This window comes from Carcharhinus amblyrhynchos, chromosome 24 (assembly GCF_965287045.1).
Source record: "Carcharhinus amblyrhynchos chromosome 24, sCarAmb.v2.hapA, whole genome shotgun sequence".
NCBI classification, from domain to species: Eukaryota; Metazoa; Chordata; class Chondrichthyes; order Carcharhiniformes; family Carcharhinidae; genus Carcharhinus; species Carcharhinus amblyrhynchos.
The window spans coordinates 24,868,150-25,012,328 of NC_137347.1; the positions used below are offsets into that span (position 1 = coordinate 24,868,150).

Here is a 144,179-nt window from a genome sequence, read left to right on the forward strand (position 1 = left end):
CTTAAGCTGGTCCCTATTGCCCGCATTTGGCCCATATCCCTCTAAACCCATCTTAACCATGTAACTGTCTAAATGCTTTTAAAAGACAAAATTGTACCTGCCTTTACTACACCCTCTGACAGCTTGTTCCAGACACTAATCACCCTCTGTGTGAAAAAATTGTCCCTCTGGACCCTTTTGTATCTCTCCCCTCTCATCTGAAATCTATGCCCTCTAGTTTTAGATTCCCCTACTTTTGAAAAAAGATATTGACTATCTATTTGATCTATGCCCCTCATTATTTTATAGGTCTCTATAAGATCAACCCTCAACTTCCTACGCTCCAAAGAAAAAAGTCCCAGTGTATCCAGCCTCTCCTTATAACTCAAACCATCAAGTCCTGGTAGCATCCTAGTAAATCTTTTCTGAACTTTTTCTAGTTTAATACTAGCCTTACTAAAATAGGGTGACCAGAACTGTACACAGTATTCCATCTGTGGCCTTGCCAATGTCTTGTATAACTTCAACAAGACGTCCCAACTTCTGTATTCACTATTCTGACCACTGAAACCAAGCATGCAGAATGCCTTCTTCACCACTCTGTCCATGTGTGACTCCACTTTCAAGGATCCATGAACCTATACCCCTAGATCTCTTTGTTCTGTAACTCCCCAATGCCCTACCATTAACTGAGTAAGTCCTACCCTGGTTCAATCTACCAAATTGCATCACCTCGATTAAACTCCATCTGCCATTCGTCAGCCCACTGGTCCAACTGATCAAGATTCTGATGCAATCCAAGATAACCTTCTTCACTGTCCACAATGTCACCAATCTTGGTGTCATCTGTAAACTTACTAAACATGCCTCCTATTTTCTCATCCAAATCACTCATATAAATGACAAATAACAGTGGACTCAGCACCGATCCTGAGGCACACCACTGATCACAGGCCTCCAGTTTGAAAAACAACCCTCTACAACCACCCACTAGCTTCTATCATTAAGCCAATTTTGTATCCATTTAGCTACCTCACCTTCGATCCCGTGAGGTTTAATCTTATGCAACAACCTACCATGCGGCACCTTATCAAAGGCCTTGCTAAAGTCCATATAGACAACATCAATTTCACTGCCCTCATCTACCTTCTTGGTTACCCCTTCAAAAAACTCAATCAAATTTGTGAGACATGACTTTCCACTCACAAAGCCATGCTGACTGTCCCTAAATAGTTCTTGCATCTCTAAATGTCTGTAGATCCTGTCTCTCAAAATACCTTCCAACAACTTACCCACCACAGATGTGAGGCTCACTGGCCTGTAGTTCCCAGGCTTTTCCCTGCAGCCTTTTTTAAACAGAGGCACAACATTTGCCACCCTCCAATCTTCAGGCACCTCACCTGTGACCATCGATAAGATAAATATCCCTGCTAGCAGACCCACAATTTGCTCCCTGGATGTAGTACAATGGGTTAATAGCTATTATGCTAATAGCCAGTATACATCATCAATTATGTCAGATCACATGTCTGTAGAACTCGGAAGGAGGGCCCCTGAAAGGGAGCCTATCTATTCCTGAAAATAGTTGTATATAGTTAACAAACATTTAAAAGTTCCTGGATGTCTTTTTTTTGTTGTCTCTGTTAAGCATTCCATGAGCCTATTTTTGATATTTGTTCACTAACTAGATGGTACCTTGCACCAATCAGATAATTTGTAGGGATGTGGGGTAGGGCCTGGATGGGATAATGTTGGTGCAGACTTGATGACCCAAATGGCCTCTTTCTACATTGTAGGGTTTCTATGATTTGAAAATAAATGTTGTTTTCTTTTAGCCAGTATAACATTTTCTTAACCAGTATATTCCATGGTTAATAAATACAAAATTCTGTCATTAACTCTTTCCAATTTCCTCATTAATTCCCCTTATACTTTTCCAATTAAATTTTTGATCCCCACAGTTTTCCACACCTCTGTAATCAAAGCCAGGCCAACATTCATCCCAGCATTTTTCAGGCCCGAAGTGAAGACTTTGCAATGAATGTGAAAAACATTTGCAAACACAGTAGACCAAATGTATATTCATACTGATGATTCCACTACTCCGTATCACCTGGTGCTCACTCTGGCTGCTCTGTATTCACTTCCTCAGCTACTTGATTCCAGAAAGACAGTGAGAGAGGATAACAGATTAGGGCAGAAAATACATAGAACGGTATTAAACAAATTACAGCTGATGCAGTGAAAAAAGAGAAACAGACACACATTGCATGCATAACAGTCAGATTGACTTAATGGAGAGAAAAGCAATTAAAATATACTCATGGGAAACCATATAATGGCTCCTTAGGGAATCCCAAACTTCCTGGCATAGATATGCATATTAAATACAGCCAAAATGATCACATGGTGCCACAGTGACAAAGCTATGTCCTCTGTTTTTTTCAATAATCATAATTCAAATACACAAAACAATCCTGAAGCTGCACATACACAAATCAAGTCTAAATACAGTTTTGGTGGTCTGTCCATCCCCAGGAAAGTCAGCAACACCTGCTACACAACAAAAAAAACATGGCATAAGCTCAAGTAGCAGGTGCAGAAGACTGCAGTCCACACCTGAAACTACCCATTAAAAAGTATAGGCAATGGTATAGAAATGTGGGTGTCAAATGCCAAATAAGGGTTAGTTGGAAGACAGCTAGTCTTCCAAATTAAAGGATAGTTTTATTTTAACAGTGGTGACATCTGACACAAGCTGTCACCACCCTAGTGGACTATGGGAGGAAACTGGAGCACCATGAGGAAACCCACGCAGACACAGAGAGAATGTGCAGACTCTGCAAAAACAGTGACCCAAGAATCGGACCTGGGTTCCTGGTGCTGCGAGGCAACAGTGCTAACCACTGTGCCACCATGCCACCCATAATAATCAAGTAGTTGGTGCAGAAAAATAGTTTGCCAATCTGTTTTGACAAAAGATTCTAGCAACCCATGCCACTTCCTAGATCAGATTCTGGTGTGATATAGTCGAGCATAATGAAATTATTTATAAATTAAATGTAATAAGTTATTGCATGGATATTCATTCCTATTCAGGGAACTAATTTAATTTGCTGTTGCTGCATACACTGAATTTTTAGCCCCCCGGCCTGTAACTTGAGGCACAACCTGCATACGTGGAACCCTGTGCACACTCCCCAGGCAATGCGCCTCCCAGCGACACCGCAACCTAACCAGCCTGCCGCTGGGGGCGTGTGCCCGCCCCCTGAGTCACCGCCCATTGGTTGGGCGCCGGTGATGGACAGCGTCGATCACTGGGCGCCCGCGCCAACCAAGCTTGTGTGTGAGAGAGAGGCTGGGCGCACATGCGTGAGGTCTCTGCGTGTGCGTGCGCCCTCAACAACTGAGCGCATGCGTACTGTCCCCTTCTGTGAGTGTTGTATGCGCCTGACAACTTGGCGCATGCGTAATGTCTCCTATGCTGTGCGCCCAAGAACCTGGCGCATGCGTATTGTCTTCCTATGAGGCCAAGAATTTGGCGCATGCGTAATGTCCCCCGTGCGTGTGCGCCCAAGAACCTGGCGCATGCGTAGTGTCTCCCTCTCGCCCTCTGTTTCTCCCCGACAAGCTGACGTCTCCAAGTGTCTCCTCCCCTTTACCTCCCGTCTATTGGGTTATCCCTGATGATTGACAGGGGCCAGGTCGTGGTATCGGTTGGCGGACCGGCCTGTCAATCAACTTTGGCAGTCTCCGATTGGCCAAGCGCCCATGTTAATCACAGTGAGCAAGGCAGACAGGATCCGCCCCCCGCGGCTCCCCCTCCCCCCTCCTCCCTCTCCGCCAGCCCAGAGCCCAGAGAAAAAAAATATTGGCTTGGACCGAAAGGGGTTGGTTTCATTTGATTTAATTCTTTGTTTGAAAGGGAGAAGAAAACGGATGGCGAGCGAGAGGAGGGGGGGCCGGGGAGGTGGGAAATATTCTCTTCAGGATCTGAAAAACGTTCCAAATTAATTATTTTTTTTCCTCCTTCCCCCCCCACCCCCCCAATTTTTATGTGAAAATTTTATTTTTTTTGTTTAAAAAAATAAAGAGGAAAGTGTATTTGAAGGAGGGAAAGGCAGCGAAGGACAATGAAGAGGCGCAATGCTGATTGCAGCAAGATCAGGAGGCCGTTAAAACGGAACAGGATCACCGAGGGGATATACGGCAGGTAAGGGAGAGAGAGAGAAAAATATAAACACCCCACCAAGTGCAAACCCTCCACCGACGATTGTTATTTCGGGAGGAGCCACTACTCTGCTCCTGTACCTTTTGAGGAGCGGGCAGGGGGTGGGGGGGCTTGGGAGAAGCGTTTGGCGGCTCTGTCTCTGGGTGTGTTTCCTCTGGACTAGGCCGCACAGATGCCTGGGACTCGCGTAATAAAGAGGGGGGGACGAGTGGGGAGGGTGAGGGACATGTGGGGAAGCAGCATTATGTTCTTGTGTGGGCTTGGGGGAGCAGCGTTATGTTCTTATACCTTCCCCGAGGTATTCTGGAAACATCTCTTTTTTTATTTCTGTGGTTTCTTTTTCTGGAAACATCCCTTTTTATTTATTTTGTGAAATATACACAATAAAGCGTGTGTGTGTGTGAACTGAGGACTTAACAGCCGTGTGTGTCTCTGCCTCTTGTGCTTGTTCTTCTTGCCAGTGACATTGTGATCAAGAGCAGAGTGAGGTTACTGCTGCTCTCCCTCTCTTTCTGAGACTTCACTCAGAGCTGTCATAACATGGTCCCTGGCTTGACCTGCCAGCTGAAATTTTGATGCACCCCCTCAACTGAATTGTGGATTTTTTTCTCTTTTTTTATAAGTTTATATGCTGAATAATTTTTGGAGTTGGAATTTACTGTGCTCAATTTTGGACAATTATATGCACTATTTCAGTTTTTTTTAAAGAAAGTACTTCACCTTGGCACTTATTCTTATGGAATGTTCACAACTGTGATTTTTTTTTCCTTTGTTAGTTATTCCAGTAGATAAGTCCCAGAATCCTCCAACTTTTATTGATGCTGTCTGTTTCTACCGTAGATAATATTTAATACCATTTTGTACATATATCTTTGTTTTGTAGAGGGCAGGCCTATGTTATTTGGTATAGTTATCAGTGTTGAACACCGTAACTTTCTAGAATTTTATTCTTTTGTCAGTGTAAAATGTGTTGTTTTAATGTCTTCATTTTCCTTTTGGAATGTAAATTGTACCATGAAATCAATTTATTCTTTCTCCCATTCTCACATTATACTTTGTTCAAAAATTGTAAAATTGGGATTACCTAGCAATGCTGGGAATTAGAAATCCTGATTCTCCTTTATTATGAAAATGATTATTTACAGCCAAACATTTATATGTGACACAACTACAGTGATGCAAGTCTATTACTGAACTTAACTTTTTTTGAGTTACTATTAGGTGGAGGGACACGTTGCAGCTGATTTGTACACAACAGACTATCACAAGCAGTAGTCAAGTGAATGACTTTTTTTGGGGGCTGGGGGGACACTGGTTGAGGGAGAAATGTTGGCCTGAACACCTGAAGAATTCTCCTGTTCATATAGTACCATAGGCTTTTTTATGCACACATGATGATGTCTGGTTGGAAACATGGCACTTCTGGTAGTGTAGCACTCCCACAGTATTGCATTCGAGTCTCATTTTGGATTAAATACTCAAACCTCTGGAGTGTGGCATGAACCCATAGCCTTCTTGACTCTAAGATTTGTATTACTGACAAAGGTGACACTTAGTGTCCTTGAAACTCTGACCTGCACTTTTAAGGTAAGAGTTGAGAGAGGCTGTTGTCAACATATGAGATCTTTCAACTGATATCTTAATTGTATTTTTGCAGTTCTTAAATATTGATATTACATATGTGGATGTTAATAGTTAAGCCTTTAAAATCTAAGTGGGTTCTTTGAACAGCTGATTGGCAATAGTGTAAAGTTATTGTAATTTATGGTTAATGGTGCTGATGATTTGATATCATCTAAGAGATTGGGTTCCCGTTGGAAGCAATGTTACAAGTCACGTTCTGTGAACAAGAAACAAGTTTTATTCGGGCGAAATTAGAAACTTCAGCAATGTATTGAAGTGGAAAGGATAAACTAAAGTTCATACTGCCTTTAGTGTCCCAGCTGTAATGTGGCGACTGCAGCAGGCGACGGTGTAGAGGGACCTCGGGGTCCTTGTGCACGAGTCGCAAAAACCCAGCCTGCAGGTGCAGCAGGTGGTCAGGAAGGCGAATGGGATGCTGGCCTTCATAGCGAGGGGGATTGAATATAAAAGTAGGGAGGTCTTGCTGCAGCTGTATAGGGCATTGGTGAGGCCGCAGCTGGAGTACTGTGTGCAGTTTTTGTCGCCGCACTTACGCCAGGATATTTTGGCCTTGGAGGGAGTGCAGAGGAGGTTTACTAGGCTGATACCGGAGTTGAGGGGGTTGAGCTATGAGGAGAGGCTGAATAAACTGGGCTTGTACTCGTTAGAGTTTAGAAGAACGAGGGGAGATCTCATTGAGACGTATAAGATGATGAATGGGATGGATAGGATAGAGGTGGAGAGACTCTTCCGGCTCAAAAAAGACACTAGGACTAGGGGGCACAGCCTCAAAATAAAGGGGGGGCGGTTTAGAATGGAGTTGAGGAGGAACTTCTTCACTCAAAGGGTGGTGAATCTCTGGAATTCTCTGCCCGTTGAAGTGGTGGAGGCTACCTCGCTAAATATTTTTAAGACGTGGGTTGATGGGTTTTTGATAAGAGGGGGGATTAAGGGTTATGGGGAGAGGGTGGGAATGTGGAACTGAGCCACGACAGATCAGCCATGATCTTATTGAATGGCGGGGCAGGCTCGAAGGGCTAGATGGCCTACTCCTGCTCCTATTTCTTATGTTCTTATGACTAGGGAATTTTCACAGTAACTTCATTGCAGTGTAAGCCTAGTTGTGACTAATAAATAAACTTTTTGATGCTTGAACATATCAGTGCAGATTTAGGACAGAAGAGACTGAAGTTTGATGACTTGCAATTCAGTTAGTTCCAATGTAGTTAAAGCTAGAAGTGACAGTTTGCATATCTTTTCCATGTAATTAATTGGTAGCCTAGTCCATTATATAGCAAACATATTGCAAACTGGGACAGAAATGTTATGTCAGGCTAGTGTAAAAATAAATTGAATCAGCTTTATAGTAGCCCTTCTCTTCCTCGCTCTGAATTTTAGAAGACAATTTTTTTTTAACTGCATTCTAGTGCTTGGATGTGAAGCCACTAGGTGCTGGAAGTCCTGAACTTGCTGACACCTAACAATAGCATCACAGCAGAACATTAAATTGGTGTGTGAAAGCACCTTTGAATTCATCAGCAGTAGAATTGTGGAAGCTTGACTATTTATTTCATTGATAGCAAGTGCATGTAGAAGGTTTGACCAAAAAAACTTCACAATGGTAGTGATGAATAATACTGAGATTCTTGTGATTGTAGTGAATAATATTCACGTAAGATTAATTTATGGGTTGCCTGAGAAAGTTGCAATGAAACAAATACAAAGTTGGTGTTGACTTAAAGGAAGCTTGAATCTAGTTTTCTTACTGGCAGTATGGTGGCACAAGGGTTGCTAGTGTTGCCTCAGTGCCAGGAGCCTGGGTTCAACCAGGTTCAATTCTAGCTTTGGGCGACTGTGGAGTTTACACACTCTGCCCATGTCTGTGTGCTCCGGTTTTCTCCCACAGTCGAATAAGATGTGCAGTTAGGTGAATTGGCCATCATCAAAGTGCAGTGTTGCAGGATTATGGGTTAAGGCAGTGGATTGGAACCTAGATAGGGTGCTCCTCCAGAGAGTTGGTGCAGACTCAATGGGCTGAATAGCTGCTTCTGCACTGAAGGGATTCTAAAGCATGCAGATACAGAAGGCTTTTTGGTACTGCACTAACGTTGAAGTGATTAACTGTTTAAAATCTACACTGCTGTGATTACACCATGATGTTATTGTCCATAGTAATGCAATGTAAATTGGTTTTAAGTCTTTAAAATTCAAACTCTGTGGCATGCTTTGAATTGCAAATTCACCTGCTAACAGTATCCATGTGGTGGCAAATACAAAGATGCTAGCTTGTCAGTTCTCATTGTAAAATTCTTGGTTAAGATATTTAAAGGTTGTAACCTATCATTGGCATGCCATGATTTTGAGAGCCATACCTGGGATCCCCACATAGGGAGACACACCAGGTTATTTTAGTTCTTTGTTTTTGCTTATTCGTGTGCATGGAGAAAAGAAAATTGTTCATTCCATCCAATTTACAGCGTCATTCAACACTGTTGCAGGTCATTCATTTTCCTCCAGGAATGGCACAGAGTTCATATCACTATGCTGTATTGAATCTTGGTTGATAGTTAGCCTTTTCAACTTCAGTGTAAACATATGTTGAAACCTTTAACTTGTTAAGCTCAGGCTGGGATGAATTTAAATCATTTAAGCTGTAATTTTGTGCATGTTATTAAACTATAAATTTTATTAAAAAATGCATGAAAAAAATCTGGTCTACAGGTTTTTATGGTTTATTTGACATGTAGAATAGAATAGAATAGTTAGTGCTTGTTCATTTGGTCCAGTTAGACATGTTCAGACAGATAGTGAGATGCCTTTTTTTGCATGTAATGCAAACCGTCGGAAAAAATATGGATGGTGCTGGACCTTGCTGGAAAAAGCCATATTAACTATGCATGCTGTTATTAATAAGCAAATAGATCAACAAGTTTGGGAATTAAGAGGTAAATCATGAAATGTACCTTTGCACAAACAGCGTCTTGCCATTGACTTCCATTACTTTGTAGCACTTGCTGGATTTGCACATTCATTTTCCTTTTAAACTTGTTGTTGAAAGTTGGAGAAGGAGTATAAGTATCTTTTAACAATTGATAATTGTCAATAGAATGCCAGTCTACCTCACTGGAGAAGAGAAGGAAAAATCTGAACTGCTCCTCCATGTAGTTAATTGTTAGAGATGTGAAAGTAATTTTTATATCTATTTCCCTTTCAAACTTTTTGTTCTCTTTGTCAATCCACCTCTTTCCCTCTTTCATTACCTGATTTCATTATCTAATTCGCTCTCCTCTCATCCTATTTCTTTCACGTCCTTAAATATCCTTGGTAATGAAAGATACTGATGGACCTGCCTTTCACGATGATCCAGTTTGTTTCATTGCCCTTGCCTGCTGCTGTAAGGAAGTTACAGTGCAAAATGTTACTGTGTTGTAAAGTGCAAGAGGCAGTTTACTAGGATACACAATGAGATGCCCTCATCCAGCAAGACTGGGCCCATAGATATATGTTGGAAGTTTACCATCCTGCCCACTGCAGAATTGGAGGGGGCGAGGGATAAGAACATAAGAACATAAGAAATAGGAGCAGAAGTAGGCCATCTAGCCTTTCGAGCCTGCCCCGCCATTCAATAAGATCATGGCTGATCTGTCGCTGCTCAGTTCCACTTTCCCGCTTTCTCCCCATAACCCTTAATCCCCTCTCTTATCAAAAACCCATCAACCCGCGTCTTAAAAATATTTAGCGAGGCAGCCTCCACCACTTCAACGGGCAGAGAATTCCAGAGATTCACCACCCTTTGAGTGAAGAAGTTCCTCCTCAACTCCGTTCTAAACCGCCCCCCTTTTATCTTGAGGCTGTGCCCCCTAGTCCTACTGTCCTTTCTGAGTGGGAAGAGTCTCTCCACCTCTATCCTATCCATCCCATTCATCATCTTATACGTCTCAATGAGATCCCCCCTCATTCTTCTAAACTCTAACGAGTACAAGCCCAGTTTATTCAGCCTCTCCTCATAGCTCAACCCCCTCAACTCCGGTATCAGCCTAGTAAACCTCCTCTGCACTCCCTCCAAGGCCAAAATATCTTTGCGCAGGTACGGCGCCCAAAACTGCACACAGTACTCCAGCTGCGGCCTCACCAATGCCCTATACAGCTGCAGCAAGACCTCCCTACTTTTATATTCAATCCCCCTCGCTATGAAGGCCAGCATCCCATTCGCCTTCCTGACCACCTGCTGCACCTGCAAGCTGGGTTTTTGCGACTCATGCACAAGGATCCCGAGGTCCCTCTGCACTGTCGCCTGCTGCAGTTTTTCGCCCCGTAAGTAAAAGTCCTTCCTACCATAGTGGACCACCTCACACTTGCCAACATTAAATTCCATTTGCCATTTCCTGGCCCATTCGCCCAGCCTATCTAGATCCTTCTGCAGACTCTCCACACCTTCCGCACAATTTGCCGTTCCCCCAATCAGCAAATTTCGACACCCTACACTCGGTTCCCTCCTCCAGATCATCTATATAAATGGTAAAAAGCTGAGGCCCCAGCACCGACCCCTGGGGCACTCCACTAGTCACCATCCGCCAATCCGAATAGCACCTGTTGACCCCCACTCTCTGCCTCCTATTTGACAACCAATCCTCTATCCACGCTAACACCCTACCCCCAACTCCATGTCCCTCGATCTTCTGCAATAACCTCTTGTGAGGTACTTTGTCAAACGCCTTCTGAAAATCTAGAAGGACCACATATTGATGGATATTGATGGATATTGGAAATCTCCATTGACCTCGGGCAGGATCTTAATGGTTTTGGAGTGAGCAAAGCTGTAAAATCCACCCATAGTTTCTCCATAGTAGAATGGTTCCAAGATATTAGGCCTTGCATTAGAGTGTATTGCAAGGTTTTTTTAAGAAAAAGCTTTATAATCTTCCGTCAATGTTTTTTCTTTCACTTTTACCTGTTACAAATCTATTTTTTTTCAAATCCAGCATGTCCTCATGCAGGTTTCAATAAAATCTGGATTTTTAAAAATTCTTATTTACTTACATGCAAGCAACTAGTCAGTGATTATTGATCCCATTATTAAATCTGTTGAACTTCTTGCAGTGGCAGCTGGTACAAAGATATCAATTGTAGTTTATTGGTTAAAGAACCAGAGGGAAGATGAGGAAGAATTCTTTTACACAATGATTTGTTATGGCTTGGAATGTAGTGACCGAATGGTTAACCTGCCAACTTTTTTCCCTTTTATGGGGCAAGAACCAGCAGTGGAATAGTTTTTCAGGGACATAATGGGCTGAAAAGCTTCCTGTGAGATAGCATGTTAATGTTATAATTGTGTTTTGTGTTTTTCAAAATGTTTTTATTGAATATTTTCATTTTACCAAATAATGCAACAAACCTGAAATCCAGGACAGCAGAGAATAATCACCATTCCACACATATTTGCAGAAAAGACTGGCAAATATCATAACAATAGGTTTGGATTATCAATTACAATTCATTTTGGTTGATGCCTCCATTCACACGTGTAATGCAAGGATATTATAAAGAGTGGGGGATAAAAGGATAAAGCATGAGCACCTAGCACAATGGTGCACTCCCAAGTCCACAGGATTATAAGGATGAAGCTACGTATCATAAGGGAGGCCCTGTGAGCTCAAATACAACAATTGAAGGCTAAAACAGAACCCCAAAACCTTCAAACAATGAAAGGATACCCTAAAGAGGGGAACATCAGGATACGGCCCCAAACTTGATTTTGTGTGACGTTGTACACGCTGCCCACTGCCCAAAATTTGGGGTGGCGTGGTGGCACAGTGGTTAGCATTGCTGCCTCACAGTTTCAGGGAACTGGGTTCAATCTGGTTTCAGATCGCTGTCTGTGTGGAGTTTGCACATTTTCCCAGTGTCTGTGTGTGTTTCCTCCGGGTGCAGCAGTTTTCCCCCCTCAGTCCAAAGATGTGTGGGTTAGGTGGCTTGGCCATGATAAATTGACCCTAGTGTTAGGGGAATTAGCATTGTAAATATGTGGGGGTATGGGAATAGGGCCTGAGTGGGATTGTGGTCAGTGCAGCCTCGATGGACTGAATGACCTCCTGCACTGTAGGGATTCTATTCTCAGCTAATACAGGATAATGGGAACAGAGTGATACGGCCTTGCTGGAAGAATGCAGATGAAAGAAAGTCCAGGTATCTAAACTCAGCTTCAGGCCCCACAGATAATAGGATACCTTCCATTAGGAGTGTAGTCTCCACACCATCCAAATATGAATTTTTAAAAAAGCTGACATCCTCAAGCCAAGAACTCTTGCACTATGCTTGGGCTTACAACAAAACAATTGTCAAGACATCCACAAATGGGAAGATACAATCCTCCTCCCCAACGAGATGGCAAAATCTCTGTAGGACTAAATATAATCAGTCTGGGGCCCATATCATTTACCCAGATAATGAAAGGAAATCTTGGATAAAGAGGAACATTGGGCTAAAACTGTAGATGAAAGACATGACTTGACAGCGTATGTTCTTGCATGAGCTACATAACCTCATAAGAGAAATACAGGAAACCAACCCAAGAGAGGCTAGACAACCAAGGATTCCCCAAATGCACTTGGGCCATGTGCCAGTAAATATGTTCCTTAACTCCAGGTATGCCAGAGGTGCCAACGACAATATAACTATCTTTTCCAGGATACATGATCTATCTGTACCTTCACAGGAGACCAACAAGAATTCTTTAACTCCAGAATACCAAGAAGAAAAGAAAAGCTTGACACCGGTAGCTCTAAAGGGGGTTTTCCTCACTACTGAGGGCTTATAATGCCATACCCACCACCTCTATACCAAACCACTAGCCCACTACCCAGCTGTGGTGCTATTCATTATCCATCATCAAAGGATACACTATAATGTAACTTCATTATAAATGCCAGGATTAAAATATAAAAAGTGGATAAATTACATATCGCACAACTGTAATGCCATACGACCATCCCAACGTGCTTCCCAATAGAGTGATGGTGATCCCTTATCAACCCACAAGCAAAGGAATATCACCACATTACAAACACAGGGCCCTAAGATTTGAATTTGACACAGGGCTAGAAACAGGATTAGCAAGGAGGCAATGGCATAGTGGTGTGGTTGCTGGGCTAGTAATCCAGAGACCATGGGTAATGCTACGGAGACCTGAGATCGAATCCCACCAAGGCAGATAGTGAAATATGAATTCAATAAAAGTCTGAAATTTAAAATTGTTGTAAAAACCCATTTGGTTCAACAAATGTTCTTTAGGGAAGGAAATCTGCCATCCTTATCTAGTCAGATCTACATGTCACTCCAGGTCTACAGTAATGTAACTCTTAACTGTCCTCAGGGCTCGGTAATAAATGCTGGCCCAGCCAACAGCACCCACATCCCATGAGAAAATAAATAAAAAGAAAGACCCTCTTAGCCACCCAGCTCTCCCGATACCACATGGAAAGACCAAGATTGAATGTAAACAGTTGCACGTTTTAAACTAAGGTCTCCCTTATTCTGCCTGCCATCAGAGCTTACCAGTCAGTGGGTGAAGTCCATTATAAATAAATGGATATGCATGGCTTTCAAAAGATAACGGGCGACAAGTGCCTCAGTGCTCATATATCAAACATCTTTGTCAGGATGAAAGACAGCATCACAAATTCAGGATTATAATCATAAGGGGTGTCATTCAGGAGTAATGATGAACTGCAGGATAGTATAGCCATCCACAGATGTTAAAGGCAAAGCCTTAATTATTGAGCAGTATTCAGGATTCATACATAGTTTGACCAAGGTGTGTATACCTCTTTTGTGTTGTCACTCAGAAGCCCCAGCAGAGACACCTAGGCCTTCTGGAACGTGGCACGGTCTCATTGCATCCGGCCACCTCCGGCTCTACTCAGTGAACACAGAGGTCAAGACAACGCAAGACTAAAGTCCATAATCAACCCCAGATGTCAAAGGCGTGATAGAGTATGCCTTTTTGAACTTGAAATATCCAGCCTTCAAATAGAGATTGAAAGCATGGCAGCCACTTCTCAAATTCAGCTGGGAATTTGTTCTCCGCTCCCCTCAGGAGATTGGGTGCAGTAATGCCTCTTCTCCCTGAATTAAACAGGATCTTTGATGTACCATATAGCAGCATTTCCAAGGACTGATGGTGTGCCTCCACCAAGGAAACTGTTCTCTCAGCTGAAAGGATTTTTTCTTCTGCTTCATCCATTTTTTTTGGATATCTTGCAGCTCATCTACGCGAATACCAATGATTTGTGCCGAAGACCAAGACTGTTGTCCACAACTTTACTCAATGACAGTCATCATCCCGATGTCTACAACTTAGTGTGAGCCCGCTCACCAGCTAAACTGCCACTGAACAAGACCCAATCCCGGCAGTCTCCCATTGCCTTGACCAAATGAGAATATTCTCGACTTGGCTCCCTGTCACCATAACTTCCAGGAACATAACAGAGTACACACTCCAGGATTGGATAATTATGGGTTGTGTAGTGTCAGAGCTTGTGAAAAAGCAGCCATTTCCACCCTTGCATCATATTTTCCCTCCTTTTCTTTGTATTTTTGTAAGGAGATATGATGAGCTTGTTCTACCACAGTTTTTATTGTTTCTTATCTCCATTTTCAGTATGACCTGGAGTCCTAATTTAGTTCTCTTACAATTTGATCACTAATGCTGAGTCCACACATTAACTCCAACTGTTGTCTTGTCATGTTACAGTTGTTGCTGCAGTCTGTATACTGTGTCATATAGAATTAATATTTTGCTTCCTGTCCTACTTGAAATGCAATTTTGTTTTCTGGGCATCTATATTTTATGTTTTGTGCATGGAGTTATGTCTTGAAACTAAATTTATTTTAATTTATTTGGTGGAATAGAATGATATGGTAAAACCAAAGCAAAACACTGCGGATGCTGGAAATCTGAAATAAAAACAAAATGTTGGAATTATTCAGCAGATCAGGCAGCATCTGTAGAGAGAGAAACAGACCTAACGTTTCAGGTTGGTGAGCCTTCGTGAGAACTGAGCTGTCAGATCTGACTTTGCCCAGCATTTTTGTTCAAATTTCTGGTATCTACAATACTTTGCTGTTTAATTATGTAGCGACCCTGATTACCAGTGACAGAAATGTCCTTTTAGTATTTGTGTGAATATTCCCTTTATAGGGTATAGTTATTTTGTTTACTATTCACTATTGTCACTTGGGGTGTGTACAATATTTCCAATGTTAATATCACACTTCAGATTAATATCTTTTTAATGTTTTGTAAAATGCTCTTCTGTAGTCCCTGTCCGTATTTCTATTGTGTTTTCTAGAAATAATACATTGTTTCTACAGCAATATGTTTTGAGATATTTTGTGAATTGTGTTGTGGATGGATGTTAATTATTAACATCGCACTGTGATGTAAGGCACTTAAATTAATTTATAGAAACTGTTTGGTAGGAATCTTATGACAAACAAAACAGTTCAGTTTATTCATTTACTCTTTTATAAAAGACTATTTTATCTTGCTCGTTATTATAAACCAAAAAGCAGTAGCTAAAGAGTAGATTTAACATTTTCAAAAGATAAAGCAAAGGAAAAGGTTGTCCCAGCACTTCCTGTGACCATTTTGATACTGCAGGTGCATCAAAAAGATTTGCTGATTTGTAAATACGCTGAAATGGCCACCCTTGCAAACAAAATACAATATTTATGGCATTTTTAAACAGTTTCCACATCTGCAAAGTTTCATCAAACATATTATCATCCTTTATCTAGTGGAATGAATAGTTGAACTGCTAGGGAGGCTTCTGTTGTGGCTAAACTCTAAACTTTGGGCAGAAAATATAAAGCTATAGGGATAAGGGACATAAGCCCAGCCAGTTCAGCTGAACTGAGACCCAATATCCTGCTTTACAAATGCAATCCAGAATCTGATGTACAGTTTATTCTCTGAATACCAATATTTTTCTCAGAGGCCTACAGTTTAAAAAGTATTGTTTTGATTTGAGAACAACACTTCCAGCTTTTGAAATTTCAGTGCCCACTGTTCCTTACTGTTTTCTGGCTTTTCTCTTCTGACCCTATCTCTTAAGATGAAGTTCTCTCGTACCTCATGGAGTAGTTTTTCATTTATAAGCCTAGTGAGTGCAAGTAGATATTTCAACTATGGAGAAGCATTACAGCTGATCCAATCCTCTCTCCATCATTAGATTCAACTATCCCATTACCTTAGCTGCCAATCTTTATCCAATTTCATTCACTTTGTGATTTTTCAGCAGCTAAGTGAACTATATGCAATGACTGCATTGGCCCCAACAACAACATTGCTGTAAATGTGTATATCTGTGAACAAGATAAAGCTAACTCCTAGTCATGACAACTGATACTGTTCCATCCACAAAAAGCAAAGCAAGTCAAAATGGGAGGAGACTGGTCAATTACTCCCTTATCAGAGTTATGGCAGGAGCTGTCAAGGATATCTACCTCACCAGAAATTTGGACAGAAATGCTCAGTTCTGCCTCCGAATTTTGACATGGCTTTGCTTGAAGAATAGAAATCAGCTGAAGGTTGGAGAGGAGGGTTGAGGGGCATTTGATTGTGGCATGAAGGAGCTGTAGCAAAACTAATATAAAGTAGGGGGATCCTACCTGGGTGCATGCTGTGTTTGGTGGTCAATCCAGATGACCATTGCTAGACTTCTTTAGTTTCCTGACATCAACTGTTTTTAACTCCTTCCTTAATGACTTCCCTGTTAGAAGGTCAGATGGGTATTGTTTGGTTACAGTTTGAGTTTGGCCCTATAATGAAATAATCCATTCCAATACACATTAGAATCTTGTCAAAATCAAAGAAAAGTTGAAAATTTATGATTATAGAAAAAGATGATTTGACCACTCTTGCCTGTGCTGGCTGAGCAAGAGCTACCTAACCCATTTTCTGGCTCTCAAGGACAGCAGTGTGACAAGTTATTTTTGGGCCATGTAGTACCTGGCAATTGCTTTCCTTGTATAAAAACATCCAATTAACCCCCCAACCTTGAACACGCCTTCATTGTTAAGATCCTCACTGGCAAAGTCTTAAAGGGTTTGGGGGAGCAATATTGATGTGGTACATCATTGCCCAGGAGCTAGGCTGAACCAGCCATGTCAACATTGTCACTACAACAGCATGGAGAATGAGTACTATGAGTGTCTCAGTGTCTGTCAAATGAGAAGTGTTAGAGAATTGTGAGAGAATACTGAACATGTAAAAGTATTTAATTAACTTGACCCTATCCAGGACAGTGCAGTCTGCTTGACCGTTGTCTTGGTCCTGAACTCTGATCATCCGCTCTACCACTGTTGTATAGTGGCAACTGAACTAATTATCAACAGGGGTCATTTAAACAGCATATCCCCTACCGCAACCTCCATTACCAAGGAAGACAACAGCAACAAAATCCTGAATACCATCCCAAATTGGATGTAAATCATTCCCTCGTTGTTGGATCACAGTCCTACTAACGCCAACAATGCAAAAACTATATTGGTTCCAGGTTTGAAGAGGCTTGGTAGGCTAGGGCATGAGTTCAAATCCCACCACAACTATAGAGGAATTTAAAATGGATTAATTAGTAAAGATATGGTGAACTGGAGTGAAGGACACAATCGGATCAACCATAATCATATTACACAGTGGAGCAGGCTTCAGGGCGGCATAGTGGTTAGTGATGCTGCCTCACAGCGCCAGAGAGTTGGGTTCGATTCCAGCCTTGGGTGATTGTGTAAACTCCACACAGACATTCTCCCTATGTCTGCGTGGTCTTCTACCAGGTACTTTGGTTGCCTCCCATAGTTCCAATATGTGTAAGTTAGGGGGATTAGTGGGATAAAATGTGTTGGGTTACAGGGAAGTGGGCCTAGATGCTCTGTCCTCGAGTAGAAGCAGATTCAATGGGCAGAATGGCTTCCTTCTGCACTGAAGATCGTGTGTAAAGCTTGCTATCATCAAGAAGGATAGGCAATTTGACAGAGTCAGAATAGAGATTGCTGCAATGTTTCCTTTACAAATACAAAGTGTGTGAACCTTCAAAGATCAGAAAATGATTTATGATCCCCTGCCACCAAATCTGCTGTCACTAGCAGCCAAATAAGCTGTCTTCTCTCAAAAGTTTATTTAAAGTGTATAAAGAGGAAAAAAACTTGCTTAAGAGGGAATAGCAATGTTCTTAAAAAATGCTACCTGTTTATATTATTAAATGTTATTTTACTGATCCAAATTATTTTGCCTCTGGCACCTTTCTTTAATCTCCCTTTGCCATTGACATTCATAAGTTAACTGTTCTGTAATCCTTTGGCTACGAAAATGACAAGTTAAGTTATTCACTCGTTAATGACTCACTCAAGGCTGTGCTGTCACATCCATGAAACATATGGTTGTCCTCAGTATATGCATACAAGAACTTCATTTTGAGCATTTGATTCTGTTGCTCCAAATATTATTGCAGCAACTTCTTTGATCATATTGTTGACTATGCCAACCGTCGCTCTGCTCTGAGTCATTTGTGGGTTCATGTCTCAGTCCAGTGTTTAAGTACAAAAATCAAGACAGTCACAGCAGTGTAGCACTTGTCACTGATGTGATCTTTTGGACAAGATGTAAAACCGAGGACTTGTTTGCCCACTTGGATGGATGTAAAATATCCCATGGCACTACTTTGAAGAAGAACAAGGAAGTTATCCGTGGTGTCCTGACCAATATTGTTCAAGCAACGTCACAAACAGATTATCAGATAATGACAACAGTCATTATCCCATGCTGTTTGGAGGATCCTTCCATGTGCAAAATGGCTGCCACATTCAGAAGTAGTTCCTTGACTATAAAGTGCTCTTGAACATTGAGATCATGAAAAGCGCTATATAAACACACATCTGTTTTTTAAAAAAGTTCAATTGTGAGTACTAAATATCAGTTTAGTCTATTGCAAACATATTCAAGTTCTTTGTGTCATTGCCACATGCATCAGATTGCATTTCAATGCATTCTCTGAGCAAGATTCATCCGGTGCACAAAAAATTGCCTCGTATTAGCTGTCTGTACAGAATTTGATTGGAGGTGTTATCATCTATCCAGTCATGTCCTATCCATAAGCTGAGTCGTGCTTCTATTAGTATTTTCTGTTGTTGTCCACATTTTAACACATGGCAATTGAAAAAGTTGTCCTGTCATTTGATGTGCACAAGGTGGTGCAACTGAAAATTGTCAAGCACTTTGTCATGATAGTAGTTGTAGGACCAGCTTTAAACCATAAGAAGTTGAGACTATAAATGCTGTCATGCCTGTTATCAGCATGAAGATATTATAAGTCTTTAAAACTATGTTTTAAAAGCTACATTTTAAATTGGCGGTTTCCAAACTCCGATCCAGATGCAGCCTGCTGCAGGTCATAGTTTGGAGACCCCTGTTTTAAATGATTAAAAATCAAAATTCCTTTCGAGGGCCACCGGACGTCTTTTGTAGATTAAGAAAATATCTTGTCCCCCAGAAAGAACAAAGAGGATACTGATATTGAATCTATTTGTCAAGCCAAAAGGTAAACAAACCTCATCAACACATTCATTGTTAATGCTGATGTATTTCAAATACAAAGGCCTTTGGCTGACAGAAACCACAGGTGTGAGAACCACTATACCTTATTTGGAAAATGACTCTGCACTTCTTGTGAGGTTAAAGCAGCCATTTATCCTCTCTGCTAAAAAAAATCGCAGAATTCGAGTTGCATGGAAAGCAAGAATTCCATTAGAGTCCGTGGAACAACTGCTTCAGTCAACTAAGTAGCCAAGGTACCGAACAGAAATACCTTGAAAGATTCATCTGTTTCAATTCAAGTTTCTTGGAGAAATCAACCTCCAGACAGAGCAACTACTGGAACCCTGAGAACCTTGCTTTTTTTCAAGACCATCATTCCAGCCAAAGCATCAACTCGACTGTGTTCTCAGCCCCCTACTATATTCCTCATACATCTATGACTGTGTGGCCAAATTCCCCTTCAATTCAATTTTCGAGTTTGCTGATGACACCATCGTAGTGGGTCGGATCTCAAAATGATGAGACACAATACAGGAAGAAAGAATCTGGTGAACTGATGCGGCAACAATAGCCTCTCCCTCAATGTCAACAAAACGAAGGAGATTGTCATTGACTTCAGAAAGCGTAAAGGAGAGCATGCCCCTGTTCAACAGGGACGAAATAGAAAGGATCGCGTGTTTCAAGTTTTTAGATCCAGATCACAAAACACCTGTCCTGGTCCCCCCCATGCTGACGCTATAGTTAAGAAAGCCCACCATGCCTCTACTTTCTCAGAAAACTAAGGAAATTAGGCATGTAATCTACAACACTCAACAACTTTTACAGATACAACCAGAAAGAATGCTTTCTCTGATGTATCACAACTCGATATTGTTCCTGATCTGCCCAGGACTGCAAGAAACTACAAGAAGTCATGAATGTAGCTGAATCCATCACACGAATCAGCCCCCCATCCGTTGACTCTGTCTACACTTCCCGCTGCCTGGGCAAAGCAGCCAGCATAATTAAGGTCCCCATGCACCCCTGACATTCTCCCAACTCCTTCCGTCGGGAAAAATATACAAAAGTCTGAGGTCACGTACCAACCGACTTAAGAATAGCTTCTTCCCTGTGCTGTCAAACTTCTGAATGGACTTACCTCGCATTAAGTTGATCTTTCTCTCTCTATACCCTAGTTATGACTGTAATGCTACATTCTGCACTCTGTCATTTCCTTCTCTATGAATGGCATACTTTGTATAGTGCGCAAGAAACAATACTTTTTACTGTTAATACATGTGACAATAAAATCAGCTAACAACCATCAGGCCTTAGCAAAATAAAGACTGAATTAAATTTTATTTTTGATTGTTGCCTTCCTTGTCTAATTTACATGGGTGCTAGTGTCATTGATTTGCAAGTTTTTCATTAACCTTCGGGACAAGTGTGTGAGAATTCTTTTTTGAAATCCTTCATTTTCAAATATATATATAAACTTGCAGCTGGTTAATTAAAATTTAATCACTCACGCAGTTTAAGAAAATATATACATCCATGCACAAATATAGATCATAGACACAGCAAAAGAAAACCCCTGATCTCCAGTTTTACTGTTCGCCAGGAGTTAACTGTCTAAAGCTGTAATTCTTCAACCAGTGCAACAATTTGTTTCCCATTCAGATGCAGATTTGCTGCACAGCTTCAAATATTCTTTCCTCCCTCTGCAGTCACTTGGCTCTTATCTGTGGATACTTCGTAAACGGAAATTGAAACTGTGCTTTTGACATTATTCAAAACCACGTCGTAATCATATAGGCTAACTGGCCCCGAGCTTCAAGTATATATTCTTCAATAACCAGAAGTTTGTGAATGACCTTACTAATCTTGTCTTGGTTCCTTTAGAACTGTATTCCGAACTTTTGTAATACTGTCTATGTTCCATCGGTTAAATATCCTGAGCAAGTTCTGTGATGTAATTTCTTAATGATTTAACAGCTTTGTCAATTTTAATTTAGTTTAAGCATTTTAATGCTTATTCCTTGGCTTTTCATAGTGATATCTGGTTGTTTCTGTATGAGGTACTAGGATTGGTTTAATAAAACTGCAAGGTGGCACAGTGGTTAGGATTGCTGCTTCAGAGCTCCAGGGACTTGGGTTTGATTCCCTGCTTGGGTCACTGTGTGGACTTTGCACGTTCTCCCCTCGTATGTGTAGGTTTCCTCCGGGTGCTCTGATTTCCTTCCATAGTCCAAAGATGTGTGGGTTAGGTGGATTGGCCGTGCTAAATTGCTCATAATGTCTGGGGATGTGTAGGTTAGAAGGATTAGCAGGGTAAATGTGTGGGTTGTGGGGATAGGGCCTGGGGTGGGATTGTTAATGCAGACTCAGTCAACTGAATGGTCTCCTTCTGCGCTGTAGGTTTTTATGATTTCTGTGATAAAAGCTTCTTCATTTTGTTTCAATTTAAAGCTCATGATGATGTCTGCATCTTAATGAGTGTTAGATTAAATGATCTTGTCAGTCTCAACATCAGTTTTCTCCTATTCAGGTATCTTTTTGGTAGTTTTATGACTGATTTTTGTTGCTTAGCTTAATTTTGGACTTTGGGTCTTTTTGATCACAAACCATTCTGTTGGTTTAGGTTTTGCATTTTGTTGAAGAAATTAGGCTTAATTATGTGATGTTCAGGCTAATGTGGTCTGTCTATCTTGTTACTGAATTATGACCTAGTCAATAAGATGCTAGCGTTGAGGATATAAAGCATCTATCAGTAACAGATTTGTGAAAGATTGTTAAGAGAGATTTGTATTCTGCATAATTTTCTGAGTAATGAATGTTTATTATTTTTGTATCTTAAAATGTAATCAGTGGCTCCACACTAGGTGGTAATTGTTAACGTTAATGTTAATTTTGCTCCTTGATGTCACCCTTGACAAGTTCGTTTTCAGGAGTTTTTGCAACAGTGCTGTAATAGTCACCTGTAGAACTGACCCTTCATACCCTTTCTGATTGTGCATAATCTTTGATCTGGAGTTATTAATGTTTTATCTAACTACAATTTTGACTGACTTGTAAGCTGTGATATGCTAGCAGGACTAATATTTAGGGTAAATTTTCTCGCACCTGTGTAAAATGAGCACTATGATTCTGTGGTGGAGCTTCTCAACCATCTTAGGTGCTGTTTTATTTCAATGCCAGCTCCACGTTTCCAGCTATACACTTGACATGACTACATCTTGGACTTTGCCACTAGCTCATCAGCATGGGAATTTGTTTTCCTTAAATAGCCTGCCTATGAGTAGATTTAAATGGGAAAGATTCGTACTGGGTCATATCACAACAAATCAGCTGGTGAACATTAGGATGTTTTTTTTTCAGTCAATAGGTATTCAAGTGCTTGCCTTAAGATCATTTGAAATTACCAATTTTATTGGCCAAGAGCATATTTGCTGTCTCCAGTATTACCCTGCATTTACCCTGCACATTGTCATTGCCCTTTCAACTGTTGAACATAACTGATCTCTCATGGCAGTTATAATGCTACTGGAATTTCTCACTACCAGTTATGCTCCAAGATTATGTTTGGTTGTCTGAGCTGGTTGATTGCTAACAGATGGCAAAAAAACATTTTCCAATGTCTTGGGGTTGCAAGTGAACTCTGAATCTTCCAAGAACCAGAGCTAACAGTCATTCCTGATGTGCCTCCAGGAACCTGTACTCAAAACTAATTTTTTGTGTAATGTTATAAATAACTTTATCGAGCTTAGGGGAGGTTTTATGAAGTGCAATGACTATCATAATGTGGGACATGTCAACTTCTAATTTGCACAGACCTGGGACCCCCAAATGGCAGAGAGGAAAATTATTCAGTAACCATATTAATGTTGGTTGAAGGAACTTGAGAATTTACCCTTGAGTTTACATTGCATGAATTTCAGGTGTGCCTTTTACTCCAGGGATGAACTGTGTGTCCTGCGCTGTTCTGTGGCACATCCTGTCTGAGTGGAAAAAAAATCCCATGTTTGGCTCTTAAGAGGATAAAACCATTTTCTTCACTCCTGGGAAATGCTTCACCTCCAAGATCTTTTTAATTGTGCATTGAGTTGTGCTGATCAGATTTGAAATCTCAATGCTTGCATCATGCTTTTCCCCAATAGTTAAGCAAATGACATATCAAATTAGAGTGAAATGCTCCAGCATTTAAAATGACAAACTGAATTCTAAAGTGTTTTTAGGAGGTTTGTGTGTGCAATATTTTATTCTCTACAGCATTGCATTTAAAATGAACATGTAATACACCTTGCGCTCTATATGAATTGGGCAAAATATATAGTCGTTCAATTAGAGATTTTGTCTGTGCACTTTTCTCCTTGCTCTTTGGGATATCAAGGAGACCTGAGGGAGGAAGGAAGGGCAGTGAAACAGCAGAAAGAGTTAAAAAAATGCAGTTTGCTCTCACTGCTATTTAGCCTCTCAGCTCTTTCTTGCTACTCTCCCCCACTCTGTCTTTGCTGTTCCTAACCCCCACTTTCTATCTCTGTCTCTCTGTCTCTCTGTCTCTCTGTCTCTCTGTCTCTCTGTCTCTCTGTCTCTCTGTCTCTCTGTCTCTCTGTCTCTCTGTCTCTCTGTCTGTCTCTCTGTCTGTCTCTCTGTCTGTCTGTCTGTCTGTCTGTCTCTCTGTCTGTCTGTCTGTCTCTCTGTCTGTCTGTCTGTCTGTCTGTCTGTCTCTCTGTCTGTCTGTCTGTCTGTCTGTCTCTCTGTCTCTCTCTCTGTCTGTCTGTCTCTCTGTCTCTCTCTCTGTCTGTCTGTCTCTCTGTCTCTCTCTCTGTCTGTCTGTCTCTCTCTCTAGCTCCCCTGCTCCCCCCCCCCCCCTCCCTACCACACAACCGTCTGTGTTCAAATTAGACTATGAGTAATTACATTGGAAGCATAATTGATGTAGTGGAATGTTGTTTCCTGCTCTTTTGCCAGTTGTTGAGAAGGATTTCGAAAAGGGAACCACCCTTTGAACGACATCTCTAGTAAAAGTGAATTTTGCATGCCTCTGTTACAGCTGTCATTGCCATAAAATGGCAGCTACCATACTTGTGAATGCAGTATGTTTAGCAGAGATCTTGTTAAAAAAGTGCTACAATAAGAACATAAGAAATAAGAGCAGGAGTAGGCCATCTAGCCCTTCGAGCATGCTCTGCCATTCAGTAAGATCATGGCTGATCTGAAGTGGATCAGTTCCACTTTCCCGCTTTCTCCCTGTAACCCTTAATTCCTTTGTCTGTCAAAAACCTATCTACCCGTGACTTAAATATATTTAGCAAGGTAGCCTCCACCACTTCAACGGGCAGAGAATTCCAGAGATTCACCACCCTTTGAGTGAAGAAGTTCCTCCTCAACTCCGATCTAAACTGCCCTCCCTTATCTTGAGGCTGTGCCCTCTAGTCCTGCTATCCTTTCGAAGTGGGAAGAATCTCTCTACCTCTACCCTATCCATCCCTTTCATTATCTTAAACGTCTCTATAAGATCCCCCCTCATCTTTCTAAACTCCAACGAGTACAGACCCAGTCTATTTAGTGTCTCTTTATCGTCCAACCCCCTCATCTCTGGTATCAGCCTAGTGAACCTCCTCTGCCCTCCCTCCAAGGCCAAAATATCCTTGCGCGAGTGCGGCGACCAAAACTGCACACACTACTCCAGCTGCAGCCTCACCAGTACCCTGTACAGTTGCAGCAAGACCTCCCTGCTTTTATATTCTATCCCCCTCGCTATAAAGGTTAGCATTCCATTTGCCTTCTTGATCACCTGCAAGACTAGGTTTTTGTGACTCGTGCACAAGGACCCCCAGGATCCTCTGCACTGTAGCATGCTGCAGCTTTTCGCCCTTTAAGTAGTAATCCCTCCTACTATTATTTCTGCCAAAGTGGATAACCTCACACTTGCTAACATTATACCCCAGCTGCCAGGTCCTCGCCCACTCGCTCAGCCTATCCAGATCCCTCTGCAGACTTTCCACAACCTCCACGCAGTTTGCTTTACCACTCATCTTTGTGTCATTAGCAAATTCCGTCACCCTACACTCAGCCCCCTCCTCCAGATCATCTATATAAATGGTAAATAGCTGAGGCCCCAGCACCGATCCCTGCGGCACTCCACTAGTCACCAATCTTTTTTTCATAAGCCACAACTCTGCTTCAGATGTCAGTAATGCTACGTACTGCTTGTTGTAATATGCCTGTTTACATCTGGTCCTTAGCTGCAAAGATCTTGGGAAAGGGCACTGTCTGGATTAGCAGCTGTCTGAGACAAAATTTCCATTTGGTACACAAAACCTTGTCTTCGTGACTGGCTGGACAAACCTTATTGGAGCTGTGAGCTACAATTGTTTGCCAAATGTCTAAATATTTGACCTTTTTCAGATGGTTCAGGCTGTAGTCATGAAAATAAAATTTGCTGGAGACTAATTTGGATTTTGAAGTATTAAAAAGTTTGCCAATTTCTAATTTTACTTTGAGTTGACTGATATTTCCTGATGAAAAATTGCACTTTTTTAAGATCAAAGTTGTAACTGTCAATGGGAAAATTTAAAGATATTTCTCTTGAATATTTAGTATTTATTTTTTCTGTCACTTAAAATGACTTAGGTTAGTAGGTGCATCAGAATTAAGTAGAAATGTGGGACGGGCGTGGGGGAAGAAAGAAGTGTGAAAAACTAAACGTTACAATTACCAGTGGTATCTCAGCTGGATGAGCAAAAACTCAAAGTAATGAAATAGAAATGTAAAGGGTATCAGTTATGTGTGATTAAGGTGTGGATCAGAAGCCCTAACATATGTTACGAAGTCTAGCTAGACCCTAGTAATTTTTTCTATTTTGGTGTTAGTGTGAGGATAAGTTGTTTCATCCAAGGTGGGATTCTATTGACATTCTAGGAAGCTTTATCAAAACAAACTTTATTTAACAATAACAAATGAATTAGCTTAACTTTAGCAAATTGAATAAGACTTAAACATGACATGATACAGTTTTTAGCTGCTAATCTATCTCTGTTAGTTCTAATTCAAGCAGTACTTCTCTTATGAACTTAAACCCCTCTTCAAAATCAGTTAGCAGCACACAGGCTTATGTACTTGTACTTGGGCTGCTAGCCCTCAAGTTGCTAGAACACCTCTAGCGGGGTGGAGGGAGGGGGGAGTGATCTGTTCCTCCTAGCAGGTCCCAAGCAACAGCCTCCAGAGAGCGAGAGACATCTGTTGCATATTTCAGAACTCAGCAGTAACTGCCTGCTTTTCCCTGTAATCTTAACCCCTCCTCTTGAGAACATGATTCTGTCAATCAACTTAATTAAAACCATACACTGAAACCCCAGGGGAAAAAACCAAATTCTCAAAAATGCATTAAGCCAGATTAAAACAAACAGGTCCCTAACTAAAATCAATCATTAGCTTGTATTCTCAGCATGTGAGCTGCCTGTTTTTCAGACAAATTGGCACCATGTAAAACAGCTGAATTTTACACATTTCCATCACAAGTAACATGTGAATACATTTCTTAAAGGCACAGTATCATATTTGTTCAGACCTATATAGATTGAGTTTGTGCATGTTAAGTTACTGGCATAATTGCTATTAAAAATGAACCAAGGCACCACTTCTAAACTTAATGTGATTAGAAAAAAGTGTTTCATTGTATAATATTTTCTTTTAAGCTTTTTGGCATGAACATGGAACAATCCTGGGAATATCTTGGTATAGCATTCGTGTACATTACAGTTTATAACAAAGTCCCTTGTTTAACTGTTTATGTATGATCTGTTAAGCAAAGATATCCTGAGAATTCTATTGTTTATGAGTAGGGTAGGCAGATTTATGAAGAGCATTGTAAAGGGCTGTTAGAAATTTGCCTTGTTAGGGAAAGCCTTGAACTGCCTCGTTCATTGATTTGGAACTGCTCGCGTTGTTTGGTGCCATACTCAATGTTGTGCAAAGACTTATTAACACAACTTCAGGTTCCATTAGCCTAAAGACAGATCGCTTGAATGTCTTGTGGAAAAAAATTAAATATGCTTTCTGATTATATATCTGCTAAAATAATTAAGTATTTTTGGAGCCAATACATTTCCATGCACATTGAGGGATTTTCAAATGAGCGTTTTTATCAGTGTATGGAAAGAAAGACTTGCATTTGCACAGCACCTTTCATGACTACTTTACAGCCAATGAAGTGCTTTTGTAGCTGCTATTGTGCACATGGTGCTCTGGATAATTGGGGTGAGTGTCTGGACCACGCAGACAATTGTATGTTGTTGTAATTGTTTGTGGTTCTGGCCAATGTTATGGTAACTCTATACATTAACTGCCAAGCAAATTAATAGGCTGTTACAAGTTCCCTGTCTCCTATTCATGTGGTATTTTTGAAAGGATTAGAGTTTTTTTTTGGCACTGTGCAAAGTTATTTTTGTCCCTTTTTGAATTATTGCAGTTTTTTTTCTGTCTGTTTCTGCAATGTCCCATTTATTCTTTGACAGAACTTTTAACTTTTTCTGTAAATATTCCTTGATATATACCATGAAACTGTTGCTGGAACAAAAAAAGGATTCATTTTATTAGCCCAAATGACCCTGTAATTAGACCAGAAAAAAGAGAGAAAATTCATTGTTTGCTTTAATAAATATGATGGAGTACATCTGAAAAACAACTTGTGAAGTAATTGTGGTGAAGTTTAATATACGCGTGTAACTAGTTGGTTAAATTTTTCTTGTTCAATAGACTGCTGATAACCGTTTGTGTTATTTTCACCATGGGGTTTTGGCTATGTAGTTGGCCCATTCGTTGAAAACTCTGAACAAATTTAGTGCAGTGATCATATGCAACCTTCATGGAGCACAATGCCAATACAGTATTATCTTATTAATGAACAGGTCTCTCAATTGACATTTTGTTAAGATACCAATCAGAAACCTCAAGGTGTATTATGAAGTCAGACTAGACCCCAACAATTTTTCTATTTTGGTATTAATGTGAGGTCAAGATGTTTCACTCCCGGTGTGATTCTGCTGACAAACCAGGGAGCTTGTATCAAAATGATTTTTATTTAACAGCATAGTTTAACTATAACAAATGAATTGGTTTAATATTTAACAATTGAACAATGCTTAAAATGGCACAATATGTATTTCCCTTATAGACTTAAAACTCCAATTTATAATTAATTAGCAAAACACAGGCATTCTTGCTTGATTTAAGTTAACAGTCCTGGAGCTTTCACAGCATCTCTTGAGAGAATCAGCGAGACACCCCTTTCTTCCAGCAGATCCAGGCAGCAACTGCTTGTATTTTAAAATGAAACTGAAACCGGGCTTTTCTGCAAGTTTAGCTCTCCCTGTTCATCATGTGATTCTTTCCCTGCTAACCACCCTAATCACAACTCCCAGGACTCTGCATATCTATCTTAAAATCCCAGGAAAATCAAATTAAACCAAAGGTCCATTAGCTCGACATACAAACACATTCTGAGCTAAAATTGGTTATTAGCTTGCATTCTTAGCATCTGCTGCATGTTTACCAGATAAATCGACTCTTGTAACAAAGCAGTGCTTCTTAAAGCAACCCCACCTTAAACATAATACTGTGCTTTTTTTTTTACTGTATTTTATCACAACTTTAAGTCTATATGCTGAAGAACTATTATGTTGCAGGCCAAGCAATTTAGTTTAAGGTTTTGATGTTTGTATCTTATGATCAGCATTTCATTGGATTGGCTAATTTTCCAGTGAGAAGATGTACGCACATCACTGCCATATGTACTGAGAGATTGTCTCTCTGGGAATGAATGTTCTTAGTCTGCATTTTTGTAGCCCATGATGAGTGCTGGTCTGGTTCTGGGGGAATAAAATGAGACAAAAGTTGCATGATTCAGTGGGAAAACGTTTGGGGACCAGTGATCATTATATCATAAGTTTTAGAATACCCTTTTTTCATGGTCAGTGTACAATCAAATACAGATTTGGAGGTGGGCTTATTTCTTTTTAAAATGTATTTGCCCGTTGAGTTGGAATCAAAAACAGGTAGACAAAACAGTAATTGACTAATGGTAAGCCTTCAAAGAGGAGATGGATTGATTATCGATTTATTATGATGGAAAAGACAAGCCTTCTGGATGACTGAAGGCATAGATATTAAAATGAGACCTGAAATGGATGCTCATGATGATTGTAAGGTTGTATTACAGTAGAAAACCAAGCTGAATGTAGAAATTGCAGAGGATGCCTTTAAAAAAAGGAGTAAGATAAACTGAGAGATTGAGAATAGATTAGTGGTTAATGTGGCAGGGATCCCATAAGCCTTTTTCAAACACAAAGAATAAAAGAGTAGTAAAAGGAAGAGTGAAGTTGGTTGAGCATACTTAAGTGTTATGATCTGGTTAGGATCTGATAACACTGGGGGCATTGGTGTGGCTCTCCACTGGTTGCAGTCGTATCTAGCACAAAGGAAGATGGTTGTGGAGTACAATCATCTTCGTTCCAGGACATCATTACAGGAGATCCTGGGCTGAACCGTCTTTGCCTCCATCATTGATTTTTTTTTAGTCGCAAAGTCAGAACTGGGGATATTCGCTGATGATTGCACATAATGGTCAGCACCATTCACAACTCAGATACCGCAACAATCCATGCTCACGTGTAGCAAGGTTTGGACAAAATTCAGGCTTGGCTGATAGTGGCAAGTAATATTTGTACCAAAAGTGCCAGACAATGACCATGTTCAACAATAGAGAATCTAACCATGTCTCCATAGCGATCAATGTATTCTACTGCCTAGAAGGACAAACACAGCGGATTCATGGAAACACTGCTATCTGTAAGTTTCCCTCTAAGCCACACATCATCCCAACTTGGAACACTAGCCATGTCCCTTCACTGTCATTGGGTCAAAATCCTGAAACTTCCTCTCAAATGGAACTGTCAGTGTACCTACACCGCATAGATTGCAGCAGTTCAAGAAGGTGGCTCACCACCACACCCTCCATGCCAGTTGGGGATGTACAATAAAAATGGTCTAGTGGTACCCATATCCATGAAATAATTTTTTAAAAATGGGTAAACCTATCTTCAATAAGAGAATGTTGTCAATCTAGCAGTAAAAGAGACAATACTAATGATATTGGGTATGATTTTTTTAAAAAGAGGAGGCACTTAGAAAGTTAACTGTCCTCAAGTCACCCAATCTGGCTGGAATAATCCTAATTTCCTGAGGGAAGTAAGGGCTGAAAGTATGGAGGCTGTGCCCACAATCTCCTTACTTGGACACAGTAGTAGTGCCAGACATTTGGAGGATTGCTAATGTTATATTCCTGCTTTTAAAAAAATGTGACTAGTGTAAGTCCTGAAACCACAGTCCAGCCACATGGTGGTAGAGACAATAATACAAGTCAAAGTTAATTCGCATTTAGAAAAACATGAGCTGATAAATGAAGGCCTGTATGGATTTGTCAAAGTCAAATTTAGTTTATAACTAACACAATTCAGTTATTTGAAGGAGCAGCAGGGAGATGATTGGTGACGGTATGCAGTTGATGACGCACATGTGAACTGTTTGACTACGTACCAGAAAATAAACTTAGCTACAAAATTAAAGCCCATGGCATTGAAGGGACAATAGCACTGTAGATATAAAATTGACCACCAGACAAAAAAGATTAGTAATGAAGTTATTTTTCAGTCATTGCACTGGCAGTGCTACGCAAACAAATGAGACCATTATGGTCAGTTGAAGAGAATTGTTTCACATTTGCCAGTTGGTGATACTGGTCACTGAAGGCCTAATGTTAGGGACAGATTGGTTAACATGGAAAACGGTCACAATGATTTTGCAAAGATCAATAATTATGATAAACCATTATTTAGTGCATAACATGAATAGACACTCGTGCCAATCTGCTTTTTGATCTTATTTTCAACCATTCGGAATATGTGGAGAATTAATTACTGTCTTCACAAGCTGTCAAGTTAATCATAGCAATGTTATCATGAACACCTCCCCATGAATTCACTTCAAAATAAGACTCCTGAAAAGATCAAAACAATCTTGAGTCAAAGCAAAATTATTTAATCTTAGTTAAACTGAAAAATGAAATTTTTCAGTGTGAAAAGTCTGCAAACATACAATGCAATTGTGTTCACTTTATTCTTTTATCTGCAAAACCTTTACAGCAACAACACTTCAATGGTCGTTCTTGGAAGCTTAAGTGAGTAGTCAGTGAAGGCCATTAAAAGTGCTGAGCAAACCATCGTGATTAGAATCAAAATTGCTTTCATAGATATGGCTTCTGTAAATTAGATAAGTTGTCCAAATTGCTGATGAATGGCTTCCTACTGCATTATCCTACAGAAGGAACTGTGCAGTGTAGTTATCTGAGGAAACATATGAATGGTAACGGAAGCAAAGATTTAAGGAATGTGAGAATTGCACAGAGTTCCAAGTTTAGCCAAAGATGGTAAACTGTTGGGATGTGGCAATATATTGGAGTTCATCAGACTCCATTTTAGCAGAAGGAAAATGTTACAAAATTTCCAACCAGTGATAGTTAGGAAATTGATCAAGTTCCCCATTTTAAGCCCCAGTTTTTGGCTATGAAAAACGAAGAGTTAACTAACTTGTTAGTGTATTAACAATTAGGAAATGGAGTGTGAGGAAAAAATCCTAGCTATTCTGTGTAGTTGAGCATTTGCATGACATATCTGACCCTGTATAAGATAAATTCTAGTGATTCCCCTGACATGAGAAACAGCACTGTTCAAAGATCCTTTCTGCTTTGGGTAGCTTAACATTAGGATGTTGTCACTAAGGTTGTTTCTCAGATGTTGTGTCCATATTTAATATAACCAGGGAAACTGATAAGGTTATAAAGTACAAAACGAATAATTGGTATTCTTCTGGATGTAGAAGAGCAGTACTTTTCTATACACCTGGGGATGAGGTGGTGTTCCATAGCATGGGTTCATGTCTTCCTTTGCAAGTTGCAACACAGCAGAAAATTCTGTTACTGCATTCAGCATCTAAAGAGAAACTGGAAATGGAAGGCTCAGTTGGTTGGACTGAGTTTACACCTCCCAGAGCTAGAATCAGGACTGTTGATGGTAAGTCTTCCCTGGCCTTTGGCTGTCTGAGTCCCTTGTGCAAAACATGTTTGGGAAGGTATATCCAGTGCTTTGGCGCACTGGCTTGTGGTAATAGTTGGCACTGTTTGGGAGTTTCAATACTGGTGCAGTCAGGGAGGGCCCTTCTGAAGTTGAACTTGAAACTGATTGTGTATTTGGTTCTGCTACACCTACCTTGGGAATACTGGGTGCTGACACGGGATCTCTCAGCTTGGTAGCATAAAAGTGTAAAAATGTGAATGTTTTAAATGTATTGCAGACAATTCAATGAATTTGGAAAATAAAGCAGCAGGTTTACAGAAATAAGCAAACCCTTTTATGTGATTGGTTTGTTTATCATTCAACTTTATCATTCATTATCATAACTTACGAGACATGGAAATTTTGACTAAAATACAATAGAACATAGAACATTACAGCGCAGAACAGGCCCTTCGGCCCACGATGTTGCACCGACCAATTAAAAAGCAATGACCCTCTAACCTAAACCAATCCCTTTCCGTCCACAAACCTATCCATGGATCTCTTTAAACGCCCCCAAACTAGGCGCATATACAACTGCAGCAGGCAGGGCATTCCAATCCCTCACCACCCTCTGGGTAATATTCCTGTACTTCCACTTATCTTCACAAATGTGCACATTTTTAGAGCAGCATTGTTTAGAATATACTTTGTAACCTATGAAGTTCTCAGTAAATGTGCAGATCCTGTAATCCAACAGGCTAACTGTGGTCAGACAACACCCCTCCCTGAAACCAAGTGGTAGATGTCACCCAATCAAACTTTGTGGATTTCTTCTCAAATTCCCCCCAGATAATTGTCACACTTGTTTCCAAACTCCACTCTTGAAATTGTATGCATTACAAAGCATTGTTTGAAATAAGATTCTCCAAGCAAGATTTCCAACTGTCCTTAGCCTTTGTTTTGAATTGCCACTTGCAGCTTCCACGCAATTTTTCAGGTACTCAGAATACTATCGTTTTAGAGACTGGGAATCAGGGCACCAAATGTTACGATTGCTTCAGACATCTTTTTTCTAACCAGCCTCAAGCTCTGCTCTCTCAAATTGAAGATCCTGTTTTCCTTTTTACTCCAATCTTTACAGAAACCTCTATTTTCATTACCTTGTTTCTGGAATTAGTTGTTCTGTTTCTGTTTTTTTTTATATTCTGTTGAATATAAAAGTAGGGAGGTCTTGCTGCAGCTGTATAGGGCATTGGTGAGGCCGCAGCTGGAGTACTGTGTGCAGTTTTGGGCGCCGCACCTGCGCAAGGATATTTTGGCCCTGGAGGGAGTGCAGAGGAGGTTTACTAGGCTGATACCGGAGTTGAGGGGATTGAGCTATGAGGAGAGGCTGAATAAACTAGGCTTGTACTCGTTAGAGTTTAGAAGAATGAGGGGAGATCTCATTGAGACGTATAAGATGATGAATGGGATGGATAGGATAGAGGTGGAGAGACTCTTCCCGCTCAAAAAAGACAGTAGGACTAGGGGGCACAGCCTCAAGATAAAGGGGAGGCGGTTTAGAACGGAGTTGAGGAGGAACTTCTTCACTCAAAGGGTGGTGAATCTCTGGAATTCTCTGCCCGTTGAAGTGGTGGAGGCTGCCTCGCTAAATATTTTTAAAACGCGGGTTGATGGGTTTTTGATAAGAGAGGGGATTAAGGGTTATGGGGAGAGGGCGGGAAAGTGGAACTGAGCCACGACAGATCAGCCATGATCTTATTGAATGGCGGGGCAGGCTCGAAGGGCTAGATGGCCTACTCCTGCTCCTATTTCTTATGTTCTTATGTTCTTATGTTTCTAGCAGGGCTGTAAAGAGCTACTTTCTCTCTACTGCTAATCTCCAAATGCAGTAAAATCAGCTAAATTAAACTCCAAAAGCCTTCCTACCCTAAAGTTGTCCCTCGTTGCTAAGCAACAGCTCATTCTTTCTCCAAACTTGTGTTTACTTTTCATGTTGTAAACTCTAAGCACAATGCATAGTTTGAACTGAAGTCAAGGATCCCTATATGTATGAACACCTTTGTTTAACATGAATCTACTGAGAATTTTACCCTTATAAGAACACTGAACTCAAATTTATGCCTCCTCACCTCTGTTTCCTGACAGTGTAATGTATCAAACTTTTAAATTTGTTTGCTTCTCTTTTTGTTAAGGAATTTGAGGGGATAGGTGATGGGGATGCTAGAGTGCCCGGAGACACGAGAGACTATAACTTACCCCTCCAGTAATGAAGCAAGAACAGGTTGCAGCATGCTCGCATTTACAAGTTGCTTCTCCTGGGAGGATGAAAGGACTTGCACCAAGAGGCCTACAAAGGCTGTTTAAGTGCTAAATGAAAAAACAGCAACATTTGCAGTTTTTTCTGGAAGAAGCTTCTTGATTGTATGCCAGGCATTAATTTATCAGTATACCTAGTACAGCATTCTCTCAAGACACAAAGTTCATTGCATGGGGAAACTGCTGAGTTGCTTTGACTCAGAGATTTGAATGTTCAAGATTAATTGTGGTTTCTAACCAGACTACTCCGCTGCAAATTCTAGAAAAACTGCTTTACAAATATTCTGGAACTAGAAGGTTAAAATGCAAGTTTTCTACACCAAAGCAGTGTACAAATACATGGCAGCATATTATGCAACTGCAGTGGCAATGCAGATCTTGTCTGACATGTTCAATGCTTTTAAAGTTGGTTGCAACAGCAAGTACACTCTAAGCTAGATTGTGTGCCACTGATACGTAAATGCAGTTTAGAAAATGTTTAGTTTCTCCCAAAGTACATTTTTTTGCATGAATCTAGTATAAGGTAATTGCATTGTGCAGTGAAAGAGTCAGGGAATATCATTGTGATTCACTAATTTTTGGAAAGCTGATTTGGATGCCAAAATATTATAATTCTTAAAGGATGTTGTGTTCAGGGTTAAGGGAGATAATTTTAATACTTAAACCTATCTCCGAACCCAGATGTTAGGAAAAAAAAGTCATTTGGCTCAATTAAAGGCTGGCCATTTCAGGTGCAAATGATTTCCTCAATTTTTAGTAATCAAGTACATGTCTCCTACAGTTATTCTGTGTAATCCAATTCTTTATAGCAAGTGAAATTAAAACGGTGCCACAAGGGCAATGACTCCACTACAAGGGTGGTTTACTCTTGTAACTGAAATATATAGTAGGTAACTGTATGACCAAGTACTAAGTGGGCATGACAGCTATTGAGTTAGAAACTGAGTTCTATTTGTGAACTGTCTTTTGACACTCTTATCAAATGCTTTTATCTTTGCAGTGTTTAGTGTTATTGTGACTGCAACAAAATTTGCACCACATTCTCAAAAAGAAATTACCAATGCCCCAGCTGCTGATGAGATAAACAGTTAGTGTAAAATACATAGATCTATGCAAGTTTGGGGACAAGATGGAGGTCTTGGGATATTCTGGTTGTGGCCATGTTTCTTTGAAGTTTTTTTAAACTATTGCTACAGCTCTGACTTGAAAATGCAAAAAAAAAATGCAGTGCTCATAATAGCAAGCCATTTTTTTGGGGTCATAGGATAACCTCGTTGGTCAAGATGGAACAATTGGGACGTAGCCAGGAATACTGTCAATTTTGAGCTGAGTGTGCAATTTCCAGTGGTGGTACATTAGCCTCAGCATCAGGAGAGGAAGAAATTAGTTAATGTTTCTGCTCCTGGTTACTGTCCAATCAAAGAAACTCCATAAATGAATTTTGTTGGTAATTGGCTGCAAGTTAGTGTCTTTAAGTGGAATAATAAATCCTGTTATACATGTTTCAATAAAACTCACTGCTTAGAAATGGTGAGTTGGTGTTTATAAGTCTGTCTCGATAAAGTAGACGTGTGATAGCATTGAGTTGCAAAATTGAAATTAGATTTCATTTTGGCTGTTTCATAGATGAAAACTGCGTGATTATGTACTTCTAAACAGAAGTTAATTTGGCATTTATTCTGTTGATTTAATAAACTACAAACTAATTTTAGTTCTGACCACCAGAACTTAAGAAGTAGGAACAGGTGTAGGCTGTCCTGTCCTCAAGTCGACACCTCCATTTAGTAGAATCCTGGCTGATCTGACTTTGGTCTCGAGTTGAGTTCCTTGCATATTCCCCATAACGTTTGAACCCCCAATAGTTCAAGAACCTGTCCATCTTAGCTTTAATGTATTCAACGGCCAGCCACTCTTGCTGTCTGGATGGCGAATTATAATGATCCATATCCCTTGGAAAAGAAATTCCTTCTCATCTGTCTTAAATGGGCAATCCCTTTGAAACTATTACTCTGCAGTTCTGGATTCCCCAACAAGGGAAGCATCCTCCCATCCTGTACTCTTATCAAGCACCCTCAGAATTATATATGTTTAGATAAGATCTCCTCTCATTCTTATAAACTCCAATGAGTCCTGACTCAACCTTTTGTCCCAGGAATCAATCCAATGAATCTTCTTGAAATGTCACCAGTGCAAGCAAATTCCTCCATTAAATGGGACCAAAACCGTATGTAGTCATGTTGCTGTGGCCTCTACAGTTGCAACAAGATTTCCCTACTTTTATACACATCATCCCCTTGCAGTAAAAACCAAAATTTAATTTGCCTCCCTAACTACTTGATATGCCTGCATGCTAACCTTGTGTTTTCTTATTGAAGGCAGCCATTGTGCCTACAATATTCTGTAATCTCTCTTTGCTTTAATATTTTTCCTACCAAAATGGATCTCAGATTTATCCTGTTTCAAAATCCATCTGCCAAATTTCCACCCTCCCCCTTGATTTTTGAAGGCTGTCTTTATCAGAACTTGGTTTCCTCTGTATCATAGCAAATTTGACCACAAAGCAATTTCCCTTCATCCAAGCCATTAATATAGATTATAAATAGTTGAGTGCCTAGCCTTACTAAATATCTTTTAGAAATCCAGATACACTTCATTTACTTGTTCGCCTTTCTCCACCCTGCTCGCCATATCCTCAAAAATAGATTTTTCAAGGATAGTTTCCCTTTACTTAACTCTATTGTGATTTTCCAAGTGTTTAGCTACTAATTCCTAAATAATGAATTCCACCATTTTTCAAAGACGAATGTTAGGCTAATTGGCCTATGGTTTCCCTCCTTTTTATGTCTCCCTCCTTTTTGGATTAGACACATTTGTGCCAATATTGTGCCTTTTGGAAATGTATTCATGTCATGTGTTTTAAAACTGATTATGGTGCAGATTGTCTGCAGCTGGCAGCCCACATGCTGAGCCTGCAGAAGAGTAATTGTTTCTAATCATTGGAGTGTTTGTTTTAATCTGAGTTAACACAACTTTGTTATTTTTAAGATTGTCCTCTGGGGTTTCAGAGTAGGGTTTAATTAGGCATGGAGTGTATGTGCTAATAGTAGGAGCTAGGCTTTCAGAGGGAGACAAGCAGGTAGTTACTGTTTGAATTTGAAGCAGTAACTCTTTCTCTAGAAAATGAAGACTGGGACCAGCTAGAAAATAGGTAGCAGAACACCAGAGAGATGTGTGAAAAAAACCTTTCCTTGGAGATTGTTGTCTGAGAGTCAGAAAACAGATCTCTGTCACTCTCTCTGTCACTCTCTCTGTCACTCTCTCTGTCACTCTCTCTGTCACTCTCTCTGTCACTCTCTCTGTCACTCTCTCTGTCACTCTCTCTGTCACTCTCTCTGTCACTCTCTCTGTCACTCTCTCTGTCACTCTCTCTGTCACTCTCTCTGTCACTCTCTCTGTCACTCTCTCTGTCACTCTCTCTGTGTGTTAAAAGCCTAGAAGACTAACAACCCACAGACATCAAGTTTTTGTGAAGAAGACTAACAACCCATATAAGCCTGTGCGTTTTTGCTAACGGATTCTAAAGAGGAGTTTACAGCTATGAAGAATATTGCTTAAATTGGGACTAATAGAGGTAGCCAGCAGTTAATAATTATACCTTGTCATGTTTAAGTATTTCAGTTGGTAAAAGTTATGTCAATTATTTTGTTATGGTTAAACTGTATTGCTAAATAGTTTGTTTTGATAAAAGTTTCCTGGTGGATCAATAGAATCACACCTGGAGTGAAACGCCTTACGCTCACACTAATCCCAATATCAAAAGTGGTGGCATTTCGGCTAACTTCATAATATACCTGGAGTTTCTCATCTGGCATCTAACATATATTACATTTGCCGAAAGATCTGTAGACTTTGGGGAATTTTGCTAGTGCGCATATTGGATGTAATCTATCTCTGCAGTTGCTTCTTCACAAGATCCTAGGATGCAGGCTATTAGGCCCAGGAGAATTGACAGCCTTTAGTCCCAATTAATTTACCTAGTACTTTTTTCTCTGGCAATAAATGCTCCTCCATCTCCTTTGCCCTTCATTTTCTACTGTTATTGGAATGATCATGATGCGTTCTGCTATGGGGACAGCGATAAATCTCTTGTTAAATTCTCTGCCATTTCCTGTGTTTTCCATGTTAATTTCCTAGTCTCATCCTCTAAAAGACCAACTTTTCCTTTAATATGCAAGCTCCCACTGCTTTGCCAATTTACTTCAGTAATTTATTTTTACTCTTTTGTTAGTCACACTGTACTGTTTTTTAATGCTTTTGCGGTCTTCTGGTCTGCTACTAATCTTAAGTCTTTTTGTATTTCATTTCTTTCAAGTTTATATAATCTTTAACTCCTTTAGTTATCTGTGGATACTTCATCCTTCTTGTGGAGATTTACTTTTACAACAGAATGCATTTTCATTAATAGTAACAAAATATTTTTCCTAATTCCTGTTTTTAACTTTTAATTTTCCCAGCCTACTTTTGGTAGAATATTTTCTGCTTTGGGTCATGATGATCATGATTTATCTTGAACAATTACATGGTTAAGTAACTGGCAAAAATGCAGTGTTGAAGAATGTTGTTAATCTGTGGAGTATGTATGCAAAAGGACTGGTTTATTTCAGTTGTTTACTTTGCCACGTGTTTAGTAAAATAAAGCTCTCCTCATCATAGTTGCTTTATAGCTCTAATAGTCTGGTATTCCTATGCTATAGTATGTACTAGATTTGATGTGGTTTTCAATCTCCACCTGTTGACTTGGAAGGAATCTGCATTGATGTACGTAATTAGCCTTTAGCTGGGAATTGGCTGGAAGATGTATATAAGCCAGCTGAAACTTGCTTGGAAACATGCTGTTCATCTTGGCAGCTGCTGAACTCAGGGCAACTCCCAGTGGTTGATTATTTTAATGATAATATAAATTAGTTGGGCATTGATCTTAAAAAAGCAGTGATCGATCTAGCACTTTTTTAAAAAAAAAAAATCCTTCATGAGATTTAGACTCGCTGGCAAAGTTGACCAGCTCTAGTTTCCCTTGAGAAGATAATGATGAACCACCTTCTGGAAACACTTCTGTCCATCTGGTGCAGGTATACTTACACAGCTGTTAGGATGAGAGTTCCAGGATTTTAATCCAGTGGCAGTGAAGGAAAAGCAATATAGTTCCTAGTTAAGAAGATTTGTGGCTCGGAGGGAAATATGCACATGATAGTGTTCCCGTGCATCTGCTGCCCTTGACCTTCTAGATGGTAGAGATCCTGGTTTTAGAAGGTGCTGTTGCAGGAACGTTGGTGAGTTGCAGCAGTGCATCTTGTAGCTGATATGCGCTGCTGCCACTGTGGAGGAAGTGAATATTGAAGATAGTGGGTGGGATGCCATGCCAATCAAGCATGCTGCTTCAGCCTGGATGGCGTCAAGATTCTTGAGAATTGTTGGAGTTGCACTCCTTCAGACAAGTTGAGAGTATTCCTTCACCTTCTTGTTTTGTGCCTTTTATAGAGGTGGACAAGCTTTGGAGAGTTAGTGGGTGAGTTACATGTTGAAGAATTTTCAGCTTTTGATCTCTTGTACCCACAATATTTGTATAGCTGGTTCGGTTTCTGATCAGTGATATCCTCCAGTAGCTTGGTGGAGAGGGATTCAGCAATTGTAATGCCATTGAGTGTCGAGGGGAGATGGAATCAAACCATGTCACGGGAGGTTGTTATTCCCTTGCATCTGTGTGGTGTGAACATTATTTGTCACTTATCGTACAGGCCTAAATGTTATTCAGGCTTTGCTGCATCTGAACGTGATCTGCTGTAGTATCTTGGGACTTGGTGAATAGTATGAACATTTTGCAATCTTTAGCAAACATCCCCACTTCTGACTTTATGATGGGAAGGACATTGAAGCGGATAAAATGGGAGACTTTCAAAAGTGTGTTAACCAGGATTCGGGGTCAGCATATTCCTTTTTACAGTGAAGGGCAAGGCTGGTAGAGGAAGGGAACCATGGATGACTCGGGTTATTGAGGCCCTGTTGTTGAAGAAGAAGAAGACATATGACATGCATAGGCAGCTGGGATCAAGTGGATCCTTTGAAAAGTATAGAAGGTGTTGGAGTAGAGTTTAGAGAGAAATCAGGAGGGCAAAAAGTGGATACGAGATTGCCTTGGTAGATGAGGCAAAGGAGAATCCAAAGAGCTTCTACAAATACATAAGGGCAAAAGAGTAACTAGGGAGAAAATGAGGCCTCTTAAGGATCAACAAGGTCATCTATATGCAGATCCACAAGAGATGGGTGAGATTCTAAATGAATATTTCTCAACAGTATTTACTGTTGAGAAAGGCAGGTATGGTGGGAAACTTGAGTAGCGACATATTACAGAGGAGGTGGTGCTGGAAGTCTTAAAGTGGTGTCAAGGTTGATAAATCTGCTGCCCTTGACCTTCTAGATGGTAGAGGCTAGGTGACCTGATGGAAGTGTATCCCAGGACATTATGGGAGGCTACGAAAGAAATTGCGAGTCCCCCAGCAGAGATATTTGAATCATCGACAACCACAGGTTAGGTGTCTGAAGATTGGAGGGTGGCAAATGTTTTGCCTTTCTTTTAAGAAAGGTTGCAGAGAAGAGCCTGGGAAGTGCAGGCCAGTGAGCCTAACATCTGTAGTGGGTAAGTTGTTAGAAGGTATTCTGAGAGATAGGATCTGCAGGCATTTAGAGGGGCAAGGACTGATTAGGGACAGTCAGCATGGCTTTGAGTGCCAAATCATGTCTCAGGAATGTGATTTGAGCTTTTTTTTTGAAGGAGTAACCAAGGTGTGGTTCAGGGATTAGTGCTGGGTCCACTGTTATTTGTCATTAATATTAATGATTTGGATCAGAATTTAGACATGGTTAGTAAATTTGCAGATGACATCAAGAGTGGTGGAGGTTATCTATAGGATTACAATGGGATCTTGATCAATTGGCCAGTGGGCTGACGAATGGCAGATGGAGTTTAATTTGATAAATGTGAGGTGATACATTTTGGTAGATCAAACCAGGGCAGGACTTACTCAGTTAATGGTAGGGCATTGGGGAAAGCTACAGAACAGAAATCTGGGGTTCAGGTTCATAGCTCCTTGACAGTGGAATCACAGGTGGACAAGGTGGTGAAGAAAGCATTCAGCACGCTTGGTTTCATTGGTCGAAACATTGAATACAGGAATTGGGTCTTGTACAAATTCAACAAGACATTGGTAAAGCCATACTTCGAATATAGTGTACAATTCTGGTCACCCTATTATAGAAGGGATATTATTAAACTAGAAAGAGTGCAGAAAAGATTTACTAGGATGCTACCGGGACTTAATAGTTTGCGTTATAAGGAGAAGGTGGATTGACTGGGACTTCTTTCCCAGTGCGTAGGAGGCTTAGGGGTGGTCTTATAGAGGTCTATACAATAATAAGGGGCATAGAGCACAGATAAGGCAGATAGTCAACATCTTTTCCCAAAGGTAGAGGAGTTTAAAACTAGAGGCATAGGTTTAAGGTGAAAAGGGGGAGATACAAAAGGGTCCAGAGGGGAAATGTTTTCAGAGGACAGTGAGTGTTTGGAATGAGCTGCCAGAGTTGGTTGTAGAGAAGGGTGCAATTTTGTCTTTTAGAAAGCATTTAGACAGTTACATTGGTAAGATTGGTATAGAGGAATATGGGTCAAATGTGGGCAGTTGGGACTAGCTTAATGGTAAAAACTGGGCAGCATGGACAAATTGGGCTGAAGGGCCTGTTTCCATGCTGTAAACCTCTATGACTATGAAGAGAGCTGTGCCTAGAACATTACCCTGAGGAAGCCCTTCAACCTGAGACTGAGGTGATTGGCCTCCAGCAACCTCAACCATGTTCATTGTTCTAAGTGTTATTTTAACTAGTGGAGAGTTTTCCCACTGATTCTCATTGACTTCAATTTTGTCAAGCTGTATTGAGGTCAGAAACTGGCCCTGGCAAAACTCAAACTGAGCGTTATTGCTGTGCAAGTGCTGCATGATAAGACTATCGAAGATAGTCAGAGGTGGATGAGCGCTGATGGAGCCATACTTGGCTAAATTGAATTTGTCCTGCTTGTTTACAGGACATAGCTGGGCAATTTTCCACATGTTGGGCAGATGCCAATGCTGTAGCTGTACTGAAAAGGAGCAAAAGTCTTCGGTACTGCTACTGGAATGTTGCCAAGGCCCGTAACCTTTATAGTATGTTGTGCCTTAAGCTGTTTCTTGGTATCATATGGGATGAATCAAATTGGCTGGAGGCTGTGATGCTGAGGACCTCGGGAGGCAGCTGAGAATGATCTCCATTTGACTGAAAATGGCTGTAAAATGCTTTGGCCTTATCTTTTGATGTGTTGGGCTCCCTCATCAGTGAGGAAGAGGATATTTGTGGAGCTTACTCCACTGGTTAGATGTTTAATTGCCCATCCCCATTCATGTGGCAGGGCTGTGGTGCTTGATCTGAGCCATTGATTTTGGGATCACTTAGTTCTGTCTATTGCCATGCTGCTTCCATTATTTGGCATGTAAGTAGACATGTTTTGTGACTTCAGCAATTTGACTCTTCATTATTAGGTATGTCTGGCACACTTTCCTGCACTCTTCATTGAACCATTGTATGATGTATTCATTAATCCTGTTAACTATAAAATTTAAATCAATATTATTGAAGCTGTGATTCCAAAAGTAAGAACTTCTTCAGATCACTGAAACTTATTTTCCTGTTTAATTGTTACTTTGAGCATTGTAACTTAGTTTTCTGCCTGAAGAAATAATTTGCATTTAAATAGTTCCTGTCATAAGCACATGATATTGCAAACTTACAAACTGATGGACTACTTTTGAAATTCCATCTTTGCCATTATAATGCAGCAACTAGTTTGAGCATTGGATGATTGATGATTGGAGCTTTGGATTTTTTTCCCTCAAAAAATGAACAGGTTGTTCATATTGATGACTTTGAACTTTATCCAGCTGTGAAGTGATCTTTTGTGCAGTCAGCTGAATTGGAAATCTTACTTCTGTGTAAATCAAGCCAAAATAATGAGATTTAATTTTCCCATTAAATCTTTTTATGCCCTGGCAGTGAAGATGAACCTTTTTGTGCTCTGGCAGTAAAGATGAACAAATGCTGGTCAGATTTTCCAATGTTGTGTGCAGTATATATTTTGTCAGCTGTTATCCATTAATTACTCTCTGATGCTTGCGCTTTTGAATACATCTTATTGAAAGTAATCTATTAATCAAACAAGTTTACTGCATCAGTAAATTTGATAAAATTATCTAAATATATTTAAACTGGGTTTTATTAGCTAGCTATTTGATGCAGAGATGCAGTACTTGCAGTTTATTAGTCATAATAAACCCTAATATAAATGACCAGTTTAGTACCCTGAAAAATACTGCAGCAGTTCTAGTATTAAATAAGCCACTATCTTCTCTGAAGAGCATTTGAATGCAATTTACACAAGATTCAACTCTTGACTATTGTTATTTGTTGCTTGAACTTATTACGGGCAACAGCCTTGTCCCCCAAACACTATTGGACTGGAAAATGATTGCATTTACAAATTAGAGCTTTTAATTGCATTTCAATTGCACCAAATAATGCTAAATATATAAATAGCTTGCATTAACTTTTAGTTAGGATTCAATTTTTGTGGCCTCGAAGCCTGTAACATTGCCAACGTTTGAGTATTGGCTATAAACCACATCACAAAAATATAATTCTTATCATGATTTGCAAAATTAATCTAATGTTAATAAAAGTTTAAATTCCTGTAGCTACTGTACACATTAATCATGATGGATCAGTTGATGAGATGACATACTGGAGATGCATGTGGTGCATAATGTTACCATTGACCTGTTAGAGCACATAGCCTATGTCTACGCGCTCTATGTATTTCTGCATACATTTTACTCACATTCTTAAGAATATAATGTAAATTTTAAAACCGTTGAATTCAATGTCAAACAATGTACAAACTTCCTTAACTGATATTGATTTGAATTATAAAAAAGTTCTCTAATACAGTTTGTAAATAAGATTTATAAATTTGAAATTGAGTCAGTACCTCTAAGTTTAAATATTTGTTAATGTCACAAGTAGGCTTACATTAACACTGCAATGAAAATCTCCTAGTTGTCATACTCCGATGCCTGTTCAGGTACACAGAGGGAGATTTAGCATGGCCAGTGCACCCAACCAGCATGTCTTTCTGACTGTAGGAGGAAATCGGAGCAGCTGGAGGAAATGTGCAGACTCTGTGCAGTGACCCAAGTTAGGAATCAAACCTGGGTCCCTAGTATTTTGAGGCAGCAGTGCTAACCACGATGCCACCCATATTTAGTTGGTGGAATTTCTGTCCTTTTTACTTACAACTTACAATATGGTGTGCTAAGTCAATTTGGCTGATTAAATCTACTTTCTGGATGTAAGCAAAGAAAAATCCAGGATGTTGAACTAATGTGACTAATCTGTTAATTAATCCTATTCACCGCTAATATTTTGTTGATCCCAAGACTGGAACCACTATTTCGTTATATATAACAGGATCGTTCACGTGTTATTTTGCCAGATATACATCTCACTCTTCTTAAGAACAGTTGGTTAAAACAATTTTAACCTCTTTCTTAAACATCTTTTGTATATATTTGCTTATTTCTAAACATGGCTTTGGATTGTAGGAAGCTGTTCTGTACTCTTGTTGCAGGAAGATACAATCAGCAAAGTGGTTGCATCAGTGTATAAGTGTATCTTTGTGTTTTCGTTCAACAGTCTTATGGACTTGAGATCACAAGAGCTTGACTTCGAGAGAGACCGTTGCTGTAATTGTTTTACTTCAGCATTGTTTGCTAACATTTCATTTCCTTACTTAGCTAATGATCCTCATATATAGATGCACCGTAGAAACCATTATTTTCTGGCTGTATCATAGCTTGGTATGGCTCCTGCTGTGCCCAAGGCCACAAGAAACTTCAAAAGGTCATAAATGTAGCCCAATCCATCACGCAAACCAGCCTCCCATCCATTAACTGTCTATGTTATCTGCTGTCTCAGTAAAACAGCCAACTTAATTCAGAACTCCACACACTCCAGACATTCTCTCTTCCATCTTCTTCCATGTGGAAAAAGATTCAAAAGTCTGCGGTCCCATACCAAGAACAGCTTCTTCCCTGCTGCCATCAGACTTTGGACCTACCTTGCTCTAAGTTGATCATTCTCTACACCCTAACTGTGACTAACACTACATTCTGCACACTCTCATTTCCTTCTCTATAAACGGTATGCTCTGTGTAGTGTGCAAGAAAATACTTTTCAGTATATGCTAACACGTGACAATATTCAAATCAAATTTCAAGTTATTCCCATTGCCTCAGATAACTATGCATACTCATAGTGGAAATATTGCAGACATTGTGTTTGTATCGTAGTGACTTTGCCATTGGCTGTTTTACTTGTACGACTATGAGGACAAGTATATAAAATGACTGATGTTAGAGTACCAGAGTAGAAACCCCGAAGTATCCCATGAAGCCTGACTAACTGCAACAATTTTTCTTCTTTAGCATTAGTGTGAAGATAAGCTATTTCATTCCCAGGTGTGATTCTATTGACATACTAGGAAGCTTTTATCAAAACAAACTTTCTTCAGCAATACAGTTTATAATGAATGAATTAGCTTAACTTTGCCAAATTAAACAATACTTTAACACAATATAATTTTTAAATACTAACCTATCTTTATTAGTTCCAATTTAAGCAATATTCCTCTAACTGCTCTTCAAAAACCGTTCATGACACATAGGCTTCTTTGCTGGTATGCAAGCTTCTCGTCCTTGAATCTCTAGAGGGAGAAACCTATTTCTCTTATTCCCAAACAATAGCCTCCAAAGAGAGTTTTCAGGACCTGGCAGAAACTGTAAGCTTAGCTCTACCCATTAACACATGGCCATCTGTGTCAATCTAATCAAAACCCTAATCTGAAACCCCCAGGGGAAAAACCAAAATAAACAAAAATGCTTTTACTCAGATTAAAACAAACACCTCATTAGCTAAGATCAGTTATTAGTTTGCGTTCTCAGCATGTGAATTGTCCAGTGCAGACAAATCTGCATTGTGTAAAACAGCAGAATTTTAAATATATCTCTTAAACATGATATAAATACATTTCTTAAAGGCACAGTATCATCACGTGCATCCAGTATCCACCGAGTCAACTAATCCTGGTATGGATGGAATTGAAAAAAGATCTGCAATTTGTCAATCAAAAACAGTTCTACAAAACAAGGAATACTGCGCTGATGGAATAAGAGACAAACAAGCCTTTATCTCTAGCCTTTTCATATTGAATATAATCAAAATAAGGTGGTGTTACCCTTGTGCAAAATAAGAATGCTTGTGTTATTTTGTTGCCTCTTTGTTAAATTGATTTCCTGCTGTGATTTGCTATCTAGGTTGTTTGCATGAAATGGCTGCTCAAGAAAGTGTTAGAGTGTGTGGTGCCAGCTAAATGGTACCCACTGAGGAACCTGTACCTTTTTGAGAAAGCAAGAGGATGGGAGAAATTTAACAGAGGTTTAATTTGACAGTTGGGGAGGAATATTGGCATAAGCGGATATCCTATTTTCTTGTAAGCTTTCGAGCTTAGCTGACGTTCAAAAAGGTTACATGCTTGACAGGTTAACTGTTTGTCTCTTCAGATGCTGCCAAACCTGCTAAGTATTTTCAATTTTTTTTACTTATATTTCAGATTTCCAACACACAGTAGTTTGATTTTGTTGATTATATATTTTAAGTGAGTTCATGTTTAAAATTTTAATTGAAGCCTTAATCGTACCTGGTAGTTAGCTCAGTCTAGGCTTCAAGTGCACATTTCATTACATGTTGACAATTTAAAGATAAGTTTATTTTCTTGTGTTTTAGCTCAAAAAAATTGAAAGTGCCCCAAAGCATAAGAACATAATGGTCAGTGTGATTGTTCTTTTTAACAGAAAGGATCGAATACTTGGTTTTATGGCAAGAAGTGTAGAACTTCAGTTGAGATTTAATGATAAACATGTATTAGATGTTAATAAGACTGAAGTACCGTGGATACTGGAAACCTGAAATAAAAATAGAAAATGCTGGAAGTACTCAGCAAATTGGACAATATTTCTGGGCAGACAAGAAGAGTTAACATTTTAGGTGACCCTTTGTTAGAACTTAGTCTATTATTAACATAAAAACAGAAAGTGACCATGGTTGGAATGTTATGTAATTTTGTGTTCCACAGTTGTAAGGAATAGGTTGAGACAACAATTGTACAAATAGGTTGAATGAGTGTTGTTGAAAAGAGATGCAGTTGAAGCTTTTTATCTTGTGTTCATCAGGACAAATGCAGAAGTATCAAATTTCAAAGGGAGCAATTTATACTGTATGAAAAAAGGGTGCTGATTGACGAGCAGACCCTGGTGGAAATGTTTCTGTGCATTCCCTGGTACATTTTCAGTGGAAATTCCCTAACTGGTCAGCATCCATTTGCCAATTAGCACCCTTTTCTTATCCAGGATAACTTAATGATAGATTAATGTGTAGATCCACTAGGATGCTGTCTGGTATCTCGAATTGCAGGAAAAAAAAGATTCCTTTCATTGCAGACATTATGGGGTGATTTGATGGAAGTATTTAAAGTTACAAAGAGTTAGGACAAAATATGGTGAAATAGACTGTTTCCAGAGATTGTGTGGTCTGGAACAAAGTGATATTGATTATAAATTAAGTTTAATAATTTAGGATGAAGAGCTGAAGAAGCTTGGTTTTACACAGACCCTGCTCTACCAAAGCAAATGGACAGTGATGTGGACATTTTAAGAATAGGTTAGGTGGATTTAATTATTTCCATTTTGTGATTTCTATATTATTTTATACGGCTGTTTGATAAATGGCTAACTTTTAAAACACTATGCACTTGATGACAAAATTAAATATTTGAAAACTGTAGGTTCAATGTCTGAAGTAACTTTTTTTTCCAATTGCAGCACTTTCTTGTACCTTAAATTCCTTGTTGTGTGGGCACTGGTGTTGCTGGCAGATTTTGTCCTTGAATTCCGCTTTGAATACCTTTGGCCTTTCTGGCTCTTCATCAGGAGTGTTTATGATTCCTTCAGGTACCAGGGTCTGGTAAGTTAGTTAAAGACTTCTGTTTGTGAAATGTATCAGTTCTGTCTGTTGCGATATGTTTAATACACACCATTACCATAATTGTGAAAAATGATGTTTGATTTAGAAGTTCTCCTTTTGTTTTAAATAGCTGAAGTATTCTGGCCAGTTTTAGGATCACACTTTTGGGGCATTGATGGTTTTAAAGAATGTACAGAGGTGATCTACCACCATTACGTGGAGACTAGAGAAACTGGGGAGATTATAGAAACATAGAAAATAGTAGCAGAGTAGATTATTTGGCCCTATGAGCCTGCTCTGCCAGTCATTATTATCATGGCTGATCATCAAATTCAATCTCTGCTTCTCTTTTCTGTCTGTCGGACTCTCTTCTTATCCCCCCCCCCCCCCACCCCACAGCAAATGTCTCTTGATCCCTTTAGCCCCAAGAGTGAACTCTAATCCCTTCGTGAAATCACACAATGTTTTGGCCTCAATTATTTTCTGTCATGCTGAATTCCTTCACTCTGAGTGAAGAACTTTCTTCTTCAGTCCTAAAAGATTACTCTTTACCCTCAACCTATGTCCTCTAGTTCTGGACTCCCCCAACTTCAAGAACATTCTTTGTGAATCTAACCTGTCTAATCGTGTATTAGAATTTTATAAGTTTCTATGAGATCCTTTCTCTCTCTCCTAAACTCCAGTGAACATAGTCCTAAGCAATTTAGTTTCATCTCTATGAAGGTCCTGTCGTCCCAGCAATCAGCCTGCTAAACCTGTGCTGTGTTCCCTCTATATCAAGGACATCCTCAGATAACGACACTAAAACTGCACAGAACACTCCCAGGTGTTGCCTCTCCAATGTCCTATACAATTGCAGTTAAATACACCTATTCTTATAATCAAATCCTCTCGTTATGGAAGCCAACATACCATTTACCTTCTTTACTGCCTTCTGTCCCTGTGCGCTTACTTTCAGCGTATCCACCTCTGTCAATTTACACCCATTCAAATAATAATCTGCCTTCCTACTACTGCTACCAAAGTGGCTAACCTTAGGTTTATCCACATTATACTGCATCTGCCATGCATCTGCCATGCATATGCCCACTTACTGTCCAAATCACATTGAAGCATCTCTGCACCCTCCTGATAGCTCACCCTCCCATCCAGCTTAGTATCATCTGCAAATTTGGAGATGATACATTTAGTTCCATCTTCCAAATCATTAATATATAATGCGAACGGTTGAAGTCTTAGCACAGATCGCTGCAATGCCCCACTCATCATTGCCTTCCAATTGGAAAAAGCCCCACTTACACCAAGTGGAGATTTGATAGAGGTGTTCAAAATCTTGAAAGATTTTGGTAGAGTAAATCTGGAGTAATGGTTACCAGTAGCAGAAGAGTCAGTAACCAGATGATCCAAATTTCAGCCAATTGGGAAAAGAGCCAGAGGTGGGTGACACGAGGAAAGAAATATACACCATAGCGTGATCTGAATGCACTGTTTAAAAGATGGTTGAAAAAGATTCATTAGTACATTTTGAAAGGGAATTGGCTAAATACTTGAAAAAGAAGGATTTGCAAAGCTGAGATGAAAGAGCAGAGGAAGATGACATTATATGCATCTTAAAGAGGAAACATTGGTGTAATGCACCAAGAGCATTCCTCGTGTCATATTATTAAGTTGAAATACAAATGCATTTCTTCTTGAACAAAATGGAACAAGAATTCCTCGGATAAATAATAATCTTTTAAAATTCTTACTTGCCAGAATTCTTTGTAGCTTAATATTTTCATTTTTGGCTTTCATAATCCTATCTCAAGTAACCTTAAATACATGCACAACCAAAGAGGAATCACAATGTCCCCCACTGGCATGCTACATCTTACAGAAGGGGAGTTAGTTTAAACAGCACTAACTTCTCTCACCATTCTTCCATAAACAGAAAGGTGTTTTTGTTTGTTTCCATCTTTACAAGTGGTGGAGTATTTCCCAACCCCTCGGTTTTAGTGATCAAATTTTCTATTAATAATTCTATAACAAACGAGAGATTGGATGAGCTGAAAGGGTTGGTTTATTTGACAAGCTCAAAATGTGGGAGGAGGGTTGTCTTGTCGCCGCTACAGACAAGACAGTATAGAAAGGATAGAAAAACAAATTTACAACACAGATCACAGAAAATGAATATTGGCTCACGTGAATTCCAGACTACAGAATCAACATCCTATGAGATATTCCTTCGCAGAGGTCAGTGGACTGAAAATCAAGGCTGTATAATTCTCTTTTCCGTAAGACATAAAAGCAGAATTAGGCCACTCGGCCCATTGAGCCTGCTCTGCCATTAAATCATGGCTGATATTTTTCTTATCCCCACTCTCCTGCCTTTTTTTCCCCATAATCCCATATCCCCTTATTAATCAAGAACCCATCTATCTCTGTCTTAAAGACACTCAATGACCTGACCTCCACAGCCTTCTGTGGCAAAAAGTTCCACAGACTCACCACTCCCTGGCTGAAGGAATACCTCCTCACTCTGTTTTAAAGGATGGCCCCTTTAGTCTGAGGTTGTGCCCCCGGTTCTAGTTTTTTCTACTAAGGGGAAACACCCTTTTCACGTCCACTCTATCCAGGCCTTGCAGTTTCCTGTAAGTTTCAATAAGATCCCCCCCGCATCCTTCTAACCTCCAAGTGCAGACCCAGGGTCCTCAACCATTCCTCATACAGGTTCTTCATTCCAGGGGTCATCCTTGTGAGCCTCCTCTGGACCCTTTCCAAGGCCAGCACATCCTTCCTTAGATATGGGGCCCTGAACTGCTTGCGATACTCCAAATAAGGTGTGACCAGAGCTTTAGACGGCCTCCGAAGTACATCCGTGCTCTTGTATTCTAGTCCTGTCGCCATGAATGCTAACATTGCATTTGCCTTCCTCACTGCCAATTGAACCTGCACATTAACCTTAAGACAATTTTGAACAATGACTCCCAAGTCCCTTTGCTTTTCTAAGCATTTTCCCAATTAGAAAATAGTCTATACCTCCATTTCTCCTTCCAAAGTGCATAACCTCACGCTTTTCCACATTTGTGTTCCATCTGTCATTTCTTTGCCCACTCTCCTAGCCTGTCCAAGTCTTTCTGCAGCCCCCCCACTACTTCAGTACTACCTGTTCCTCTACATGTCTTTGTATCATCTGCAAACTTATCAACAGTGCCTTCAGTTTCTTCTTCCAAATCGTTACACAGTAAGGTAGGCATGCAGAAAGTCTTATAGGTGATGCTACAGAACTTCCAGCAGATGCAGGGTAGATGGGGCCAGGTGTCCAACAATCTGGGCCAGGGTTCCTTTTCTGAGAGGTTCCCAATTAAATAGTAAACAGCAGACTGAGTTTTGCGGTTCAGTAAGGCAATATTACTGCTTCCATAAATCAGCGACCCATGTGTCATGTGATTTTGATCTCTCTGCACTTTTTGAGAAATGTACCTCTTGCCTGTGTCCCAAGATTGTGAAGAATTGAAAATAAGATTGTGTGGTCCTCTGTCTACGCAGATGAACAGACTACCACCCCGGGTTATGAAATGCAAATTGCCTTTCTTTGCCTTCCTAATCACTTAGAATGTCTGCAGTGCACAAGGAGACTGTTCGGCCCACCGAGTCTGCACTGACGCTCCAGTGGAGCATCCCACCAGGCTTTGTCCTACTTACCCTGCTGAACCCCCTAATGTATACATCTGGGGACATTAAAGGGCAATTTTAGCATGACTGATCCACTTAACCTGCATAAACTGACACTGCATCTTGGTTTCCAGAACTAAGATCACCTCTGTCTGCGCTACCTGTTTTGATCAGGCCTCCATGTTTTTTGTAAGATTCTGGACCAATAATTTATTTAAAGTAGGCAAATTTTCAGCTTCAAGACATCTGTTAAGAGAATGAAGCCTCAATGAGGTTGAGGCAACTGAAAACAGATGAAACATTTGACGAATACAGGGAAAGTAGACAAGAGCTCAAACAGGGAGTTTGGAGGGCAGAAGCGTCATGGAATGTCCTTGGCAGGTAGGATTGAGAAGAATCGCAAGGCATTTTACACATATATTAGGAACAAGAGAGGAGCTAGAGAAAGAGTTGGTCCACTTCAGGGCAAAGAAGGAAAATTATGTGTAGAACCAAAGGAAGTGGGTGAGATCCTTAATGAGTACTTTGCATCACTATTCACAAAAGAGAGGGACATGTCAATTGATCGTGTTTCGGAGGAGTGTTTAAACCCTTTTAGAACAAGTCGTCATTACGAGGGAGGAAGTGTCAAGTGAATTGGAAAGCATTAAGGTAGACCAATCCCCAGGGCCAGACGGTATCTGTCCCAGATTACTGAAGGAGACGAGATGAAATTGCTGAGCCTCTAACAGAAATCTTTGTTTCTTTGTTGGCCGCTGGTGAGGTTTTGGATAGCCAATGTTGCCCTGTTGTTTAAGAAGGGTAGCAAGATAACCTGAGTAATTATAGGCCAATGAGCTTGACGTCAGTGATAGTGAAATTGTTGGAGAAGATTCTTAGGAATAGGATAGAACATACAAAAACTACAGCACAAACAGGCCCTTCAGCCCACAAGTTGCACCAATGATATCCATACCTACCAGGCTTACTTATAACCCTCAATTCTATTAAGTCCCACGTACTCATCCAGAAGTCTCTCGAAAGACCCTATCAAATTTGCATCCTCCACCACCGGCAACTGATTCCACTCACCCACCACCCTCTGAGTGAAAAACTTACCCCGATATCCCCTCTGTACCTACTCCCCAGCACCTTTAAACCTGTGTCCTCTTGTAGCAACCATTCCAGCCCTCGGAAAAAGCCTCTGCGAATCCACCCAATCTATACCTCTCAACATCTTATACACTTCTATCAGGACACCTCTCATCCTTCGTCTGTCTAAGGAGAAAAGACCAAGCTCCCTCAACCTATCCTCATAAGGCATGCCACCCAATCCAGGCAACGTCCTTGTAAATCTCCTCTGCACCCTTTCAGTAGCTTCTCGACATGTTTGAAACTGAATGCTCTTGTTAGTAACAGCATGATTTTGTACAAGGAGGTCATATCTCACTAATTTAATTGAGATTTTTGAGGAGGTGACGAAAATGATTGACGAGGGAAGGACTATGAATGTTGTCTATGTGGACTTGAGTAAAGCATTTGACAAAATCCTTCATGGCAGGCAAAAGATTAAATCTCATGGGATCAGAAGAGAACTAGCTAAATGGATTCAGAACTGGCTTGCCCATAGAAGACAGAGGGTGTTTTTCTGAATGGAGGTCTGTGACTAGTGGTGTTCCACAGGGATCAATGCTGGGACTGCTGCTGTTTGTAATATATAAATGACTTTGAAGAAAACGTAGCTGGGGTGGTTAGCAAGTTTGCAGATGATATTAAGGTTGGCGGTGTTGCAGATCGAGATGAAGATTGTCAGGAATACAGCAGGATATAGATAGACTGGAAAATTGAGCAGAGAAATGGCAGGTGCAATTTAATCTAGACATACGTGAGGTGATGCAGTTTGATGCATCCAATTCAGATGGGAGCAAAAAAACTTTGGCAGAACCATCAGGAGCATAGAGACACAGATCTGGGAGTACAGGTACATGTCCTTAAAAGTGGCAGCACAAGTGGAAAAGGTGGCGAAGAAAGCATATAGCATGCTTGCCTTCATCAGACTGAGCATCGAGTATAAAAGTTGGCAAATTATGTCACAGTTATATAAAATGTTGGTCAGGCCACATTTGGAGTACTGTGTCCAATTCTGGTCACCACGCTACCAGAAGGACGTGAAGATTTTGGAGAGAGTACAAAAAAGGTTTACCAGGATGTTGCCTGGTATGGATGGTATTAGCTATGAGGAGAGATTGAATGAATAAAGTGGGATTGTTCTCCCTGGAAAAAGAGGCGGAGCGGCTACCTGATAGAAGTTCATAAAATTTTATAAGGGGTACAGATAGGGTGAACAGTTGGAAGATTTTTCCCAGGGCAGCAGGGGGTGGGGGGGAAATCAGTGAAGATGTATGGGGGAATTTTTTTTACACACAGGGTGGTGGGGGTCTGGAATGCATTCCCAAGTAACATGGCTGAGGCAATTACGTTAGCCATGTTTAAAACTTATCTTGATAAACATAGGAACAGTTAGGAGTAGAGGAATGTAAGCAGTTGATCTAAATAAGTAAACCTGATCGCTACAGGCTTGGAGGGCCAAGGGGCCTGTTCCTATGCTGTACTGTTCTTTGTTCTCAAGATTCCATGGATTTTGAATAAATAAAAATAAATTTTCCTAAAGAAGGTTAGAAAGATAAAACAATTTACAACATCTGTCTTGTACTCTGATATTTCACGTATAAGGTACGTGTGAATTAACAGGCAAACAGTGGTCGAACGCTGCTCAATAAGTGACAGATGTGACCAAAACAAAATCAATGACAATCTCAGCAGCCCACTCAAACATCAGTAAAAAACTGTTGAGCCAGCCAATCTTGTGAAACTCTTGTCTCTCTCTCTCTCTTCCAAAAGCCACCTTCACAAGGTTGGCAAACCATAGCTGTTTTCCTGTTTGGAGCCTTTTTCTGCAGTCAGTTTTGTTTTAATTCAAGTGAGACCTGTTCCTGCCCCTGTCTGAGAAGCGTCTGGGCCTTCTCTAGCCCTAACTGAGCGCATGCTTTCAATGGCACTGCTCATACTCCCTCAACAGAAGCTCTTCCTAGTTCTACTTGTGTTGTTCATTTTTTATTATTATTATCCATTCATTCATGAGGCATGGGCATCACTGGCTGACTGTCATTTATTGCCCAAGCCTCATTATCTTAGTTCAGAGGGTAGTTGAGAGTCAGCCATACTGCTGTGATTCTGGAGTCTCTTGTAGGCCAGACCGGATAAGGACGGCAGATTTCCTTCCCTAAAGGACATTAGTAAACCAGATGGGTTTTTTCAACAATGATTTCATGGTTATCAGTAGATTCTTAATTCCAGACTGTTTTTTTTTACTGAATTCAAATTCCTCAATCTGCTGTGGTGAAATTCGAACCTGGGTTGAAGAAAACTAGCTTAGTTTCTGGATTAATTGTCTAGCAATAATACCACTAGGTCATCGCCTCCCCTTTTCACTGCATGTTCCTCTCCAGTCTAGGGTAGATGTCCTTAAACCTGGCACAGGGCAAACAACACAACCATCTAGGGTCTCTTTCTTTGGCTGTAGTGAACTGTCTATCCCCATGACTATGTTGTTCCCTACCACACCTACATTCCTAGTTATTCTTTTTAGTTGTATGGCCTCCTGCAACGAGGTGTCGTGGTGAGTTTACTCATCCACCTTGCAGCTCCCAATTTCAGCTATACAAGTTGTAAGAACCTCAAACTTGTTGCTATAAATGCAAAGGCTAGGCTGTTACGTTTCTATCTTCTCGATCCCCTTAACTGCCTCACTTGCAGTCATATCCTTCTGTCCCCTAAACTTGATGTGTGCAGAGTGATGAGGTTTGCTATAGCAAACCTGTCTGTCTATCATAACATTTGTGGGACTGACCACTGCAGTCATTTTGAAAGCAGGCTTTATTTTTACAGTATACCTTCCATCTATGATTTAACATTGCTATTGTGTTAAATGGGACAGATTAGGTAGTCCGTTAAGAGTTTTGTGGGCTATCAACAGCAGTATAATTATATGTCTCTGTTCTATAGTTCCCATCATTGTAGTTGTCAATACCCAGACAAATTAACCCATTTCACATGACATTTAAGAAGCGGCTGAGTGGATCTGCCGCAACACGTGTAATTAGCCGTTTGCTCAAGACCTGAGCATCAGAAATCGTCGTCCTAGTACTGGTAAAGTTGTTTCAGTGTAGATGCAAAACCTAACAATATTGAAAATTGCCTCTTCACATAAATAAAGACCAATTTGTCCAGCCACTCAAATGCGGATCTATTAGCCTCCTCTTAATCATTAGCAAAGAAAGTGAAGTCAAGTGACATTGTCTCAACAAATCTGCTCACCAGCACACAGTTATTGTTCTCCTGCACTTCACACAACCTTGATCTGGGCATATGCTTATGCTGAATGTCAGTCTTTGGTTGAGTCATGTAAGGATGATGATTTGACATAATATTTAATGTATCCTAACGGGCTTATTTTGCAGGTGGTAATAACCCATATTTGAATGCATTTCCCTTCAAATAATACATGCACTAGTATTTATTGCGATAAATTAAGGTACTGGTTCAGGCTGACCATATTTAATCCACTTAGCATTTGTAATTAGCATCTTCAGTTGAAAGAAACCAGTTGCGATTATTTAAAAAAACATTAATTGGCTTTTTTTCAATATATTTAATACCCTATTTACAATTTGAAAGAGAAATTGTACGAGCATTGTTCCTCATGTGAACTAACAACATTTATCCCAGTAGTTAATTTATTATTAGTTGTTTTAGTTCCAAATATACAAGTTGGAAACAGTGGGATTGCTCATATTTCATTGTCAAGTATAGAATATGCTTCAGGTGTTGCTTACAATGCCCCACATATATTGGCAAAATGCTATCTGTGTGGGTTGCTAGAAGTTCCAGTGGCAAGTTGGCAATGTTTACGTACGGATGCATACATTAAGCAATGTGGATAGCATTATTATTAAAGCAGGAAAGATAACTGCCTTTGACATCAAGGCAACATTCAATTGAGTAAAGCAATAAGGAGCACTAACAAAACTGTGGTCAATCCAGGTTATTGGAAATGTCTTCCATTTTCTGCAGTCATACTTGACCGACGGAGATGGTCAGAATCAAAAGCCTCAGAGTGCCAAACTTTATGCAGTATATATGCCCTTAGAATGCACTGAAACATTCACCAAACTTATGTTAGCAGTACCTCTGAGTTTTGTGAACCCTACCACCAAGGAGAATGAACAACAAAATCATGGGTATGTGACCACTTCCAAATTCTCTGCCAAGTCGCACATTATTCTACTTGGAAAATACGTTACTTGGCCCTTCTTTGTCAGTAGGTTAAAATCATAAAGTTCCCTACCAAAATGTTATTGTGGAGACAGCATCAGTACGGAACCTAAGGCATTTGAAGGAGATTGCCTGTCACCACTGAGTAGAAATGGATAAAAATGAGGCATTGCTCACATCTTGAACATTTTTTTAAAAAGTGGTTGATTTATAATAGCCAAAATAAAAACCAAATGCATAATGGAAATTACTAATCGTAACCCTAATTGTTAGAGGGCCTAAAATTTACTTCCCTTTCCTTTTTATTAATTGATTCAGAAACTGGACTGAAGGAGTGTGCTTTAATAAATGGCTGGTTCTAAAGCTCCTTGAATTTTTTTTTTGTTTGTAGTGAAAAATGTCCCTTGCCACAGACCTGTAGTTGTGATCACAGTATTTGTGCTAATATAACTCCATCTTTCCTCCTCGTTCCTCTTGGTCATTCACATGCAAGTAATTGCAGAATTTGAAACTAACTTTATTACTGTCCTGGACAAAATGAAGAAAATAGATTTTAGATTTTTAAATGTGGCTGAAATTAATGTGCCACATATCTTGTTCTGTGGAAAAGTATATTGAAATAATGCATTTAGTTGTAGAATTGGTGTTTAATTGGTACTGCAAAATCTGGTGTACAAATTGTATATTTTCATGTAAAAATACGGAGGATTGACTTGCATGAGGTCTGCGAGAAATCAGCCATTTGCTAACTGCACTGTATATTATTTCTAATCTTGCTGTCTATTGTAATCTTGCAAATAAAATATGCATGTAGACTTTCATGAACAAAACATTAAAATTGCTGTATGCAACAAAACTTTTGCAATGCCACAGTCAAAATGCTATTTCCCCTGGACGCATGACTGACCAGTTGCAAGTGATGGTGGTTAGCTGCGACAGGCTGGGGGCCTGTTTGAGAGTGCGCATATTCTATCATAGCATATTCCAACGAACTTACCTGAACCATGTCTATCAAAATAGTCATCGCACGTAACATCTTGGATGACATCCTAATGCTTATGATGTCAGTTGAGTCCTTTGCTGTCCTGAGGATTGCAAGGCTTTAATTCACCAGTCACCAAGCCAATCTTGAAAGAAATGTTAAGGATGCACTATTGGAAGGAACAATTTTCTTCTGCACTTTCCCCTGTTTGCTTGAGAGTTTCTCCTCCTATCCTTATCACAGGATGGGAAACAGGCCTGGACTGAGCTCTCTGTGGCCCAGTTTAAAAAAAAACAATCACTAGTTGATAGCTGTTCCCAAATAAAGTCAACTGCATTCCTTGTGAAGGCCCACTTAGTGATTGTGGATGGGAAAAAGCCACTGTGATTTGATACTGTGTATAATGTGCACTGTAACTGCTCAATCATTTAGGGCACAAAATGTGTAGTTCAGTAGTGGGGATGAGCAGAGGTGGGTGGGATTGTAGTATTATGGGCATTGTGATGTATGTATCAAATAGCTTGCATTCTGATAAGTTTCTGGTAATTTAAGAATTATACTTCTCCATGCAAAATATGAATCTGCATGAAAGTTCACCTGTCATGTCCTTGACATCTGTTTGACTCCATAGTTTACTTTTGTGCAGACCTCTTTGACTTATTTTACAATTGCTTGCTAATAGCAAGAGAAACCAGTGACATCAGTGAATTAATTTGTCTGTTTCAAGGATTTCTTGAAATTGCAGAGTCAGGTCTATGATAGCTATCAGCTTTTTGGAACTGACCTATTCTGAGTGTAGAGGTGGCTGTCAGCTGTGCTGGGAATCTCTTCTCCAGAATTAGCTGTACTGGAGTGATTCCAGGTACAGTACTGTTGTAAACAAAATTTGAGTGGCACTATAAGTTTTCTCCAAGACAGGTTTATGGACAAGTCAGTCTTCGACTTAATCAAATAATTGCTTGACTAGACGCTGTATCAAATCTTCTTTTAGTTTCACTACAAGAGTTGTCAGTTTTGGTCTTTGTGGCTGTTGCAAATGTTGGGAAACTCCTAGATTGCATGAAGCTTGTGGCTGCTTCACTTTTGTTCCTTGATCTCTGGGTCTGTTCCATCTCCCAATTTAGATTGTGCTTCTGGAGCTGGAACCCATGCTGCAGTGGGGTAAACACCTTCAATAGGGCAAACGTATTTTTTTTTTAGTAAGGCTACTCATCTGCTGTAAGGCTTTGGATGAATTTGTCTATCTCTTAAAGATAGTAATGCTGCTTACTTTCCCTCCCAACACACTCTTCCATAAACAGAATTAAAGCTTAACTTTAGAAGCCTTTTTTATTCTGAAACTAGTCAATGCAACTGTCTGCAAAAGGCACATTTCCTAACAATGGGTTCATGTGATCAAAAATATAAAAATGAAGCCGACAACCTTTTTTTGTCACAAATTAATGATGGCTTTGTCATGCTCACATGCTTATCATGTTACAGATTGAGGATGATTGTACACAGAGAAATCATTGTAAACCAAACCCTATCTATAGAGTTTCCATTGGAAAACCTGTTTACTGCTGCTAAGGTGTCTTTTGTTCGTTTTTGTATTCTGCCATCCTAGTGTTTTCAGATGTTTAATTTGAAAATGTCTAAGTTAAAGAACTTTATAAAGTCCAACATATTATACTGGGAACCAAAACAAATTGATTATTGCAAAGTTGTTTGGTTTAACATCAACTGAGCTCTCATTTCTTTCAAATCTACCTGTGCATTTCCTTTTTTCTCCTCCGACCTATCGCCAAGAAGTGCTGCTTTGTTTCTTTAAAGTTGTGAGATTCCCTGCGAGATTAGCTGAAAGCAGTAGTTTGTCTAGTGAAAGTGCTTTATGAAGGTTTTCTTGCCTTGTGTCTACAGAGCATGCCAGATTCCATGAAATGCTCTTTAGACACAGTTTTGCCGTGTTCCATAGAGAATTTGTTTTGGAAGTAATATAATTGTTGCAACTGTATTCAAATAGGAAAAGCGCAAGAGGGGAAATGAATACTACTCTCTTACACCTGCAGTACTGTATTTTGCAACTACCTCTTTACCACCCATCTCAGTAATGATCTCCTTAATGTGAAATCCTGCTTAACTATGTTTTTTGTCCCTAGGAAATTAGAATTGATCTTCAAGAAGCTCAACCATATTAGTTTGAACAGCTGTAAGGATTGAGCTTGTAATGCATTCCTTTGCTCTGTTTTTCTTGCAGGCTTTTTCAGTATTTTTTGTTTGTGTAGCATTCACGTCAGATATAATATGCCTACTCTTCATACCAGTGCAGTGGCTTTTCTTTGCTGCCAGTACATATGTATGGGTTCAGTACGTCTGGCACACAGGTATGTTCATTTTTTAAATTCAAATTGTGTCTTTTGTAGAAAAAAAAGGAATAAACATTAGAATTGTGAATCTTGTGAAGAAAGGCATGACTTGAATCATGATTGGGCAGTGTTTGAAAGTCAAACTTCTAGTTGGTCTCACTGCCAAATCTAGGCCATGTTGCTGCAACAGCATAGGAGGGAAGAAAGACATATTCTTTCCTAAAGCAAACTATCTCCATGCGATGCTTAAAATGTGTTATCTCAGTAATTAACTAGTGATGGACAGAATGATTTTTGTATATGACAGTTATCAAATAAGCATAGTGTCCTGTAAAATTGTACTGAATAAGTTTTGCTTTGCAACCTTATGCCTTTAACGACAGAGTAATAATGAATTAGCTTTTCTGTCCCTGTTTTTGGTTATGTTGTTTTTGTAGTACTGAATAAGCATACTAATGCTTTGTTTTTTGTTATTAAAGATGTGCTTAAAAGCCCAGATATTGCATGCAAATCAATATCATAGTGTGGTATTTCATGCAAAATGGGGTAAAACTAATGTGCCTTTGGTGCACTATTTCCGAGATCTGTCCTTGACCAAATTGTAATGAATTCTGCCTAGTTTTGAGATCTGTATATCAAGCATCCGACTAAGGAATAGCTTATTTACGATTTACTTTTGTGCAATGAGACATAGATAATTAATAACCTGGTAATAAAAGAGCCTTTGGAGAGGAGTGATTGTATGGTAATTTTATATTGGGTTTGAAACTAGGGTCTTAAATCTAAACAAATCGAATGATGTATATATGCGGGATGAGCTGGCTTAAATTGTTTAGAAAGTCATATCAAGGGATTTGATGGTGGACAGGCAGTGGCAAAGATCTAAGGAATTATTTCATAATTTCCAAGGATTATGCATTTACTCATGGACTAAATAGCATAATAGGAAAAGTGGTCTAACTATGGCTACTTGGGGAAGTTGAAGAGGGCATTAAATTAAAGGGAGAGTATTATAATATTGCCAATAAGATCAGTAAACCTGAGGATTGGGAGGGTTTTAAAATCTAGCAAAGGGTGACACAAACTAAAAGAAAATAGGGTGAGAATAAACAAGCTAGAGATGTAAAGCTTGTAAAAACCTATAGGTATATCAATAGGGAAGAGATTTGTGAGAATAAATGGGAGTTCTTTCACGACAGAGATTACAGAATTGTAATGGGAATGAGGAATGGTAGAAGTGCTAAATAAAAACTTTGTATTGCCTCTTTCATCAAAACAAAATGAGAGATTAGTGATATTAGCTTAATAAGAAAAATACTAGTGGAGAAATGAATGAGACTAAAAGCCAACAAACCCCCTGAACTCCAGCCAGCACCCTAGGGTTTTTTAAAGGTGGTTTTGGAGATGCATTTAGTAATTCTTTCTAATCTTCCAGAATTCTCAAGATTATGGATTAGCAGGTAGCAAAAATGATCTCTTATTCAGGAAAGGTGGAAGAGAGAAAAAAGTGACTGTGGGCCAGTGAGCTTGACATGCGCACTAGAGGAACTGCTCGCATTTATTATTAGAGACATGATGATGGCAGACTTAGAGAGCTGTATGATTAAGCAGAGGCAGCGTGGTTTTATGAAAGGAAAATTGTTCTTGCTAAATCAGTCAAAGTTTTTTGTAGTTTTAACAGGCTGGGTGGATAAAGGGAAGGTAGTGAATATAATATATTTGGATTTTCAAAACATTTGACAAATATTAGGGCGCATGAGGTTGGTAACGTATTAGTGTTGATTTAAGATTGGTGAATGGACAGAAAACAATAAGAATAAGCAGGTCATTTTTGGTTTAGCAAGCTGCAACTAATGTTACTACTTCGGCAATCAGTGATTGGCCTCAGCTATGCACAGTCTATGAAAAGACTGAGCGTAATGTGTATAAGTTTACTGACGAGTGCGTTAGGAGGCAAAGTAAGCAGTTTGGAAGGCTAAAAAATGTTGCAAAAGCATTTAGAAAGGTTAAGTGAACAACTGTGGCAAAAATGTAAAGTTATTTACTTTGGGAAAAATAGAACAGCAATTTTTTTACAATGGTGAGGGACTGTGAAATTTTGCTAGTCAGGGAACTGGTTATCCTACACAAATCGTAGAAAGTTAGCATGTAAGTATCACAAGGAATTAGGAAAGCACATGTTATGTTAGCTTTTATTACAAAGGGATTTGAGTCAAGACCTCTTGCTACAATTGTACAAGCCTTGTAGGGCATTGGTGAGACCATGCTTGGTGTACTGTATATAATTTTTATTGCTTTACCTAAGGAAGAATATACTTACAGTGTACACCAAAGGTTCACTAGTCTAATCCCTGGAATCAATGAGAAGAGTTGGAGTAGAGTAGGTTTATATTTCCTAGAGTTTAGAAGCATAAGACGTGATTTCATTGAAAAATATAAAATATTTAAAGGGATTAATGGGGTAGATGATGGGAAGATGTTCCCCTGGCTGGGGAACCTAGAGCTAGGAGTTATAACATTAGAATAAGTGGCCAGCCATTTTGGTTTGAAATGAAGGAGATATTTTGTTTATTCAGAAATTTGCAAATCTTTGAATTTCTGTAACCCAGGCAACTGTGGCTGCTGAGTTGTTGAGTGCAAGTCAGAGAACAGCAGAGTTTTGAGAAATTAAGGGATATGGGGATAGTTGATGAATATGTTGCTAAGATTGATGATTAACCATTATCTTTTTAAAATGATAGAGCATGCTCAAGGAGCCAAATGGCCCACTCCTGCTCCTAATACCAGTGTCAATAAATGATGTTGCATTGGTTTCAATTGCCAAAGCTACTTTGGATCTAGTTGCTCAGGGGTGGGAGTCCTGATTGACTTGTCCAGCATCATCTCCTTCCACTGGGGAAGAATTTAGCTCGACTTGATGTCTTTTTCCGAGTATAGCTGATAGTGTTTTTATTTTACGGACTGCTGCTATTAGCAGCCTTAAATTTGGTGAAAATATTTTAAAATAAGTAGTGCCTCTGATGACAGATATACTAGAAAAAGAGCCGGCATCTTTTCCAGCCAATGTAGACTCTGGTCAGCTCATTCATACAGGTCAGTGATGTGGTATGCATAGTTGTTTTCTGCTGTAGACTGTGGAATCTACTTGGTCTAAAAGCAGCAAATTCCACAATGCTAGAAGTCTTCAGACATATTTGTGAAGGATATTGGATTTACTGAGTATGATGGGATAAATGGTGCCGGGATCCGGGATATCTCTGGTCACGTCCCAGAAACCCTGAGGTGGGAGGGAGATGAGCCTGAGGTTGTGGCACATATTGGTACTGCTAACATAGGTAGAAAGAGGGAAGGGGTCATCAAAAGAGAATATAGGGAGTTAGGTAGACAGTTGAGAAGGAGGAACACTAAGATAGTAATCTTGGGATTGCTGCCTGTGCCACAGGAAAGTGAGAGCAAGAATGGAATGAGATGGAGGGTGAATGTGTGGCTGAGGGACTAGAGCAAGGGGCAGGGATTCAGGTTCCTGGATCACTGGGACCTCTTTAGGTATGACCTGTACAAAAAAGACAGGTGGCACTTGAATCTCAGGGGGACCAACATTCTAGCGGGAAGGTTGGCTAAGGCTGCTGGGGAGACTTTAAACTAGAAAGGTTGGGAGGAGGGAATCGAGATGAGATGACTGGGAGCGAGGAGTTTAGCTCGCAAATAGTGTAAGAGGGAGGATAGATGGGTGATGGAGAAGGGGAGCGCTCAGACCTAAGGTTTGAGATGTCTGTTTTAATGCCAGGAGTGTGGCGAATAAAGTGGATGAGCTTAGAGCGTGGATCGCTGCTTGGAATTGTGATGTGTGGCCATTACAGAGACTTGGATGTCTCAGGGTCAGGACTGGATACTTCAGGTGCTGGGTTTCAGATGCTTCAGAAAGGAAGCGGGGTGGGGGGGACGTGGCACTGTTGATCGGGGATAGTGTCACGGCTGTAGAGAAGGTGGACGCTGTGGAGGGATTGTCTACGAGTCTGTGCGGGTGGAAGTTCGGAACAGGAAGGGGTCGATAACTTTGGGTGTTTTCTATAGCCCAGTAGTAACGGGGATGTTGAGGAGCAGATAGGGAAACAGATCCTGGAGAGATGTAGTAATAGCAGAGTTGTTGTGATGAGAGACTTTAATTTCCCAAACATCGATTGGAATATCCCTAGGGTAAGGGGTTTGGATGGAGAGGAGTTTGTTAGGTGTGTTCGGGAGGGTTTCCTGACACAGTATGTGGATAAGCCTACAAGAGGAGAGGCTGTACTTGATCTGCTACTGGCTAATGAACCTGGACAGGTGTGGGATCTCTCAGTGGGAGAGCATCTTTGGAGATAGTCATCATAACTTTATCTCCTTTACACTAGCATTGGACAGAGATAGGATCAGGCAGCTAGGAAAGTGTTTATCTGGAGTAAGGGGAAATATGAAACCATCAGGCAGGAAATTAGATGAGTAAATTGGAAGGAGGTATTCTTGGGGAAAAGTATTAAAGTAAAGTGGCAGATTTTCAAGGAATGTTTGTCTGGAGTTCTGCATGACAACATTCTGATGAGACAGGGAGGTTTTGATAGGTCACGGGAATGTGGTGCATGGAAGTTGTAATGAACCTAGTCAAAAAGAAAAGGAAAGCGTACAAAAGGTTCAAAGAGCTAGGCGATGTTAGGAATCTAGAGGAGTATACGGCTTGTAGGAAGGAACTTAAGAAGGAAATTAGGAGAGCCAGACGGGGATATGAGAAGGCCTTGGCAGATAAGATTAAGGAGAACCCTAAGGCGTTCTACAAACATGTGAAGAGTAAAAGGGTGAGATGTGAAGGAATAGGACCTATAAAATGTGAAGGTGGGAAAGTTTGTACAAAACCGGTAGAAATAGCAGAGGTGCTTAATGAATACTTTACCTCGGTATTCACAGTGGAAAAAGATCTGGATGGTTGTACTGTAGGCTTGCGGCGGACTGAAAAGTTTGAGTATGTAGACATTAAGAAAGAGGAGGCGTTGGAAATTTTAAATAGCATCAAGATAGATAAGTTGCCGGGACCGGATGGGATGTACCCCAGGTTACTGTGGGAGGCGAGGGAAGAGATTGCAGAGCCTCTGGCAATGATCTTTGCGTTATCGATGGAGACAGGAGAGGTTCCGGAGGATTGGAGAATTGCAGATGTGGTCCCTATATTCAAGAAAGGGAATAGGGATAGCCCAGGAAATTACTGACTGGTGAGTCTAACCTCAGTGGTTGGTAAGTTGATGGAGAAGATCCTGAGGGACAGGATTTATGAACATTTAGAGAAGTTTAGTATGCTCAAAAGTAGTCAGCATGGCTTTGTCGAAGGCAGACCGTGCCTTACGAGTCTGGTTGAGTTCTTTGAAAATGTGACTAAACACATTGATGAAGGAAGAGCGGTAGGTTTGGTTTATATGGACTTCAGCAAGGCGTTCGATAAGGTCCCCCATGCGAGACTTCTTGAGAAAGTGAGAGGACATGGGATCCAAGGGGCTGTTGCCTTGTGGATCCAGAACTGGCTTGCCCACAGAAGGCAGAGTGTGTTTGTAGACGGGTCTTTTTCTGCATGGAGGTCGGTCACCAGTGGAGTGCCCCAGGGATCTGTTCTGGGACCCTTGCTGTTTGTAATTTTCATAAATGACCTGGATGAGGAAGTGGAGGAATAGGTTGGTAAGTTTGCCAATGACACGAATGGTGTTGTGGATAGTTTGCAGGGATGTCAGAGGTTGCAGCGTAACATAGATAGGATACAAGAATGGGTGGAGAAGTGGCAGATGGACTTCAACCCGGATAAATGTGTAGTGGTCCAGCTTGGCAGGTCAAATGGGATGAAAGAGTATAGTATGAGGGGAAAACTCTTAGCAGTGTAGAGGATCAGAAGGACCTTGGGGTCTGGGTCCATAGGACTCTTAAATCAGCCTCGCAGGTAGAGGACATGGTTAAGAAGGCGTATGGTGTACTGGCCTTCATCAATCGAGGGATTGAGTTTAGGAGTCGGGAGATAATGCTGCAGCTTTATAAGACTCTAGTCAGACCTCACTTGGAGTACTGTGCTCAGTTCTGGTCGCCTCATTACAGGAGGGATGTGGAAGCTATTGAAAGGGTGCAGAGGAGATTTACAAGGATGTTGCCTGGATTGGGTGGTATGACTTATGAGGATAGGTTGAGGGAGCTCAGTCTTTTCTCCTTGGAGAGATGAAGGATGAGAGGTGACCTGATAGAGGTGTATAAGATGTTGAGAGGTATAGATCAGGTGGATTCTCAGATGTTTTTTCCCAGGGCTGAAATGGTTGGGATCTAATAGAGGTATATAAGATTATGAAGGGTATAGATAGAGTAAACAAAGGTAAGCTATTTCCTATGATAGAGACACACAGGACAAGGGGCCATGGGCTGAAGGTGAGGAGGGAGGTTTTTCACACAGGGTAGTGGGGGTATGGAATGCTCTGCCAAGTAAGGTGGTGGAGGCAAACACACTAGAGTTGTTTAAGAGTAACTTAGACGGGCACATGAGTGGGTTGGAGATGGGTGGATATAGGAGATTGTTTTAAATAAGGGTCATTAGCATTGGGGTGTTCCTGGTAAGGTAAATGGATATGGTACAATAATGATGTCTTTTTTTCTCTTTTTCATTCACAGGTTTTAAGTCGGTCCACCTTGTGTCCAACGAGGGGCATACACGCGATGGGTCGTACTTGGGCTGCTCTTGGTTGTTCGAGATTGGCCTAGTGCTTCATGTCGTTAGTGCGTGCTTAAACTGGACCAGATACTGGGCAAGACGACAGCTCAGTGACTATCACTGATTGCTGTGCAGACACATGGATTTGGGCTGGTGTCTGTGGGAGTTTGCACATTCTCCCCGTGCTTGCGTGGGTTTTCTCCGGGTGCTCCGGTTTCCTCCCACACCCCAAAGATGTGCTATTAGGCTGATTGGCAGTAATAAATTGTCCCTGAATTAGTTTCCCTCAATGTGGATGGCCATAAAACATTAGATAAGGGTCATGGGTAGAGGGGGGGACTGGTTGTGTTACGATGGCGGCGCAGGCTCGTTGGGCCGAAGGGCCTGTTTCCCGGGCTGTTTTTGTTCTTTGAGAGGACGCAGATTTAAGGTGCTGGGGAGTAGGTACAGAGGAGATGTCAGGGGTAAGTTTTTCACTGGTGGGTGAGTGGAATCGGCTGCCGTCAGTGGTGGTGGAGGCAAATTCTATAGGGTCTTTTAGAGACTTCTGGATGAGTACATGTGATTTAATAGGATTGAGGGTTATAGGTAAGCCTAGTAAGTAGGGATATGATTGGTGCAACCTGTGGGCCGAAGGGCCTGTTTGTGCTGTAGTTTTTCTATGTTCTAAATGCTACAGAGTGAGGTGGGACAGTAGCTGATATTTCATTGTCCTGGTTAACGTCCAGTAGTTTGGCCAATTTATTATGTGTGTTGCCTATGCTAATTTCATGGCTTTGCAAGTCCTATTTTAAAATTCGATTCACCGTGAGTCTAACCTATGAGGCATCAAAATTATGTCCTTAAATAATAGAAACTGAATCAGTTCTTGCTACTAAAAGATTTAAATGGATGATTTAAGAGTTTGGATCTTCAGCTCAGTATGTTATATATAAGGGTGAAGGATGAAAGGCAGGTATTTTGAGGGTGAATTGTATTATCTTATAAAGTAATAATTTTCTATTTGTCTTCACCATCTGAGGCAACTACTTGACTCAACTGATAAAATGTGTTCTTACCTTCAGCCAAATGCAGTGTTAAAATGCAATGAATAAAAATCTACTAGCCTGAATTTTTTCTTTCCAACCCATTCCCTGATTGACGTGTGGGTCTTTTTTCAGCTTATTAAATGATCTGCCCAGCTCTAGCTAGTATATAGAATGCTAAGAATATTCATGACATAATGTTAACAAAAATGTATGAATGTTACTGCAGAGGAAATCTCTGCTAATTGAGTACATAGTTTGAATCTGATATAGTTTTGGGTGTCTCTTGCCATATGAAAGGGATTTTAATATTCTCCAGTCTGCGTGTTGCTTCAAAAATGCCACAATGATGAAGAATTATGATGGATAGTTCCCTATGGAAAACTCACCATTTAATTTACAAGTTGGGTTCAAGCTTACTGAAAGGAGAGAAAAATAAAAGACAAGCTCTTGGCTTGTAAATGGCACAGCTCCCTTGCTGAGGGATCCAATTAATTTATTTTAAGCAGTTTTCAATACTTTCATTCGCAAATGCGTGAAATTAAAAAATAGGGATAATTCCTAGCTCATACTAATACTCGTATTTCCCTATACCAGAAACCTTTACAGCCTCCTCTACATGTGTATGTTTATTTCTAGTGGATGACTAGTTGTTAAATTCAATTGGGATCGGGTTGGGTTTCAAAGAGGGAAGACTTCTCTATCAGAAGCCAAATCCTGGACCTGCGTTGACTATATGTTAATCCATTGTATTATCCATTCCCCATATTTGATTTTAAGAATCTACCTGTCAGTGGCCTATAATGGAGAAAGATGGTGGGGGAGAAATGAATTGCTTCTTTACCTCACTTTTGCATTGCAATGTCACTTGCTACTTTTCAATTGCTAGAGTGTGAATGACACCTTGGGAATCTGAGGTTAGTGAAATTTGCAGTAATAAACAGTTCACCTTAGTAAATGGAAAGCTGACTTGATTCCTTTGTGATGACCCAATTTCTGAGTTTTTAGATCCAAATTTAAATTTGTTGCTGTTTTTGCAGCTAATGAAAATCATTGTAGAGTGCAGCAGTTTGAGAAGCCTTATCTTTGGCAAGAGACATTTGACAAACTTGTATCAGCATGTGTAGCTAGTGTGTGATGCAAGAAAATGACATCTATCTTTCAGCTTTTCATGAGAAAGGCAGCGCCATTTTAAATGTGTTGTTGGAGTGTTATCTCATCTAAAAATTTCAATTATAGGAATAATCTTTTTATCTTTTTCAGAAAGAGGAGTGTGTTTACCAACGGTATCACTATGGATATTATTTGTTTATATAGAAGCAGCAATCAGATTTAAAGATTTAAAAAATTTTCATGTAGACCTGTGTCGCCCTTTTGCTGCACACTGGTAAGTTACTTCTGTTTTCTTGACATTTTATTTGTACAGCTCTATACAAATTCATTATTTATGAATATAATTGTCTTTTCAGGATCTATTTACCAAACGGTAAAGTGAGTGTAATATCCTTGTGTAACGAATCTTTGATTTGTTGTCATTCATTACTGTCTCCAAAACTGAAAGCTACAAAATAGAAGTTTTAAGATATTATACAGAATAACTTACTGTCTGAGAGATTCTGAAGTAGGTCCATCTTTTCAGATTCTGACACCTTTCACAGCTTAAGCTTGGATTTGCCACTTGTGATATCTAAACATCTGCATTACACCCTTAAACAGATATCTGTTCCAACCATTTTGATTAATTTGTAGTTCCACATCTGATTTACGCATGTAGGCTTTTTAAACCAATGTGTCTCCTTATTAGTGCACTGTGCAACATATTATATTGTATTTATATTGTCCCAAATGACATGAGAACCAATTTATTTGGATAACTGGGATGATTAAAACACTAGTGAGAACTGTGAAAGAGTACTGTACATTTCCACATGACTTGAAATACAATTTTTGCCACTGCCAATTATTACCACAAAGGAAACAATTCTAAGTCCTATTTTGATATAATTTCGGAAATGGTTATGAGTAGTGTAATGCCTAAATAGAATGGCATGCAAACAAAAGTAACATTGTGTTGATTAACTGCATCAACATGTAGATGGGTAAATATGTGGTTAGAAATTGAATTGAGATCAAGACTGAGGATAAAATTCTGGGGAGGGGTGGGTACAGTAAGGGTTAAATAATGGCAATTTGAGGATGGGCAGTACTTGAGTTTCTCTCTTTTGTAACTGTTGAAGACTTGAAAATATCTTTATTCTACAAGAGTATCAAGTGTGACAGAGTCCATGATACAGCTTACTGAATGTGGTCGAATTGGGTTTTGTGGACCAAATGACTGTCGTAGAGAATTTGTTTATTGCCTTAATGCATTTGTCCCTTGTCTGTCTTCAAAGGTTTGAAGAGAGTTAGGGTGAATTTAGACTACAATAAAAACAAAGTGCTGGGTAAACTCAGCAAGACTGGCAGCATTTGTGGTGAGAGAAACAGGAGTTAATTTTTCAAGTCTGCAACTCTTTAGAGCTAGAGAGGGAGAAATGTGATGAATTTTATACTGTTGAATAGGGTGTGGAGCAAAGTAGGTCAGTGATGGGTATGAGCTGGAAGGGATTGCAAAGAGATGTTTGGAACGCAAAACAAGTATTGATGGCAGTGTTAAGGACTATAGGAGGTGCTCGTTAAAAGTTGTGTCGTGCCCTAAGCGTCTTTGTGCAATCTTTCTGTGCACACCTGTCACTGACCACCTATTTTGCTCCACCTACTTCACTCCACTCTTAAACAGTATCAAGTCCATCACATTTCTGTCTTCAACTCTGAAGAAGAGTAACACAGACTCGAAACATTAACTATTTCTTTCTCCACAGATGCTGCCAGACCTGCTGACATTTTCCAGCAATGTTTTTATTTTAGATTTCCAGCATCTGCAGTATTCTACTTTTGTTTTGGTGAATGTAGACTAGCTGCCTAAGTCACTATCTTTTGTAATTTCGTAATGTTATAGTTTGTAGGAATTGAGTGGTGATAAATATAATTTCTCTACTTTAGTTTTTACATAAGTATAATTGTTTCAGAGCTATTCAAATTTCTGATGCTGTGCCTTAATTTATCATTAATTTGTTTGTTCAAAAGTTAAAGTTCATGTTATAAAACTCATATTAATGAATAAATGTGCAGTGCAATACTGTGGTGAGCCATAAATTCAAATAAAGTTCATGTTCACCTTTCATTGTCAGGGCATTGCTATTGACTTCCATATCTTCAGACTGGAGAAGCAAAAATTGGGCATGTTTCCCTTTTTATCGCAATCTATTGAGTTATACAAGAGAGTACATGTGAGAATGACTGATGGCTCATGAGGGCATGGATCTAAAGCCCAACAAAAGTTTGGCACATTTAGATAGTGAGCAGTTAAAGAAGAAATGGGATAATTGCAGAAAAACCTCCTAGGATCCAAGGTTTTTTATCCAATTATGTTTCGGCGATTGGAGAAAAGCAACATTTCCAATTAAGTTAGAGGTGTAATTTATATATGAAGTTTTGGTTTTAATGAATACTTTTTTAAAATTTTCTCATTTGAAAAGAGTCATGGAAGTTTAATTTACACTGCCAGTGCAAATTGTTTTCCCTAATTTGGCTTTTAAAAGTTGGATTTTTAGTTGCTTGGTAACCGTAGTTTAAGATGCCTATTAAAAGTGACTCTTGATTTTCTCCCTTTCATAACTAAAGCATTGGCTATCCTGTGGTGACACTGGGATTTGGCTTCAAAAGTTATGTAAGCTATAAAATGCGATTAAGAAAGCAAAAGGAAGTCCAGAAGGAGAATGAATTCTACATGCAGCTCCTACAGCAGGCCTTACCGCCAGAGCAACAGATGCTACAGAGGCAAGAGAGGGAAGCCGAAGAAGGTAAGAATTAATTTAGGTTGTGCCTAAAACTACCACTCTTTGGAATAGTGCATGTTTTGCACCAGGATGCAAGTAATAAAGCTTGATGATCGGTGAGAGGTCAAATATGAAGATTCCTTGTTCCACCACTAGCTATAGTTTTTATTAGTACATGGGAAGTGGATATCACTGGCTGGGCCAACGTTTATTGCCTATCCCTGAAGACATTTTAAAAATCAACCACATTTCTGTGGGTCTGGAGTCACATGTAAGCCAGACCAGGTAAGAGTAGCAGATTTCCTTCCTAAAGGACATTAGTGAACCAGATGAGTTTTTACAACAATTGGCAATGAGTTCATGTTTGTCATTAGTCCTTTAATTCCAGATTTTTTTGATTATTGAATTCAGACTTCACCATCTGCCGTGTTGGGTTTTGAACCTGAGTCCCCAGAGTGTTACCCTAGGTTTCTGGATTATTAATCCATTCCACCGTATGTTTGGACAGGCTGAATGAGTGGGCATATGCATGGTAGATGCAATAAAATGTTGATAAATGAGGTTGTCCATTTTGGCAATAATAGGAAGGCAGATTATTATTTGAATAAGTGCAAATTGAGTAAGGTGGATCCTGAGAGAGACCTTGATGTCCTTGCACATCAGTCACTGAAAGAAAGCATGGAGGTACAGCAGGCAAGTGGTATGTTGGCCTTCATAGTGAGAGGATTGGAGTGTAGCAATAGGGATGTTTTACTGTTATTATAGAGCTTTGGTGAGGCTATGCCTGGAGTATTGTGCGCAGTTTTGGTGACCTTGTCTGAGAAGGGATGCTCTTACTATAAGGGGAATGCAGCAAAAGTTTACCAGGCAATGGCAGGGCTGTCATATGAGGAAAGACCAAGTTGGTTGGAATTATATTCATTGGAGTTTAGAAGAGTGAGAGGGAATGTCTCAGAAACTTAAAATTGGAACAGGATTAGACAGGTAGATTCAGAAAGAATGTCCCTCATAATGGGAGAGTCCAGAACCAAGGGCCATCATTTGAGGATAAGAGATAAACATTTTAGAGGAGAAATTTCTTCACCCAGAAAGTGGTGAATCTATGGAATTCACAGAAAGTAGTTAAGGCCAAAATGTTGTGTGACTTCAAGAAGGGATTGGATACAATTCTTGGGGTATTGAATTTAATGATCAACCATGATAATGAATGGCCTACTTTTGCTTCTGTTTTCTGCGTACGTTTGTGTATTTATGATCCTTCTCAGAATGTTGAAGACATGGTTTGCTAACACAATTTAGTGGTTTGAAGTGTCACGTCACCTCCAAATGATACTTACCTTTGAAGAGAACCATCCAAAAGTTTCCAAATCTTTTATTATGAAGGCTTGAAATATTTATTGAAAGAGTTTTCTCCTCAGTATTGAGACTGGAACAATAAATCCCTAGGATTTTGATAATTCCAGCTATTTATTTGTGAAGACCACTAAACCAGGAGCTGTTTCTCAGTTGCTTGAGGTTTGTGCATTGCTCATTTTGATACTATCTTTAGCTGAGCATTTAGAGCACCCTGTGATGTGCTCATTTGTGAGGAAACTGCAGTCAGTAGATTTGAGTATTAAACTGTTACTGTGCCACCAGTTATCTTAATACAAGAAGTAATGTTCTGTGAGATTTGTTTGGATTGGGCATAAACGAGTGATTATGTTTATTTATATTTATATAATATATTTATATTTATTTTTGTCAGTCATATCTATTTAACTTAATGTATGGTTGCAGAGTTTTATCAACAATGTTGAAAGTACCATTCTGCTATTCATAAGAGCATTCATAGAATCATACATGCAGAAGGAAGCCATTTGGCCCATTGAGTCTGCACTGACCATAATTCCACCCAGGCCCTATTGTCATAACCCCATGCATTTACCCTAGCTGGTCCTGCTGATATTAAGAGGCAATTTAGCATGGCCAATCCACCTAACCTTGCACATTTCTGGACTGTGGGAGGAAACTGGAGCATCCAGAAGAAACCCATGAAGACAGGAAGAAAATGTGCAAACTGCGCACAGACAGTGACCCAAACTGGAATCAACCCATATTTTACAGTAATGGAATCAAGGATGGCTTGGAATTCCTTTCCTCTGGAAGCAAACTGTTAAACCCATTTATAAGCAAATGTTGGAGAATTGACTTCCAACCGTGTGCTCTGTGTATGAGGATTACAGTACAGATTCACCAGAATGATGCCATTGTTGGGGGGCTTTAAATAATGAGGGTGGGTTGCATAAATTTGGCTCGTTATTCCCTTGAGTATAGAATATGGAAAGATGATTTGATTGAGATGATGCTTTAAACATTAAAGAGTTGTAAGGATAGATACAAAGAAATTATTTTCTTTTGTGGGGAAGTCTAGAAGAAGAGGGCTCAGTTAGAACTAGCGCAATCCATTCAGGATCAAGATCGTCTACTAATTTTGCACACCCAGGATGTTAGAAATTGGGAACTTTTCCCAAAAAGTTATGGAGATTAGTGCTTTTGAGGATAGAAGTATAGATACCTTTTGATGGTTAAAGGTATCAAACAGTCTGGAGCAAAAATGGCTGAATGGAGCTTAGATGCAGATCATTACAATCTAATTGCTTAGACCGGATGCTGAATGATCTACTCTTGTCCTTATGTTTCTAACCTTGATTTTTTTATTAACATGGGTTAATAAAATGTCTGGCCAGCATTGGTTGCCCATCCCTAGTTGCCTTTGAACTGAGTGGCTTGCTGGGCCATTTCAGAGGATAGTTGAGAGTCAACCACATTGCTCTGACTCTGGAGTCACATATAGGCCAGACCAGGTAAGGACAGTAGCGAACAAGATGGGTTTTTGCCGGCAGTCAACATTGGTTTCATGTCATCAGTAGATTTGTAATTTCAATTTTTAAAAAATCTGGATTTAGTTTCCACCATCTGCTGTGGTGGGATTCAAACCTGGGTCCCCAGAACATTAACTGAGTGAGTTAATGTCATACGCAGTAAGAAGTCTCATAACACCAGATTAATGTCCAACAGATTTATTTGGTAGTGTAAACGCCTCTAGCTTTCGGAGCACTGCTCCTTTGTCAGGTGAGTGGGGAGTTCTGATCACAAACAGAGCATATAAAGGCGCACACAGTTTACAGAATACTGATTAGAATGTGAGTCTTTACAGCTAATCAAGACTCACATTCTGATCAGTATTCTGTAAACTGTGTGTGCCTTTATGTGCCCTGTTTGTGATCAGAACTCCCCACTCACCTGACGAAGGAGCAGTGCTCTGACAGCTAGTGGCATTTACTACCAAATAAACCTGTTGGACTTTAACCTGGTGTTGTGAGACCTCTTACTGTGTTTACCCCAGTCCAACATTGGCATCTCCACATCATGAGTTAATGGTGCCATTTTTGCCTCCGAGCCAAAAGATTATAGAGTCAAGCCCCAGCTTCTGACTTGGACATCTAAGGCTGGCATTTCAGCAGTTTTGAGGTTGTTGTCTTTTGGATAAGACATTAAACAGAGACTGATAGAGTATAAATCAGCAAAATACAGGATTTTGGGGTGGGAAATGGAGAATACTTTTGACTATTTATTCAAAGTGTTGACCTTTATTTAAAATAAATTCTTCAGGTAACCAACTACATTAGGGTGAGATGCCGGGTTCAGGCTCTTCTACGTGATGACCTTGTTCAAATGTTACAGAAGTACCACTTAATTTTAATTGCACAAAATACTTAGGTCTGGCAAAAAGGAACAGTTAACATTACAGGTTGATGGTTCTGAGGATGCATTTTCCATCCTTATTTCAGATTTCTAGCATCTATAATATTTTTGCTTTTGTACTTCTAAAGAGTAATTGCTTACCTTTTAATCTGATCATGCTTTTAAAAGTATATTGCTAAGAATAATGAAAAGTAAATCCCCTTAATTTATGAAGGTATGTTTGATATCTGTTATAGTCCTGCTTGTATTTTGCTTCATGCGTACCTTTTTAAAGGTTTTCTTAAGACAGCTGGATTAAAAGTGCATAATTCTTCATGTATTGCATTAAAAGTTCAGGTCTTGTATTCTACCGTCTGTACAGTAACTATTTTTCCATTTTATCCCAGCTGCTACAGCCAAAGGAATCACAGATATGGATTCTACACAGCTCCCGCAACACAATGGAGGAATTCCAGCAAGTCGAAAATTGACAACAGCTTTACCAGAACTAGAATACAAAGAAAAAGGGAAAGAGAAGGACAAAGATGCCAAAAAACCGAACCTTGGGATTAACAATAATATTTTACAGCCAGTAGACTCAAAAATACAGGAAATTGAGTACATGGAAAATCATATCACTAAAAGATTGAATAATGAGCTTGTAGGGAGCACAGAAAACCTATTAAAAGAAGACTCATTTACAGCTGCTTCAAAGAATTACAAGAACGCTACTGGGGGGATCAATTCTTCACCCAGAAGTCACTGCACGTCCAATGGCAGCATCCCTTCGTCATCATCATCCGCTAAGAATGAAAAGAAGCAAAAATGCTCTAGCAAGAGCATGAGTACGCACAAGGAAATAATGGAAAACTGTATACCTAACAATCAGCTCAGCAAGCCAGACACATTATTAAGGTATTGTATTTTTACAATATTTATAAAGCTGTTTTTTCTTTGTCTTGCGTGACTGAGAAAAAACAAGTCCTATCCAGGGAACAGTTGTGCCACGTACAGTTGTATATAAGCTGAGAGAATTACCCGAGTTTTGCTGTGAAGTAACTCAAAATAAATCCATTTCTAACCAGGGTGAGCAAAAGAATTTTACATTTAAACTTTTGACATCAGCCATCAATTGACGGAGTGGTTTTGTTGCCATTTTTAGTCAGTGTCTATTATAAAAGAGTTGTGTACTGTTTCAAGAACTCGTTTCGTTGCTGTGTAACTTTGAGCTAAATCTTGAACATGTTTTGTTAAATGTAAGCCTCTGGTCATTATGCATATTTTAGTTGTAATGGATATGATTCAAGTACTTTGACAGTATTTTCATCATTGCGGAAGCATCTTGGTGAGAAGCTATTGTGTAAACTGGTCAAAACCAGCTGTATTTTTTCTGGGTCTAGTTCCCTTTAGCAAAAGACAGTTTTGAGCTAATAACCATTTTCACAATTACGAATAATTTGACATTTTTGATGCTACTTATCCCTGTAATCTCCTCAGGCCTACAACCCTCTGAGATATCTACACATTTGAAACATCTCAAATTTTAATCACGTCACTACTGGTGGTTGTGCCTTTGGTTGCCTCAGCCTTGCACTCTGGATTTCCCTCCCAGTAGCCCTCTGCCTCTCCACCTCACTTTCTTCCTTTAGGACACAGTCCTTTGAAAAGTTGCTTCTCTGAACAAGTTTTTAGTCATCTTACCTAAAAGCTCCGTATGTGTGTCTTATTTTGATTTATAATGCTCCTGTAAAGTGCCTGGGAATGTTTTATTACCTTAAAAGTTGTTAGTGTAAAATTGTGTCTGTCATCTGCTTTGTTTTAATATGGGCAATATAAATGGAGAGGGGACATCCATTTTTGTGTTGATCCCAGAGCAAGTGAATTTTTTTAGTATTTGCCTCTTAATTTGAAATAGCTGCATGGTGTGAAATCAGAAAAATGGTTGTTGTGTGAACGTAGAAACAGGAGTAGGCCATTTAGCCCATCAAGCCTGCTCTGCCATTCAATTAGTTAATCATCTGTCTCAACAACATTTTCCCTTGCTATATCCATATCCCTTGAAATCAAGTCAATTTTTGTCAATGATTGAACTTCCACAGACCTCTGGCGTCCAGAATTCCAAAGATTCTCTACCCTCTTGAGTGAAGAAATTTCTCTTCATCTGTGTCCTAAATGGACTGCCCCTTATTTTGACTGTGTCCTCTGATTCCAGACTCACCACTCAGGAGAAACTACCGATCTGCATCTACCTTTTTGCATCCTGTAAGAACTTTTTAAGTTTCAATGAGATCAGCTTCTCATTCTTTGAAGCGCTATAGAATATCAACCCAATTTCCTCAGTGTCTTCTCTGAAGACAATCCTGTCATTCCAGGGTTTAGTCTAGTGAACCTCTTTTACATGCTCTCATTTGCTTGCTCTCTCTCGCATGTTCTCTCTCTTTCCTTCTGCACTGAGACAGAAAGAAGCCATTTGGCCCATAGAGTCTGCATTGACTCTCTGATAGGACATCTTACCCAAGTCCACCTGTGCCCCATCCCTGTAACCCCATGCATGTATTGCACTAATCCCCCTAACATGTACATTTTGAGAGCAATTTACACACTAAGGGGCAATTCAGCATAGCGAATCCACCTAACCTATGCTTTGGATTGTGGGAAGAAATCAGAGCAGCCGGAGGAAACCCACACAGACACTGGGAGAACATGCAGGCTCCACACAGACCGTTACCAAAGGCTGGAATCTAACCCAGCTTCATGGCACTAGGGCAGCAGTGCTAACGACTGTGCCATCATACCACCAGAAAGGGAGACCAAAACTCTAAGATACTCCAGGTGTAATCTCACCAAGTTTCTGTATAATTGCAGCAAAATATCTTTACTCCTGTATTCAAATACCATTGTGATGAAGGCCAACATACATTTGCCTTCTTAATTGCTTGCGGCAACTGCATGAACATAAGAACATAAGAAATAGGAGCAGGAGTAGGCCATCTAGCCCTTCGAGCCTGCCCTGCCATTCAATAAGATCATGGCTGATCTGAAGTGGATCAGTTCCACTTTCCCGCTTTCTCCCCATAACCCTTAATTCCCCTGTCTATCAGAAACCTATCTACCCGTGACTTAATTATATCTAGCGAGGGAGCCTCCACCACTTCAACGGGCAGAGAATTCCAGAGATTCACCACCCTTTGAGTGAAGAAGTTCCTCCTCAACTCCAATCTAAACTGCCCCTTCCCCCTTATCTTGAGGCTGTGTCCTCTAGTCCTGCTATCCTTTCTAAGCGGGAAGAATCTCTCTACCTCTACCCTATCCATCCCCTTCATTATCTTATATGTCTCTATAAGATCCCCCTCATCCTTCTAAACTCCGAGTACAGACCCAGTCTATTTAGTCTCTCTTCATAGTCCAACCCCCTCATCTCCGGTATCAGCCTAGTGAGCCTCCTCTGCACTCCAAGGCCAATATATCCTTCTGCAAGTGCGGCGACCAAAACTGCACGCACTACTCCAGCTGTGGCCTCACCAGTACCCTGTACAGTTGCAGCAAGACCTCCCTACTTTTACATTCTATTCCATTTGCCTTCTTGATCACCTGCTGCACTTGCAGACTGGGTTTTTGTGACTTGTGTACAAGGAATCCCAGGTCCCTCTTCACCGTAGCATGCTGCAGCTTTTTGCCTTTAAAATAATAATCCCTCCTATTATTTTTGCCAAAGTGGATAGCCTCACACTTGTTAACATTATACTCCATCTGCCAGGTCCTCGCCCACTCACTCAGCCTATCCAGATCCCTCTGCAGACTTTCCATACCCTCCACGCAATTTGCTTTTCCACTCATCTTTGTGTCATCAGCAAATTTCGTCACCCTACACTCAGCCCCCTCCTCCAGATCATCTATATAAATGGTAAATAGTTGAGGCCCCAGCACTGATCCCTGCGGCACTCCACTAGTCACCAACCGCCAACCAGAATAGCACGCATTGATACCAAGCATGCTAGCTTTTAAACGTGGACAGTCAGATTCCTTTGCATGTCAGTACTTCCCAACCCCTCTCCATTTAAGATATACTCTTGTCTTTCTGTTTATTGATACTTAACACATTATATTCCATCTGCCATGTATTGCCCACTTGCATGGCCCGTCCAAATCCCCTTAAAGCTCCTCGTATCCTCCTCATCTTGCATTCTCCTCGCATCTTGCATTCGTACTTGGTTTGTTATCAGCAAATTTAAAAGTATTACATTTGGTCCCCATATCCAAATAATTCATATAGATTATGAACAGCTGTGGCCCCAGCACAGCTCTTGCGGTATCCCACTAGTAATAGCTTGTCATCCTGAGAATGGTCTGTTTATTCCTGCTTTGTTTTCTCTCAACAATTCTCAATCTCTATAAGTATATTACCCGCAATCCCATGTGCTCTAATTTTGTTTCCTAACTTGTGTAGGACCTTATCAAAAGCTTTCTGAAAATCCAAATGCATCACATGCACTGCTTCTCCTTCCTCAATGCTTCCGTAACATCCTCAAAAAGCTCCCAACAGGTTTGTTGAAATAGTTTCAACGGCTCGTAAGCTGATATTGGTGCAGAGATCTTTGAAGGTCTGGTGCCAGGGGATCTGTTGAGCAATTTCATATTTTATGGCTACTCTGTCTCTCGAGTTTAAAATTTATGTTCTGCGGGCTTTGTTTTTGGGGATTATATTTTGGTACTGTTAAAGAAGTGCTTGCCAGCTTCTTTATTGTCCATAGTGTGCCAATGCATTACAAGAAAGAAATTAGTCAGAGTTTAGGGCAATTGACTCATGGTTTCTTTTTGAACAGATCAAGAAAAGAGCAGGTTGCAGATAGTTTCTGAGATAAACTATGTCACAAGAATGATGTAACAAGATATTTTAGGAAGTGTAAAACACTGCTGCTTGTTAAAATGCATTAGATTTCTACCTTTGAAACAGGTGTTTTAAAAACTTTTTAAAGGTTTGTTTAATTATGTATAAGTAACTCCTAACTAGTGGATGATGAAATGCAATCGTTTTTTTCTTTATTATTTATTTATGCTTGGAGATTAAAAATTGAGTTTAAAGCTACTGACCATTACTGTTGAAAATTTACCCAATACTTTTGAGTTTGGAATTAACTGGCTACTCTTCATAATCATGCCTGTCTCAGATGAACCATATAAAATGAAGAATTACAAAGGAAATGGATTGCCAGCCATGTAAAATTTCAGTATCTGTTCATCCTTGGGCTTTCTAAGACTTTGGGTATTTGATGTAAACTTTTCAAAATTAAAATTTACGTGAAGTAACCAGGCAAAGTGGCAAAGTAACGAACAACAGTAGTAAAGGGGAAGCACGTCCCAAATGCAATAGTGTAGGCGTGAGAGAGTACAAGTAATTGGCGATTTGAAGAGGTTAAAAATTTCCTGTATAAAATGAATAAAATTTCCCAAAGTTCTTAAGAAAGGAGTTAGCCAAATGATAAACAGTTCATAAACTGTGATTGGTGCATGTGAGTGTTTGTGAGGTTTTTTCAAAAATATGTAGAATCAGGTGGTATATTTGGGTACTGGCTTTTCAAAAGAGCTAAGCTGTGTTGCATTTTGCATAGCTAATTTACCTTGTGTTTTCAGAAAGATGAGATCATCCCTGACTGAATCTTTTAAGGAAGTGATTTCCCAAGTAGATATTGGAAAGCTATATCAGGAGCACTTCTTGCATGTGTTTAAGCCGTTGGTTAAGATGTTGATTTGACACAGCTTACAATAATGTTCAGGTTGAATAATTTTAGGTTTATGCAGTCCTGAATTAACTGCACGTTCTTTTTTCTTGTCTAGCTATTATTTATCAACAGTTCCCTCTGTAAAGCATGCTTCTGTTGATCCAGTAAATGATGAAGATACATAAATTCCAGTAAACTGGATTCCTGACTTTCAATGAGAAAAGATTGTATTTTTTTAAAATTTGATACAAAAAGGTATTTCAAGTAAAACATTCTAAGAAAAAATATGATTATCTAATAGGATTCAAAACATAACTGGAATTAGTTTCATTATCTATTAACTGGGCTGTGTAGCAGCTCCCTGCACAAAACCTTAGAACACTGGAGAAATAGCATTAAACAATGTTTTGGTTTATTTATCATGGATTCTGTAATGTTCCTTGGTGTTTCACTTGAGTGAAGTGGGGGTTGGGCATGGGACTGGGTAATTCCTCTGTAGATGCAGCCATTTCTCTTTCAAAGCCACTAGGTGCCTTTTTCAGACAGAAATGAATGGGTGTGAGTAACCAAGTGTCAGATTACTTTTGGGGGTGAAAACTACACTTGGGTTTTTTGAGAGTCAGGTATATCATCTGCTGGACTACTTTGACAGACCACGTGGTGTATGTTAGAAAAAACGGCCACTTGTTCCACTATTTCAATAGAATGTTTTGACATTTGCCAAGGGTTGTTATTGTCAAAATGAATGTTTAGCTGAGTTTCAAAATTGATCTCAGCAGGGGCTTCGAAGATCATAGTTTGATAGTTTAAAGAGGCTATTGAAGGATTAGCTGTTTTTTGAGGCTATTGAATAGCGTGGATTTGGTTTTATAATTGATTAACCACTTGAGATTTAAAAGTTTGGGTTTCATGAATGGCTTATTTTTTGTGTCACAATCAATTTTGTGTGAGTGAGAGCTACACAAGACTTTATCTTTGCATGACTCCTGCCCATGCTGGGTACTGGGTGAGTGTCATTTGAAATAGTATGGGAAATACGAAAGGATGGAGGCTGGTTAGAGTGAACGGGTTTCAGTTTCCAAACCATCTGGTACAAAGTCCCAGTGAACTGAGCTAGGCCTTCTAAACCAAGGCTAACCTGTTGAGTAAGGAAATTTTTTCTTTGTATTCTAAAGAATGTCATATACAAAATGTTTCTGTTCAAAAATAACAGGGTTTAGGCAGAGTAGGTTGGGAGAAGGACAGAAGGATCAAGAACTGGGGGGATTGGGAAAGGAACTGGGGTGAGGGGAAGAAAATCTTTTGATGCAGCGAGTGGTTAGGATTTGGAATGCACTGCCTGAGAATGTGTTGGAGATAGATTCAAATGTGGCTTTCAGTAGAAATTGAATAATTACCTGAAGCAAAAAAGACTGTAGGGCTAAGAAGAGAAGATGGGGAAATGGGATTAGCTAAGTAGCTTTTACGTAGAGCAAACATGATTTATCTTCCTGTGCTGTTACTATTCTGTGATTCAGTTTCTGATTAATCTGTCTCCATCAAGGTAATTGTTCAGGTGTTAGATGAAAATTCCATCCTGCCACTGACCAGAAAGGCATTGGGAACAATTACACGTACTGGCAGCTATAGTGGGGACCAAGAGTGGGTGTTCAAATGTTGCTGGCGCATTTCTGGTCAGCAGCAGGAATCGGCTTCTAGACTTCCAGAAAATCTTTGATTAAGCTTCGCGTGATAGGCTACAGCAACTGATTGATAAAATTTAAAAGCTTGCTAAAAGAGAAAACCCGTTAATCTTAGTGGGTACATTGTACGTTAATGCTGGAACCTGTACTATTGCTACTCTACATATAAGTAAACAGTCTACATTAAAAATGTTATACAACTTTGTCAAATTTGCAGGTGGAACTAAGCTTTGGGAGAGGAAACAGCCATCCAAGCCAAAGGAGTAGAAAGGCATAGACAAAATTTGCAAACATATAAAGTTGAAACAAAATACATACATGTGTTGCATTTGGAAGATAAAAACATTTTTTAGTACAGGGTTTAGAAGTAGCTAGGTATGCCAATCTTTGACCCTGAAGCTGTAAAGACATTTTGTAATCCTTTAAAATGTCTGTGCAATCTGTAATTGGCTTTAAGAATGTTTGAATCGACTTTTAAGAGTTTGAATCAGTTGCAAAGGGATCCTTTGTAATTTTCTTGAATAATAAGAAATGCTGGTCCATGTGAGCTGGCCTCTATGGACCTGAAAGCTGTACCGACAGGAAGAAGGTTAAGAAAGAAGCTGAGTGGCTGGTGGGCACAGAGGAGAGCTACAAGCAAAGAAGCTGGCGGGTGAAGATTCTCAGTGCAGTCACAAGGAGAAAGCAAATAAGATAGAAGGAGAAAGACAGAATTATTGAGGAAAATAAGCAAATCTTATTCTGTTTGTCTCCAAGAGCCCATGTTTCCTTTTCTAGCAGTATGCAAACTGTATTATTGGTTGATTGAGAATGAAAACTAGAAAACTGCAGTACCAGGACTGTTGTAACCCACAGGAAAAGTTTGTAGAAGTGTGCATGGTGAAGATTATAGTGCCTTTGAAATGGAAAGGTGAAGCAGTTGTTGGATAGAACTCTTGATTTACCCTGCACGAATAAAGAAAATATTTGTGGAATTGTTCCTCTGCAGTGTCACATTTGTGCAAGGAGTGATGCAAATGTTTGTAGTTGTGTTAGGTGTATCTTTGTTGTATTGACATTTAAAGTGAAATTTGCCACCTTATTTGAAGTATCATTTGCCTGTTAATTCATGTTTAGTTTATGTTGTTCTAATTTGTGTTTTGGATCGTTTCATCATTGACTTGGTTGACTTTTTTTTCTCCTTTGTTGCTGACTCACCCTGCTAAATATTTCCAGCATTTTTTATTTTATATTTAATTGTAGTTCTAATGATGAATTTGAATTAAGAGAAATGGACCGTGTAAGCTCCACATCCAAAGATGTGCAGGTTAGGTTGATTGGCCATGCTCAATTAACCTTAGTGTCAGGGAGATTAGCAAGGTAAATATGAGGGCTTACGGGAATAGGGCTGGCTTGGAGTGTGATCAGCGCAGAGTTGATGGGCCAAATGGCTGCCGTCTGCACTGCAGGGATTCTATGATTTGGTTTCATGAATAAGAGAAGCATCAAGTCTAATCAAATTCAGGTCTCCTCAGTCCTGGTATTGTGGATGAAACCAACCTGTTATCGCTGTTTAAAGGTGCATACGTACTAATGGAATGTAGTGCAAGGAATGCATGCTGCTATGGTCGTCTTTAACATGAATGACAAGAAAAGCTGCGATAGGAAAGTCTAAGAAGCCCCATTGCTTCATGAATGTCAAGACACTACCCACACAGTACAAGGCTGACATGATCCCCTGGATTTTTGAGGTGTGGATCAGAAAAGTGGGCGAAGTATAACAAAAGAAAAAGAAGATTGTTGTCATTACATATAACTGTCACAGGTACCTCAACATCACTGGCCTCGAGGGTGTCCCGTTGACGTTCTTACCATTCAACACCCCTGCTAAGCTCCAGCCATTGGATTAGGGGTTGGTTAGTAACTTGACAACCCATTACTGACAATAGCTGATCTCTCAAGCTATTGAGGCTATTGCTAACAAACAGGACTACAATCCAACTTTAGTAAAGGCAATCTTCATGCTGAAGAGGCACAGAAGATGGTGACAGAAGTGCCAATCCAGCTGCTTCCATCCCACTAGGTTTCAAATGTCATGACAAAACATTGGGGACATGCAGGATGGGGCCAACCAACTCAATGACAGAACTTTTCGCTCCAACATGAAAATTTCAGCAGAGTGCGCCATGGAAACTAAGGTGGAAAAGTACTTGCATAATGGAATTAACAGATTATGCCATCATAGGTGTAGTGCGTTCTTCAGCCGAAGAGGCTGCTGATCTTGCAGAGTCCAATGAATGTCCATCCTCTCGCCTGCAAGTTTCCTGAGCCACTGCAGCCAAGACCGTAGAGATGCTCTGGCATTTTGCACTACAGCATAACAGCAACAAAAATGTTTGTCTGCAATGATGACCTGGAGGACTGTCATGTGTCCAGAAATGGCACAAAGCAGAAAGATTAGAGATTTTCTGGACCTAATACCTGACATTTTTTGAGCAAAGCCTTTTTGCCAGATCAAGACATTATGCAGTGTGTGGACAAATTGAATAAAGACTTAATCTTTGGGGAGGAAGTGGCCCTTTGGGGAGAGATTGTCACTGGACTAGTAATTCAGCAACCCAGGGGAATGCTCTGGGGACCAAGGTTTGAATCCCGCCACCATGAAACCATTATTGATTGTCATAAAAACCCATGGTTCACTAATGCCCTATAGTGAAGAAAATCTGCCATCATTACCTGGTCCAGCCTACGTGTGATTCCAAATCTACAGCAATGTGGTTGACTCAAATGCCCCCTCAAGGACAATTAGGGATGAGCAATAAATGCTGGCCTCCAGCCAGCAATGTCCACATCCCATGAAAGAATAAACAAAAACTTTGACTGCTTTATTGTGGTTTCAAAAGAAACAAATTAAATATGAGAAACTTTTTCACACAGCAAGTGGTTCTGGTCTGGAATGCACTTCATGGAAGTGTAGTGGAGGCAGGTTCAATCAAGGTATTCTTGAGGGCATTAGATGATTATTTGAACAGAAACAATGTGTGAGGCTTTGGGAAAAGGGTAGGAGAATGGCATTTAATCATTTTGCCCCTTCAAAGAACTGGTGCAGATACAATGGACTGAATGGCCTCTGTCCACACCATAATGATTCTTTGAATCATTTGGCATGCAAATCAGTATTAAACATAGACCGCCTATATATTGATTTATATAGAGATGCATTCATGTGGAACATCCACTTAACACTAATTTGGAGGGATATCTCCTGGGATTCAACTCATTTTGTTACCGAGTTACACAATTTTGAATGAAGTGGAATAAATCATCTTGCAAGCATCAATGAAGTCTGAATCTACATTGTGCTCTGGTCAGGTCACACCTTGAGTACTGAGATACAAAGCATTAATGTGAAGTAAGGACAGTACATTGATCTATTGTACTAAGGACTTGCTCTTCACCCTTAAAAGGAGGCAACTCACTTGTAGTGATTTGTAATTCCTTGAGTACGTAAGCTATACGGCACAGTGTAGCATAATCAGAGGTGCTGTCTTGTGGATGAACAAGCAGAAACAAGTTTTGGCTTCAGTAAATGTAAAAGATTTCACAGCATTCAGCTAAGTTCGCCTTTCTTCCGACTTCCTGCAACCATCATCACAAAAACATTACCTTTTTTGCTATTTGAAACCTTGCTATTTACAGATAGACACAGCAGTCAATCTGTAAAATAGTGACTACTCTTCGAAACAATTGTCTGTGAAGCACTTTGGGATATCCTGAGTACGTTGTTACAATCTGGACAGGAAGATCCCAAAATGCAACCTTGGCTCAAAAGACTAACTTCTACCTTTTGTTGATACAACATGGCGGAACAGAATCACAGGACTCTTAATTACAAGAAAAAAATGCATTAAATATGAAAGGTTGGATTACACGACAATACTACCTTACTCCACCCTAGCTTAACAAATTCACATATTTTAAGGTTAACGTGGATTACATATATCTAAAGCTACAGTGGTCTCAGTAATGCACAGCCCCTTTAAGCGCACGGATTGGTTGTGGGTCAAATACAGTCTGCACTCTGAATCCAAGTCAATGTCTATGGATTTCTCCTCAAAATCCCCCCAGATGATTGTCATGTGACAGTTTTCTCCACTTCAAAAAAAAACTTCAAGATCGTCTTTCACGACAGTGCTTTCCAAAGGTTTGCAGTCCAACATCCAGTCCAGGTTTCCAAATGACTCTCTTAAACAAATCATCTGCTTCGCTTTTAACAAAGCTTCCAGCATTTTCCCTTCAGAATTTCTTTGTCTCTACTGTTGTACAAACTATTCACAATTGCTTCAACTATTGATTCCCAGACTCTCTTAAAAATGACATCAAACACTTGATTTCCCTCTGAAGTCTGCTTTCCCACTTTAGCTCTGGTTACTGCAACTGACTCTCTCTCAACACTTTCTGCTTTCCCTTGAATTCTCATCTGAACAGTATCTTGTTCTCTGTTCTTTTAACCAGTCTTGAGACATTCTTTCAGTCCTGATTCCATAGTTTACTCGACCATATATGGTTCTTTGGGAAGTCTGCCTCTCTACAGCTCCCCTGTACTGTCCAGCCTCTCCTGGCAGAGCTGAGATATTTTCACTCTTCGGTGTCTTTCTTCAACTTCAAACTAATTCAGCAAAAAAAAACTCAAGGCCCTCAGTTACTAAGCAACAACTGCCACTTCTGCCAGCCTCTCTCTGTTTATCTTTCACACCATCACCACCATCCCCACCCCCCAAAACACAATTGGAAAAGAACCAAACCTACATATACAAATGCCTTTGACCAACATGAATCTAACTAAGTTTTACTCTTCCTTACAGAGAAACATTAAATCAAACCCACTTTGTTCTCCCCATATCTGCGTGAGTTCCCTTCCACAGTCCAAAAGATGTGCTGGTTAGGTGCACTGGCTATGCTAAATTCTCACTCAGTATATCTGAACAGATGCCAGAATGTGGCGACCAGGGGATTTTCACAGTAACTTTATTGCAGTATTAATGTCTACTTGTGAAATTAATAAATAAACTTAATTTCTAATATTTATCAATACAAATAAAGATCCCTTTAAAATCACCTTTGTTTTCCTAACAACATGGAATACTATATAAATGCAAGTTTTTCTTTGTACAAGTATGCAAATTAGGAGCAGGAGTAGGGGACTTAATCCATCGAGTTCACTCTGCCATTCAGTACAATCATGGCAGATCTGATTTTAATCTTGACTTCACATTTCTGCCCACCCTTGCTAGCATCCTACCCATTTGCTTATAAAGAATCTATCTACGTCTGCTTTAAAGATATTCAAGAACTCTGTCTCAATCACCTTTTCAGGAAAAGACTTCCCAAGTCTCAACCCTCAAGAAAGGAAACAAAAAAAATCCTCATTTCCATCCTTATTTTGAAATAGTGACCCCTAGTTCTAGATTCTCCCATACTGAATAGTAGAAAAGGTTTTGTTTCAAGTTCATCTGTGACTCTAGGAACATGAGGACTGATGCCAGGAAGCACTTCATACCGAGGGGCAGAAGGGGCAAAATCTCAAATCGCTGAGAAAGCAATTGGGTGCTGGGATGATAAACGTCTGTGGAAGGAGACCAATTCCTGCACTGATGTTTGTGATGTGTAAAATGTTTCTATTTGTTCAAATGGTTAAGAGTTTATGCAGGTATACTTAACTGATTCTATAAATGACTTATGCTTGGCTGGTACCTTTTTACGATTGCTTAGTTATGTATATTTACGAAAAGATGAGTACTGTCTTCAGGGAGGTTAGACAGCAGGGTTTGTCTAAAAGCACAAGTTGTTAGAAAGTTACAATTAAATTCTCATATTTTGAATCATGGTGGAAAATGAAAATAATTTGATACCTTGGGACTCGGTGTCTATAAGATGCCACAGGGGATGATAGGGTCAATGTAGAGAGGATGTACGCAAAATACTGTGGATGTTGTAACCTGATTCAAAGACAGAAAAATGCTGGAAAATCTCAGGTTCAACAGCATCCATGAATAGAGAATAGAGCTAACACTTCGAATTTAGATGACTGTTTGTCAGAGCTCTCGGACAAAGCTCTGATGAAGGTCATCTAGACTCGAAATATTGGCTCTATTTTCTCCTCAGATGCTGTCAGTCCTGAATTTTCCGGTATTTTTCTGTTCTTGTTGTAGAGAGGATGTTTCTTCATGGGGGCAATCTAGAATGAGAGGTCATAGTTTTAGGATAAGAGGTAGCAGATTTAAAACAGCTGAGGAGGAATTACTTCTCAAAGGGTTATGATTCTGTGGAATTCACTATCTAAGTGCGCTGGATGCTAGGACTTTGAGTAAATTTAAGGAGGTGATGGACAGATTTTTAATTAGTAATGGATTGAAGGGTTATGGAGAACAGGCAGTAAAGTGGAATTGAGGCCGAGACAGGATCAACTACGATTGTATGAATGATGGAGCAGGCTCGAGGGGCTGAATTGCCTGCTCCTGGTTTTTATACTGTCACTGAAATGCTCTACCAAGGAAGCCGGCACCAACGTCCTAAAAACTCTGAATTAGTGAGCAAAGGAAATATTCAAATACATGAAGCAGCCTAGAAAGTCATGAGGCTGATCTCCAGTGCCAAATCCTGAAATTATGGGTGTTGGCTACTGGACAATGTTGGACATTGTAGCCTAGAACATGTGTATCCAAGCTGTCATCTTATAAAGATTTACAAACTTTAAGATCTTTCTGACAGATTTGGCAATTTGGGCCAATTTGCCTTCCCTATCCTTAACTATCTTGTTAGTAATCAGTTTTGTAACTGTTGAAAGAAATTTAGTGGGCGGCTTACTCCAACCAAGATCCTCGTCAGTGAGGCAGTCTAGGATACATTGCCCATACCTCAGTGTCTGTATGATAATCAGTAGTTACTATCTCCCTAGATCACTAAGTAGCTGTCCTCAGTAAATGAAAATATGACATTTTGTTTATGCAAGATAAAATATATCAAATAGATTTCTGAGGTGTATTGAGTCTATTAATAACAATAGCTTGTGTTTGCCTAGAGTAATCTGCACATATGTACAGATAAACTTTGAAACCAAAGAAAATGATGAAATGAAAGGTTGTCCAAAGTGTTGGCTCTAGATAGAAACTGGAGCGGCATTGCAGCTTAAGAGGGAATTCCAGAACGTGGGACTTTAAAATTGAAGGCACTGCTGCCAATAGAAGGGTGAAGTGTGTGTGGAAACATGGAAACATGCAAATTGCCAGTCAGAGGAGGAGTGCTGCTCTTGGTGGGTGGAATGGTGGTGGTGCTTGGCAGTGATCGGTGCTAACACTGGAGAGGGTTATCAAAATGGGAAGGGATGCCCTGGAGGAATTTAAACAAGGGTTAAACCTTTAAATTTGTGGTGATGGAGGAACTGGGAGCCACGTAAACAAAATGCAACTTAGAATACAGACAGCACAATTTTTGGAAGCCATGGTGTTTATGGATAGGTGGTTGTTCTGGGATTCTTTGGAACAATCGAGTTTGCGATCAAAAAGATTTGAGTTGAGGGTGTTGGTGGCAATTGGGCTGATATGGAGGCAATGTTTGATCACGCCTCCTAATTCTGTACAGCATGGAATCAATTTTCCTCGTGCTCAAACTCCTTTAAACTTGTGCTAAAATGTTACAATCTCAGTAGAGACAAATCTGAAATCTGTTACTTACTAAAATAATTGCAAAATTCCATAGCTTAAAACTAAGAATTTTTACTATACAAGAGTTAAAGCAAACACTAAATACTATCTTAGTATTTTATCTTAGTACTATATCTCCCCATACACTCAAATCCAGAATCAATGAGAATTAAACATGAATTCACAGGCACATCAGCAGCTGATTATGAATTATCAATTGTGCATTAAATGACAGATACAACTAAGACAGATTTTATGAATTGGTGCAGCAGTCCATTCTGTGCATTTCATCAATCTCAGCCACAAAAAAAATCCTTCTAAACTCTTTATTCCTCACAAAAAATTTCAGCTCCCCTTGGAGCTTGTCTGATTCCTGGCCAATAGCAGCGCACAAACGTCCTAAGTTCTATGGGCACTAACTAACACACTCTTCACCAAAAGTGGCACACACCTTTCAGAGTTTTTAGGACGTTGGTGCCGGCTTCCTTGGTAGAGCATTTCAGTGACAGTATAAAAACCAGGAGCAGGCAATTCAGCCCCTCGAGCCTGCTCCATCATTCATACAATCTGCAGAATCTCCTCCAATTCAGATTGGATGTTGTAGATCCACCCATGTTATCTTCATATAACAGAAATAACTGTAGCAACTTATTTTCAGGTTCTGGATCTAGCCCCATCATCTTCAACTTGCCTGTACTGTGCCCCTGGACTCGATTACTACTTCCCTGCTTGGATTGACCTGTGCCTTTTTATTTGCTTTCAGCCAAGTTCAATTTCCCTTGAAGTGTTGGTTTCTAATTGCAGTTTGTTTTTTTTGTCGCCTTGGGAACAAGAGGTCTAGTTTCCCTTGTTTCTCTTTTGGGTTTCCATTTTTAGTTAGGGTCTATCTTGAATAGAAATACAAGTTTAAAACCATTGACTTCCATCACAAAAAGTACACATTAAATGCATTTTGTTGTAGTAATAGCCATCATTCATTCCTCTTGATTTATAATTCCCATCTGCCAAATTCAATGGCTTTTTTCAACCTGTGCACCCTCTTCTAAGTTTTAAAGTATTTGCATACTAAGATTGCTTTGCTCTGCAATAAAATATTAACTATTTAAAGAATATTTCAAATCTTCATTTTCTTCCTAAAATGAATTACCTCACCATTCCTATATTAAATAGGATTTGCTGCTACTTTATCCTAGCCTTTTCATATCATACTGTAGTCCATGGCAATTTTGCCTGGCAGGTTGCTGCTACTTCCATATGCAAGCTTTATTTCTAAATCTGAAGTATTTTTACTATATTTGTCTTATTCTCTGTCTTGCTTCCTTCATGCAGCGTTGCTCAGATGAGGGAGGATGTACTAATTTAGAACACTAGGGATGTTATGTCATGAACCATTTTTCTTAGAATGCAAGCTTACAAAATAAATCTAGAGTACAAATAAGGAAGGACGTTAATCCAGCTAGCTCATCCTTGCTTAGATCACTTGCTGCTTCCCACCCAATCTTTTTCATCATTACATTGAACTGGTTTCAGTCTGTATCAAGTTTCAATTAGAAATAATCCTCTGATTACCTTGTATGTCTCTACGTGCTTCCCTCATTTATCTTTAAAGTCTAAGGATTGACTATTTCTAAGTTTTTCAGAGTTTACAAGAGCGAAGATCAGTTTTATTGTCACAAACTGGGAGAATGACTTGCTTTACCATTTATATAGATGATCTGGAGGAGGGAACCAAGTGTATGGTGTCGAAATTTGCTGATGGCACCAAGATTGGTGGAACGGCAAATTGCGCGGAGGGTGTGGAGAGTCTGCAGAAGGATCTAGATAGGCTGGGCAAATGGGCCAGGAACTGGCAAATGGAATTTAATGTTGGCAAGTGCGAGGTGGTCCACTATGGTAGGAAGGACTATTACTTATGTGGTGAAAAACTGCAGCAGGCGACGGTGCAGAGGGACCTCGGGGTCCTTGTGCATGAGTTGCAAAAACCCAGCCTGCAGGTGCAGCAGGTGGTCAGGAAGGCGAATGGGATGCTGGCCTTCATAGCAAGGGGGATTGAATATAAAAGTAGGGAGGTCTTGCTGCGGCTGTATAGGGCATTGGTGAGGCCGCAGCTGGAGTACTGTGTGCAGTTTTGGTCGCCGCACTTACGCAAGGATATTTTGGCCTTGGAGGGAGTGCAGAGGAAGTTTACTAGGCTGATTCCGGAGTTGAGGGGGTTGAGCTATGAGGAGAGGCTGAATAAACTAGGCTTGTACTCGTTAGAGTTTAGAAGAATGAGGGGAGATCTCATTGAGACTATAAGATGATGAATGGGATGGATAGGACAGAGGTGGAGAGACTCTTCCCGCTCAGAAAGGACAGTAGGACTAAGGGGCACAGGCCTCAAGATAAAGGGGGGGCGGTTTAGAACGGAGTTGAGGAGGAACTTCTTCACTCAAAGGGTGGTGAATCTCTGGAATTCTCTGCCCGTTGAAGTGGTGGAGGCTGCCTCGCTAAATATTTTTAAGAAGCGGGTTGATGGGTTTTTGATAAAGAGAGGGGATTAAGGGTTATGGGGAGAGGGCAGGATTGTGGAACTGAGCCACGACAGATCAGCCATGATCTTACTGAATGGCGGGGCAGGCTCGAAGGGCTAGATGGCCTACTCCTGCTCCTATTTCTTATGTTCTTATGTTTTGGATCAGTTCTCTTTGTTTTGAAGTGGGATGCACCAGGCACATAGATAGTATAGCGGTTTGTGTACCAGGGTTTTGCATATGAGAGTGTGTACTTGTGTCTGTAATTTCCTATATGTGAAGCTCTTGATCGTAATGTCATTGGTATATAATAATAACAAATGGAAGCCAAATACTTCAATAAAGAGGATTATTTTACCACTTTCAAATAACCAATATGTATGAGATAGAATCCTAGAATCCCTACAGTGCAGAAGAAGGCCATTCAGCTCTTCGGGTCTGCAGTGATCTCTAACAGGCTCCCCCCTTGCCCAATCCTTTCTGTAACCCTACACATTTGCCATGCTAATCCTCTGAACCTACACACCTTGGGAGACTAAGGAACAATTTAGCATAGCCAATCCAGCAAACCCGCACATCTCTTGACTGTAGGAGGGAATTGGAACACCCGGTGAAAAATGAAAGGAAGTTGTGAATTGTGTAAAGGATGCTGAGAATTGTATGTGTTGAAATGTGTAGAATCCAACTGCAACATGAATGAGGTTGTAGCTTCAATTCTTGACTTGCTGTATCATTGATCCTCTCTGCTTCAACACTTCTGCAATGTCAACTGGACCTCGGATTAATTGATCAGTGCCAGCTGATTACTCAAAACTGAATGTTATTTTATGGAAAGGAAAAATTGCTGTAATCTGTCAGAAGACTGTCCATCAGGTGAATTTTCTGCCTTGTATGACCATCCAGTGTTGGAGAAGACAAATCTCTTAAACTTGCATGTGAAACCATATTTGGTACAAAATTGTGAAACATGAAATGCAATCATCAGCTTGGCAACAATTTGCTTAGCAACACAATACTAAAGCTTAACTTGTGCTGAAGGTAATTTGCATTTGGCCCAAATAATACGGAAGAGAAATTCCTTTAAACACAATTACAGGTTTTGCTAGTGATTAAGCAGAAGAGGTGTTTCCTGATCATTGAGGATTGTTATCACAACAAGCTCCTACGTCCCTATTGCGTTCTAACAAGCAGTGTGTAATTATTCTATAACAAAAAAGCTGCCGAAGATCTCTACAGAAAGAAGTCGTTGCTTCTCATGCATCCATTTGTCATGTACAGACTTTTTCAAGGAATGCCTGTACAATCATCATTTCTTGCTCCTATTGGCAAAAGTGCTTTTTGTATTTGGATGGTTTTATAAATAAATGGAGAGGGACACTCCAGCTCCTTCTCATCTGGTGGAGAACATAATTGTTGGCTATTTGTATGCTCATCAGATGTTTCATGTCTGTTTTGTTGCTAATTATGGATAAAATCTGGAATTAAAAATCTAATGATGACTGCAAAATCATTGTCAATTGTCGTTAAAAACTCACCTGGCTCCCTCGTGTCCTTTAGGGAAGGAAATCTGTCGTCCTTAACTGGTCTGACTTACATTTGACTCTCTACAGAGCCACAGCAATATGATTGACTCTCAAATGGCCCATGAGAAGGGCAATTAGGGATGGGCAATAAATGCTGGCCAGCCACTGATCCCACATCCCATGGGTGAATTTAAAAAAAAGCTGAAAGCACATAATCCAGAATAGTTAATGGTTGGTACCTGGCAAGTGGAAAACATTTCACTTTTAAAATTAGGATAAACTTCTTGAAGTGCTCATACTTAAGTTCTGGTACCCTTATTGGAATATTAAACATTTAACAAGAACAACTTGTATTTCTAATACCTTTTTATGTAATAAAATGTAAAGATATTTTGTCATGTGGCTTCTGTTGACAAATCATTATTGCAAACTTACGTGATTTTCTTGATTTTTTTTTGGTTTGTGAGCATATGCACACTTAAAATTCTGCCTGTAAAAGAGTTTTTGTTGTTATCTGTTTCCAAGATTCCTGATTGTTCCATGCTAATTATGTGATCAAGACTACCAGTTAGATTTCAAAGACTGATATCAACCAAGTCAAAATCCCATCACTTTTCCTTCTTTTGTGAGAGTTGGTGCTAGAAACCTGTAAGTGGGTGCTATAAAATGATGTGAACTCACCAAAGGGCTCATTTTGTTTACGCCTTGACTAGTGGAGCATTGTATGTCTGTGTAGCTAGAATAATCTGTGGGGCAGAAGCGGAGACCTGAAGTGTCCACACTTGTTCTGTGTGGGGACTATAAGCCAACTGTTTTCACAGAAGGCTGTTCCTGCCACTTTTTAAACTCAAAAGAGCAGAAACAGCTCTCCACATGGAAGCCCCACCCCCTGCTTTTGATTAGGAGCAGCAGTGCAGAGGTTTTGTTACTGATGCTTTTCCTTTCTTCAGGCTGGAGCAGGACATCAAGAAGCTGAAGGCAGACTTGCAGTCAAGCAGGCAGTGTGAACAAGAACTGCGCAGTCAGATCAACTCGCTGACCAGTACCGAGCGAAGTATCCGTTCAGAAGTAGGACAGCTCCGACAGGAGAATGAACTGCTACAGAACAAGTAAGATACACGTGATATTTTGTGATTTATAGTATATATCAGAAATATTCAAATTAATTAGCATGCCTTAACCTTGTTAAAATTTTGCAAATTGTGATGCAGAAGACACCAAAGATCATAGGATCCCTGCAGTGCAGAAGAGGCCATTCAGCCCATTGAGCCTGCACCAACAACAATCCCATGCAAGCCCTATTGCCATAACCCCACATAACCCTTGCTTATCCCCCTGACACTAAGGGGCAATTTACCATGGCCGATCCACCTAATCTACACATCTTTGGAGTGTGGGAGGAAACCAGAGCACCCAGAGGAAACTCATGTAGACGTGGGGAGAATATGCAAACTCCATGCTGACAGTCACCTAAGGCCAGAATTGAACCCAGGTCCCTGGTGCTGTGAGGCAACAGTGCTAACCACTGTGCCATCATGCCGCCCCAAAGATATTTATCAGAAAGTTAAAAGAATTAGGATCAGTCAGCTTAATCTTTGCAGATTTCTTTTTCAGTTTCCAACATATCCATTTTGCATGCAACAACTTTTAGACATGCCTGTAATAGTGACCTATTTTCACAAATTGTGGCAACTCTTTTGAACATATTATGAAACAAGACTATATGTAGATGTTGGAATAATAAACTGTGTTGAATAATTGAAAATCAAAGTTTGACAGTGTAGCTCTAAGTGGTTGGGTGACAAATATTTGACAATTCTTTTTTTCCCAGTGTAAAACCTAAGCAGAATTTGATTGGAACCCTATTGACTTTTTAAATTGGATCCTATTATGATTTGGTTCTGGATTTCTCTCTAGTTTGAACTCAATCTAGTTTTTATTTTTATCCAGATTACACACTGCTGTGCAAGCCAAACAGAAAGACAAGCAAACCATAAGCCAGTTAGAGAAGAAACTCAAAGCAGAACAAGAAGCAAAGACCTATCTTGAAAAACAGTTGATGGATGAGAAGAAGAGAAAGAAGCTGGAGGAGGCAACTGCAGCTCGAGCTGTGGCACTTGCTGCAGCCACAAGGTAATAACGCAAAGATTGCAAGAGGCATATCAATTACTGTAAAATAAATATGCAGAATCTTTAGACTGGATTATATTATTAATATGCAAACTGTTCTTTGCATGAATGTTTCACAACAATGTGATTGCTCATTTTTATGCTACTTAACATTATGTAGTACTTCTATATTAATTTTGAACTTCAATTGTTTTGAGTAGAGGATAGGTCATGGATAGAGGATTGGCTGTCAAATAGGAGGCAGAGAGTGGGGGTCAATGGGTGCTATTCGGATTGGCGGTTGGTGACTAGTGGAGTGCCCCAGAGGTCGGTGCTGGGGCCTCAGCTATTCACCATTTATATAGATGATCTGGAGGAGGCAACCGAGTGTATGTTGTCGAAATTTGCTGATGACATCAAGATTGGTGGAACGGCAAATTGTGCGGAGGTGTGGAGAGTCTGCAGAAGGATCTAGATAGGCTGGGCGAATGGGCCAGGAACTGGCAAATGGAATTTAATGTTGGCAAATGTGAGGTTGTCCACTTTGGTAGGAATAATGGTAGAAAGGACTATTACTTACGTGGCGAAAAACTGCAGCAGGCGACGGTGCAGAGGGACCTCGGGGCCCTTGTGCATGAGTCGCAAAAACCCAGCCTGCAGGTGCAGCAGGTGGTCAGGAAGGCTAATGGGATGCTGGCCTTCATAGCGAGGGGGATTGAATATAAAAGTAGGGAGGTCTTGCTGCAGCTGTATAGGGCACTGGTGAGGCCGCAGCTGGAGTACTGTGTGCAGTTTTGGTCACCGCACTTACGCAAGGATATTTTGGCTTGGAGGGAGTGCAGAGGAGGTTCACTAGGCTGATTCCGGAGTTGAGGGGGTTGAACTATGAGGAGAGGCTGAATAAACGAGGCTTGTACTCGTTAGAGTTTAGAAGAATGAGGGGAGATCTCATTGAGACGTATAAGATGATGAATGGGATGGATAGGATAGAGGTGGAGAGGCTCTTCCCGCTCAGAAAGGACAGTAGGACTAGGGGGCACAGCCTCAGGATAAAGGTGGGGGGGGGTGGTTTAGAACGGAGTTGAGGAGGAACTTCTTCACTCAAAGGGTGGTGAATCTCTGGAATTCTCTGCCCATTGAAGTGGTGGAGGCTACCTCGCTCAATATTTTTAAGACACGGGTCGATAGGTTTTTGATAGGCAAGGGGATTAAGGGTTATGGGGAGAGGGCGGGAATGTGGAACTGAGCCACGACAGATCAGCCATGATCTTATTGAATGGTGGGGCAGCTCGAGGGGCTAGATGGCCTACTCCTGCTCCTATTTCTTATGTCCTTATGTTGGAAGCACGTTAATTTTTTTAATGACTGGATATTTTGGTGATTCTATCCCATTTTTCAAATGTCACATAGCAGGGTTGAAAGGGGACAGAAAATGAACCATTCTCATACTCCTGTATGTTGAGATTCTTGACAGTGGTTCACCACTCTTGACTTCATGCCATGGGGAGATGATGAGCAGAAGTCAATCATTTCTCCTGAGTGGAGCCAAGAATGAAATAAAACTATGCTTGCATACTCCTTGGTAGCTGATTCACAATGCAGGAATGCCTTAATCTCAATACCGATCCTACTAGGCAAGAATGAACAATGTTGAGCCCAACACCTCATTTGGATACCATATGGATGATTGGTGTCCAAAATTGACACACCCATTCATTAGGATAGTTAATTGCCTTTGGATTGACAAAGATAACAAAGTAGAATGAAACCTTTGACTTGCTGGATCTGAGTATCTCTACTGTCTACTCAAAAGAATAGAAACAAATAACCCTCCTTTAATACTAACATTTTTTTTTGAAAGTGTTACTTTTTCCCCTTTCCAATTTTCTCTTGCACCATCTGACCTGATGACACAGGAATCAATGACTTGTTTTTTTTCACTAAGATTTTAATTGAATAAGATTGTATTGATGCTGTGAGTTCCAAGCTCCAGTGATCAAGTTCTGAGGTTTCACATTTCACAGATATGTGAAGTATTAACTCCTCCTATTACAAAATAAGAAAGATTTATATTCATGAATGCAGAAAATGAAGGATTTGACACCATTTTATTTTTAAGAGGGGAATGTACAGAAACTCTTAGAAGTCGTATTCGAGATCTGGAGACCGAGTGTAAGAAGTTAACAATGGACATGAAACTCAAGGAAGACCAGATTCGTGAACTAGAGATAAAAGTACAGGTATGTCTCTTGTCTAGATAACATCCAGGACAAGGTCAGACAGAAATAACCATGTGATATAATTGCAAATCTCTATATTGTAATTAGCCATCAACTTCAAAGTATTAAGAGTGGTTGTAATACATCGATTAACAGGTCGGTGTAGAATTTTTCTTTCGCTTTTCTCTCCACCCTCTTCCCAAGAAAAACTGAGTTTTAAAAAAAAAATGCTGGAAAGGTTCAACAGATAATGCAGCATCTGTTTAGAGAGAAACAGAGGCAGCCTGTGCTGAAAGTCCATCCACCTGAAATTGTTACGTTTCTCTTAATGCTGCCTGACCAGGCTTTCCAGTATCTAAAATGTTTTGCTTTTAAGCTCCATGAAACTGATACTTACATCATCATATTAGCCTAAAGTTCAGTGTTAAAATGCCACATGATCAAAATACTAGAATACCGCTAAAATACTAGAATACCTCTAATATATATGTACAACTTGGTTTCCTCCGGATGCTGCGGTTTCCTCCCACAGTCCAAAGATGTGCAGGTTAGGTGGATTGACCATGTTAAATTGACCCTTAATGCCCCAAGATGTGTAAGGATTAGTCGGGTAAATTAGTGGGGATAGGCTGGAGGCGTGGATGTGGATAAGATGCTCTATTGAAGAGTTGGTGCAGACTTGATGGGCCAAATGGTGGCCTCCTGCACTGTAGGAATTCTTTGATTCTGCATATAACCACTAGGTTAGGTAGATTGGCCATGCTAAATTGCCTCTTAGTATCCTAAGGTATGCAGGTTAGGGGTTCGGTAGGGTAAATATATGGGGTTACGGGGATAGGATCTGGATGGGGTGGTCCATCAGAATCAGTGCAGCCTCATTGGGCTGAATGGTCTCCTTCTGCGCTGTAGGGTTTCTGTGTATATTCCAGTATATAAACTGTCTGCTTCAAGTAAGGAAGAAAGTGAATTATGGTCAAAAAGTCACACTTAACCAAAATATACACCCAAGCGAAAGGAAAAAACTTTGTCTAATCAGCATGTTGGGTTTAAAATGTGATTTATATGTTGCCCTTAGCAGTTGTGCATTTTATTTTTCACATTAAGGAATTGCGTAAATATAAAGAAAATGAAAAAGACACAGAGGTATTGATGTCGGCACTTTCAGCCATGCAAGATAAAACACAGCACTTAGAAAATAGCCTGAGTGCTGAGACCCGAATCAAGTTGGATCTCTTCTCTGCACTAGGGGATGCCAAACGGCAGCTGGAAATTGCACAAGGTAAGGGTCTAGTCATAAAACTGGATGGTTTTGTCAATTGAAATTTCTATGCATTTTCCATCCTGGACTCAGCAACCTAGCCCTTTGCCTGCTGACTTAATGAGTTGAAGGTAGGAAGGCTGAGAGAAATTGCATTGCCCCTGGCCCCCTGCCCCCCCCGCCCCACCACTTTCTCCCACACTCTTTTTATCCCTGCGTTCCCACTGCCCCTTAAATTGCCTGTGATATCCATTTTGCCCTTACGTTTCAAAACTGCACCTAATGTCTAATTTTATTATGGTTATCCATCTAGTAATTTTAGGGCAAAGTTTCATTTCTGTCTAAGGCCAGTAATTCCTCTAACCTTATACCATAAATTATACCTCCTGCTGTGCTGACCCTAAGGATGCGTGGTGTCTGTTTAGTGCTGAATTTCCTGTTCAACAAAATGGAATGTTTTAACATAAGCAGTGGTGTTGATCAGTGGATTGGTAATATATCAAATCATAATTTGCACCCTACACAATGCTAGAAAGGCTTAAAGCTTTTTAACTAAATATATTTTGATTCTACCTAAAATGGGTCTTATGGACGGCACAGTGGTTAGCACTGCTGCCTTTCAGTTCCAGCCTTTGGTGACTGTGGAGTTTGCACATTCTCCCAGTGTCTGTGTGGATTTTCTCTAGTTTCCACCCACCGTCCTAAGATGTGTGGGTTGGGTTGACGGGCCACTTTAAATTGCCCCTTGATGTCAGGGGGACTAGCATGGTAAATTCGTGGGGTTACGGGAATAGATCCTGTGTAGGATTGATGTCGGTGCAGGCTTAATGGACTGAATGGCCACCTCCTGCAATGTATGGATTCTGTGATTCTAGAATCTTCAATTCCCACACAGACACCGGGAGAACGTGCAGTGTCTCTGGAGTTTGCAGTGCCATTCGGCCCATCGAGTCTGCACCAGCCACAACCCTACCCAGGCCCTATCCCCATTAATCCATGCTAGCTTAACATTAAGGGGCAATTTAGCATGGCCAATCCACCTAACCCACATATCTTTGGAGGGTGGGAGGAACACGTGGAAGGAACCCATACTGACACCGGGAGAATGTGCAAACTCCACACAGGCGGACACCCAAGGTTGGATTTGAACCCAGGTCCCCGGTGCTGAGAGACAGGAGTGCCAGCCACTGTGCTGCCCATTTTGTTAACTTGTTTGCTAGGAATTCACAAACTACAGTTCATCGAATTGACTTTGGTTCTTTGAAGGTTTGGATATTTTCTGATCAATTGTGTATGTGTTTTCCAGGGCAAATTATTCAGAAAGATCAGGAAATCAAGGAATTGAAACAGAAAATTGCTGAGGTCATGGCTGTAATGCCCAGCATTGCATACACAGCAGCAACCAGCACTCTGAGCCCTGTGACACCGCATTATTCCTCCAAATTTGTGGAAACGAGCCCTTCAGGACTTGATCCTAATGCCTCAGTTTATCAGCCAATGAAGAAGTGACTGCGCGCCTCTTTCTCCTGCCCTTCCTTCTCCCCCATCCTTTCCCAGACTTTATCGATGTGGTGACATCATGCAAGAGTTTTCTGCAGTCAAGATGACAATGTAACGTGTGACTGTACGTACTAGTTGTAGTCAAAAAAAAACAAAAATACAAAAAATGACATCATGGTGTCGACTAGAACTGCCCAATGGCTTCTTTTTTTCCTGTAAATTTTTAGAAAACCTCCCAGAACTTTGCAGTTTTTTTTTTGGAAAGTCTGGTCAGTGCATTGTGACTTCTCCTCGGTTCTTTCTTCTGCCTTTTATTTTTTTTGTTTGGTTTCCTCTTGGAGAATTTTTTGTTTTAAAAACTGATCTGCGAACCCACACTCATGCAAAAATGACAGGGTTGGAAACACGGCAATAAATTTTAAATTGATTTTTTGAATCATTGTTGCTGACTAGCTCTTTCACTGTTGGCCCATTTAATCTGTTGAATACCATAACCACCTGTTCTACCACAAGTGTAGGAGTTCAGAGAGTTGAATAAATTTGCTCAACAAGTTTGTGTGTATCCATCACTGAATTGAACTATTTTACTGTACTTGCCTCAGCCCCTGCAACTTTCAGATCCAACATACATTTCTAGCTCTAAGCCAAAGTGGTGCTGTTAAGTGTTGTAACAAATCATATACCTTTTTAACAGTGACTTTGTCACTATGTGCCTGAAATTGAGCAGTGTTTCAGTTCCACATTAACCACGTTGAGAAATTGAAATCAGGAGGGGGCATTCTTAGTTCATGTATTTTGAATATATACAGTACCATTAGGCATGGAAATAGAAAACTAAATCTGCTCTGTCTACTAACTTAGTTGGTGATTTGGAACTAGTTGTACTCCAACTTGTAGCTTCTATCTTCAATTAGAGGGTATCCAAAATGGCGGCTAAAAATGACCAGAGAGAGTGAGAGAGATGAAAGCCTTTTCTTATGAAGTACTGAGGAGTATCATTGCTCCCTCCTTGTTTATAAAGGACTTGAATTTAAAATTAATATATTTTACACCACACATGTCACTTAAACACTCAACAATAAGTTATTGGCAACTGAATTTATATGCAGATGTTGAATCACATCTGCAATAGTAATAAGTTATGGCTTCTCTCCATCCTCTGCTCTTGGCCACCCAAATGCACGTTCTTCTGTGGGATTGCGTTTGTATTTGATGACTTACCAGTCAGTATGCTGTGGAGACAAATACTAATACCGTTATTGTAGGAAAAACTCATTACTTTTCATGGACAAATTGAGGATGAGATGTTCAGTAGCAAAGTAGAACTAACCAGTAGCTGAAAGTGGTGAAGGTGGAAAATGAGTGAAATGGATTGAGTGTTCAGGCTGGTGTTTTGACTGTTTTGTTATGATGCTCAGCTCGCTGCTGTGGATGTATCTTTTTCCAAAAAGGACTTTAGGTAAAATGGTTTATAAGTACATTTATATATTTCCAGAGGTCATTACTTCATTCATTTTAGATGGACAACTTGAAAGGCTAATTGATCATTTCACACAATTGGTTAGCCAAGATTTTCCCCCACAATTCGATACAAGAAAGATGTACAATTTTGTTTAGACTTCAGAGATACAATGCTATGGTATGCCAGGCATGTTGTGCTTTATAAAACCTGCATCAAATCTTGCGCACTTGTGGTTATTGGCGTTGTCAAAAGGGAATGGATCATCTGTAACATTTTATAGAAAAGGAAACCCAATGTAATCTCAGAGGTGCCATTTTATTCTTTCGTGTGTAAATCTGAGAGTAATTGGCTAACTTACCACTAAATTGCTTTATAACATTGATGTTCTGAAAACCTGAATATTTCTATTATACCATGAAAACACTACTGTGTTATCTCCCAATTAACAACAAAGTTCAGTTTTAATGAAAATCTTTCAAGTATTCTAGAAGTTCTATGTATTACCATCTAAGGCAAACTTCCTTATTTCTACACTTTAGGACCAAATGAAGCTTGAAATTATATTGCAGGCTTTAAATAGATAACAACTTATAAGAAAGCCTTGTGATTGAGAGATAAATATTTGGGAATTTCTTTCAAAATAGTAGTGATCATAGTGCCTTCAAAATTTGTATCCGGAGGAAACCACATTTTCATTAATGTGCTCATTCTTTTCCTTTGCTGTATTCAGGGATTCAAGTCAGATTTTTAAGTACATCTCCAGTGAAGACTGCTTGACACACATTTGAGACTAAAGTATTATGCTTTATACAGCCTTCAGTTATTGACATTGATATCTTTTCAAATGCTTGTCATCAGTTCTTTGTTGTTAAAACAAAAAGTATTACAGTTTTTGTATTTTTTGCACAGGTCAGCAACAGAGTTGTTGGATATTCTCTCTTCTTCATTTGTCACTTAGCAACTGAGTGTTTATTTGAACCTTATTTTCTTCTATTCCAATATAATGCAGTCAACCACAAATTGGACTATGCTAGATCCACCCAAAAAGAATAGTTTAAATGATCATTATTCATCACAGATAAAGCCAGGCACCATTTAAAGCCTTTGATTGAAGATCTTCATTTTAGATCAGTGTGATATCTTTTGGATAATTGTTACACCCAGCAAAACTCCTATTTTAGGAAAATATACAGAGTACATTTCAAATCATACATACAGATCTGATTATAAAGATCCAATTTAAGTCCTGGAGCTAAATGCCTCGTGTGTTTTTACCCATGAGACATCCACATTGTTACAACCTTAACAGTATACTAGAGTGTGAGTGTTTCAAGTGCAATAAAGGAAGGGGAAACCTATTTTGTACAAAAGATAATTTATAAAACAGGTTGTAGATTTGCCAGTGAATGTTTTGTTTTAAAATGGTGTTTTTTCTGTTGTGCTTAGACATAATCTATTTTATTTAAATTTATCCTATTAGTTCAAAATTATAATCCAATTTTGTTGTGCCAAGAAAGATTTTTTTTAAAAAGTGAGAGAAAAATGTTAAAGTGCACAAAATGTCGCTTTTATTTTGAAACAATTACAGTCGTTTCATAATTATATAAAAGGTGCTTGAAGTGAATAATGGTTCTTGGGAGGTTCAATATAGGAGAGAATAAATTTTGGATGATGAGAAAATTGTTCACTCAATGCATCTTGCGCTTAATCGGCCCAACCTCAGCCCCAAGAAAACGGCTTTCTTTTTGCACCAGGGTTAAGTATGGTTGACCTTCTCTTCGAACTATCCAAAACATGTGCTTCTGGAAGTCATTACAGACTCCAAAACAGCTGCTTTCTGCAGTTCACTACCCCTTCCAATATTGAGTACTTAGTGAAACTTAAAGCAGGTGAGAATTTGCCAGATCACGGCATTTGTGTTGAAATTCTGCTTAAATCTCCATGCAATGCATCTTAAAAATTTATGTTTTTTAATTTAAAGCACTTTGTCTTATTCTGTAGTTTCTTGATGTTGCTGTCATATCACAGAACAATATATGATTTGTAATTGACTTGACAAGAATTTGGACTTCGTTCCCTGTGCTGCAAAATGGCATCATGAATGACACTGGTTTTTAAGGGGGGAAAAATCTTGAAATTTGATGACATTTATTATTTAAAATGTGGATAGAAATTTACATTTTTACCAGAAATGCATATTTTCTCAGTAATGCTGGTATAAGAACAAAAACTTTCAGTTGAGATTATCTATAAATTTCATTATCTTTTACTGACTCGTGATTGAGTGCTATAATGTGTATTTTTTTGAGTTTCATTCCCCCTGTCCAATCATTCACTGGGTGGAAACTCTACAGATTTGAATTGCCAAAAAAAATCGCAAAGTAATTTTTTACCCATTGCAACGATCTATAGCTGAAGTGTCCTCCACCAGAATAAATGTGGCAAAGTTTGCTTTGCACACTGAAATTCAACATTGATCTTAGATAGCGGAATCAGTTGCAGGAGTGTGCTAATTTGGGATTTAAAGTTGTCCAGCAATAAATATATTGAGCAACTCTGGGTAGGAAAGCTCAAACCTTGTTTCCAATTTTGATTATCAAAAAGATGCAACTATAGCTGTTGTTCAGTGGTACATGTCTAGTAGACAGTTCTCCCTGTAAACGTAAAGTACACAAGTATAATGCTACAAGGAAAACTGTTCCATCGTGGCTGACATTTCTATGTATCAAACTGTGTTGGAATTTCAATCTCTCAACCCCAAACAGGAGAAATAAGTATTCGGCTAACTGCATAAAATGATTTGGCCTTGGTGAGTTGCGCTGAAACACATTTACATCGACAACTGTAGTCACTTCTGATATTTTAAGTGTTCTACAATATTGTGAGTATTAATTATAGTTGTAGTATTGTCCAATCTAGTTCACAAGAGACCTCAGAAACAATGTTAGCCACATCTATTCAAGCACATAATTAAGTGCTTCAAATAAAACTATTAAAGTGCATCCAAATAAAATTGTTAGAAGTGCATCTTCTAGTTAAGAGCTAACTTTTTAAACTTGGATTTTTGTCCATCCTTGCAGATATTGTCTTTTATAACCTTGGAAAAATGAGTTGTTAGTTCTGTAAGGTAATCTGGTCAGAACATTGCTGAGTTTTAAAAGATTTTGAAATCTACAAAAGTATGCAGTGAATCTTGTGGTCCAAATTTCACTCTCTTTCCATTGCTCTCAAGGTTCAACACTTAATTTGAATCCTGAGCTGTGTTAAGAACACTTTGTATGCTTGCAGTAGACCCTGAGTGGATTAGCTATTCCCAGATTTATGTTTCTAAAATTTTTGTGTTTGATTGATGTATGTCCCTTTATTCAAAATGCGTAAATCAGGTTCTTTACGGACATAACTCTGTTGCAACCAGCAAAAATTGCTAAGTTTAACTCATTTTCTTTTGACAGGATATTAGCTTCAGCCAAATCTGTGTGGTTTTGGCTGTCATTTTGGATTTTTGAATCAACCTGTGTAATTGTCATCATAAAATTGTTGCAGAAAATTGTCTCATGGATTCTTTGAGCATTGTGCAGAACATGGAGTATTGTCACTGACTTTTTTGTGTTGAAATTAATAACAACTCCGTCTCCCCTTGTTGCCACTTTGGCACTTTTCTTTATATAACTGATCTTGGCTGCATTCTCTTTCTGTGGGGTTTACAAGGAATAAACGTTTTTCTTGCAGATAGATTCTGCTGTGTTTCATTAATTGCAAAATATTTTTCCGCTTGCATCTATCTACACATTAAAAGAAACACACTTTCTGGTATACATTCCTTATTTTTCTTGTTAATCACCATTTTTAACAGTTTTTGTAAGTTTGCCTGTAAAATTGGAGACAAGTTGATGTGTCTCAGCAGATAGTACAGGCAATTGTCAGACTAATGACATTGGTTCCTGGAAACCGTGTCGAGAGTCTGAACTGATTTCTGGGGGATTAGTTCTGTCAAATGGGCAGGGCAGCTTTTTTAATGACATACATCAGCATGGGTTTCCTCTGGGTGCTCTGGTTTCCTTCCCCAGTGTGAAAGATGTGCTGATTAGGTGCATTGACCATGCTAAATTCTTCCTCCAGTGTATCCAAACACGCATTGGAGTGCAGCGACTAGGGGGTTTTTACAGTAGGGGATTTTTCATTGCAGTGTTAATGTAAGCCTACTTATGACACTAATGAATAAACTTTAGACTTAAAAAAAAGATGGGGCACTTCTGCTGGAATTAGGGGAACATTTTGTGGTTGGACTTTGTTTATAATCTTGTATGTAAATCACATTAACATTTAGTTATAATATTGACAATCTACTGAATTGGAAAATAATTTTTCCAAGCTGCCTCCCAGGCAGAATTGGATGGAAAGCCGGATTATGAAGCATTGTTGTGTATAATTATGTTTTGAAATTAGCAAAAGTTATAAATGCATAATTCAACTTCAATTTCTTGTCACATTCGCTGAGTGACGAGTTCAACCAGCTAGATAATGTTTTTTCTAGTTCAGTGAATTAGGCTTTGGGAGCTTTGTGAAGACTCTGGTATCTACTGGTGATTAGCTTCATTGAAGCAATGTAGAAGGTTTGCATTTTTCACATTACTGGGTTGTGATTGTTGAGTTTCATCAGTCAGAGATATTTTGTTCACTTTTGAAGACCAACACTTACGCCTGTTTAAGTAGCTCATTGTTTAAATCAAATGTTTGAATGGACAGCTTAAAGAAGAAGTCTTATTTTCAAGTTGAAGTTTCCAGTAAATCTAAATAATTTTTGGATGTGAGCATCCAAGGAAATAATTATGAGCTTTCGGGAAATGTCACAGAAAAGGAGTTGATGCCAGCATAGATCAACCTTCATTGTATTGAATAACAAGGCAGACTTGAAGGGCCTGGTAGCCTAGTGCTGTTTCTATTTCTTGTGTGAAGACACTGCAAATGGGACCCCAGAATTTATGTTATGCAACCCTAAATTCAGTAGCAATGTTTGAGGTATTAAGTTGTTTTGGTTGTTAATATTCTTGTCTCCCAAGTCTGAAAGTTGCACGTTTCACTGCAGAACCTGAGCAGAAGATTCAAGCTGACAATTCCCAGGGCAGTACCAGGAATGTGTTGTTGGGAACTGCATCCTTTGGGTTACATTATTAAAATGGTTGCAGTGTAACTTGGAAGATCTCTTGGCACTATTTAAAGAGCAGAGATGTACCTATATCCTGACAGCCGTTCCTCCTTTAAGAGCACCATTGGTAAACTGATCATCTCTTTTTGACTCCATAAAAACAGTCAATGCAAAATAATTTTAATGTATGCAAAGTATTTTGAGAACTGCAATAAAATTGAGTGTCGGATGAATACAAGTTTCCAACAATATTCAGCTGTTTGTGCTCTAGATGTGATGATTCCAGTCTTATTTCTAGCCATAACATGCTCAACTAGTTCTCTCTAGCACTACTTAAACCATAGATTCTCAGTATATTAATTATTAGGACCAATTAAGCAAGTCAATTTTAATTACATTTACTAGCACCGCTGCATGTCAGATATAGAAGGATTCCTATTTGTGTATAGTAAATAAATCTGGCCAAGTTATTCCAAGCATTACATAATGCAACATTTGAGATTATCATTGCTTCTTCCTGATTTTTGTTTCTTTGTGCCAGAGGAAAGCTTTGTACAGGGTGGGGTAAGAATGAACTATAATTTTATGGACAGTTCTTACCCTAACTGATACAGCACTTCCTCACAATTGTTACCGTGGCTTATCCAGGAAGAACGTCCATTGGTAGTGTGATAACTGTATCATTACCTCCTACTCTTTGGACTTTAAAAAAAGTACTTTGTCAACCTTGCATCCAATTTCCACCCTTCCCTTTTCTTCAAGGGTCAACTTTTGTTGCTCCGTTTCTGGGGATAGGCTACTGACATACCGACTGTGGGTGGCACGGTAGCACAGTGGCTAGCACTGCTGCTTTACAGCTCCAGAGACCTGGGTTTGATTCCCAGCTTGGATCGCTGTGTGGAGTTTGCACGTTCTCGTGCCTGTGTGATTTCCTCCAGTGCTCTGGTTTCCTCCCACAGTCCAAAGATGTGCAGGTTAGGTTGATTGGCCATGCTAAAAAAAAATTGTCCTTAGTGTCCTGAGATGTATAGGTAAAAGGGATATGGGGATAGGGTCTGGGTGGGATTGTGGTTGATGCAGACTCGATGGACCGAATGGCCTCTTTCTGTACTGTAGGGATTCTATGATTTCTATGACCTGTATTTTCTATATTGCGCACTGAGTCTCACAGCTACTTTGCCACACTTTCTCTACAGGAATGAGGATGAGAGAATATTGCTCCCAGATCCTGTCCCTGCAACTGTTCCATTGAAACACTTCCAGTATAGCTTCCTTTTCCCTCTACCCTACAAATGACAAGTCCTTTGACCATGTCTGCTCACCTCCTGTAATTCTGCTCCTTACCCATTCTCTTCCCTTCAAGAAATATGTTCCAATGCTCTCGCCTCCCATTCCACCATCCACTGCATTTAATGGCTCATCCTTCATTTCCACCATTTTGATGGATGCCACCGTCAAACACATCATTCTACCCCCTTCCTCCCCAAAACCTGGCTTTAGTGCAATGGGACCATTCCCTTCATGAATCAGTTAACCACATCCTCGCATTCATAGAATCCTACAGTGCAAAGGAGGCCATTTGGCTTGCTGAGTCTGCACTGAGCACAATACGACCCAGGCCCTATCCCTGTAACCCTATGCATTTACGCGATCTAGTCCCCCTGACAATTTAGCATAGCCAATCCACCTAACCTGCACATCTTTGGACATCTGTGCAGCCCTACCCATGGAAGTTGCAAGTGTAGAGGATGGAATATCTTGCCATTCTTACCTCCTCCCTTCAAGCCATCCAGATTCCTAAATGTTGTTTCTTAAGTAAAACTGCAATTTTTTAATATGTAGTCATCATGGCATGGCATTGGAGGCCATTTCATCTGGTTCCATCTAGGCCAGTCCTACTGGTTCTGTGGAGCAATCTAGCAATTTTCCAATCTAATCTTGAAATTTAACTCCTTCATTTCTGGAACAATTCTGGTAATTTTTTCAATTTCAAATGGTTAATTTACTGCTGATAATGGAGACACCAAATGTGGAATTGAGTGACTGCTTTGCAGAACTGCTCCATTCTGTATGTGTGACCCTAAGCTTCTAGTCTCGTGTAATTTTAATTCTCCACCCCACTCACCTTGACCCCTCTTAAACAGTGTAGGAGACCGAGGGCAATTAAGTTCAACTTCTGATCAGACGCTTTACAGCCTTTTGAACTCAACGTTGAGTTTAACAATTTCAGATATAAGCCATTGCCCCCAATAGCAGCTGTTGTTGATGGTCCTGCTATTACCATTTATTCCAACACCATCCATACTTTGTACCTGTACTTATTCCATTGTTACCTTTTATGCAATCATCTTGTTCGCTACTTTGAGCGCAATCTTATGACCTTGTCCCACTTGTCGTTTGATCGGGTGAGGTAGTAAGATTGGGGGAGAGGTGCAAAATTTGGTTCACGTGTGGTTTCTCGTCTCATCTGTGGTTTCTCGCCTCACCTGAACTTACCAGTCCTGTTTTTCGGCGGAAATCAGCTTCGCATCCCTTCTGGGTGTAAAGCTGATATAAATATTAGTGAGTCCCGCAAGCTATCATTCAGGCTCGCTCACAGTTATCTGCTTGCTGGCAAGAATAACAGCAGGTTCCCACCGGTGGAGACTAGATGTAATGGCCTCACTCGGGTATCAGAAGCCACTGAAGACCCCCGAAGTGATCAAGGGCATGCTTGGGCAGTACCCATGGGGCAGTGTCCAACTGGTATCCTGGCGCTGCCTGCTAGGTAAGTTAACTGTGCCTGGGGCAATGCCAAGGAGGTGGAGCAATGATGGGGAGGCAAAGGGAGGGCTTTGCAGACAGGGAGTGATTGGCTTGCAGGGGAAAGTAACGAGGTGTGATCAGCAGGAAAGGGGGAGTTTTGGAGGGGTGATGATGGGTAAGGAAGGGAGGGAATCTGCAGATTGGGAGATGATTAGTGAAGGGGCTAGACTGCCACAGGCTGGTGGGGGGAGTTGGTTGTGGCAGGAATTCTTGCAGTGCTCACAAGAGATGCAGGATAGTGTACTGGATTGGTTTGAGGATCGGCTGACAGAAAACAGGTTTGTGATAAATAGGTCCTTCTCTGCCTGGTGAATTGTAACTAATGAGATGCTACAGGAGTCAATCCTTGGACTTCAATTGTTTACAACCCACATAAATGATCTGCAAACAGGGACAGGATGTAACATAGCAAAATTTGTGGATGACACTCAAATAGGTGGGAAAGCAGACAGTGAAGAGGCGATAAATTTACATATGCGTACAGATAGGCCAGTAGTGTGGGCCAAAAGTTGGAAGATGGGAGTTTAATGTGGGAAAATGTGAGGTGGTGCATTTTGGCAGGAAAAAATAGGCAAATAATTGCATAAATGGAAAGTAGATTCAATATGCACCTGGGCAGAGGGACATGAGCTTCTATGTTCATGAATCATAGGAAGTTTATATGCAGGTGCAGCATCTAATAAAGAAGGCAAATGGAATGTTAGCATTTATTGCAAAGGGACTGGAGTATAAAAGTAGAGATGTGTTGTTGCAATTGTATAGGGTGTTGGTGAGTCCACATCTGGAATATTGTGCCCAGTTTTGGTCTCATTTGAAGAAGGATGTGGCATTGGAGGCAATTCAGAGAAGGTTCATCTGGGGATGAAAGGGTTGACAGATGAGAGTTTTGGGCTTATACTCGCTGGAGTTTAGAAGGATGAGAGGGGATCTGATCAAAGTATATTAAAAACTAAAAGGAATTGATTAAAGTAAATGTAGATCAAATGTTTCCCCTTGTGGGGCAACCTTGAACAAGAGGTACAGGTTGAGGGGCAATAGGTTTAAAATGCAGATGAGGAAGAATTACTTCTCACAAAGGGTGATGAATTTGTGGAAATCGCTGCCCCATAGTGTGGCAGAGTCTGAATTGTTAAATGGTTTCAGGGAGGAGATGGATGTATTTTTGATTTTAAAAAAGGGTTAAAGGGATATGGGGAACAGGTGGGGAGATGGATTTGACACCAAGGAGAGATCAGCCATGACTTGATTGAATGGTGGAGCAGGCTCGAAGGGCTGAAGTGCCTACTTCTGCTCCAAATTCCAGTGTTCTAGATTAAGCACCTGCGCAATTGCACACTAAGCATTCTGCAGCTGGTTTCACTGGCAAGCTTAAGCCCTGACACTGCCCCCCCCAGCGAGAACAGCATCTGGGCATTTTTTTAACCAAAAAGCTGGCGCCATTCTCTCTTGTTTTCTTTGGTGAAATTTTTTCCGTAAGATCGAGTCCTAAATTTCTTTTGTCTTCCATCCTGTCTCAGATCTTTGCTTTTTGATCACTGCTTCTGTATTTGTTTGAATCTTGTTATCTCTAAATTTATCTTGCTCTGATGAGGGAATGTTGTGAATCATTTTGAATGTGAAGCTGAATCAATCTAAATGCAAGTTATTTGTCACCTAAGTATTTCTAGCATTTTCTGTTTTTACGTATTGTTACCAGCAGTGGGGGGAAGAGGGTTACATTGACTAAAACTGCCCTGATTTCTCCTCTCACCGCTCATCTTTTAAACAAAGGTGTTTTAGATTTGCTTCCCCCCTTCATAAACAGTGATGTATTTCTGCATCCCTCAGTTTTGACCTGATCCAATTCCTACTGGTAATCCCACAGCATGTGTGTGAAAAGATGAACTCAGAGGGTTAGTTTATTTGCACACTCCAGCACGTGAGGAGGGTTGCAACACTGCTTCCTTTGTGTACAATAAAAGAACGGGGGTTAGAGAGAGATTTACAGGGCAAAGATCACAAAGGAAAGAATTACTGTTTCACATATGTTCAGATATAAAAGCCCAAAGGTGTGTTCTTTCACAGAGGTCAGCAGGCTGAAAATGAATGCAAGAGTATTTTACTTTTCCAGTGAACTTCCATGATGAAAAAATCACAGAAATGTACCAGCCTTGGACATAATGGTACAGAAGCTCCAGTAAAAACTAGATGGAGCCAGACATTCAAACCTGGAAAGAGCCCCTTTTCAGAGCTACTGCTTTGTCGATAGGCAGCATAGTGGCACAAAGATTAACAGTGCCGCCCCACAATGCCAGGGACTGTGGTTTGACTCCAGCCTTGGGTGACTGTGTGGAGTTCTCCCCCTGACTGCATGGATTTCCTTGGGTACTCCATTTCCTTCTAAAGTCCAAAGATGTGAAAGTTAAGGAATTAGCACAGTAAATAGGTGGGGTTGCAGTAATTGAGTGAGGGGGGGAGGGGTGCGTCTGGATGAGATGCTCTGTTGGAGATTTGGTGCAGACTCGATGGGCCAAATAGCCACCACCTGCATTGTGAAGATTCTAAAGATGGAGAAGCGACAGACTGAGTTTTATGGCTCTGTGGCAATATTATAGGTTCTATCACCCTGGGTGGGTGTGTCGGGGGGCGGGGGAAATCATATAATTCCCACCTCTCCACTTTGGCTGCGACAAAGTGTGCATATCCCTTTGGGGTCTCAAGATGGTTAACGTTCAAACAATTAGAATTTGAAATTTGCAGGGCTTTTTATCCTAGTGGACTAGTAGCCTCTGGCCAACCTGGGTTCTGAAATGCCGATGGCTTTGGGATAATTCTCTTTGAATTTCATCTCTGCAGCCCATAGTTTTGTGGGGAGGAGGAGGACTTGGGGTTCCTTCAGAGATAACAAGGCGCAAATTTCCTTGATAATGCCAGATTAGGGCCGATTGTTCATAGCTTCAGTTGTTTTAAAGAGGCATTGTCCCATTTTAAATGTTAAAAATTAACTATGTTGCATATATAAATACAATACAGATCATATAACTATAGCGTGAGGTCTTGGCCCCAGTACATTATGACTTCCAGCACTTGGAGTATTTTTGCTTTTGTTCTTTTAAAAAAAGCCTGAGGGAAGAGTGCATATGTTAAATTATATTTGTAAAATGAAACAATTAAAATAAGTATTCTGCAATAATTGAATTGGATGGTCCTGTAAGCTGGGGGAAATGGGCTGTGTGAGTATTTGTTCTTTGATCAACTCTTGTAGTTGTCAGGGTGAAGGTTGCCATCTAGTGAGAATTTCTATGTAATGTACGGAAGCTCTGAAGATTTTGTCCAAAGTATAGCCATGGGGATTTGAGAAAGCTTCTGACAGAATAACATTCAATTGAAGAATGATAGCAGCCACACAGCTTGCAAATGGCTTTTTTTGCATTTAAAAACCCTCATGAAACTTGCTCTTTTAGGAAACGACACCATTCCAGGAAGGGTTTTTAACAGATAATTCCTTCCATATTTGCCAGGTAACAACATTTATTTTGGGTTAATGAATGTGAAATTAAACTTCACAGATCAGATGCGAGTGGGATTTGAAGTTCTGGGAAAGAGAAATTTAGATAAGTTATGCAGCCCTGCCAATAAACAATTTTTGGCCTCCAATATTTTCTAATTTTGAATCATTCGTTTAAGATGTACAAAGGAACCTAGGTGACCTTGTCCCTAAGTCACTGAAGGCTAGCGTGCACTTGCAACAAGCTATTAGGAAGGCTAATGGAATGTTAGCTTTAATCAAAAGAGGATTTGAGTTTAGGAGTAGTGTAGTCTTGCTTCAATTGTATAAGAGCGGCACAGTGGTTAGCACTGCTGCCTCACAATGTCAGGGATCTGGGTTCGATTCCCAGCTTGGGTCACCGTCTGCGGAATCTGCACGTTCTCCTCGTGTCTGCGTGTGTTTCTTCCTTGTGCTCCGGTTTCCTCCCACAGTCCGAAAGACGAGCTACTGAGCTGCAATGGCCATGCTAAATTCTCCCTTGGTGTACCTGAACAGGCCTTGGAGTGTGGTGACTTGGGGATTTTTCACAGTAACTTCATTGCAGTGTTAATGTAAGCCTATTTGTGACAAATAAACGTTAAAAAAGCTTGGTCAGACTGTACATGGTCCACTTAGTGCAGTTTTTGTCCCTTTTGCTCAAAAAAGATGATATTGCTAATCGAAGGAGTGCAGCAAAGGTTCACCAGACTTGTTCCAGGGATGATGTGACTGTCTTATGCAGAGAGATTGAGCAAACGGGGCCTGTATTTTATGGAGTATTGAAGAATGAGGGGTGATAGCATTGAAACCCACAAAATACTTAAAGGAATAGAAAGGTCGAACCCCCCTGGTTCTAGACCCTCCTTGGTTGGGGGAGTCTAGAAACTCGGGGCTCAATTTCAAAATAAGAGGGATTGCATTTTGGACCAATATGAGAAGTTTCTTTACAAAGGGGGTTGTGAACGTTGGAATTCCCTATCCCAGAGGGTTGTGGAAGTTCAGTCACTGAGTATATTTATGGCAAAGATTGATAGAATTCTGATTCACATTAGCGTAAAGGGTTATAGGGATAGTGGGAAAAGTCATTGAAGTGTCTGATCAGCCATGATCGTATTAAATGGCAGGGCAGGCGAGATGGGCTGAAAGGCCTACTCCTGTTTCTATGTACTGATGCATAGCAGGAATTCTTTGACTTAAAAGAAAATCCTTAAGTGCATCAACATCAGTTAAAACTGCAAAGTAAACTTTTTTATTTTTAAGGATAAAGGAGCTGAAAGGTTATTGCTTTATCTTCTCTATATTGTAATTATGCAAATAATCTTACAATGTTGGAAATTTATAACTATTTGTCAACATAAGGTTTTGGCAGACACTCAATGATGAATGTGCCCTTAAAAATTCCAAGGCTTCAATCTTCTTGTTTTGATTAAAGGTCCTTGGCAGTGAAAACCTAACTTTGATTTGTTGTAGAGGAGGATGCCAGAAACAGCACCAGCTGAACCTCAAGATGAGATGCCAACATGGCAGAGCAACAGTACAGGAGTACATACATTCTACATATAGCAGATGCAGTGTGCTGCTGACCTTGAGTGATCCTACAACCAATGTATCTGATCAAACCTCTGCCATCCTGTCATATCCAGTTGTGAATTGTAGTGGACAATTGAATTAACTGGGGTGGGAGGCTCAGTGAACATCCCTATCTTCCATGATAGTGGAGCGCAGCACAATACAAAAAGAGAAAGCTGAAGAGTTTTTCCATATGGATGATCCCTCTCGGCCTCCTCTTGAGGACCCCACCATCGCATGTACCAGACTCCATCCAATTCAATGCACTTCACCTGATGTCAAGAATGGCTGAGGGTTATGGACCCCAACAACATTCTGGATGTGACCTTGAAGGCATGTGCTCTGGAGCTACCCACATCTCAAGTCAGGCTGTTCCAATACAGCCGCAACACTGGTATCTCGGTAAGTGTCCGTACAAAGCAAGACAAAGCCAAGCTGGCCAATTACATCCATCAGTCTCCCAATCATCAGCAAAGTGGTGGGAGGTGGGTATTGACAGCGCAGTCCAGCGGCACCTGCTCACTGAGGCACAGGTTTGGGCTTTCAGGTCCCACCTGTGGCAGAAATTCTTGCAGGAACGTAAGGATCCAGAGCAGAAGTAGGCAAATTCAGCCCTTTGAACCTGCTTCGCTATTGAATCAGATCATGCTTGTCACTCCCTGGTCTCAAGTCCACCTCCTCACCTGTTCCCCTTATCCCCTTCTTCCAGACTCCACTGTACTATGGGGCAGGGAGTTCCATAAATTCACCACCAAGAAGTAGTTCCTCCTCATCACACTCTCAAATGTATCGCCTGTCAACCTATACCTGCTAGCACTTGTTCGAGATTGCTCCACACGAGGAAATATTTGGTCTATATTTGCCTTATCGATTCCTTTTAAAATTTTATATACCTCTCACCCCTTCTAAACTCCAAGTTTAAGCCCAAACTTTTTGATCTCTTCTCTTACATCAACCTTTTCATCCCTGGAATCAATCTGGTGAACCTCCTCTGAACTGCTTCCAATGCCACCACATCCTTCCTCAAATAAGAAGACCTAAACTGGACACACTATGCCAGATGTGGGCTCACCAACACCCTATGCAACTACAACAACGCTTCTCTCCTTTTATATTGCAGCCTCTTTGCCAATAATCCATTTGCCTTTTTTATTATATACTGCATCTCCATATGACATTTCTGCAATTCATGAACAAAGACACCCAAATCCCTCTATCCAGAAGCATTTTGAATCTGCTTTCCGTTTAGATAATTTGCCTTTCTACTTTTTTCAGCCAAAATGGATAACCTCGCACTTATTGACATTAAACTCTATCTGTCAAATTTTGGCCCATTCTCCTAAACTTATCTATGTCCATCTGTAAAATCTTTATATCCTCTTCACTGCCTGCTTTCCCACCTATTTTAATGTCTTGCACAAATTCTATGTGGTACCTTGTCAAACACCTTTGTGGAATTTCAGATGTATCACATCCACAGGTTCACCAATATCCACCTTGCTGGTTATGTCCTCAAAGAACTCCAGCAATTTGTCCTTTGACAGCAGGTGCAAATATCTGGTCCTGCGGTGATGGTATAGGAAAATTTTGACCATCTTTTTTGTTCCACCAGGACCACTCTGATCTGGACCTCATTATAACCTTGGTCCAAAAATGGACAGAAGAACAGAATTCAATAGATGAGGCAAGTATGACTGCCCTTAACCTCAAGTAAAATGAGAATGGGTAGGAATTGGGACAGCCTCTCCTCCTAACTAGAGTCATACTTAACGCAAAAGAAGATGATTGTGATTGTAGGCCTGTCATCTCAGCCCTAGCACAGTGCTCAGTTCCATTCATAATGCCTCAGATAATTAATGCAACAAGATCAGGACATCACGCAGCCGTGGGCTGATAGGTGACAAGTCACATCCATGCCGTACAATGTCGATGATCAATGGGTCTGCAGAGAAGAGGAAATTGTTTATTTAAAGTCAAAGGTTTATGCAGCAAGAAAGATATTTAATTTGCAAAGATAAGGTACCGTTCGTAATCGGAATTAATATCAATTAGTCACATTTATATTGTGAACACGAGTAATATGAAGTCATCTTGAAGTTTATCAAAAGCAAGTAATTTTGATTGCTCTTTATGTACGTGAATTTTTAATTAAAAAGATGGGCACTGTCTGATAGTTGGTCTCAAAAATATACGAATAGAAAGATATTGAGGTGGAACCTCATCTGCAAATTTAGTTTCAATTTGCAAATTTCATGTTATTAACTGCAGTCAGAATGCTCGCTGGAAAAAGTGTGAATAACTTTCCACGATTGTGGCTTGAATGGAAACAACTCCCTTAAGTCACTGCTAAACTAGTGATCTCTTGATCATGCTGGTAAGTTTACTTAAAACCTGTGTGCAATAGTTTAGGATTTGGAGAACACCTGAGACGTCAATTGAATAAAGAGTTTCCCCTATAAACTGCCACAAGTAAAATCAACTTGATTCAAGCTGCAGAGGATTTTTGGAGTGAAAGGGGTGGTTTTTATATATTTAAAAGGGTTGCAGGTTGCTTCAAGAACTAGCTGATCACATGATTTGATGGTGGTGTCATTGGAATAAATGGGCGCTTTTCTGGTTGGCAGTTGGTGACTAGTGGCACGCTGCAGGGATCGGTGCTGGGGCCTCAACTGTTTACCATTTACATAGACAATCTGGAGGATGGGGCTGAGTGTACGGTAACAAAATTTGCTGATGATGTGAAGATGAGTGGAAAAGTGAATCACATGGAGGATGTGGAAAGTCAGCAGAGAGATTTGGATAGGCTGAGTGAGTGGGCGAGGACCTGGCAGATGGAGTATAACGTTAGCAAATGTGAGGTTATCCACTTTGGAAGAAATAATAGGATGGAATATTATTTAAATGGTGAAAAGTTGCAGCATGCGACCTGGGGTCCTTGTGCACAAATCGCAAAAACTCAGTCTGCAGGTGCAGCAGGTGATCAAGAAGGCGAATGTAATGTTGGCCTTTATCGTGAGGGGGATAGAATATAAAAGCAGGGAGGTCTTGCTGCAACTGGAGTATTGTGTGCAGTTGTGGTCCTCTTATTTGCAAAAGGATATATTGGCCTTGGAGGGAGTACAGAGAATGTTCACCAGCCTGATACTGGAGATGAGGGGTTAGCTTATGAGGAGAGATTGAACAGACTGGGCCTGTACTCATTAGAGTTTAGAAGGCTGAGGGGGTATCTTATAGAGACCTACAAGATAATGAAGGGGCTAGATAGGGTAGAGGTAGATTGATTCTTTCCACTTAGAAAGGAAACCAGAACTAGAGGGCACAGCCTCAAAATAAGCTGGGGGGGGGGGTGCAGGGGGTGCAGTTTAGAACAGACTTGAAGGAACTTCTTCTCTCAGAGGGTGGTGAATCTCTGGAATTCTCTGTCCATTGAAGTGGTGGAGGCTACCTCTTGAATATGTTTAAGTCATGGGTAGATAGTTTTCTGATCGATAAGGGAATTAAGGGTTATGGGGAGCAGGCGGGTAAGTGGAACTGATCCACTTCAGATCAGCCATGATCTTATTGAATGGCGGGGCAGGCTCGAAGGGGCTAGATGGCCTACTCCTGCTCCTATTTCTTATGTTCTTAGCAGTCTCGGGTAAACATCCTAATGTTTTATTTTCATTTTGTACTCTGCGTTGCAGCGAACATCTCTTTCAATAAAACCTGTTGTGTTATTTTGAATCTCTGTGTACAAACCACAGCTTTTCTTTTTGTTTAAAACCCACGACTCCTATCATGTTTAGGACATTACAGAAGTCCAACACTCCTGATCATTGACTACCTGGTGCAGAGTGGGACAGACAGATTGAAAGACTTTCTCGTGGCACTACTTCTGGGCTTGGTCAACTACAGCAGTGGGCTGTCGTGGGGGTCAGTCAGGCTGGTTGCCTGCCTCTCTTCCATGACTACGCCTGTGCTTAGGGATGAGGTGGTGTCCTTGCTTCAGACCATCTGTGGCTGTTAGGTACTAGGTGAGATTGTAGTATCTTAGAGTCATAAAGGTATACAACACAGAAACAGGCTCTTTTGCCCAACATGTCCATGCTGACCAGGTTTCCTAAGCTGAACTAGTCCCATTTGCTTGTGTTTCTCAAAACCTTTCCCATCCAACCACACCAATGAGTAATGTGCTATGTGAATTTGAGTTCTGGTGTGATGCCAAGTTTGCATCACAGCAACTGGTGAGTCAGATCACCAGTCAGGTACCCTTGTACCTGTCCAATGCATCACCATCCCTAGGAATGTGATTAGCAAGTTTCTGGGTTTTTGTTGGTAAGTGCTCTTGGTGCCCCTTTCAGTACAGGCATTTAGTTCCTGTTGATTGGCAAACCTCTGCTTGGATCAAAGATATAAAATGGATTTAACCAGTTAACATACTGTTTCCAATTCAGGAAAAAACACATTTCCAGCCCTTGATCCATAACCACACTGCAAATTGCTGCTCAATAGTCTTCTTTCAAGGATGTAAATCGAACTTTACTCTAGGGAATGGTGGGGGGGAGGGGGTGGTGTGGGGTGGAAGAAACAAATGTCTGTCTTTGCTGACATGAGAATACTAGATAACGCAGCCCTTCAGTATGAATTGAGAGGTCCACACCAGAATATTCAGCGTTGTTCTGTTTTTTTCCTCCCTCCCAAATGCAAATACAATGTTACAATCCTATAGAGAGATGAATTACGCTTGGAGTTGCATAAGTTTTGAGCTTTAACTTGAGTGCTGATAACTCCCCTGATTGTAGTAAATTCTGTCCCTATCCAGTACAATGGTCTGCAGAGTTTGTACTATCGCAAGTCAATAAGCAAGAGAGGGGATTTTTTGATTTGCATTAAAACAGTGCTATTGTATTACATTGCTGAGCATATGTAGGTATGCTAAACAATAGAAACTACTAAATGAAGTCGTCAATGCCACCCACATCCCGTAAGTGAACTTAATTTTTAAGGATTTCAATTCTCAGCCAATTATAGCCGATTTGCTACCAATCTGCACCCCTTTTCTTATATTCTATTAAGTATCCTTCCCTTTGAAATTTGATATTAATGGGTTGTTGCCAACCACATGAATGAGTAACGTGGCATGTGAATTTTAGTGCTGGTGTGATGCCAAGTTTGCATCCCAGCAACTGGTGGGTCAGATCACCAGCACGTCCCTTCAACCATTCACAATAGGCAGAGTATTGACCATATTCAACCAACCCGTGTTTCCAAAACACAAGATAATCTCTAGTGTTCAATGTAATTCTGCAACTGGGCAGCCTTTGCTGAACAATCTTGAATGTGCTAAGATTGACACTAGTGAGTAATTAAAATTATCAGTCGGGTTCGCAATGTAGCTCGCAAGTTACGTATGTTCATGTGCAAAGATCTGATAGGCCCCTGCTGCATTTGCAATGGCAACATCTTGACCAATCAGAACCCTTTTCCTTATGCGATACAAATTATTCTCTTTGAAATTTGGTATTGCCCATCTGTCCAGATGTGTGCAAGTTGAAAAGCTTCGGCAGCATTTTTCTTAACAGCAATGCTTAATTCCAGATGGGTTAGGTTATCTTATCATAATGACTATTTAGTTACCTCTGAATATTCAAGTTGTCCAAGGGTCTGAATTTTTGCCTTATAACTGGTTCACCGTCATTCTAGATAGCTTAACATTCCAGGATACAGATGTTTCTGGTGGGATAGAGGGGGATGTAAAAGGGGTGGGGGAGTTGCACTACTAGTTAAGGAGAATATCACAGCTGTACTGTGGGAGGACACCTCGGATGGCTCATACAGCGAGGCAACATGGATAGAGCTCAGGAATAGGAAGGGTGTTGTCACAATGTTAGGGATTTACTATAGGCCGTCCAACTGCCAGCAGGAAATAGGGGAACTGATATGTAGGCAGATTTTTGCAAGGTATAAAAGTAACAGGGTTGTTACAGTGGGACATTTTAACTTCCTCTATATTGACTGAGACTCAGTGCTAGGGGCGTGGATGGGGCAGAGTTTGTAAGGAGTATCCAGGAGGGCTTCTTGAAACAGTACGTAGGGAAGGGGCCCATACTGGACCTGGTATTGGCGAATGAGCCTGGCCAGGTGGTTTTTTTCACACAAGAGGGTGGTAGGTGCTGGGGGAGATAGTGGAAGAAGATATGGATGTGAGTTTTAAGGGGCGTATGGACAAATACATGAATAGGATGGGAATAGAGGGAAGTGATACCCGGAAGGGTAAGAGGTTTTAGTTAAATCAGGCAGCATGGTCAGTGCAGGCTTGGAGGGCTGAAGTCCTGTGCTGTAATTTTCTTTGTTCTCTGTATGTGCATGGAGGGCAAGGTAGTCAATGATCTTTATCATTCATTCTGCCAATGACCTTGTTATGGCCAAAGGTATGGAAATTGGGTAGATAGGGACAATTTTCATGGCCATAGTGTCTCAGGTAGTAGGTTAGGTAGGTTAGCCATGATAAATGCACAGGGTTACGGGGATGGGGTGGAGGGGGAGCAGAGTAGAGGGTCAATGGAGACTTGATGGGCCAAATGGCCTCTTTCTGCACTGTAGTGATTCTGTGGTTCTATTGTCTAAAACTGTCTGTGTCCCTGCTGAAGATCCATACATCACATCCGATAGCATGAAGTCGCTAACCTCTCAGTTTGCTGAAGTATTATAATCACAGTTGATGCCATCTTAGACCTTCAGCTCCACTGTGAGGTTTGAATGTCCTTGAGCCTATTTTCCCAGCAGTTAGCTAAGGCCAGTTCAGTTGCTGTAGTGTTGATTAAAAAAGATAGATTTCATCTTTTCATGAATCATTCCCTTTCATCATACACTAATCACTGAACCTTATCACAGATTACAAAGGAACAGCCAACTGAGAAAACTTGCACTGACAACTGTAAAATTAAGTAATTTCCAGGTGCCGTTATTGTTATCATGAATTAATACAGCAAGTAGTGCGTGCACAGACAATTCCTACAAGCATCAATGTGATGATGAGCAGTGTTTCTAATGTTGATTGCAGGATAAATATCGACCAGGACAGCCCGTCCTCTTTAAAATACTGCCATAAGATCTTTGACATTTATCCAAGAGGGCAATCAGGGCCTCAGTTTAATATTTCATTCAAAGAACGGTACCTGACTGTGCGGTGCTGTGTTCACAGCCTCAACTGGTATGTTGAAGTCCAGGAATGGGATTTGAACAGATAACCTTCAGACTCAGAGCTGATGGTTCTATCAACTGAGCCAAGTCTGACACTCAGAGCTATTACCTTATACCATGAAATTAGACTTTCTGGAAAAGAAGATGGCGGGTATGGTGTGAAGTTTGCAGGATCACAGAATTGTTATAACACAGTAGGAGGCGATTCAGCCAGTCATATATGCTCTGCCTCTCCGGAGGGGCAATTTACCGAGATCCACTCCCCTGCCTTCTTCCCATAGCCCTGCTCATTATTCCTATTCAGATAATCACCCAACTGCTTTGTGAATGTCATGATTGCCTTTTAACATGCAGATATATTGACAAGTTTAGGACATGTTGAATATTTAGAATATTGAGAACAATTTTGGGCCCCGTATCTAAGGAAGGATGTGCTGGCCTTAGAGAGGGTCTAAAGCAGGTTCATGAGAATGATCCTGGGAATGAAAAGCTTGACGTATGAGGAGCGTTTGAGGACTCTGGGTCTGTGCTTGATGGAGTTTAGAAGGATGAGGTGGGGGGTGGGGGGGATCTCATTGAAACACGGAATACTGAAAGGCCTGAAAAGAGTGGACATGGGGAAGATGTTTCCATTGGTAGGGGAGACAGCAAGGGCACAGCCTCAGAGTGAAAGGATGGTCCTTTAGAACCGCGATGAGGAGAAATGTCTTCAGCCAAAGGGTGGTGGATCTGTGGAATTCGTTATCATAGGTTGTGGAGGCCAGATCATTGAGAGTATTTAAGACAAAGATAGATAGGTTCTTATAAAAGCAAATTATTGTGGATGCTGGAATCTGAAACCAAAAAAAGTGCTGGAAAATCTCATCAGGTCTGTCTGGCAGCATCTGTAAGGAGAGAAAAGAGCTGACGTTTCGAGTTTGATCAAACTGGTACAGAAAAGTTGATTAAAAATGAAACTGAATAGACCAAAGTACCAGAAATGACAGCAGCACATTCTACCTAGTTGATCTTGCTAACACCTTGGAAGCCCTATCACCATTGGGAGAACTGTCCGACAGAGTATTCAACTAATAGCCTGAAAAACCTGTCAAACCTTACAGCCAATGTCCAAGGGGTTAGAGTCATGCCCAGCATGAGAGAAGATGGTTGTGCATGCTGGAGGCATCTCACTTCAATCCCAGTATCTTGCTACATGACTTCTTAGACTTATGCCAAGCCATCTATTTGCTTCATTGATTACCTTCCCTTCAACATAAAGTCAGGAGTTTGTGTTTTTGATGGGTTCAGCGCCATTTAGAACTCCTCAGGTACTGAAGCAGTGCCTGCATGCAGCAAGATCTGGATCATGTTCAAGTTTGGCTGAGAAATGGCAAGTAACATTTGTGCCACGCAAGCACAGGAAATGACCATCTCCAACAATATAATCTAACCATCTCCCTTGACGCTCAGCGGAATTATAATTGCTGAATCCTCCACCATCAACATTCTGGTTGCCGCTGATCAGAAACTTACCTGAACCAACCAGGTAAATACTGTGGTTACAAGGTTCAAAGGCTGGAATTTCTGTGGAACTGTAATAATTCTTGTTCACCAGTTAACAAGATGTTTATTTACAGGTGAAGTCTATACAGAAGCTTGCAGCCTCGTGGCTGCAGCCAGCACATGGGATGGTTCTGGAACAGAAAACCCTGTTTACCGGGGTGAACCCCAACCTGGTCCCTGAATGGTTTCCCAGTCATGTGACTCTTAAAGGGACAATCACCACAGGAAAGTAACACACCTGACTGCCCAAAGCTTGTCCACCATCAACAAAACACAAAGTACGACTGTGATGGAATACATTTAGTTGGATGATTGCTGCTCAAAAACATTCAAGGAGTTTGACACCATCCAGGACAAAGTAGGTCATTTGAGGAGCATCCCATCCATTATGTTATACATTCACTTTACCATTGGCAAATAATGGCAGCCTTCTGGAAGAAACACTGCAGCAACTCACCATGGCTCCTTTGACAGCACCTTCCAAACCTACAACCTCTACCATTTAGGATAAGCTGGGTACACTTGGTAACTTGGAAGTTCCCTTCCAAGTCACACATTGTTCTGCCTTGGAACTATATCACAGTCCTTTTTATAGGACCATAGGCCTTCTCTGCACTGTAGGGTTTTTATCGGTCCATCGAGCCTGAACCAACTCTCCAACAGAGTGTCTTGCTCAGGTCCTATCCCTGTTACCCACACATTTACCATGACTACTCCATCTAACCTACACATCTTAGGACAATAAGCAGCAATTGCACGTGGCCAATCCACCCAACCTGCACAGCTTTGTGGGAGAAAACCGAAGCACCCAGAGAAAACTCTCACAGACACGGAGAGAATGTGTAAACTACACATAGACAGTCACCTGAGGCTAGAATCGAACCCGAATCCCTGGTGCTGTGAGGCAGCAGTGCTAATCACTGTGCCACCATACCGCCCTAGCTAGACCTGGCGCAAATTCCTGGAACTCGCTCCATACCAGTACTCTCGGTGTACCTGAACCACATTGACTGTAGTGGTACAAGAATCCACCACCTAGTCCAGGGCAATTAAGGATGGACAATACATTACAGAAGGACCATAGATTCCCTACAGTGCAGAAGGAGGCCATTCAGCCCATTTGAGCCTGCACCAACAACTATCTCACCAGGCCTTATCCCCTTAACCCCACATATTACCCTACTAATCCCCCTGACACTATGGGAGAATTCAGCATGGCCAATCAACCTGACCAGCACATCTTTGGAGTCTGGGAGGAAACACACGCTGATACGGGGAGAACATGCAAACTCCACACAGATTGTGACCCGAGGCTGGAATTGAACCCGGATCCCTGACACTGTGAGACAGCAGTGCTAACCATTGTGTCACCATGCCGTAATGCTGCAGGGTGTTCTTGTTTAAGCTTAAAACCATCAGGGCAAGCCATTTTTTGTAAGAAATGTATCTTTTGTGCAGACTATTGAAAGATTCCACTCAGTGTGATTAGTTATATCCAACAGTGATCTTGATTTTTTTTATATATAACCTTCGAGACCTGCCTAAAATGTCCAGTATATGACAGTGAACACGTGAATGTGGATTAGTTCCAAGAACAAATAAAAGGAAGGGGAAACTCAGATTGGATTTCTGTACCTAACTGCTTTCAAGAACAGCTGTGATGTTTCCACATGGTTGCAATTGCTGCCAAAAGCTGTTTGGACACTCTCAGACGACCAGGGCCCCTGTCGAAGCAAATGATTAGACGCTGCCTTCAAAAGAAATAAAAAGAGATAAAGAAGAACAATCCTTAGCAGACAATACTGATGCTTATTTACTAGAAAACTACGGATGATCCAACATGGGGAGGGGTGGGGCAGAGAGGGGGGAGCCCACAGTGAAAGTAAAGTGCAGGATTTTTTTAAAAATAAGCATAAACTATCAGGACATTGGTCATTTTTAATATGATTGTATTTTTAGTGTAGCTTGTATTCATAGAATCCCTCCAGTGCAGGAGGAGGCCATTCAGCCCATTGAACATGCACCAACAGCAATCCCACCCAAACCTTATCCCCATAACCTCACATATTAATCCAGCTAGCCCTCCTGTCACTGAGGGGAAATTTAGCATAGCCAATCGACCTAATCCTCACATCTTTAAGAAGTCTCACAAACCAGGTCAAACCCCAACAGGTTTATTTGGAATCACGAGCTTTCAGAGCGCTGCTCATTCATCAGGTGAAGCTCGTGATTCCAAATAAACCTGTTGGACTTTAACCTGGTGTTGTGAGACTTCTTACTGTGCCCACCCCAATCCAACGCCGGCATCTTCACACCATGGCTCACATCTTTAGACTGTGGGACAAAATCCACACAGACATGGGTAGAATGTGCAAACACTGCACAGTCACCCAAGGCCGGAACTTTTTTTTTGGGAATGAAGTACAAAAAGTATCCCCAATCAAAAGCCAATTCAAAAAACAGATCCAAGCTGCCAAGAAAGGCCATTCCTCCCATCTTGGCATTGATCAAATAAGATCCAGATGACAAGATGAGACATTACACCCACTCCTGGGCTTGATCTGAGTTTCATCTTAGCCAAAAGGTCCAGATGGCTCTTTAAAAAATTGCTTCATGTGAAACCTCAGTGTTACCTCATTGGCCAAAACCAGACGCAGGGTCAAAAACTACACTTCATCTTGGCCAAAAGGCTAGAATTTTTTTTGTCTATATCCAATTCAATCCAATCAAAGTCCAATTCAAAATGTCAGCAAGTGACTCATTCCAGATCTAAGCTGACAACACAGGCTTCCCACTTCCTGTCTTGGGTTTGATCTACATGATCCAAGCTAATTGGAGCAGGCATTGCACCTCTTCCAAGGCTTGATCTCATTCGCATCTTAGCCAAAAGGCCAAGATGCTGCTTTAAAAAATTACTTCAGATGGAGCCTCAGTGAAGTCTCATGACTTCAACCAAGTGTGGGATCCCTAAGCTACACTTCATCTTAGCCAAAAGGCTAGAATTGAACCTAGGTCCCTGGCACCACGAGACAGCAGTACTAACTAATATGCTGCCATAGATTTTCCATTTCCCTAATACTCCGTTTGATGAGACTCGTTCACTTATTTTCCAATAGTCAGACTGATGTTTTCTTATCTCCTTGAGGGATTGACTGAAATGGGGTGGACTTGTGTGAATGTGGATGAGTTCCAAACTTACATGTGGTGCAAAAGTTGTAAGTGATCCATACTGCTGTCCCTTTCTTGGTATCGAACATAAATTGTATGCAAATCAATCTAGAGGAAGAGGAGACTACAACAACACAGCTTCAGACAGCCAAAACACCAAGTGCCTTTAGAACCAGGCATACTGTCACCTTTTCTGGAAGTGTTGACTGCTTTTCCCCAGCAAGGACTTGGAAAAAAGAATTACTTTAAATTACTGAGTTTTAAAAGCAAAACCTATTCCGAATATTTTTAAAGAAAGCACTGGGGAAAAATAAGGTTAATTTGATAAGCGATTCACTAGTTATCATTTCCTCTTCCTCACTTACATGCAGACAAGTAGTGGCGTAGCCAGATTCAAAGGTTGGGGGGAGCGAGCACAAAAGGCGCCATGAACTAAAAAATGACTGCCCCCCTCATTACTATTCCACCAATCCCTGCCTGCCCTGTCCAGGCCCCGCCCTGCGCTGATGTCATCACAGTCTGGCATCATCACGTCGCACGCAAAACAACCATTCTTTTCTCAGTAATTTATTTTCTTTCCTTTAAAAAACATCTGTTTTTGAAAAGGTGCCACTTCTGAAAAATGATTAAGGCTGAATCCTGATGTTCATCCGTAGACCAGGCCGTCCCACTGACAGAGCAGGGCTGAGGAGCCGTGGCCGGATTGGTGGAGCTTGTGGACGCGCCGTGCTGTGATTGGTGAACTCAGCTGTCAGTCAGTGCTACGTGAGGTCCCATGTACCGGATTGGCAGAGCGAGGGATGATGTATTGTCCTAGGATTGGTTTATCGAGCTGTCAGTCAGGGAGGTTGGGTGTGGGTCTTCCCCATAAACCACAATATATAACCACAAAATATACATTTAAAAAAAACAATAATCACAGGTAGACTGTTATTAATGAATTCCGTGCACGAAGTTCAAAAGACATTCAAAATCCCCTTGTGTGGACGCTTGCAGACAAGTAGGAAGGACAATGAATATTTCTCTCTGACTCTATAATCTCAGGAGTGCTGCGAGATGGTTAATTTCAACAGAGAAATGGGACATTTCAACTTCGTAACTTCCGGCTCAACTTTGTGACAGAGTTAAAAGAAGCAGTATAATTAACAAATGAGTACTGATGTGTTTATCTGCTCACCTCACTGCACTTTGCATGAGTGTTTCTGCCATTCAGTTCCGAGGTTATGTACATTCCCAATACAGGTTCCAGTCTCTCCGTAAACTTTACAGTTAGTGGGTGAGGAGTCATGGTCCCGATTGGTTTATCGAGCTGTCAATCAGGCGGTTGTGTGTACTCCATCTAAACACTAGGAAGCCCAAAGCTATCACCCACAGAGGGGAAGGCAATGGCCTAGCAGTATTATTGCTAGACTGTTAATCCAGAAACTCAGCTGTTTCTGGGGACCCAGGTTTAAATCCCACTATGTGCTATGCCAGGTGATGGAATTTGGATTTAATAAAAAAAAATCTGGAATTAAGAATCTACTGATGACCTTGAAACCATTGCTGATTGTTGGAAAAACCCCTTTAGTTCACTAATGTCCTTCAGGGAAAGAAATTTGCCCTCCTTACCTGGTCTGGCCTGTGTCTCCAGAGCCACAGCAATGTGGCTGACTCTGAACTGCCCTCAGGCAATAAATGCTGGCCAGCCAGCAACACCCGTGTTCCACAAATGAATAAAAATAATTGGCAACTAGCAGAAACTCCATTCCCTTGCCACTGACTTCATTCTCCTCCTGAGTAACAATCACAGGTTGAAACAGGATATTTGCAAATGTTGGCAACTTATTTGAACTTGAGATGCATGTCTGAACCCAGGTTTCCTTAATCATAATTACTTTTATGCTTCTAATTCCATCATCTTGGTGAGGAGGGGACAGTTTTTCAGATATTTACCCCTAAATGGAATTTAATGTTGGCAAGTGTGAGGTGGTCCACTTTGGTAGGAAGAATGGTAGGAAGGACTATTACTTGCGTGGCGAAAAACTGCAGCAGGCGACGGTGCAGAGGGACCTCGGGGTCCTTGTGCATGAGTCGCAAAAACCCAGCCTGCAGGTGCAGCAGGTGGTCAGGAAGGCGAATGGGATGCTGGCCTTCATAGCGAGGGGGATTGAATATAAAAGTAGGGAGGTCTTGCTGCAGCTGTATAGGGCATTGGTGAGGCCGCAGCTGGAGTACTGTGTGCAGTTTTGGGCGCCGCACCTGCGCAAGGATATTTTGGCCTTGGAGGGAGTGCAGAGGAGGTTTACTAGGCTGATACCGGAGTTGAGGGGGTTGAGCTATGAGGAGAGGCTGAATAAACTAGGCTTGTACTCGTTAGAGTTTAGAAGAATGAGGGGAGATCTCATTGAGACGTATAAGATGATGAATGGGATGGATAGGATAGAGGTGGAAAGACTCTTCCCGCTCAAAAAAGACAGTAGGACTAGGGGGCACAGCCTCAAGATAAAGGGGGGGCGGTTCAGAACGGAGTTGAGGAGGAACTTCTTCACTCAAAGGGTGGTGAATCTCTGGAATTCTCTGCCCGTTGAAGTGGTGGAGGCTGCCTCGCTAAATATTTTTAAGAAGCGGGTTGATGGGTTTTTGATAAGAGAGGGGATTAAGGGTTATGGGGAGAGGGCGGGAAAGTGGAACTGAGCCACGACAGATCAGCCACGACAGATCAGCCATGATCTTATTGAATGGCGGGGCAGGCTCGAAGGGCCAGATGGCCTACTCCTGCTCCTATTTCTTATGTTCTTATGTTCTTATGTTCTTAAATCAGATTAGGTTTTGTGCATCTTCCCTGAGAATGCCAGGGTCTTGTAGCTCAATCTCAATGGACAGCACATTCCAAACTTTTGCCATTCTCAGTATGACATTATACCTGATCTGTCTATTCAACTTGCCTTGTGAAAGTTTCATTCCAAATTCCTTTGACTTTGAAGCAATTCCCGGAATTCAATTTGTGGATATTTTTAGTAATCTTCACCTATATCAATAAGATCTCTTCTTGGCCTTTTCTCAAGTTTAAGCAGGCTGCTTTTGCCACTTCTTGAAGCTGGTGCCTAATACAACATGTCTCTCTTTATCACAACAGTGCCACAATGTCCTTTGTAATAGGGTGCGTAGAGCTACAGAAAATACTCCATAGGGTCATAGAGGTTTGCAGCATGGAATCAGGGCCTTCGGCCCAACTTGTCCACGCTGCCTTTTTTTTTAACCACTAAGCTAGTCCCAATTGCCCACATTTGGCCCATATCCCTCAATACCCATTTTACACAACTTCAGTCAATGTTCTGACCAATGAAACCAAGCATGCTGAATGTGTTCTTCATAACCTTGTTCACCTGTGACTCCACTTTCAAGGAGTTATGAACCTGTAGTCCTAGATCTTTTTGTTCTATAACTCTCCCCAACACCTTACCATTAACTGAGTAACTCCTGTCCTGGTTTGATCTATCAAATGCATCACCTTGCATTTATCTAAATTAAGCTCCATCTGCATTCATCAGCCCATTAGCCCAATTGATCAATCCTAAAGAACCTTCTTCACTGTCCACTATGCCATCGATCTTTTTGTCATCTGCAAACTTACTAACCATGCCTCCTAAATTCTCACCCAAATCATTAATATAAATGACAGCAAGCACTGGGAACAGCACTGATTCCTGGGGCACACAGCTGGTCACGGGCCTCCAGTTTGAAAAACAATCCTCTACAACCACAACTCACTACGTTTTTATGGCCTTCTGCCATCGAGCCAATCTTGTATCCATTTGGCTACCTCACCTTGGATCCCATGAGATTTAATCTTAAGCAACAACCTGTCATGTGATACCTTGGCAAAGGTCTTGCTGAAGTCCAGATAGACAACATCGACTGCACTGCCCTCATTTACCTTCTTGGTTACCCCTTCAAAAACTTTCATCAAATTTGTGAGACATGATTTTCCAGGGACAAAGCCATGCTGACTGTCCCTAATCAGTCCTTGCATCTCTAAATGCCTGTAGTTAGATATAGAAAATAAATGCTGTATGTTGATGCAATGTCCTACCCTGAGATAGCATTCTGGTCTATGTATAGTACTAGTCACAATCCTCTCTAACTTTTTGCTAGCCTATGGAATGCAGGGATGTCACAGTGGTACAGTGGTTAGCAGTGCTGCCTCACAGCGCCAGGAAATCAAGCTCAGGGGGATTAACAAGGTAAATATGTGGCGTTACTGTCAGTGCAGGCTTGATGGGCTGAATGGTCTCTTTCTGCACTGTAGGGATTCTATGTTTCTATGTAGACCAAGTAGTTGTGTGAGAACATGATGATGTGGTTACAAAAGAGTGGCCACATGGCAGGAGTGTGGGAGTTATCCCTGGGAGCACAAGTGTTGAAGTAGCTGCAGAACTCGTGAATAAACCGCATTGTTGAGAGTCCTTATCGTTAGTAATTCAGGGAACCCATAACATCCACATCTACCATAAAAAAAAGTGTTGTAGACGACAATAATGTAATTAAAACATTTAAATCACTAACCACAGTTTCACATCAACGTTGCCTCATCCTCCGCATGTAAATACTTAAGACACTAAGTAAGTAGTAAGCTTAAGATGTATGTTACATGATAATGTGTCCAATGGGCTAAGTAGTTTTAACATTGAAACTGCACACCTAATAATATCTTCTGATATCTCTTTCACTTTCTTCAACTGAGGTTTCCTCCTGTGGCTGACCATATCCTGGATCCTGTTTGTTCTACACCATGCACTTTCCATATCCTACACCTGCAGTACATGTTCTTTCATTCTCTTCCTTCCCACCATCTAAAGCATAAACATTCCTTATAGCTGAAACAGCGATTTTCTTGCATTTCTTTCAACTTAGTACATCGTATTCATGACTCATGATGATATTGTCTCCAAATTGGGGAAACTAAATACAGATTTGGTGGCTGCTTTGTAAGAACTCCTCCTTTCCGTTGTTGAACAGAGCATCATCTTTTGATTGGGCCTTTTACAGTCTTTTGAACACAACCGTGAATTCAATCATTGCAGATTGGAACTTCTGTTCTCATCTCGCTACATTTTTATTTTCTGCTTTCTCTTTGCTTTTTTTAAATTCATTTGTGGGACATGGGCGTCGCTGGCTGGCCTTTATTACCCATCCTGAGTTGCCTGAGGGCAGTTGAGAGTCAACCATACTGCTGTGGCCCTGGAGCCACATGTAGGCCAGACCAGATAAGGATGACAGATTTCCTTCCTAAAGGATATTAGTGAACCAGATGGGTTTTTCTAACAATTGGTAATGGTTTCATGGCCATCAGCAGATTCTTAATTCCAGATCTTTTTATTGAATTTAAATTCTTCTAACTGTCAAGGTGGGATTTGAACCTGGGACCCCAGGACATTAGCTGAGCTTGAGTTTGAGGACCAGGAGGGTAGATCCGAGTGGAAGGTTGGGGGAAGGGGGGAGGGTGCTGTGGAGGGATTGGTCTGGGTGTTTAAAATAGTTACACAGTTAGAAGAGGTTTTATTTCTTTTTACTTTTTCAGTGTAACCATTCGTGTAACCTTGACAGAACCATCCGAAGTTAGTGATTTTCAGGTTTTCAGTGATTTTCATATTTTCAGATGGTTTACAGTGCAGTGCAATTGCCCTGAAGTTAGTGCTTTAGTGCCCTAATTACATTAGGGGTTATGAAATTTAAACAAAAAGAAAATATGAGGCTTGCACATGTAGATTCAAAGTAACACAAGGTTTATTGAGAAAGATATTGCTTGTACAGATTACAAACTGAAAGTAAAAGCAAGAGCCTCTGAAACACTCCAATAGAATCACCAACAAATCACGTGAGCTGCTCTTAAGGCAATCATGCAACTACTTTAATATATAGCAGCATTTCTGGGCAACTGCAGTGCAAATGCTAAGAGGGACTCCCCATCTTTGTGGTAGTCCCCTAAATCCAATGCCAGGCAGCCCGGAAGTTATGGCCCAAAATGTGTAGAACTACAGGGAAAAGGAGAGGCAGCAGGTGTGGTGGAGTTGCTCTCAAAAAGAGTTTGAATGGAATTGTTGGGCCGAATAGTCTCCTTTGGTGCTATAACCATTTGGATTCTATGGTTATCACTTTCTTTGATCTTGCACCATCATACCTTTGTTTTTTAATCTCCACTGCTCCACGTTATCACAGACCTTTCCTTTTGTTCTTTTTCCCACCCCCCCCTTAAACTTGTTCAGAACCTGTTGTAAGGATACCAGGTCCGAAACCCCAAGATGTATTAAAAAGCCAGACTAATCTCCAACAATGTTCTATTTTTGGCATTAGTGTGAGGATAAGAAACCTGTTTAAAATAAGTTTAAAGCACTTTGTTCTTTGTAGAACTGTTTAAAGCATTTACTTATTGTATTTACTGCTTTAAGAATTGTGAGGGAGTGATTATCAGGCAGTTGTGGCCCATCAGCTTTAAATCAGCGCCAAGTTTAAAAGGAGGCCTGGTGTAGATAGCGGGCAGCGTCGGAGCGGGCAGCGGAGTGAGAGGGAAGCAGAGTGAGCTATTAGGGCTTAATATCGAAAAGGGCTTGAAGGTAAAAAGGCCAGGTGGAAAGAACAAGGGAAAAAAAAAATTTTTTTTTCAAAACTACTACAGCAAGAAACAAGGAAAAAATTTTTTCCCAAACAAATTATATTGAATAATGGAGGGGCATGTGATGTGCGGTTCCTGTATGATGTGGGAACTGGTGGACCCCAGGGTCCTTCCCAGTGACCATGTCTGCAGTAAGTGCAGGTTGCTGGAGGAGCTCCAGCTCAAGGTGGATGAGCTGGCCTCTGAGCTACAGACACTGAGGCTCATCAGGGGGAGAGAGGGTGCCATTGTCAATGGGGTGCAAGTGACATCCACCCTCTCTAGACTGTCTAAATCTAAGGGTCAGGAACAAAAGGGGGCTGCTGGGAGGAGGAAGGGGGGTGAGGAGCGGAGGCCTCAGCCTCTTAATCTGCATAACAGGTTTGAGGTTCTTGCTTCCACTCTGGAAGAGGACGAGGCAGGTGAGGTTGGTGAGCAAACTGCACACGGTACAGTGATGCAGCAGGACATAGGCAAAGAGAAGGGGAAAAGGAACGTAGTAGTGATTGGAGATAGTGGGGTGAAGGGTATTGACACTGTCCTTTGTCACAATGACAAAGTGCACAGAAGGGTGTGTTGTCTGCCTGGTGCTCGGGTACAGGATGTCGCAGCTGGGCTGCAGAGGAATCTGGAGTGGGAGGGTGAGAACCCAGTTGTGGTGGTACATGTGGGTGCCAGCGACGTAGGCAAAGTGCGGACTGAGGATCTGGGGAGGGAGTATGAGAAGCTGGGAATGGAATTAAAAAGCAGAACCGACAAGGTGGTCTTCTCTGGGCTACTGCCTGAACCGAGTGCAGACGGGCGTAGGGTTGACAGGATAAAGGAAGTGAATGGGTGGCTCAGAGATTGGTGTGGGAGGAATGGGTTCGAATTTATGGGGCATTGGCACCAGTATTGGGGTAGGTGGGACTTGTTCGGGCGGGATGGGGTTGGTCTGAATCGTGCTGGGACCAGAGTGCTGGCGAATCGAGTAAAGAGGACTGTAGACAGGGCTTTAAACTAATTAGGGGGGGGAGGGTGCGAGGGTAGGTGATGTTAGGAGGTCTACAGTTAAGGATAGGGTACAGGTAAGGGAAGAGGCTGAGGATGTCCCAAGTGGTGGCGTTATGGCAAATAGGGTCCAGAAGAAGGCTGGGATGAAAGCGCTTTATCTGAATGCACGAAGCATTCGGAATAAAGTGGATGAGCTGGTGGCGCAGATCGACACAAATGGATACGATCTGGTGGCCATTACAGAGACGTGGCTGCAAGGTGACAGGGACTGGGAGATGAATGTACAGGGCTATCAAGTGTTTAGGAAGGATAGGCAGGAGGAAAGAGGGGGTGGCGTAGCTCTGCTGATTAAGGACAGCATCAAGGTGGTAGCAAGGGATGATATCGGAGCCAAAGAGCAGAAAGTGGAATCGTTGTGGGTGGAGATTAGGAACAGCAAAGGGAGGAAGACGCTGGTGGGTGTCGTCTATAGGCCCCCGAATAATGATCTGGAGGTGGGGCGGGCTGTTAACGCGCAAATAAGTGCGGCGTGCAGGAATGGGACGGCAGTAGTTATGGGGGATTTCAATCTGCATATTGATTGGTCGACCCATGTTGGACGAGGTGGGCTCGAGGAGGAGTTCTTGGAATGCTGCCGGGATAGTTTCCTGGAACAGTGTGTGTTGGAGCCGACGAGGGAGCGAGCTATCTTGGATCTGGTGCTATGTAATGAGGCGGGTAGAATTAGGGACCTTGAGGTGAAGGATCCTCTTGGAGAGAGTGATCATTGTATGGTGGAGTTTCTGTTGCAGATGGAGGAGGAGAAAGTGGGTTCCCGGACACGTGTCCTTTGTTTGAATAGAGGGGAGTATGGTAGGATGAGAGAAGAATTGGCGAATGTGGACTGGGGGAGCGCGTTGGAAGGTAGGTCTGCTGAGGAGCAGTGGAGGATCTTTAAGGAGATCTTTCTTGGTGCTCAGCAGAAATTTATTCCGATGGTTAAAAAGGACAGAAGGAAGAGAGGTAATAAGCCGTGGATAACGAAGGAGGTGAAGGAAAGTGTTAAATTAAAAGCGGAGGAATTTAGAGTAGCTAAGAGCAGTGGGCGAGAAGAGGATTGGGAAAGGTTTAAATGTCAACAAAGATTGACAAAAAAGTTGATAAAGGAGGGTAGAAGAAGCTATGAAGCTGGGCTAGCGCTTAATATAAAAAAGGATAGCAAGAGTTTTTATAAATATATAAAAAGGAAGAGGCTGGCTAGGGTGAACGTTGGTCCCTTAGCGGATGAGAAAGGGGACCTAGTGGTAGGGGATGGGGATATGGCTAAGGTCTTGAATAACTTTTTTGTTTCTGTCTTCACGGAGGAGGACGTGAATAATTTGCCGGGTGTTAGCGATGGAAAGGTGGTAGGACTGGAGGGTCTTAATGACATTACTGTTACTAGAGAGGTGGTGCGTGACAGACTGGAGGGGCTGATTGTGGACAAGTCCCCAGGACCGGATGGAATGCATCCGAGGGTTCTGAAAGAAATGGCGGAGGTGATAGTGGATGCCTTGGTGGTTATTTTCCAGACGTCGCTGGATTCCGGGGAAGTGCCGGAGGATTGGAAAACGGCTAATGTTACGCCGTTGTTTAAGAAGGGTGCCAGGCAAAAGGCGGGGAATTACAGGCCGGTTAGTTTAATGTCTGTGGTAGGTAAAATGTTAGAATCCGTCATTAAGGAGGAAATTGCGAGGCATCTTGAAGGGAATTGCTTGATAGGGCAGACGCAACACGGTTTCATTAAAGGGAAGTCGTGTCTGACAAATTTACTGGAGTTCTATGAGGATGTGTCTAGGGCGGTGGATAGAGGAGAGCCGGTGGATGTGGTCTTTCTGGATTTTCAGAAGGCGTTTGATAAGGTACCTCACAAGAGGTTACTGCAGAAGGTCAGAGGACATGGAGTTGGGGGTAGGGTGTTAGCGTGGATAGAGGATTGGTTGTCAAATAGGAGGCAGAGAGTGGGGGTCAATGGGTGCTGTTCGGATTGGCGGTTGGTGACTAGTGGGGTGCCCCAGGGGTCGGTGCTGGGGCCTCAGCTATTTACCATTTATATAGATGATCTGGAGGAGGGAACCGAGTGTAGGGTGTCGAAATTTGCTGATGACACCAAGATTGGGGGAAAGGCAAATTGTGCGGAGGGTGTGGAGAGTCTGCAGAAGGATCTAGATAGGCTGGGCGAATGGGCCAGGAAATGGCAAATGGAATTTAATGTTGGCAAGTGTGAGGTGGTCCACTTTGGTAGGAAGAATGGTAGGAAGGACTATTACTTACGTGGCGAAAAACTGCAGCAGGCGACGGTGCAGAGGGACCTCGGGGCCCTTGTGCATGAGTCGCAAAAACCCAGCCTGCAAGTGCAGCAGGTGGTCAGGAAGGCGAATGGGATGCTGGCCTTCATAGCGAGGGGGATTGAATATAAAAGTAGGGAGGTCTTGCTGCAGCTGTATAGGGCATTGGTGAGGCCGCAGCTGGAGTACTGTGTGCAGTTTTGGGCGCCGCACCTGCGCAAGGATATTTTGGCCCTGGAGGGAGTGCAGAGGAGGTTTACTAGGCTGATACCGGAGTTGAGGGGGTTGAGCTATGAGGAGAGGCTGAATAAACTAGGCTTGTACTCGTTAGAGTTTAGAAGAATGAGGGGAGATCTCATTGAGACGTATAAGATGATGAATGGGATGGATAGGATAGAGGTGGAAAGACTCTTCCCGCTCAAAAAAGACAGTAGGACTAGGGGGCACAGCCTCAAGATAAAGGGGGGGCGGTTCAGAACGGAGTTGAGGAGGAACTTCTTCACTCAAAGGGTGGTGAATCTCTGGAATTCTCTGCCCGTTGAAGTGGTGGAGGCTGCCTCGCTAAATATTTTTAAGAAGCGGGTTGATGGGTTTTTGATAAGAGAGGGGATTAAGGGTTATGGGGAGAGGGCGGGAAAGTGGAACTGAGCCACGACAGATCAGCCATGATCTTATTGAATGGCGGGGCAGGCTCGAAGGGCCAGATGGCCTACTCCTGCTCCTATTTCTTATGTTCTTATGTTTATGTTCTTAAGATTCTCCCCAAAAAATTCTAAGTATTAAATTGCGTAAAACCTGGAGTAAATTCAGCAGAATTTTCAAAATGAATCTGCCACACGCTGTGTATCACAGAGTGCCTCAGCATGAATCACACTGAAACTCAGTGTGTGAGCTCTCCTGTTGGAGAGCTCAGCAATATAGTGCTGAGTGGGCCACTGTGCACGTGCTGATACGTCAGCGCCTAGATCAGCGCATGCGCAGTGGGCCCATACTGCCAGCTTCCAGGTTGCTGCCCAGCTCAATCATTGGCCAGCCTCACGACCCTCCGTCACTGACCCTCTGAGCCCCACCCCCATCCCAATCACTGGCCTTCTGGATGTGTCTGGGCCAGCCTCGAATCCCCTAGTCCAACCCCGGTGGTGAGCCCGATCACTGGTCTCCCTCACTCTATCAGCTGGAGTGCAGCGTGGCAGCTGGGCACCCAGCCCCACCAATTGTCCTGCCCCCTTAGCACTGTCCAGTGCCCAGTTGGCAGTGTCAATGTGCCCACTGGGCCCAAACCTCTGGGAGCCTTGATTGTCCCCCCTTCATTCCAGTGGGGTCAGGCCACCAGCTACCTGTAAGTGAGAGCTTTACTTACCTCACTGGAGTGAAGCACTCCTCAGGGGGAGGGTGGTGGGGTGGAGAGGGAGAGGCTAGCAAGCCTGGAAATTTCAGTCCCGGGCCCATGAAGCAGCCTCCGCTCTAGTCTCCCAGCCCATTGTGCTACAATAGCAGTGCAGCAGGACAGGAGATGTTTCAATCCAGAGTCAATTCTACTGACAAACCAGGGAGCTTTTTAATCAAAACAAATTTTATCCAACAACACAGTTTCACTCTAACAAATGAACTAGCTTAAAAGAATAAAGAACAAAAAAAATTACAGCATAGGAACAGGCCCTTCGGCCCTCCAAGCCTGTACCAACATGCTCCCTGACTTAATTAAAACCCCCTACCTTTCCGGGGATCATATCCCTCTATTCCCATCTCATTTGTGTACTTGTCAAGATGTCCCTTAAAAGTCACTACCATATCCCCATTCCACTAGCTTCCCCGGCAATGAGTTCCAGGCACCCACCACTGTCTGTGTAAAAAATCTGCCTCGTACATCTCTTTTAAACCTTGCCCCTTGCACCTTAAACTTATGCCCCTGAGTAATTGACTCTTCCACCCTGGGAAAAAGCTTCTGACTATCCACTCTGTCCATGCCTCTCATAATCTTATAGATTCTATCAGGTCTCCCCTCAACCTCCATCACTCCAGTGAGAACAACCTCTCCTCATAGCTAATGCCCTCCATACCAGGCAACATCTTGTTACTAAACTTTAATAATTTTTAATAATATTTAAACATGACAGGATACAAGCTTTAACTGTTAACCTATCGCTATGAGTTTCAATTCAAGCTATATTCCTCTTATAGCCCCCTCTTTAAACTTAGTTAGCAAAACACAGGATTACTTGCTGTGACTTAAGTTACTGGCTCTCAGAGAAGCTTTTTCAGAAAGAGAAAGAGAGAACCACTTCTTTTAAAGAGCTCTGGTCAGCAACTTCCTTTGTTTTTAAAATTGAAATTGAAACTGTATTTCTTCCCTGCAAGCTTAGCATCTCCCATTAACCACATGACTCTATAATCCGAAATCCCAGGAGAACCTAAATAAACAAAAGGTCCATTAACTCTATAAAGTAACATATTCCTAGCTAAAATCAATTATTACTCTGCTCTCTGAAGTTGAGCTATATGCTTTCCTAGACAAATTGACCACTGTAACAAAACACAGTCTCTTAACTGTAACCCTACCTTACACCTAAAATAAATCAACAAAGCACAGTATCCTCACACTATTTGTTTTCTAACTTTTTTCAGTCCTGATGAACCATCATTGACTTGTGTGAATTGTTTCTGTGGATCCGTTGAGTATTTTCAGCATTTTCCATTTTTTATATAGCTAATAGCCCAGTTAAATCTGTTGGATAGGTTAATGTTGCCATAATACTGGAGGAAGGAGTTTGAGACAAACCTAAGGAACTGCACTGCCAAAGTGTGCAGTCACCAAGTGAAGAAAGCACGTCTGCTCGATGTGGTGATAAAGACATGGGTAAAAATACTTAGGAAGTTGAGATCAATGCATCAAGTATCGAATATTTTCACCTCCAGCGTTTCACATCATCGGGATAATTTAATAAAAAATATCCTGGAATTAACATTTTAGAAACAGAGCAATCTCAAAAATACAAACCTTTAATAAAGTAACTGCAAATACTGAGGGTGAAGCTATACATGTGCTCATGGATCCTGGGGAATTAAAAGCCTTGCTTCTGTGGCACTGTGTATTTCTGTAGTGGGCTTCTCTGTCCAGAAGCACTTGCTGATATCATAATGTTATTTGCTCCTGGAGTGCTGCTACATAATGGTTATGTTGCTGGAAAAATGATTCAGAGACATGGGTTCAAATCCCACCTCTGAGGAACTTTAATTCAAATTAGCCTGGAATAAGAAGCAAGTATTAGGAATGGTGATGATAATTCTAGCAGACTATTGTAAAAGCCCATCTAGTTCACTGAATACCCTGGAGGGAATGAAATCTGTCTGGCCTGCATGTGACTCCAGATCATAAGAACATAAGAACGTAAGAAATAGGAGCAGGAGTAGGCCAACTAGCCCTTCGAGCCTGTCCCGCCATTCAATAAGATCATGGCTGATCTGTCGTGGCTCAGTTCCACATTCCCGCCCTCTCCCCATAACCCTTAATCCCCTCTGTTATCAAAAACCCATCAACCCGCGTCTTAAAAATATTTAGCGAGGTAGCCTCCACCACTTCAACGGGCAGAGAATTCCAGAGATTCACCACCCTTTGAGTGAAGAAGTTCCTCCTCAACTCCGTTCTAAACCGCCCCCCCTTTATCTTGAGGCTGTGCCCCCTAGTCCTACTATCCTTTCTGAGCGGGAAGAGTCTCTCCACCTCTAACCTGTCCATCCCATTCATCATCTTATACGTCTCAATGAGATCCCCCCTCATTCTTCTAAACTCTAACGAGTACAAGCCTAATTTATTCAGCCTCTCCTCATAGCTCAACCCCCTCAACTCCGGTATCAGCCTAGTAAACCTCCTCTGCACTCCCTCCAAGGCAAAAATATCCTTGCGTAAGTACGGTGCCCAAAACTGCACACAGTACTCCAGCTGCGGTCTCACCAATGCCCTATACAGCCGCAGCAAGACCTCCCTACTTTTATATTCAATCCCCCTCGCTATGAAGGCCAGCATCCCATTCGCCTTCCTGACCACCTGCTGCACCTGCAAGCTGGGTTTTTGCGACTCATGCACAAGGAGCCTGAGGTCCCTCTGCACCGTCACCTGCTGCAGTTTTTCACCACATAAGTAATAATCCTTCCTACCATTATTCCTACCAAAGAGGACCACCTCGCACTTGCCAACATTAAATTCCATTTGCCATTTCCTGGCCCATTCGCCCAGCCTATCTAGATCCTTCTGTAGACTCTCACCACCCTCCGCACAATTTGCCTTTCCACCAATTTTGGTGTCATCAGCAAATTTCGACACCCTACACTCGGTTCCCTCCTCCAGATCATCTATATAAATGGTAAATAGCTGAGGCCCCAGCACCGACCCCTGGGGCACTCCACTAGTCACCATCCGCCAATCTGAATAGCACCCATTGACCCCCACTCTCTGCCTCCTATTTGACAATCAGCCCTCTATCCACGCTAACACCCTACCCCCAACTCCATGCCCCCTGACCTTCTGCAATAACCTCTTGTGAGGCACCTTGTCAAACGCCTTCTGAAAATCAAGAAAGACCACATCCACCGGCTCTCCTCTATCCACCGCCCTAGACACATCCTCATAGAACTCCAGTAAATTTGTCAGACACGACTTCCCTTTAACGAAACCGTGCTGCGTCTGCTCTATCAAGCAGTTCCCCTGTAACTGCCCTCTGAATGTAACTCAAATCCACCACCTTCTTAAAGGCGATGGCATGGTAGCGCACTGCTGCCTCACAGTGTCAGGGATCTGGGTTCAGTTCTGGTCTCGGGTGACTGTCTGTGTGGAGTTTGTATGTTCTCCCTGTGTCTGTGTGGGTTTCCTCCGGGTGCTCCGGTTTTCTCCCACAGTCCAAAGATGTGTAGGTTAGGCTCATTGGCTGTCTTAAATTGTCCTTAATGTCAGGGGGGGTTAGCAGGGTAAATATGTGGGGTG

At 40.9% G+C, this 144,179-nt stretch overlaps 1 protein-coding gene across 2 annotated transcripts; it reads left to right on the forward strand.

Moving 5' to 3' along the window:
* Nucleotides 1-3,853: 3,853 nt before the first annotated feature.
* maco1b (macoilin 1b) lies at nucleotides 3,854-108,059 on the forward strand. 2 transcript variants are annotated; one of them, XM_080211117.1, is made up of 12 exons: nucleotides 3,854-3,869; nucleotides 4,073-4,192; nucleotides 48,910-49,051; nucleotides 61,237-61,363; nucleotides 70,340-70,463; nucleotides 72,800-72,978; nucleotides 77,088-77,595; nucleotides 96,751-96,909; nucleotides 97,751-97,933; nucleotides 100,029-100,149; nucleotides 101,233-101,407; nucleotides 102,693-108,059. In XM_080211117.1, exons 2-12 carry the CDS (start codon nucleotides 4,113-4,115, stop codon nucleotides 102,893-102,895), a joined length of 2,001 nt encoding a protein of 666 aa, XP_080067243.1. In that variant the 5' UTR covers nucleotides 3,854-3,869; nucleotides 4,073-4,112; the 3' UTR covers nucleotides 102,896-108,059. The 2 variants fall into 2 exon arrangements, with proteins under 2 accessions (XP_080067243.1, XP_080067241.1); XM_080211115.1 differs by lacking the exon at nucleotides 3,854-3,869 and having other exon boundaries at nucleotides 3,894-4,192.
* Nucleotides 108,060-144,179: the final 36,120 nt, after the last annotated feature.

Bases quoted from the DNA above. Each gene is read 5' to 3' on its own strand.
- maco1b (XM_080211117.1), top strand. From the start codon at position 4,113: ATGAAGAGGCGCAATGCTGATTGCAGCAAGATCAGGAGGCCGTTAAAA. The intron at 72,979-77,087 runs GTAAGAATTAAT...ATTTTATCCCAG, and splicing joins AGAGAGGGAAGCCGAAGAAG to CTGCTACAGCCAAAGGAATC. The intron at 96,910-97,750 runs GTAAGATACACG...ATTTTTATCCAG, and splicing joins AATGAACTGCTACAGAACAA to ATTACACACTGCTGTGCAAG.